At 41.9% G+C, this 144,179-nt stretch overlaps 4 protein-coding genes across 4 annotated transcripts; all 4 read right to left on the bottom strand.

Moving 5' to 3' along the window:
- Positions 1–13,795: 13,795 nt before the first annotated feature.
- Positions 13,796–17,332, bottom strand: LOC137345891 (probable G-protein coupled receptor 139). The gene is made up of 2 exons (XM_068009136.1): positions 17,263–17,332; positions 13,796–14,691 (listed from the first exon to the last, which is right to left on the bottom strand). The coding sequence occupies exons 1-2, from the start codon at positions 17,330–17,332 to the stop codon at positions 13,796–13,798; spliced, it is 966 nt and encodes a 321-aa protein (XP_067865237.1).
- Positions 17,333–76,285: 58,953 nt separating this feature from the next.
- LOC137345890 (probable G-protein coupled receptor 139) lies at positions 76,286–79,332 on the bottom strand. Its single transcript, XM_068009135.1, has 2 exons — positions 79,263–79,332; positions 76,286–77,220 (listed from the first exon to the last, which is right to left on the bottom strand). The coding sequence occupies exons 1-2, from the start codon at positions 79,330–79,332 to the stop codon at positions 76,286–76,288; spliced, it is 1,005 nt and encodes a 334-aa protein (XP_067865236.1).
- Positions 79,333–95,579: 16,247 nt separating this feature from the next.
- LOC137345889 (probable G-protein coupled receptor 139) lies at positions 95,580–98,185 on the bottom strand. Its single transcript, XM_068009134.1, has 2 exons — positions 98,116–98,185; positions 95,580–96,475 (listed from the first exon to the last, which is right to left on the bottom strand). The coding sequence occupies exons 1-2, from the start codon at positions 98,183–98,185 to the stop codon at positions 95,580–95,582; spliced, it is 966 nt and encodes a 321-aa protein (XP_067865235.1).
- Positions 98,186–116,882: 18,697 nt separating this feature from the next.
- On the bottom strand, positions 116,883–121,474 carry LOC137345888 (probable G-protein coupled receptor 139). The gene is made up of 3 exons (XM_068009133.1): positions 121,405–121,474; positions 117,938–118,794; positions 116,883–117,050 (listed from the first exon to the last, which is right to left on the bottom strand). Exons 1-3 carry the CDS (start codon positions 121,472–121,474, stop codon positions 116,883–116,885), a joined length of 1,095 nt encoding a protein of 364 aa, XP_067865234.1.
- Positions 121,475–144,179: the final 22,705 nt, after the last annotated feature.

The raw sequence follows: 144,179 nt of genomic DNA, 5'->3' as shown, positions 1-144,179 counted from the left end.
CTGACCTTTCCCCCAGCGAGTGCAGTGAACCCCAGAATGGTGGTGAATGGTATTGGAGGGCAGTGTATGTCTGTACCTGTGCACTGGGTGCACCTGGAGTGTGACCTAGTTTTGGTACCAGTGACCATTGGAATGGTCCCTAGTTTGCCTGTGGACAAGGTTGGCTTGCTCCTTAGTAATGATCTGGCGGGGTGAAGGTGGTATCCTCCTCCAGTAGTGAATGAAAGACCGCAGGAGGTCAGAGAGACAGGGCAGTGGCAGGAGACGGTCCCCTGCAGTTTTCCTGAATGTGTCATGAATCAGGCCATGATCAAACCAGCTCCCCCAGAGGAGACGGAATTGGCACTGCAGGCAGATAACCATGAGGTCTGTCTGTCCGAGACGTTCTTTGGAAAGTTAGGAGACCCAGGGAATGAATCAAATGGATATTCCCGAGCTGAGGCTCAGCGAGTCGACCAAGTATTGCGAGAGCGAGCACAGTCTGAAAGTGAAGCAGATGGAGTCCCTGATTGTTACTATTTACAGAATGAGGTACTGATGAGGAAATGGAGTTCTCCTCACAGACCTGAGAGCAAAGAGTAGACAGTGTTGAGAAAGAGAAGGGGAAAAAGTGACTAAGAGGGCAGGTTAAAGGACGTCTGGGAGGAATCCCAGATGAAAACACCTACTGGCCGGTCAGCCAACCCCAGAAAATTTGAAAAGTTAGATCCCACATCCTCCTATGTAAATGCAGACACTAGAAACACCCCACCAGAGTTGCTAACAGCATTTACAGGAACTCCAATACCTACTGAAGACACATGAACTCCAAAAAGGAAAAGTCTCCTACAGTGAAGAAGGTTTAAGGAGAATACTGGGCCCCAATCAAAAGTAAGATCTACATACAATTAAGGACTCTGCAGTGAGCTCGAAGAACTGTAACAACAACTCTTCAGATATTGCCTCAAGCTTTTCCACTTTATTTTTCTTCTGCTCTTTTCTGTCTCTATTTGCATCTGTGTATTGCGTATGCATGCTTGTGTGGGCGTGTTGTCTATTCGTAGGCTTCATCAGAATTAGAGTTTAAATTTAATAAATTTCAACTTTTTTTCTTTAAACCTAAGCAAGCCTGTTTGTAAATTTCATCCAAGAATTCACACAAAAATCCAAACCTTCATCAGTCTCCAACTGAGGAGCTTCCAGTTCATGAAATACTTTAGTTCTATAGGAAGTGACTATACCAAGGACATGCCTTGTTTCCTGTTTGGTCAGAATGTAACCCGTGTCCACATATCTACTTTATTCTTCCACTGGTTCAGACTCAGACAACATCAGAGGGTAATCATACCCTGACAATTTACACTTGCTTTCTGACATTTTCCACAATAGCCACTGGGATTTGAATTTTCTGTGATAAAAAAATGTTCTTAGTTTCCAACCTTCCCCTTTCGGAAACCATCCTCTGCTACGATGTTATACTCCAGAAAACCTGTTGTTAAAGGATTATGCTGGGGCCAATCTCACTCAGTCTTGTATTTATTTTACAAAGTAAAATGCCAGTAAAATGTAAAAGTACATGTCAGTTGGAGAACTAGGTGAATATCGAATGTTCAGAGGGGAAGTGAAACAACCAATAAGAGGGGCAAAGAGAGACTATGAAAGGAGACTGGTAGCGAACATGAAAGGGCATTTAAAATTGATCAGGAGGAGGTATTGGTCAGCTGTCTGGACTTAAAGGTTGTTAAGCATCGAAGGAGAATGAGGGAAGTGAGAATGGAAATTGCAGAAGCACTGGTCATAATTTTCCAGTCTTCTTCAACACAGGGTGGTGCTAGAGGAATGGAAAATTGCAAATATTATCCCTTTGTTTAAAAAAGGGTGTAAAGATAAACCCAGCAAATACTGGCCAGTCAGTTTGACCTTGGCGGTGGGGAAACTTCCAGAAACAATAATTCCAGACAAAATGAATTGTCACTTTGACAAATGCAGATTAATTAAGGAAAGCCAGCATGGATTTGTTCAGGGAAAATTGTGTTTAACGAACTTGCTGAAGTTTATTGAAGAGGTAATGGAGAGGGCGGCACAGTGGCGCAGTGGTTATCACCGCAGCCTCACAACTCCTGTGACCTGGGTTAATTCTGGATCCTGCCTGTGTGGAGTTTGCAAGTTCTCCCTGTGACTGTGTGGGTTTCCTCCGGGTGCTCCGGTTTCCTCCCACAGCCAAAGACTTGCAGGTTGATAGGTAAATTGGCCATTGTAAATTGCCCCTAGTGTAGGTAGGTGGTAGGAGAATGGTGGGGGTGTGGTAGGGAATATGGAATAAATGTAGGATTAGTAGAAATGGGTGGTTGATGGTCTGCACAGACTCGGTGGGCCGGAGGGCCTGTTTCAGTGCTTTATCGCTAAATAAATAAATAAAAGGGTTGATGAGGGTATTGCTGTTGATGTGGTGTGCATAGACTTCCAAAAGGCATTTGATACAGTGTCACACAACAGACTTGTGAGCAAGATTATAGCTCATGGAATAAAAGGAACAGTAGAAAGATGGATACAAAATTGGCTAAGTGACAGGATACAGAGAGCAGTGGTTAATGGATGTTATTCGGACTGGAGGAAGTTTTGTAGTGGAGTTCCCCAGGGATCAGTGTTGGGACCCTTGCTCTTCCTGATATATATTAATACCTAGGCTTTGGTGTGCAGAGCATAATTACAAAATTTGTACATGATATAAAACTTGGAATCATTGTGAACTGTGAGGAGGATATTATAGAACGGTGTTTGGACATAGACATGTTGGTGGAATGGGCGGACAAGTGGCAAATGAAGTTCAATGCAGAGAAGTGTGAAGTGATTCATTTTGGTAAGAAGAACAAGGAAAGGCAATATAAAATAATGGGTACAATTCTAAAGGTGGCAGCAGTAGAGGAACCTGGGTGTTTTTGTACATATATCGTTGATGGTGTCAGGACGGGTGAGAGAGTGGTTAATAAAGCGATCAGTATCATAGGCTTTGTTAATAGGGGCATAAATTACATGAGCAAGGAGGTTATGTTAAACTTGTATAAAACACTAGTACGGCCTCAACTGGAGTATTGTGTCCAGTTCTGAGCACCACACTTTGGGAAAGATGTGAAAGTTTTGGAGAGAGTGTAGAAAAGATTCAAGAGAATGGATCTAGGGATGAGGATGAGATGCTTCATTTACAAAGATAGATTCGAGATATTGGGACTGTTTTTCTCAGGAGGCTGAGAGGAGATTTGATAGAGGTATTCAAAATCATGAGGGGCCTGGACAGAGTCGATAGGGAAAAACTTCCCGCTTGTGAAAGGATCAAGAACAAGAAGGCACAGATTTAAAGTAATTGCCAACAGAACCAATGGTGACTTGAAAAAAAAACTTCTTCACGCAGCGAGTGGTTAAGGTCTGGAATGCCCTGCCTGAGAGTGTGGTGGAGACAAGTTCAATCAAGGTATTCTAAAGGGAATTAGATAGTTACCTGAAAAGGAAGAGTGTGCAGGGTTACGGGGAGAAGGCGGGGGAGTGACACGAGGTGAATTGCTCATTTGGACAGCTGGTGCAAACACGATGGGCTGAATGGCCTCTTTCTGTGCTGTAACAGTGATTCTGTTGACTCTGTGATCTTGTTGAATGGCGCAGCAGGCTCGAGTGGACAAATGGCCTTCTTCAGCTCCTATTTCTTAGGTTCTTATGTTCTAAACTATATATAGTGACAATGGGGGATGTCTGTTATCCTAATATAGGCTGGGATAGTAATAGTGTCATGGTCAGAGAGGGAAAGAGTTTCTGAATTGTGTGCTGGAGAATTTTCTGAATGAATACATTTCTGGCCCAACACGGTAGGAGGCATTGCTCAATGTGTTTCTGAGTAATGAGTTGGGTCAAATGGATCAAGTGTCAGTAGAGTCACAGTTAAGAGTTAGTGATAATATTTTCATAAAACTAATTGGAGGATGGCCGTTTTCAGTGAGTTGTAACAGATCTGAACATCAACAACGTACATTTATATAGCGACTTTAACATATTAAAATATCCCAAGTTGCTTCACAGGAGCACGACAAAACAAAGTATGACATTGAGCCACATAAGGAGATATTAGGTCAGGTGACCAAAAGCTTGGTCCGAGAGGTGGATTTTAGGGAGTGCCTTAATGGAGGAAAGTGAGGTGGAGAGGCAGAGAGGTGCAGGCAATGAATTCTAGAGCTTAGGGCCAAGGTAACTGAAGGGGCGGCCACCAATGGTGATTAAAATCAGAGATTCAAAAGAGGCCAGAGTTAGAGGAGCACAGTTATCTCGGAGGGTTGTGGGATGGAAGGAGATTTCAGAGATAAGACGAGGCCACAGAGGATGAAATTTTAAAATCAAGACTTTGCTTGACCGGGAACCAATGTAGGAGAGCGAGCACAAAGGTGACAGGGTAAAGTAGAATCAAAGACTGGCAGGCAAAACTGTAACGTAAAAATGGGCTACCTTTGATGAAGAGATGGTTCGAGGTACATTCCCACAAGGTGGTGAGGTAGGGTAACACAGGGTGAGGAAATAGATTCAAACAGATAAATGAGGCATATGACAGAGTTCAGGTTGATAATACAAATGAGAACCAGACTGAATATGGAAAGTTCATAGGGAATCCCAAAGCCTTCCATGGCAGAGAAATAGTAACTGGGTTGTAAAAGGAGGAGCGGGGCCAATTAGGAAGTGAAAAGGAGATCTAGGCCTGGAGGTAGACGGCATGGATGAGATAATAAATCAGCACTTTGCATCTGTCTTTGCCAAGGAAGAAGGTACTGACAAAGTCCGAGTGAAAGAGGAGATAGTTGACGTTGTGGTAGGTTAAAAATTGGCAAAAATTAGGCATTCGAAAAGCCTTACTTAAAGTTGATAATTCGTGAGGACCTGATGGGATGCACCCGGGGATTCGGAGAGAGGTAAGGGCTGTAATTGCAGAGGTACTGTCCACGATCTTACAATTCCGGCTTAGATTTCAGCCAGACGACTGCTGGGCTACTGAGAAATGGTGCTGGCTAAATTGCTTATGCAGAGTCAGCATAGGCTCACCAGTCCAAATGACCACTCACTTTTCGATAACCATTTCATGATACTAGATTTTTATTTACTGAACTTAAATTCCTCAGCTGCTGTAGGAGGATACAAGAATAAATCTAATGGATTTTTTGCACAGAGCTGCAGAAAATGGAATTGCACAGAGAGTTGTCAGGCTGTGAAATTAACTTCCAGGTTAGTGTTGGAAGCCAAAACCACTTTAACGCTGAAGATAAGATCCTATAGGTGCAAGGTGGGTAAGTGATTGAGGGGATATGGAAACAGTCTGAGTACATGTGAACTGTTTGCTGTTGTGGTAATGAACACCCGCACTGACTGATTGAGCCCAAAGATTTGTTTAACTTCTCTGTGTTTCTGTAGTTGGAAGAACAAATGAATGTGGGAATTTCCAAGTAAAATCTGAAAGAGGAAATTAACTTTAGCTGTAATGTTGTGGAGAAAAAACATGGTTTAGGTTTGTGTTAAATCACATCATGCTTTCAGTAAAGTGTTGAATGAAAGAGTTTGAGGGTGAGATTTCACCAGATTTTCACCACGGTGTTCGGTCCTCGGGCCCCAACCATTTACAATCTATATAAATGACTTGGATGTGGGGTTAGAAGGTACTGTAGTCAAATTTGCAGATAACTCTAAAATAGGTGGGACAGTAAGTTGCAATAAAGAAATAAGAAATCTACAAATGGATATGGATAGATTAGATAAATGGGCCAAAATTTGGCAGATGGAGTTTAACGTGGATAAGTGTGAGGTTATCCATTTTGGTCGGAAGAATATTTTGGAAAATTATTATCTAAATGGAGAGAAATCTCAGAGTGCTTTGGTGCAGAGGGATCTGGGTGTCCTCGTGCATGAATCACAGAAAACTAGTTTGCAGGTGCAGCAGGTGATAAGGAAGGCAAATGGAAATTTGGCATTTATTGCTAAAGGAATAGAGTATAAAAGTAGGGAAGTGTTGCTGCAACTGTACAAGGCGTTAGTGAGACCGCACCTGGAGTATTGCGTACAGTTTTGGTCCCCGTACTTGAGGAGGGATGTAGTTGCATTTGAGGCAGTTCAGAGGAGGTTCAATCGATTGATTCCAGAGATGGGGGGTTTGTCTTATGAAGAGAGATTGAGCAGTTTAGGCCTTTACTCTCTAGAGTTTAGAAGAATGAGAGGAGATCTAATTAAGGGAAAAAGATGATTAAGGGGATTGACAAAGTAGACGTTGAGAGGATGTTTCCTCTGGTGGGGCAATCTAGAATGAGAGGTCATAGTTTTAGGATAAGGGGTAGCAGATTTAAAACAGAGATGAGGAGAAATTACTTCTCTCAAAGGGTCGTGAATCTGTGGAATTCACTATCCCAGAGTGCGGTGGATGCCGGGACGTTGAGTAAATTTAAGGAGGAGATAGACAGATTTTTAATTAGTAATGGGTTGAAGGGTTATGGAGAACGGGCAGGAAAGTGGAATTGAGGCTGAGATGAGATCAGCCATGATCGTATTGAATGGCGGAGCAGGCTCGAGGGGCTGAATTGCCTACTCCTGCTTCTAGTTCTTATGTTATTATGATCATGATATTTAATGTGAGCCCTATCGTTTTCAATTCACCAATTTGGGTGAAAACATTTCTCCAGTTAGTTCATTACAAGCTTTCTCTAGTCTGTGTTCATAATTAAATATCTCTCATTGTTGTTAACATCTTAACTCGGTCATCGTTAATACCTGTTAACACATCAAGTTTAACTGGGCATTTATCGTATTGCTGTTTGTGGGACCCTGTGTGCAGATTTGCTTTCAGACTTACCTCCAGGAACCATAGCGACTGCAATTCAAGAGCAAACCAATGGTAATGAAGATCTGTGACAGCTTTGGAAGATGTGGTGTGCTGTATAAATGGAAGATCAGAAGCTTCATGTCTTTCAGTTGCTCAATCCCTTTCATTTCATTCTGCAATGTATTTTGCCTCTATTCTCTGTGCCCAACCTACTAAAATGTCAACATCCTCCTGAAATCTCTTACACACTGGCTGATAGTGAATTGTTTTCACTTGTACATTTTGATCATTTGTCCAATACAAAACTCCAGTGTATTTGTGTTCTGGGAACAACACTTGTGCTGAACCATTCGCTGTGACCCCCCCATGTCTCTACTTTGAGGCCCTGTGACCACCGGTGACAACGCTGTGACCTTCTAGAATCATAGAATCATGGAATGTTTCATGGCACAGATGGAAGCCATTCGGCCTGTCCAGTCCCATGCCAGCTCCCTGCAAGAGCATCTCAGCTAGTTCCTCACACCCACCCTTTCCACATAACCAGGCACATTTTTTTTATCTTCAGGTGCTTATCCATTTCCCTTTTGAAAGTCACAATAGAATCTGCCACCACTACACTCTCAGGCTGTGTATTCCAGGTCCTTAACCACTTGGTGCATTAAAAAAAGTTTTCTCATGTCGCCTTTGGTGCTTTTACTGATCACCTAAAATGTGTGTCCTCTGATTCTGGACAGCTCTGCCAAGGAGAACAATTTCTCCCTATCTATCTGTCTTGATTTTAAACACTTCCATCGAATCTCCTCTTAACCTTGTCTTTTCGAAGGGAAACAATTCCAGCTTCTCCAATCTATCCTTAAAAATGCCATCCCTCATGTTGTATGATTGTTTTAAGAGTGATGTAGCCATCGTCACTCTGCATGATAACACCCTGGACAAAGGTTCTGTATATAGTTTGCTCTGTGCAGTATGTACTAGTTTAGCTGTTAATAAACCTTCTCGACATCTTCAAGGAAATGGAAACCATGTACCTCACTCTGTTGCTCAAGATAACACAAAGAAACTCATGATACATCACTCCTGGAATCATTCTCATGAATTTTTTCTGCACCCTCTCCAAATCCTCCACAGTCATCCTAAAGTGCAGTGCCCAGAATTGGACACAATCCTCCAGTTAAGGCCGAACTACTGTTTTATAAAGTGACCTGTGACCTCCATCCCTCCATCTATTAATCAGTATTTTCTGTTGAATGTCCTGAATCAACTTTGTTCTCAAACTACTGGATTCATTAATACACTGTCAGTCTGTATCAATCAGGGTGCACAAAATAAACTGTATTTTTATGAAAAAGAGACTCTTTTCTCTTTTTTCAAAGAATGGTGTCGTATTTGAACAACACCACCTCTATGTATTCCTGTAATCAATTGGTGTATTGCCAACTGAGTATTAATTTTACTCTTCAATTTAGAATTCCCCCACCTTTCCTTTTGTAACGAGAAACACAGTAAAAAAACTAACTTGCATTTGTATAGCACCTTTCACATAGAAAAAGCTACCAAAAGGAATTATAGACATACAATCAGAAATAAATGTTTTCTGGGACATAGACGATGGTTGGTTAAAAATGACCATTAATGAATGATTTTACAGGAGGAGAGTCAATATCATGATGGGTCTGGATACAGTCAATCGGGAGAAACTGTTCCTGTTGTGGAAGGACCGAGAATCAGAGGAGACTGAGTTAAAGTGATTGGCAAAATAAGCAATGGTGACAGAATGAAAAGCTTTTTACACAGTGTGTGATTAGGATCTGGAATGCACTGCCTGAGAGTAGAGTCATAGAGTTTTACAGCACAGAACAGGCCCTTCGGCCCAACGTGCCAACGCCGACCATCAAACACCCGCCCAAAACTAATCCCACTACCCCGCACTTGGCCCATAGCCTTGTGTGTTATGGCGTTTCAAGTACTCATCTAAATACTTCTTAAATGCCGTGAGTGTTTCAGTATGAGGAAGGCAAATTCAATCGTGGCTTTCAAAAGGGAAGTGAATGAGAAAAAAAATGCAGTGATACAAAGAAAAGGTGGGGGAGTGGGACTAGATGAATTTCTGTTTGTGAGAGCGGGCACAGACACAATGGGACAAATGGCCTCCTCCGTGATATAACCATTCGATGATAATATTATCGAGTTTAACGGAGTGTTTGAAATGGAGAATCACAAAACAGTTACTAAGATTCTAGATTTAAGTGAGGCTGACTCAATGGGATGAAACAGACAGTGTCCATAGTAAACTGGACAAATCTGTAAATGGGTAAAATGACATAAAAACAGTGGAAGATGATCAAAAAGTATGTAATGTGATACAGAACCAGTTTATACCCCTAGGGCCAAAAGCCAAACTTGCCAATTACCAGCCATGAGCAACTAAAGATTTAAGATGAAACATAAAAGTGAAAGAGAAAGCATACAAAATGTAAAAAAAGCACATATCCTGGCCATTGGGAAAGATAGAATAACAGCAAACAGTAACAAAACAGATAGTAAAGACTGCAAAAAGTGGGTCAGAAAAGAACCATGCAAGAGATATCAACACCAACACAAAAACCTTTCAGTTACATTGGGGAAAAGAGGAACAATGTGGGTCCCTTGAAAACATTTAGTGGTGATATTGTCATTGAAAATAAGGAAAGGGCCGACAAGCTGAATAATTATTTTGGTTCAGTATTTACATCATATGAAGAGGTCAGCATGACAGACATTCCTCATAAATTAATATGGAATCAGGGGCAGGCATGCCTCAAAATTAACACACGCAAAATAACAGAAATGAAGAAAATAATTGTGTTTAAGAGTGAGAAATCCCTCGGACCAGATGGTTTACATGCTGGAATTTCCATAGGAATTCGATGATAAGATTGCAGATGTTCTAACTATAATCTTCCAAAATTCTCTCAATTTGGGAACTGTTCCTTTAGATTAGAAAATTATGTGTAGCAATTCACTATTTCAGAAAGTAGAGAGCAGAAACACAGAGAATTAAAGAGCAGTTAGCTTAACATCCACAGTCAGGAAATGTTAGAGTGCATTATCCTTATCATTCAGGATAGTGTGACTGAACACCTTGAACATTTTCAGCTGATCAGAGGGAGTCAGTGTGACTTTGTCAAGGTTAGGTCATGTCTGACAAATAAAGAGGTGACTAAAGTAGTGGGCAGGGCAATGTCTACAAATTGTACCGATTTTCAGAAGAAATTTGATAAATGCAACAGTTAGCTAAATTTGAAGCTTATGAAACTGAAGGTAATTTACTGACCAGTGTTGTAAGTAGTGCAGATGGAAGGATAAAAATATAAAGACATATTGATAGATTCAGTGAATAGACAAAACTGTGGTAAATGGTTTTCAATGTGAGAAAATGTGAGGTCATCAACATGAGACATTAAAAGGATAGAACAGGTTACTTCCTAAATGGTAGAAAGCTGGAAACAAAGAGACATGTGTATCCCGGTACATTGATCATTAAAATGACATGAACAGGGACAAATCACAATCAAAACGTCGAATGGAATTCTGGCTTTTATATCTGGAGGAATAGAATACAAGAGAGTAGACGTCATGCTTCAGGTATACAAAGCCCTGGTTAAACCACGCCTGGAGTACAGTGAGCAGTTCGGGGCACCACAACTTACAAAGGATATAGAACATAGAACATAGAACATCACAGCGCAGTACAGGCCCTTCGGCCCTCGATGTTGCGCCGACCTGTGAAACCATCTGACCTACACTATTCCATTTTCATCCATATGTCTATCCAATGACCACTTAAATGCCCTTAAAGTTGGCGAATCTACTACTGTTGCAGGCAGGGCGTTCCACGCCCCTATTACTCTCTGAGTAAAGAAACTACCTCTGACATCTGTCCGATATCTATCACCCCTCAACTTAAAGCTATGTCCCCTCATGTTTGCCATCACCATCCGAGGAAAAAGACTCTCACTATCCACCCTATCTAACCCTCTGATTATCTCATATGTCTCTATTAAGTCACCTCTCCTCCTCCTTCTCTCTAACGAAAACAACCTCAAGTCCCTCAGCCTTTCCTCGTAAGACCTTCCCTCCCTACCAGGCAACATCCTAGTAAATCTCCTCTGCACCTTTTCCAAAGCTTCCACATCCTTCCTATAATGCGGTGACAAGAACTGCACGCAATACTCCAGGTGCGGCCGCACCAGAGTTTTGTACAGCTGCAGCATGACCTCGTGGCTCCGAAACTCGATCCCCCTACTAATAAAAGCTAACACACCATATGCCTTCTTAACAGCCCTATTAACCTGGATGGCAACTTTCAGGGATTTATGTACCTGGACACCAAGATCTCTCTGCTCATCTACACTACCAAGAATCTTCCCATTAGCCCAGTACTCTGCATTCCTGTTACTCCTTCCAAAGTGAATCACCTCACACTTTTCCGCATTAAACTCCATTTGCCATCTCTCAGCCCAGCTCTGCAGCCTACCTATGTCCCTCTGTAACCTACAACATCCGTCGGCACTATCCACAACTCCACCGACCTTCGTGTCATCCGCAAATTTATTAACCCCCCCTTCTACACCCTCTTCCAGGTCATTTAGAAAAATGACAAACAGCAGTGGCCCCAAAACAGAATCTTGCGGTACACCACTAGTAACTAAACTCCAGGATGAACATTTGCCATCAACCACCACACTCTGTCTTCTTTCAGCTAGCCAATTTCTGATCCAAAGCTCTAAATCACCTTCAATCCCATACTTCCGTATTTTCTGCAATAGCCTACCGTGGGGAACTTTATCAAACGCCTTACTGAAATCCATGTACACCACATCCACAGCTTGACCCTGATCCACCTGTTTGGTCACCTTCTCGAAAAACTCAATAAGTTTTGTGAGGCACGACCTACCCTTCACAAAACTGTGCTGTCTATTGCTAATGAACTTATTCTTTTCAAGATGATTATAAATCCTATCTCTTATAACCTTTTCCAACATTTTACCCACAACCGAAGTAAGGCTCACAGGTCTATAATTACCAGGGCTATCTCTACTCCCCTTCTTGAACAAGGGGACAACATTTGCTATCCTCCAGTCTTCCGGCACTATTCCTGTCGACAATGATGACATAAAGATCAAGGACAAAGGCTCTGCAATCTCCTCCCTGGCTTCCCAGAGAATCCCAGGATAAATTCCATCTGGCCCAGGGGACTTATCTATTTTCACACTTTCCAAAATTGCTAACACCTCCTCCTTGTGAACCTCAATCCCATCTAGCCTAGTAGTCTGTATCTCAGTATTCTCCTCGACAACATTTTCTTTCTCTACTGTAAATACTGACAAAAAATATTCATTTAACGCTTCCCCATATATTAGCCTTGTAGGGAGTGTAGTGTCAATGATTTACCAAGAAGATACCTGGACTACAATGGTTAATTTACAAGAGGTTATTACACAAACTACATTTGCATTTACTGCAATTTAGAAGTTTAAGGTGTGATTTGATAGATGTTTTCAATATGTTAAGAGGAACAGGTGGGTGAGATCGAGATAAGCAACTTCTGCTGGTTGGGGAGTTTAAGGCTAGAGGGGCATAGTCTAAAAAAAGAAACACGCCTTTGAAGAGAGAAATCAGGAAACACGTCTTCATGAAGTGGATCAGAGACATTACAGGAGATGGTGTAGTCAACCACATCATTGGTTGCAGAGAGATTGAGGAGGTCCTGTAGAGGGATTGTGCATCACCCACAGAGAGTGTGATTGAAGAGAATCAAATATGGAATGTTCAGAAATATGAGCTTGGATATGGAAGGAAGTAACATGTTGAAGGAATTTGATGATGAAATGGGGGTTCGCCATGTGGTTACAGTTTGGAAGAACAGAGGAGTTGAGGATTGACATTTGAGGAACGGCTTTAAGTGGTTGTTTTGAAAGGGAGGGGGCAGAAGCTGAGAAGAGGGTCAGGTGATAATTTTCAACTAACATCGGATAATGTAACAGAGGTTGAGTTGTCATTAAAGTGGAACTAGCTCAAGACAGCAGACGGTGGGTTTTGTGGACACGACAAGTTCGAATAGAGACAGGGACAGCCAGCAAAAGCATTTGGTTCAGTGCCAGTACATGGGGAGCCTCGGATAGATTTGGTTTAATGGGAAGCAAACATGAATTTCAATAGAAGCAGGTGAATGGATGTTCTTAACTAAGTGGTGAAGCCATTCATGCACCTGTCATTGGAGGTGAGACAGGAGCAGGCAGGGGATCAGGCTATAAAAAAAGCTATTGGTGATGAAAAAGACACAGGGGTTATCTTTGCATTTCAGGGTGACCCTGGAGAATTAGGTGCTTAGAGAAAGTGAGGCCTGCTTCATGTGCTCCAGCAAGACCCAGTTGTGTAGCAATAATGCTCAAGTATCTGTCCTTTGGAGTTAGCTAACAAATATGGGGCAATACCATGAAATTCGGTTAGGGAAAGAGAGAGAGTCAAGGTACTGGCAATTAACAGATGTTTTCCTAACATTTGATAACTTTGAGGCGTCTGTTTTGAGGCATCTTTTTTCCTGCAATATTCCCTTTTATAAACTATGTGAGTTTGTTCTGGAAACAAAATGTTTACATGTGTTGATTCAACTGTGCATTATAGTGCATGTCGGGACATTTTTATCTAGCAATATCTCTCCTTGATGTGGAATAAATTAGATGGTGTATTGTTGCTCTAAAACCACAAACTTAGTGGCCAAATTAATGATGGAATATTTCATGTAAAACCATGTTATCCATTTTTACATTCTTTACCTTTCATTTGATCACATTAAAATCCATTTTTAATATTCTATTGTACATAATGATATAAAATCTCATTGAAGATAACCAATCTTCTATTTGCTCTTCACCTGCCCACAGATGGCCTGAAAAGTTATTTGCCCGGTTCCAGGTCAATGCTAGTTATTTGTTTTTAACATAATTTCCTGTTCAGTGTAAAAACAAAAATCACCCCATTCTTCAGCTCCTCTCTGAATTTCCTCTGTGTCAGTCCATAGATACAAGTATTTGTGCAGGAACTGAGAAGCTGCAGCATAAATCCAACTTGTTGTGTAATATATATTGGGTTACTGTAATATTTGTCTGTGTAAAAAAAATTTGCCACTGGCCAGATTAATGAATGCACAACATACAACATCCACAAAAGTATGAAATTGGAAGAAATAGCAAAAAGTAAAATCATGGATTTCCTCCGATTCTTCACCTCTGGATCATTCTGATTCTCACTGTTACTCCGGAGTTCTCTGCGCACTCTATTTGCTAGTATAATGTTTCTGACAGTTAGTGCATTGAACAACAGAATTAGAAGGATTGGTAATAGAGGGGTAATGATGCTGTCGATCCACTCAAATACCTTCCACAAGGGGGAAGTGAAATAATCAGCTGTGGAAGCACAGAACCATGGCACATCATCAATTCTAAAGGCAGCTTCTTGAATGTAGTAAAAGGGGATGGTCCTCAGACAGCTCACCACAAAAACAGTAGTGATAACCACTCTTGCCGTTTTCCTGGAGCAATATTTTGATTGTAGCTTCTGACAGCAAATTGCTACGAAGCGATCAAAAGTGAAGGTGACAGTAAACCAGACAGAACAGTCTACAGCTACAATGTATGCAACAAAGTTTACCTTGCACACAGGAGTCAGAGATAGGAAATTAATTGGCAGGTACATGATGTTAATCCGTTGTAATATCACATGGACGATAACCACCGTCAGATCGGCCGCTGCCATGGCCACCAGGTAGTGAGTGATGCATTTGGAGAGACCGCACTTCCCTCGGGACAGGATCACAATTGCCACCAAGTTCACTGTAAGAAACAGGAAACCTAAAAATTACCTCAAAACTGTCCTGAAATCTTTTATTTGAAGAATTATCTAAAGTTGATTAAGAAAGTATTGACATATCAGTTTTCTAGTTCTGAACAAAATATAAATTTTAATAAAAAGTTGAACTGTTCACTGGTGGGCCGAGAAATCTGAGGCAACTGTAGAAAATGAAACTACAGGATGAGTGAAAATGTGAATAAAGATGCTGATGTCAAATAGGAGGCAAAGGTGCTGAGGTAAAAAATATATATACTGTGGTATTTCTGGAGAATTCATGTGCGTGAGACACACAGTTACTCTTTTATAAGGAACAAGTTTCTCCAAAATGAAATAAAAATCAACTCTGCCCCGTTGGGCTGCAGTCTGTACAGCTTGGAGAATGCTCTCTTGTCCTGTTGGTCTATGGTCTGCACAACTTGTAGAGGGCTCTCTTGTCCTGATGGTCTATGGTTTGTACAATCTGTCGAATGCTCTCTTGTCCTGATGGTCCATGGTCTGTACAACTTGTAGAGGGCTCTCTTGTCCTGTTGGTCTATGGTCTGTACAATCTGTAGAATGCTCTCTTGTCCTGTTGGGCTGTGGTCTGTACAACCTGTAGAATGCTCTCTTGTCCTATTGGGCTATGTTCTGTACAATCTGTAGAATGCTCTCTTGTCCTATTGGGCTATGGTCTGCACAACTTGTAGAGGGCTCTCTTGTCCTGTTGGGCTATGGTCTGTACAATCTGTAGAATGCTCTCTTGTCCTGATGGTCTATGGTCTGTACAATCTGTAGATTGCTCTCTTGTCCTGTTGGGCTGTGGTCTGTACAACCTGTAGAATGCTCTCTTGTCCTATTGGGCTATGGTCTGCACAACTTGTAGAGGGCTCTCTTGTCCTGTTGGGCTATGGTCTGTACAATCTGTAGAATGCTCTCTTGTCCTGATGGTCTATGGTCTGTACAATCTGTAGAATGCTCTCTTGTCCTGATGGTCTATGGTCTGTACAATCTGTAGAATGCTCTCTTGTCCTGTTGGGCTGTGGTCTGTACAACCTGTAGAATGCTCTCTTGTCCTATTGGGCTATGGTCTGCACAACTTGTAGAGGGCTCTCTTGTCCTGATGGTCTATGGTCTGTACAATCTGTAGAATGTTCTCTTGTCCTGATGGTCTATCGTCTGTACAATCTGTAGAATGCTCTCTTGTCCTGATGGTCTATGGTCTGTGCAACCTGTAGAATGCTCTCTTGTCCTGTTGGTCCATGGTCTGTACAACCTGCAGAATGCTCTCTTGTCCTGTTGGTCTATGGTCTGTACAATCTGTAGAATGCTCTCTTGTCCTGTTGGTCTATGGTCTGTACAACCTGCAGAATGCTCTCTTGTCCTGTTGGTCTTTGGTCTGTACAATCTGTAGAATGCTCTCTTGTCCTGATGGTCTATGGTCTGCACAATCTGTAGGATGCTCTCTTGTCCTGATGGTCTATGGTCTGTACAACCTGTAGAATGCTCTCTTGTCCTGTTGGTCTATGGTCTGTACAACCTGTAGAATGCTCTCTTGTCCTGTTGGTCTATGGTCTGTACAACCTGCAGAATGCTCTCTTGTCCTGTTAGTCTATGGTCTGTTCAACCTGTAGAATGCTCTCTTGTCCTGTTGGGCTATGGTCTGTACAATCTGTAGAATGCTCTCTTGTCCTGATGGTCTATGGTCTGTACAACCTGTAGAATGCTCTCTTGTCCTGTTGGTCTCTGGTCTGTACAATCTGTAGAAAGCTCTCTTGTCCTGATGGTCTATGGTCTGTACAATCTGTTGGATGCTCTCTTGTCCTGATGGTCTATGGTCTGTACAACCTGTAGAATGCTTTCTTGTCCTGTTGGGCTATGGTCTGTACAATCTGTAGAATGCTCTCTTGTCCTGTTGGTCTATGATCTTTGCAACTTGGAGTGCGAATTCTCACATCCTGCTACAACAGTTAGATTTTGATTTTCTGCAATATTGTGAGTCAGGAGAAATGGATAGCTGGATACGGATTCAATGTGTCCTGTTTAACACTATCACATAATGTCAAAATCTACCCATGAGCCACAAATCTGCAGCCAGCCAGTAGCAGCTTGCGCACCTACACGAAATTGCTGAATTTCCCCATCCACTTAAACCAACCACAAAAACAATCTAGACTGGAAATATGTCTAAGCAATAAGTGAGACTTCCACAGTAAAAAAAGAACATATTTATGCATAAAACAATGTTAAAAATTAATCATTATTCAAATAACCACGTTATAAGTGTAACCCACTTAACAACTTTGGGACATTAAAATACTAACTTATTTCTGATCTGATACCAGTGTAACCTTTGTGGAGGATTTTGTACTGCAAACAATAAATGGGAATGTTTGTTCAATGTTGTGGTGAAAATTGAAGAAATGGTATTTTTACAATTAAAAACCACATTAAGAAAAGAAGAGAATTACTGCACACTTCGCTGATACAACAGAACAGGGTGAGCTCGATAAACATATAACATTGACAGGCACAAATTGATATTTAACTTTTACTGTCTCATTTCACTGTCTTACCTGGAATACCAACAGCTGTAAGAAGAGGATAGTAAATGAGATCCAACTGGTAAATTACAGGGTATTCCATTTCTTGTGTGAAACATCAATGTCTGTTCTGCCAGGTATGGGACCCTGACTGTGTAATGTCGAGATATATTCAGAGGAGCCCTTATTAATACTACAGAGGACTCTCCATGGAGACAGTCATCTCGGGAATGTGAGCAGGGATATTAATTACATTCCACTGAACAAACTGATTGAATGAACCACATTGACTCCAAGGATTTGTGTGGAATATAATATGTTCATGAAAGGGTATGCAAAACAAAATAATTTTATATTTTCTTGAAATTTCTTCAAAAAATTGCAATTGTTTTGCTATGATCCCTGGTGCTAAACGGAATGAACAGCCTAATTTACAGTAACTCTGCTGTTGAGATGTAGGAACAGTGTCATTTACTGTATCACTGGTATTCAGCTGGGAAACAACCTTATGTTGAGCTGCATGACCACGTCATTTGTAATAAACTTGGTGCAAAATTAGATGAACATTTGGATTTACAATAACCCCAGGGTTGAACTGGATGAACAGTCTCATTTACAATAACTCTAGTGTTGAGAAGGATGAACAGTCTCATTTACAGTAACTCTAGTGTTGAGCTGGATGAACAGTCTCATTTACAATAAGTCTAGTGTTGAGATGGATGAACAGTCTCATTTACAGTCACTCTCATGTTGAACTGGATGAACAGTTTCATTTACAATAGCTCTAGCGTTGAGCTGGATGAACAGTCTCATTTCCAATAACTCTAGTGTTGAACTGGATGAACAGTCTCATTTACAATAACTCTAGTGTTGAACTGGATGAACAGTCTCATTTACAATAACTTTCGTATTGAACTGGATGAACAGTCTCATTTACAATAACTCTCGTGTTGAGCTGGATGAACAGTCTCATTTACAATAACTCGAGTGCAGAGATGGATGAACAGTCTAATTTACAATAACTCTAGTGTTGAGCTGGATGAACAGTCTCATTTACAATAACTCTAGTGTTGAACTGGATGAACAGTCTCATTTACAATAACTCTAGTGTTGAGATGGATGAACAGTCTCATTTACAATAACTATAGTGTTGAGCTGGATGAACAATCTCATTGACAATAACTTTCGTGTTGAACTTAATGAACAGTCTCATTTACAATAACTCTAGTGTTGAACTGGATGAACAGTCTCATTTACAATAACTCGAGTGTTGAGCAGGATGATCAGTCTCATTTACAATAACTCCAGTGTTGAACTGGATGAACAGTCTCATTTACAATAACTCGAGTGTTGAGCAGGATGAACAATCTCATTGACAATAACTTTCGTGTTGAACTTAATGAACAGTCTCATTTACAATAACTCTAGTGTTGAACTGGATGAACAGTCTCATTTACAATAACTCGAGTGTTGAGCAGGATGAACAATCTCATTTACAATAACTTTCGTGTTGAACTTAATGAACAGTCTCATTTACAATAACTCCAGTGTTGAACTGGATGAACAGTCTCATTTACAATAACTCTAGTGTTGAGCAGGATGAACAGTCTCATTTCCAATAACTCTGGTGTTGAACTGGATGAACAGTCTCATTGACAATAACTCTAGTGTTGAACTGGATGAACAGTCTCATTTGCAATAACTCTAGTGTTGAGCTGGATGAACAGTCTCATTTACAATAACTCTAGTGTTAAACTGGATGAACAGTCTCATTTACAATAACTCTAGTGTTGAACTGGATGAACAGCCTCATTTACAATAACTCTAGTGTTGAACGAGATGAACAGTCTCATTTACAACAACTCCAGTGTTGAACTGGATGAACAGTCTCATTTACAATAACTCTACTGTTGAACTGGATGAACAGTCTCATTTACAATAACTCTAGTGTTGAACTGGATGAACAGTCTCATTTACAATAACTCTAGTGTTGAGCTGGATGAACAGTCTGATTCACAAGAACTCTAGTGTTGAACTAGATGAACAGTCTAATTTACAATAACTCTAGTGTTGAACTGGATGAACAGTCTCATTTACAATAACTCTAGTGTTGAACTGGATGAACAGTCTCATTTACAATAACTCTGGTGTAGAGCTGGATGAACAGTCTCATTTACAATAACTCTAGTGTTGAACTGGATGAACAATCTCATTTACAATAACTCTAGTGTTGATCTGGATGAACAGTCTCATTTACAATAACTCTGGTGTTGAACTGGATGAACAGTCAAATTTACAATAACTCTTGTGTTGAGATGGATGAACAGTCTCATTTACAATAACTCTAGTGTTGAGATGGATGAACAGTCTCATTTGCAATAACTCTAGTGTTGAGATGGATGAACAGTCTCATTTACAATAACTCTAGTGTTGAGATGGATGAACAGTCTCATTTACAATAGCTCTAGTGTTGAACTGGATGAACAGTCTCATTTACAATAACTCTAGTGTTGAACTGGATGAACAGTCTCATTTACAATAACTCTAGTGTTGAGCTGGATGAAAAGTCTCATTTACAATAACTCTAGTGTTAAACTGGATGAACAGTCTCATTGACAGTAACTCTAGTGTTGAGCTGGATGAACAGTCTCATTTCCAATAACTCTAGGGTTGAGATGGATGAACAATCTCATGTACAATAACTTTCGTGTTGAACTTAATGAACAGTCTCATTTACAATAACTCCAGTGTTGAGCAGGATGAACATTCTCATTTACAATAACTCTAGTGTTGAGCTGGATGAACAGTCTCATTTACAATAACTCCAGTGTTGAGCTGGATGAACATTCTCATTTACAATAACTCTAGTGTTGAACTGGATGAACAGTCTCATTTACAATAACTCTAGTGTTGAACTGGATGAACAGTCTCATTTACAATAACTCTAGTGTTGAGCTGGATGAACAGTTTCATTTACAATAACTCTAGTGTTGAGCTGGATGAACAGTCTCATTTACAATAACTCTCATGTTGAGATGGATGAACAGACTCATTTACAATAACTCTGGTGTTGAACTGGATGAACATTCTCATTTACAATAACTCTAGTGTTGAACTGGATGAACATTCTCATTTACAATAACTCTAGTGTTGAACTGGATGAACAGTCTCATTTACAATAACTCTAGTGTTGAGCAGGATGAACAGTCTCATTTACAATAACTCTTGTGTTGAGCAGGATGAACAATCTCATTTACAATAACTTTCGTGTTGAACTTAATGAACAGTCTCATTTACAATAACTCCAGTGTTGAACTGGATGAACAGTCTCATTTACAATAACTCTAGTGTTGAGCAGGATGAACAGTCTCATTGACAATAACTCTAGTGTTAAACTGGATGAACAGTCTCATTTACAATAACTCTAGTGTTGAACTGGATGAACAGTCTCATTTACAATAACTCTCATGTTGAGATGGATGAACAGACTCATTTACAATATCTCTGGTGTTGAACTGGATGAACATTCTCATTTACAATAACTCTAGTGTTGAACTGGATGAACAGTCTCATTTACAATAACTCTAGTGTTGAACTGGATGAACAGTCTCATTTACAATAACTCTAGTGTTGAGCAGGATGAACAGTCTCATTTACAATAACTCTTGTGTTGAGCAGGATGAACAATCTCATTTACAATAACTTTCGTGTTGAACTTAATGAACAGTCTCATTTACAATAACTCCAGTGTTGAACTGGATGAACAGTCTCATTTACAATAACTCTAGTGTTGAGCAGGATGAACAGTCTCATTTACAATAACTCTGGTGTTGAACTGGATGAACAGTCTCATTGACAATAACTCTAGTGTTAAACTGGATGAACAGTCTCATTTACAATAACTCTAGTGTTGAACTGGATGAACAGCCTCATTTACAATAACTCTCGTGTTGAGCTGGATGAACAGTCTCATTTACAATAACTCTAGTGTTGAACTGGATGAACAGTCTCATTTACAATAACTCTAGTGTTGAACAGGATGAACAGTCTCATTTACAATAACTCTAGTGTTGAACTGGATGAACAGTCTCATTTACAATAACTCTAGTGTTGAGCTGGATGAACAGTCTGATTCACAAGAACTCTCGCGTTGAACTAGATGAACAGTCTAATTTACAATAACTCTAGTGTTGAACTGGATGAACAGTCTCATTTACAATAACTCTAGTGTTGAACTGGATGAACAGTCTCATTTACAATAACTCTTGTGTTGAACTGGATGAACAGTCTCATTTACAATAACTCTAGTGTTGAGCTGGATGAACAGTCTCATTTACAATAACTCTAGTGTTGAGCTGGATAAATATTCTCATTTACAATAACTCTAGTGTTGAACTGGATGAACATTCTCATTTACAATAACTCTAGTGTTGAGCTGGATGAACATTCTCATTTACAATAACTCTAGTGTTGAGCTGGATGAACAGTCTCATTTACAATAACTCTAGTGTTGAACTGGATGAACAGTCTCATTTACAATAACTCTAGTGTTGAACTGGATGAACATTCTCATTTACAATAACTCTAGTGCTGAGCTGGATGAACAGTCTCATTTACAATAACTCTAGTGTTGAACTGGATGAACAGTCTCATTTACAATAACTCTAGTGTTGAACTGGATGAACATTCTCATTTACAATAACTCTAGTGTTGAGCTGGATGAACAGTCTCATTTACAATAACTCTAGTGTTGAACTGGATGAACAGTCTCATTTACAATAACTCTAGTGTTGAGCAGGATGAACAGTCTCATTTACAATAACTCTTGTGTTGAGCAGGATGAACAATCTCATGTACAATAACTTTCGTGTTGAACTTAATGAACAGTCTCATTTACAATAACTCCAGTGTTGAGCAGGATGAACATTCTCATTTACAATAACTCTAGTGTTGAGCTGGATGAACAGCCTCATTTACAATAACTCTAGTGTTGAGCTGGATGAACATTCTCATTTACAATAACTCTAGTGTTGAACTGGATGAACAGTCTCATTTACAATAACTCTAGTGTTGAACTGGATGAACAGTCTCATTTACAATAACTCTAGTGTTGAGCTGGATGAACAGTCTCATTTACAATAACTCTAGTGTTGAGCTGGATGAACAGTCTCATTTACAATAACTCTCATGTTGAGATGGATGAACAGACTCATTTACAATAACTCTGGTGTTGAACTGGATGAACATTCTCATTTACAATAACTCTAGTGTTGAACTGGATGAACAGTCTCATTTACAATAACTCTAGTGTTGAACTGGATGAACAGTCTCATTTACAATAACTCTAGTGTTGAGCAGGATGAACAGTCTCATTTACAATAACTCTTGTGTTGAGCAGGATGAACAATCTCATTTACAATAACTTTCGTGTTGAACTTAATGAACAGTCTCATTTACAATAACTCCAGTGTTGAACTGGATGAACAGTCTCATTTACAATAACTCTAGTGTTGAGCAGGATGAACAGTCTCATTTACAATAACTCTGGTGTTGAACTGGATGAACAGTCTCATTGACAATAACTCTAGTGTTAAACTGGATGAACAGTCTCATTTACAATAACTCTAGTGTTGAGCAGGATGAACAGTCTCATTTACAATAACTCTTGTGTTGAGCAGGATGAACAATCTCATTTACAATAACTTTCGTGTTGAACTTAATGAACAGTCTCATTTACAATAACTCCAGTGTTGAACTGGATGAACAGTCTCATTTACAATAACTCTAGTGTTGAGCAGGATGAACAGTCTCATTGACAATAACTCTAGTGTTAAACTGGATGAACAGTCTCATTTACAATAACTCTAGTGTTGAACTGGATGAACAGTCTCATTTACAATAACTCTCATGTTGAGATGGATGAACAGACTCATTTACAATATCTCTGGTGTTGAACTGGATGAACATTCTCATTTACAATAACTCTAGTGTTGAACTGGATGAACAGTCTCATTTACAATAACTCTAGTGTTGAACTGGATGAACAGTCTCATTTGCAATAACTCTAGTGTTAAACTGGATGAACAGTCTCATTTACAATAACTCTGGTGTTGAACTTGATGAACAGTCTCATTTACAATAACTCTAGTGTTGAGCTGGATGAACAGTCTCATTTTCAATAACTCTAGTGTTGAACTGGATGAACAGTCTCATTTACAATAACTCTAGTGTTGAGCAGGATGAACAGTCTCATTTACAATAACTCTGGTGTTGAACTGGATGAACAGTCTCATTGACAATAACTCTAGTGTTAAACTGGATGAACAGTCTCATTTACAATAACTCTAGTGTTGAACTGGATGAACAGCCTCATTTACAATAACTCTCGTGTTGAGCTGGATGAACAGTCTCATTTACAATAACTCTAGTGTTGAACTGGATGAACAGTCTCATTTACAATAACTCTAGTGTTGAACAGGATGAACAGTCTCATTTACAATAACTCTAGTGTTGAACTGGATGAACAGTCTCATTTACAATAACTCTAGTGTTGAGCTGGATGAACAGTCTGATTCACAAGAACTCTCGCGTTGAACTAGATGAACAGTCTAATTTACAATAACTCTAGTGTTGAACTGGATGAACAGTCTCATTTACAATAACTCTAGTGTTGAACTGGATGAACAGTCTCATTTACAATAACTCTTGTGTTGAACTGGATGAACAGTCTCATTTACAATAACTCTAGTGTTGAGCTGGATGAACAGTCTCATTTACAATAACTCTAGTGTTGAGCTGGATAAATATTCTCATTTACAATAACTCTAGTGTTGAACTGGATGAACATTCTCATTTACAATAACTCTAGTGTTGAGCTGGATGAACATTCTCATTTACAATAACTCTAGTGTTGAGCTGGATGAACAGTCTCATTTACAATAACTCTAGTGTTGAACTGGATGAACAGTCTCATTTACAATAACTCTAGTGTTGAACTGGATGAACATTCTCATTTACAATAACTCTAGTGCTGAGCTGGATGAACAGTCTCATTTACAATAACTCTAGTGTTGAACTGGATGAACAGTCTCATTTACAATAACTCTAGTGTTGAACTGGATGAACATTCTCATTTACAATAACTCTAGTGTTGAGCTGGATGAACAGTCTCATTTACAATAACTCTAGTGTTGAACTGGATGAACAGTCTCATTTACAATAACTCTAGTGTTGAGCAGGATGAACAGTCTCATTTACAATAACTCTTGTGTTGAGCAGGATGAACAATCTCATGTACAATAACTTTCGTGTTGAACTTAATGAACAGTCTCATTTACAATAACTCCAGTGTTGAGCAGGATGAACATTCTCATTTACAATAACTCTAGTGTTGAGCTGGATGAACAGCCTCATTTACAATAACTCTAGTGTTGAGCTGGATGAACATTCTCATTTACAATAACTCTAGTGTTGAACTGGATGAACAGTCTCATTTACAATAACTCTAGTGTTGAACTGGATGAACAGTCTCATTTACAATAACTCTAGTGTTGAGCTGGATGAACAGTCTCATTTACAATAACTCTAGTGTTGAGCTGGATGAACAGTCTCATTTACAATAACTCTCATGTTGAGATGGATGAACAGACTCATTTACAATAACTCTGGTGTTGAACTGGATGAACATTCTCATTTACAATAACTCTAGTGTTGAACTGGATGAACAGTCTCATTTACAATAACTCTAGTGTTGAACTGGATGAACAGTCTCATTTACAATAACTCTAGTGTTGAGCAGGATGAACAGTCTCATTTACAATAACTCTTGTGTTGAGCAGGATGAACAATCTCATTTACAATAACTTTCGTGTTGAACTTAATGAACAGTCTCATTTACAATAACTCCAGTGTTGAACTGGATGAACAGTCTCATTTACAATAACTCTAGTGTTGAGCAGGATGAACAGTCTCATTTACAATAACTCTGGTGTTGAACTGGATGAACAGTCTCATTGACAATAACTCTAGTGTTAAACTGGATGAACAGTCTCATTTACAATAACTCTAGTGTTGAACTGGATGAACAGTCTCATTTACAATAACTCTAGTGTTGAACTGGATGAACAGTCTCATTTACAATAACTCTAGTGTTGAGCAGGATGAACAGTCTCATTTACAATAACTCTTGTGTTGAGCAGGATGAACAATCTCATTTACAATAGCTTTCGTGTTGAACTTAATGAACAGTCTCATTTACAATAACTCCAGTGTTGAACTGGATGAACAGTCTCATTTACAATAACTCTAGTGTTGAGCAGGATGAACAGTCTCATTTACAATAACTCTGGTGTTGAACTGGATGAACAGTCTCATTGACAATAACTCTAGTGTTAAACTGGATGAACAGTCTCATTTACAATAACTCTAGTGTTGAACTGGATGAACAGCCTCATTTACAATAACTCTCGTGTTGAACTAGATGAACAGTCTCATTTACAACAACTCCAGTGTTGAACTGGATGAACAGTCTCATTTACAATAACTCTAGTGTTGAACTGGATGAACAGTCTCATTTACAATAACTCTAGTGTTGAGCTGGATGAACAGTCTGATTCACAAGAACTCTCGTGTTGAACTAGATGAACAGTCTAATTTACAATAACTCTAGTGTTGAACTGGATGAACAGTCTCATTTACAATAACTCTAGTGTTGAACTGGATGAACAGTCTCATTTACAATAACTCTAGTGTTGAGCAGGATGAACAGTCTCATTTACAATAACTCTAGTGTTGAGCAGGATGAACAACCTCATTTACAATAACTTTCGTGTTGAACTTAATGAACAGTCTCATTTACAATAACTCCAGTGTTGAACTGGATGAACAGTCTCATTTACAATAACTCTAGTTTTGAGCAGGATGAACAGTCTCATTTACAATAACTCTGGTGTTGAACTGGATGAACAGTCTCATTGACAATAACTCTAGTGTTGAACTGGATGAACAGTCTCATTTGCAATAACTCTAGTGTTGAGCTGGATGAACAGTCTCATTTACAATAACTCTAGTGTTAAACTGGATGAACAGTCTCATTTACAATAACTCTAGTGTTGAACTGGATGAACAGCCTCATTTACAATAACTCTAGTGTTGAACGAGATGAACAGTCTCATTTACAACAACTCCAGTGTTGAACTGGATGAACAGTCTCATTTACAATAACTCTAGTGTTGAACTGGATGAACAGTCTCATTTACAATAACTCTAGTGTTGAGCTGGATGAACAGTCTGATTCACAAGAACTCTCGCGTTGAACTAGATGAACAGTCTAATTTACAATAACTCTAGTGTTGAACTGGATGAACAGTCTCATTTACAATAACTCTAGTGTTGAACTGGATGAACAGTCTCATTTACAATAACTCTTGTGTTGAACTGGATGAACAGTCTCATTTACAATAACTCTAGTGTTGAGCTGGATGAACAGTCTCATTTACAATAACTCTAGTGTTGAGCTGGATAAATATTCTCATTTACAATAACTCTAGTGTTGAACTGGATGAACATTCTCATTTACAATAACTCTAGTGTTGAGCTGGATGAACATTCTCATTTACAATAACTCTAGTGTTGAGCTGGATGATCAGTCTCATTTACAATAACTCTAGTGTTGAACTGGATGAACAGTCTCATTTACAATAACTCTAGTGTTGAACTGGATGAACATTCTCATTTACAATAACTCTAGTGCTGAGCTGGATGAACAGTCTCATTTACAATAACTCTAGTGTTGAACTGGATGAACAGTCTCATTTACAATAACTCTAGTGTTGAACTGGATGAACATTCTCATTTACAATAACTCTAGTGTTGAGCTGGATGAACAGTCTCATTTACAATAACTCTAGTGTTGAACTGGATGAACAGTCTCATTTACAATAACTCTAGTGTTGAGCAGGATGAACAGTCTCATTTACAATAACTCTTGTGTTGAGCAGGATGAACAATCTCATGTACAATAACTTTCGTGTTGAACTTAATGAACAGTCTCATTTACAATAACTCTAGTGTTGAGCAGGATGAACATTCTCATTTACAATAACTCTAGTGTTGAGCTGGATGAACAGTCTCATTTACAATAACTCTAGTGTTGAGCTGGATGAACATTCTCATTTACAATAACTCTAGTGTTGAACTGGATGAACAGTCTCATTTACAATAACTCTAGTGTTGAACTGGATGAACAGTCTCATTTACAATAACTCTAGTGTTGAGCTGGATGAACAGTCTCATTTACAATAACTCTAGTGTTGAGCTGGATGAACAGTCTCATTTACAATAACTCTCATGTTGAGATGGATGAACAGACTCATTTACAATAACTCTGGTGTTGAACTGGATGAACATTCTCATTTACAATAACTCTAGTGTTGAACTGGATGAACAGTCTCATTTACAATAACTCTAGTGTTGAACTGGATGAACAGTCTCATTTACAATAACTCTAGTGTTGAGCAGGATGAACAGTCTCATTTACAATAACTCTTGTGTTGAGCAGGATGAACAATCTCATTTACAATAACTTTCGTGTTGAACTTAATGAACAGTCTCATTTACAATAACTCCAGTGTTGAACTGGATGAACAGTCTCATTTACAATAACTCTAGTGTTGAGCAGGATGAACAGTCTCATTTACAATAACTCTGGTGTTGAACTGGATGAACAGTCTCATTGAAAATAACTCTAGTGTTAAACTGGATGAACAGTCTCATTTACAATAACTCTAGTGTTGAACTGGATGAACAGTCTCATTTACAATAACTCTAGTGTTGAACTGGATGAACAGTCTCATTTACAATAACTCTAGTGTTGAGCAGGATGAACAGTCTCATTTACAATAACTCTAGTGTTGAGCAGGATGAACAACCTCATTTACAATAACTTTCGTGTTGAACTTAATGAACAGTCTCATTTACAATAACTCCAGTGTTGAACTGGATGAACAGTCTCATTTACAATAACTCTAGTGTTGAGCAGGATGAACAGTCTCATTTACAATAACTCTGGTGTTGAACTGGATGAACAGTCTCATTGACAATAACTCTAGTGTTGAACTGGATGAACAGTCTCATTTGCAATAACTCTAGTGTTGAGCTGGATGAACAGTCTCATTTACAATAACTCTAGTGTTAAACTGGATGAACAGTCTCATTTACAATAACTCTAGTGTTGAACTGGATGAACAGCCTCATTTACAATAACTCTCGTGTTGAACTAGATGAACAGTCTCATTTACAACAACTCCAGTGTTGAACTGGATGAACAGTCTCATTTACAATAACTCTAGTGTTGAACTGGATGAACAGTCTCATTTACAATAACTCTAGTGTTGAGCTGGATGAACAGTCTGATTCACAAGAACTCTCGTGTTGAACTAGATGAACAGTCTAATTTACAATAACTCTAGTGTTGAACTGGATGAACAGTCTCATTTACAATAACTCTAGTGTTGAACTGGATGAACAGTCTCATTTACAATAACTCTAGTGTTGAGCAGGATGAACAGTCTCATTTACAATAACTCTAGTGTTGAGCAGGATGAACAACCTCATTTACAATAACTTTCGTGTTGAACTTAATGAACAGTCTCATTTACAATAACTCCAGTGTTGAACTGGATGAACAGTCTCATTTACAATAACTCTAGTGTTGAGCAGGATGAACAGTCTCATTTACAATAACTCTGGTGTTGAACTGGATGAACAGTCTCATTGACAATAACTCTAGTGTTGAACTGGATGAACAGTCTCATTTGCAATAACTCTAGTGTTGAGCTGGATGAACAGTCTCATTTACAATAACTCTAGTGTTAAACTGGATGAACAGTCTCATTTACAATAACTCTAGTGTTGAACTGGATGAACAGCCTCATTTACAATAACTCTAGTTTTGAACTAGATGAACAGTCTCATTTACAACAACTCCAGTGTTGAACTGGATGAACAGTCTCATTTACAATAACTCTAGTGTTGAACTGGATGAACAGTCTCATTTACAATAACTCTAGTGTTGAGCTGGATGAACAGTCTGATTCACAAGAACTCTCGTGTTGAACTGGATGAACAGTCTAATTTACAATAACTCTAGTGTTGAACTGGATGAACAGTCTCATTTACAATAACTCTAGTGTTGAACTGGATGAACAGTCTCATTTACAATAACTCTGGTGTTGAGCTGGATGAACAGTCTCATTTACAATAACTCGAGTGTTGAACTGGATGAACAATCTCATTTACAATAACTCTAGTGTTGATCTGGATGAACAGTCTTATTTACAATAACTCTGGTGTTGAACTGGATGAACAGTCAAATTTACAATAACTCTTGTGTTGAGATGGATGAACAGTCTCATTTACAATAACTCTAGTGTTGAGATGGATGAACAGTCTCATTTACAATAACTCTAGTGTTGAGATGGATGAACAGTCTCATTTACAATAACTCGAGTGTTGAGATGGATGAACAGTCTCATTTACAATTGCTCTAGTGTTGAACTGGATGAACAGTCTCATTTACAATAACTCTAGTGTTGAACTGGATGAACAGTCTCATTTACAATAACTCTCGTGTTGAGCTGGATGAACAGTCTCATTTACAATAACTCTAGTGTTAAACTGGATGAACAGACTCATTGACAGTAACTCTAGTGTTGAGCTGGATGAACAGTCTCATTTCCAATAACTCTAGTGTTGAGATGGATGAACAGTCTCATTGACAATAACTCTAGTGTTGAGATGGATGAACAGTCTCATTTACAATAACTCTCGTGTTGAGCTGGATGAACAGACACATTTACAATAACTCTCGTGTTGAGCTGGATGAACAGTCTCATTTACAATAACTCTAGTGTTGAGATGGATGAACAGTCTCATTTACAATAACTCTAGTGTTGAGATGGATGAACAGTCTCATTTACAATAGCTCTAGTGTTGAACTGGATGAACAGTCTCATTTACAATAACTCTAGTGTTGAACTGGATGAACAGTCTCATTTACAATAACTCTCGTGTTGAGCTGGATGAACAGTCTCATTTACAATAACTCTAGTGTTAAACTGGATGAACAGTCTCATTGACAGTAACTCTAGTGTTGAACTGGATGAACATTCTCATTTACAATAACTCTAGTGTTGAACTGGATGAACAGTCTCATTTACAATAACTCTAGTGTTGAACTGGATGAACATTCTCATTTACAATAACTCTAGTGTTGAACTGGATGAACAGTCTCATTTACAATAACTCTTGTGTTGAACTGGATGAACATTCTCATTTACAATAACTCTAGTGTTGAACTGGATGAACAGTCTCATTTACAATAACTCTAGTGTTGAGATGGATGAACAGTCTCATTTACAATAACTCTAGTGTTGAGATGGATGAACAGTCTCATTTACAATAACTCTCGTGTTGAGCTGGATGAACAGTCTCATTTACAATAACTCTCATGTTGAGATGGATGAACAGACTCATTTACAATAACTCTAGTGTTGAACTGGATGAACATTCTCATTTACAATAACTCTAGTGTTGAGCTGGATGAACATTCTCATTTACAATAACTCTAGTGTTGAACTGGATGAACATTCTCATTTACAATAACTCTAGTGTTGAACTGGATGAACAGTCTCATTTACAATAACTCTAGTGTTGAACTGGATGAACATTCTCATTTACAATAACTCTAGTGTTGAACTGGATGAACATTCTCATTTACAATAACTCTAGTGTTGAACTGGATGAACAGTCTCATTTACAATAACTCTAGTGTTGAACTGGATGAACATTCTCATTTACAATAACTCTAGTGTTGAACTGGATGAACATTCTCATTTGCAATAACTCTAGTGTTGAACTGGATGAACATTCTCATTTACAATAACTCTAGTGTTGAACTGGATGAACATTCTCATTTACAATAACTCTAGTGTTGAACTGGATGAACATTCTCATTTACAATAACTCTTGTGTTGAACTGGATGAACAGTCTCATTTACAATAACTCTAGTGTTGAATTGGATGAACATTCTCATTTACAATAACTCTAGTGTTGAACTGGATGAACAGTCTCATTTACAATAACTCTCGTGTTGAACTGGATGAACATTCTCATTTACAATAACTCTAGTGTTGAACTGGATGAACAGTCTCATTTACAATAACTCTAGTGTTGAACTGGATGAACATTCTCATTTACAATAACTCTAGTGTTGAACTGGATGAACATTCTCATTTACAATAACTCTAGTGTTGAGCTGGATGAACAGTCTCATTTACAATAACTCTAGTGTTGAACTGGATGAACATTCTCATTTACAATAACTCTAGTGTTGAACTGGATGAACATTCTCATTTACAATAACTCTAGTGTTGAACTGGATGAACAGTCTCATTTACAATAACTCTTGTGTTGAACTGGATGAACATTCTCATTTACAATAACTCTAGTGTTGAACTGGATGAACATTCTCATTTACAATAACTCTAGTGTTGAGCTGGATGAACAGTCTCATTTACAATAACTCTTGTGTTGAGCAGGATGAACAATCTCATTTACAATAACTTTCGTGTTGAACTTAATGAACAGTCTCATTTACAATAACTCCAGTGTTGAACTGGATGAACAGTCTCATTTACAATAACTCTAGTGTTGAACTGGATGAACATTCTCATTTACAATAACTCTAGTGTTGAACTGGATGAACAGTCTCATTTACAATAACTCTCGTGTTGAACTGGATGAACATTCTCATTTACAATAACTCTAGTGTTGAACTGGATGAACAGTCTCATTTACAATAACTCTAGTGTTGAACTGGATGAACATTCTCATTTACAATAACTCTAGTGTTGAACTGGATGAACATTCTCATTTACAATAACTCTAGTGTTGAGCTGGATGAACAGTCTCATTTACAATAACTCTAGTTTTGAACTGGATGAACATTCTCATTTACAATAACTCTTGTGTTGAACTGGATGAACAGTCTCATTTCCAATAACTCTAGTGTTGAACTGGATGAACATTCTCATTTACAATAACTCTAGTGTTGAACTGGATGAACATTCTCATTTACAATAACTCTAGTGTTGAGCTGGATGAACATTCTCATTTACAATAACTCTAGTGTTGAGCTGGATGAACATTCTCATTTACAATAACTCTAGTGTTGAACTGGATGAACAGTCTCATTTACAATAACTCTAGTGTTGAGCTGGATGAACAGTCTCATTTACAATAACTCTCGTGTTGAGCTGGATGAACAGTCTCATTTACAATAACTCTCGTGTTGAGCTGGATGAACAGTCTCATTTGCAATAACTCTAGTGTTGAACTGGATGAACAGTCTCATTTACAATAACTCTAGTGTTGAGCTGGATGAACAGTCTCATTTACAATAACTCTCGTGTTGAGCTGGATAAACAGTCTCATTTGCAATAACTCTAGTGTTGAGCTGGATGAACAGTCTCATTTACAATAACTCTTGTGTTGAGCTGGATGAACAGTCTCATTTACAATAACTCTCGTGTTGAGCTGGATGAACAGTCTCATTTGCAATAACTCTAGTGTTGAGTTGGATGAACAGTCTCAGGAACAAAAAACCCCGTGTTGTGCTTGGTGAACAGTCTCATTTTCAGTCAAGCTGGTTTTGATCTATGTGAACAGCCTTAACAGTAGCCCTTTTGTTGGTGCCAGGGTTAATTTGAATTTATTCACATTCTGTACATGCAGAGCAGGTGAGGTGTAGAGTGGCCTGAGAGTGGAATGTTAATGGTTGGATTGTGGTCCAGTTTTCCGGTGGAAGTGTTGGGAGAGTGAGTTGAGGAAGGCATTGGTGTAGCAATCCTCTGTCAAGTTAGGAAGCGAGCATTCTGAACAGCAGTTTGGATGATGTGTGTGCTTCTCTGTGTTTTGCACATTAGATTTGGGGCTGAAGCAAGGTGTTATTTGTTTTTGGGATGGGAACATTGCTGGCAAGGTCAGCATTTATTGCCCATCCCTAATTGCCCTTGAGAAGGTGAACGGCCTTCTTGAACTTCTGCAGTCCATGTGGGGTAGGTCCACCCACAGTGCTGTTAGGAAGGCAGTTAGAGGCTTAGAGTCGTACAGCATAGAAACAGGCCTTTCGGCCCACCGCGTCCATGCCGATCACAATGCCTATCTATATTAATCCCACCTGCCTGCATTAATTCCATATCCCTGTATGCCTTGCTCATTCAAATACCTGCCAGTTGCCTCTTCAATGTTGCTACTGTTCCTGCCTCCACCACCTCCTCTGGCAGCTCATTGCACATACCCTCTATTCTTTGTGTGAAAAATTTACCCCTTTGATCCCCTTTAAACCTCCTCCATCTCACCTTAAATCTATGCCCTCTAGTTTTAGTGATCCCTACCATGGGTAACAGACTCTGGCTATCTACCCTATCTATGCCTCTCATAATTTTATATACCTCTATCATGTCCCCTCTCAGCCTCCTTCGCTCCAGCGAAAAAACCCAGTGACAGTGATGGAACAGGGATATAATTCCAGGATGGTGTGTGACTTGGAGGGAATCTTGCAGATGGTGGTGTTCCCATGCATCTGCTGCCCTTGCTCTTCTAGGTGGCAAATGTCGCGAGTTTTGAAGGTGCTGTCGAAAGGGCCTTAGTGAGTTGCTGCAATGCATCTTGTAGATGGTACACAGTGCTGCCACTGTGCACCAGTAGTGGAAGGAGTGAATGTTTAAGGTGTTGGATGGGTTGCCAATCAAGAGGGCTGTTTTGTCCTGGATGGTGCTGAGTGTCTTGAGTGCTGTTGAAGCTCACTCAACCAGCCAAGTGGCGAGTATTCCATTACACGCCTGACTTGTGCCTTGTTGATGGTGGACAGGCTTTGCGGAGTCAGGAGAAGAGTTACTTGCCACAGAATTCCCAGCCTCTAACCTGCTCTTGTAGCCACTATATATATGTGTCTGTTCCAGTTCAGTTTCTGGTCAATGGTGACCCCCAGGATGATGCTGATGGGAGCATTAACTATAGTAATGCTGTTGAATGTTCAGGGGAGATGGCAATTGCCTGCTCCTTGTGTGTTGCGAATGTTACTTGCCATTTAGCAGCCCAAGTCTGAATGTTGTCTCGGTCTTACTGCATGTGGTCACAAACTGCTTCAGTATCTGAGGAGTTATGAATGATACTGAACATTGTGCAATCATCAGCGAACATCCCCACTTATGACCTTTTGATGGAGGGAAGTTCATTGATGAAGCAGCTGCAGATGGTTGGGCCGAGGACACTACCCTGATAACCTCCTGCAGTGATGTCCTGAGACTGAGATGATTGGCTTCCAACAACCACAACATCTTCCTTTGTGCTAGATATGACTCCAACCAGTGGAGCACTTTCCCCCTTTATTCCCATTTATTTCAATTTTGCTGGTACTCCTTGATACCACACTTGGTCACATGCTCCCTTGATGTCAAGGGCAGTCACTCTCCCCTCACCTCTGGAATTCAGCTCTTTTATCCATTTTTGTGGCAATGCTGTCAAGAGGTGTGGAGCTGGGTGGCCCTGGTAGAACCCAAACTGAGCATTGGGGAGCAGGCTATTGCTGAGCAAGTTCTGCTTGATAGCACTGTCAATGACACCTTCCATCACTTTGCTGATGATCGAGAGTAGACTAATGGAGTGGTATTTGGCCAGATTGTACTTGTTCTTCTTTTTGTGGCCAGAACATACCTGGGCAATTTTCCACATTGTCGGGTAAATGCCAGTGTGGTCACTGTACTGGAACAGCTTGGCTAAGGGTATGTCTAGTTCTGGAATACAGGTTTTTAGTACTCCAGCCAGGATGTTGTCATGGTGAATCGCCTTTGCAATATCCAGTGCCTTCAACCACTTTTGGGTATCAAATGGAGTGAATCGAAGTGGCTGAAGACTGGCATCTGTGATGCTGGGGACCTCAGGAGGAGGCCGAGATGGATCATCCACTCGGCACTTCCAGCTGGAGATGGTCGCAAATGCTTTTAAACTGTTGTACTGGGCTCCCCCATCATTGAGGATGGCCATATTTTTGGGGCCTCCTCTTCCTATTGGTTGTTTAATTGTCCACCACCATTCATGACCGGATGTTGTTGGACTGCAGAGCTTTGATCTGATGTTGGTTGTGGGATCGCTTAGCTCTGTCTATGATCTGCTGCTTTCCATGCAAAAGGCATGTGTTGTATATTCACTTTGTTCAGGTCACACCAGGGCCCTTATGCAGCCAGTCTCACATCCTCCAACAGGCTGATATGTCCTTCGACACTTGGCCAGTTCAGTCTGTAATGGTGCTACTAAGCTATTGTTAGTGATGGACGTTGAAGTCCCCCAAGCAGAGCACATACTATGCCCAACATGGAGAAGCATTGATACATCAGCTGAGGGAGGGCACTTGGTGATAATTAACAGGAGGTTTCCTAACCCGTGTTTGATCTGATGACATGAGATTTCATTGGACCCAGACTCAATGTTGGGGACTACCAGGGCCACATCCTCCCAGATGTATATCATTGGTGGGCTCATCTTGTCAGTGAGACAGGTGATATCCAGGGATGATGATGGAGGAGTCTGGCACTATCTGTAAGGTATGATTCAGTCAGTATGACTATGTCAGGCACATGTCCCCAGATGTTAGTGAGGAGAAATTTGCAGGGTCCACTGGGCAGGATGTGCCTTTGTTGTTTCCAGTGCCCAGACTTTTCTGTAATGGTTTGATACAACTGAGTGGCTTGCTGGACCATTTAATGGATGCTTAAGGGTCAAGCACATTGTTGTGGGTCTGTAGTCCCAAGTAGGGCAGACTGGATAAGGATGGCAGATCTCCTCTTCTGCAGGCCATTAGTGAACCAGATATGTTTATGTGACATTCTGGTAGTTTCATAACCATTAGTAAAGAAACTTGCATTTTATTCCAGATTTATTAATTAATTGAATTTAAGTTCCCCCGTCTTTTTTGGATGATTTGAACTTATATCTCCAGAACATTAGTCGAGGCTGCCAGCTTAATGGTCCAGTAACATTCCCACTATGCTACTATCCCCTTGGGGGTTTACCATGCAGAAAAGCCTGTTCACATCCTCTGATCACATGGGGAGTGATCTACTTGCTGATTGGTTTCCTTCCCCTGAATTATGAGCAGACAATGGAATTTGTTGCTCTGCCAATCGCAGTGCAGATGAATGGTTGCTGCAGGCAAGAACTTTGATAACTTATGAGGGCCCTGTTCAGCTCTTAACCAGTGTTACTACTTCAGCCTCAAATTATTTGGGGACATCAATGAACCCTGTAAACAGAAAGTGACTCTGTATATAAAAACAAGAAATGCTGTAAATACTCAGCAGGTCTGGCAGCATCTGTGGAGAGAGAGAAGCAGAGTTAACGTATATTGTAAACACACTGAATGTCTCGGCAGCTGCTTGTCACCTGGACAGGTATATTTCTGTCAGAAAGGTGTCAGAGGGAAACCGAGGAATTAGAGATCAGTTAGCCCAGCATATACTGTGGGGGAATTTCTGAAGTCTATAATTAAAGATAGTGTGACTGAGTACCTTGAACATTTCCAGTTGCTCAGAGAGAGATAGCATGGGTTTGTAAAGTGTCACTCATGCCTGATGAACCTGAATGAAACTCCTTGCTCAGCATGATAGAGCCTCCCTCAAATGGCTCGGAACGCATACTGTCCATCCGACTGCTCACCACCTCTGGTCCAGTACACCTACTCAGCATCTATGCTCCAACACTCTGTTCCGCACCTGAAGCTAAAGACCAGTTCTATGAACAACTCCATAACATCATTAGCAGCATCCCCAACACCGAACACCTATTCCTGCTGGGGGACTTTAATGCCAGGGTTGGGGCCGACCATGACTCATGGCCCTCCTGCCTTGGGCGCTATGGCGTTGGAAGGATGAATGAGAACGGGCAGAGACTGCTTGAGTTGTGTACCTATCATAACCTCTGCATCACCAACTCGTTCTTTCACACTAAACCCTGTCACCAGGTTTCATGGAGGCACCCAAGATCACGTCGTTGGCACCAGCTAGACCTCATTGTCACAAGGCGAGCCGCCTTAAACAGTGTTCAAATCACACGCAGCTTCCACAGTGCGGACTGCGACACCGACCACTCCCTGGTGTGCAGCAAGGTTAGACTCAGACCAAAGAAGTTGCATCATTCCAAGCAGAAGGGCCACCCGCGCATCAACACGAGCAGAATTTCTCACTCACAGCTGTTACAAACATTTCTAAATTCACTTGTAACAGCCCTTCAAAACACTCCCACAGGGGATGCTGAGACCAAGTGGGCCCACATCAGAGACGCCATCTATGAGTCAGCTTTGACCACCTACGGCAAAAGTGCGAAGAGAAATGCAGACTGGTTTCAATCTCATAATGAAGAGCTGGAACCTGTCATAGCCGCTAAGCGCATTGCACTTTTGAACTACAAGAAAGCCCCCAGCGATTTAACATCCGCAGCACTTAAAGCAGCCAGAAGTACTGCACAGAGAACAGCTAGGCGTTGCGCAAACGACTACTGGCAACACCTATGCAGTCATATTCAGCTGGCCTCAGACACCGGAAACATCAGAGGAATGTATGATGGCATGAAGAGAGCTCTTGGGCCAACCATCAAGAAGATCACCCCCCTCAAATCTAAATCGGGGGACATAATCACTGACCAACGCAAACAGATGGACCGCTGGGTTGAGCACTACCTAGAACTGTACTCCAGGGAGAATGCTGTCACTGAGACTGCCCTCAATGCAGCCCAGCCTCTACCAGTCATGGATGAGCTGGACATACAGCCAACCAAATCGGAACTCAGTGATGCCATTGATTCCCTAGCCAGCGGAAAAGCCCCTGGGAAGGACAGCATTACCCCTGAAATAATCAAGAGTGCCAAGCCTGCTATACTCTCAGCACTACATGAACTGCTATGCCTGTGCTGGGACGAGGGAGCAGTACCCCAGGACATGCGCGATGCCAACATCATCACCCTCTATAAAAACAAAGGTGACCGCGGTGACTGCAACAACTACCGTGGAATCTCCCTGCTCAGCATAGTGGGGAAAGTCTTTGCTCGAGTCGCTCTGAACAGGCTCCAGAAGCTGGCCGAGCGCGTCTACCCTGAGGCACAGTGTGGCTTTCGTGCAGAGAGATCGACTATTGACATGCTGTTCTCCCTTCGTCAGATACAGGAGAAATGCCGTGAACAACAGATGCCCCTCTACATTGCTTTCATTGATCTCACCAAAGCCTTTGACCTCGTCAGCAGACGTGGTCTCTTCAGACTACTAGAAAAGATCGGATGTCCACCAAAGCTACTAAGTATCATCACCTCATTCCATGACAATATGAAAGGCACAATTCAACATGGTGGCTCCTCATCAGAGCCCTTTCCTATCCTGAGTGGTGTGAAACAGGGCTGTGTTCTCGCACCCACACTTTTTGGGATTTTCTTCTCCCTGCTGCTTTCACATGCGTTCAAATCCTCTGAAGAAGGAATTTTCCTCCACACAAGATCAGGGGGCAGGTTGTTCAACCTTGCCCGTCTAAGAGCGAAGTCCAAAGTACGGAAAGTCCTCATCAGAGAACTCCTCTTTGCTGACGATGCTGCTTTAACATCTCACACTGAAGAATGCCTGCAGAGTCTCATCGACAGGTTTGCGTCTGCCTGCAATGAATTTGGCCTAACCATCAGCCTCAAGAAAACGACCATCATGGGGCAGGATGTCAGAAATGCTCCATCCATCAATATTGGCGACCACGCTCTGGAAGTGGTTCAAGAGTTCACCTACCTAGGCTCAACTATCACCAGTAACCTGTCTCTAGATGCAGAAATCAACAAGCGCATGGGTAAGGCTTCCACTGCTATGTTCAGACTGGCCAAGAGAGTGTGGGAAAATGGCGCACTGACACGGAACACAAAAGTCCGAGTGTATCAGGCCTGTGTCCTCAGTACCTTGCTCTACGGCAGCGAGGCCTGGACAACGTATGCCAGCCAAGAGCGACGTCTCAATTCATTCCATCTTCGCTGCCTTCGGAGAATACTTGGCATCAGGTGGCAGGACTATATCTCCAACACAGAAGTCCTTGAAGCGGCCAACACCCCCAGCTTATACACACTACTGAGTCAGCGGCGCTTGAGATGGCTTGGCCATGTGAGCCGCATGGAAGATGACAGGATCCCCAAAGACACATTGTACAGCGAGCTCGCCACTGGTATCAGACCCACCGGCCGCCCATGTCTCCGTTATAAAGACGTCTGCAAACGCGACATGAAATCGTGTGACATTGATCACAAGTCGTGGGAGTCAGTTGCCAGCATTCGCCAGAGCTGGCGGGCAGCCATAAAGACAGGGCTAAATTGTGGCGAGTCGAAGAGACTTAGTAGTTGGCAGGAAAAAAGACAGAGGCGCAAGGGGAGAGCCAACTGTGCAACAGCCCCAACAAACAAATTTCTCTGCAGCACCTGTGGAAGAGCCTGTCACTCCAGAATTGGCCTTTATAGCCACTCCAGGCGCTGCTTCACAAACCACTGACCACCTCCAGGTGCGTATCCATTGTCTCTCGAGATAAGGAGGCCCAAAAGAAAGAAAAAGAAGAATAATTAAAGATAGTGTGACTGAGTACCTTGAACATTTCCAGTTGCTCAGAGAGAGATAGCATGGGTTTGTAAAGTGTCACTCATGCCTGATGAACCTGAATGAATTATTTGAAGATTTGACTAATGTAATGTGCAGGGGAATGTCTGTAGATTATACCTGTATGAATTTGGCCTAACCATCAGCCTCAAGAAAACGAACATCATGGGGCAGGATGTCAGAAATGCTCCATCCATCAATATTGGCGACCACGCTCTGGAAGTGGTTCAAGAGTTCACCTACCTAGGCTCAACTATCACCAGTAACCTGTCTCTAGATGCAGAAATCAACAAGCGCATGGGTAAGGCTTCCACTGCTATGTCCAGACTGGCCAAGAGAGTGTGGGAAAATGGCGCACTGACACGGAACACAAAAGTCCGAGTGTATCAGGCCTGTGTCCTCAGTACCTTGCTCTATGGCAGCGAGGCCTGGACAACGTATGCCAGCCAAGAGCGACGTCTCAATTCATTCCATCTTCGCTGCCTTCGGAGAATACTTGGCATCAGGTGGCAGGACTATATCTCCAACACAGAAGTCCTTGAAGCGGCCAACACCCCCAGCTTATACACACTACTGAGTCAGCGGCGCTTGAGATGGCTTGGCCATGTGAGCCGCATGGAAGATGGCAGGATCCCCAAAGACACATTGTACAGCGAGCTCGCCACTGGTATCAGACCCACCGGCCGTCCATGTCTCCGTTATAAAGACGTCTGCAAACGTGACATGAAATCGTGTGACATTGATCACAAGTCGTGGGAGTCAGTTGCCAGCATTCGCCAGAGCTGGCGGGCAGCCATAAAGACAGGGCTAAATTGTGGCGAGTCGAAGAGACTTAGTAGTTGGCAGGAAAAAAGACAGAGGCGCAAGGGGAGAGCCAACTGTGCAACAGCCCCAACAAACAAATTTCTCTGCAGCACCTGTGGAAGAGCCTGTCACTCCAGAATTGGCCTTTATAGCCACTCCAGGCGCTGCTTCACAAACCACTGACCACCTCCAGGCGCGTATCCATTGTCTCTCGAGATAAGGAGGCCCAAAGATACATGGATGCCTTTCCACATTTTGTTCTGAATAATTGTTTCCAATAAATTTCCCACCACTCATGTCAGGCTGACTGACCTATAGTTTCCTGGTTTACCCTCACCCCTATCTTGTATAATTATATAACATTAGCAAGCCTCCAGTCCTCCACCCCCACTCTATCCAATGTGGATTGGAAGCTTGTGAATAATGCCTCTGTTATTTCTACCTTGGCTTTTTATCAATAACCTGGATACCTGACAACTGTATCAAGTGAATTACCCACTTTCATTAATGCTAATCATTTTAGTACATCTTCTCTATCCATCACTATCCAGTCCATAACTTTCCTCTCCTCTATGAATGCACTCTTCACACGAACCACTTCTCTTGTGAAGACAAGTGTAAAGTATTCCTTTAATACTTCAGCCATGTCCTGTATCTCGACATGAAGATTTCCCTTTGGGTCCATAATTGGCCCAACTTTATTCACAACGAACGACTTACACTTTATATGTTTCATAATGATTTTGGGTTTGAATTTAATATGGCCTGTTAATCCTTTCTTGTAACCTTTCTTTGCCTTTGGTATTAACTATATCAATTCCCTTCTGTTGTTCAATGAATCTTGATTTTGCCATCTGACAGACACCTCCTTTTCCTCTTTTCTCCAACCTTTCATTCTGTTTGTCACCCAGCACACATTAACTTTAGACACTCTATCATTTTCCTTCAAAGAAATCTGCCTAGTTTTTACTGAACTCTCTCTTCCCTGAATGCCTTCCATTTGCCTTGTTACTGTTTTACCCTGAAATCGACTCTTCCAATCGAGCTGCGTTAAGTCTTTTCTGAAATCACTGGAATTAACTCTTACTCAGTTGATCATTTTTACTGTCCCTATTTTCTGGTCTTGTTCCTAATTATTTAAAACCAGATTATGCTGTGGTCGCTGTTAGTTAGATGATCTCCTACAGTAACAAACTTCACTCGTCTATTTCCCAGAATCAGATCCAACACATTCCTTGCAGAACTGGAGCCATATTCATTGAGAAACTTTTCCTGTACACATATCAGATATTCTTGTCTTTCCCTGCTATGAGCGCTATGTCTTTCAAGTATATATTACAGTATTTAAAGGCACACAATATGACTGCTTTGTTTTTATTTCATGCCTTTGAAATTTGCCAACACATTTGCTTATCTTTCTCCTCATCACTGTTCGGGGAGCTTGTAGTATTTTGGCAATGTTTGTATAGGTATCTGCAGTTAACGTGTGCTGCTAATTGTTGCAATGATCCATGTTCTTGAAGTACAGTCTTGGGGTTGTACAGGTCTGTGTTCTTACAGTACAGTCCCTGTGTTTGTACAAGCCTGTGTACCTGCAGTGTGGGGCTGGTGCTGTAAATGTCTGTGTCCTTGCAGTGCATTAAAAGGGTAGTACAAGTGTGTGTCCTTACAGCATAGTGCTGGTGTTGAACAGGTCTGTACCCTTGTAATACTGTACTGCGGTTGCATATTTATGTGTACTTACAGTGCAGTCTTGTTCTGTTGGATTATAGCCTGTATAAAATGGAGAGTTTAATCTCACCCTGTTGGGTTATAGTCTATACAACATGGAAAGTGCACTCTCACCTTGTTGGGATAGACTCGGTATAACATGGAAAGTGCAATCTCCCCCTGTTTGGTTATAGTCTGTACATTATGTAGAGTACACTCTCGCTCTGTTGTGTTATAATCTGTGCAACATGGAGAGCGCACTCTCCCCCTGTTGGGTTATAGTCTCTACACAATCTAAAGTGCAATCTCCCCCTGTTGGGTTGTAGTTTGCACAACCTGGAGAGCACATCCTCCCCCTGCTTGGTTATGGTCTGTAAAACATGGAGAGGCACTCTCACCCTGTTGGGTTATTGCCTGTACAACATGGAGAGGCACTTTCACCCTGTTGGGTTATTGCCTGTACAACATGGAGAGGCACTTTCACCCTGTTGGGTTATTGCCTGTACAACATGGAGAGGCACTCTCACTCTGTTCGGTTATCGTCTGTACAACATGGAGAGTGCACTCTCACTCTGTTCGGTTATAGTCTGTACAACATGGAGAGTGCACTCTCACTCTGTTCGGTTATAGTCTGTACAACATGGAGATTGCACTCTCACCCTGTTGAGTTATAGTCTGTACAACATGGAGAGTGCACTCTCACTCTGTTCGGTTATAGTCTGTACAACTTGGTGAGTGCACTCTCACTCTGTTCGGTTATAGTCTGTACAACTTGGAGAGTGCACTCTCACTCTGTTCGGTTATAGTCTGTACAACATGGAGAGTGCACTCTCACTCTGTTTGGTTATAGTCTGTACAACATGGAGAGGCACTCTACCCTGTTGAGTTATAGTCTGTCCAACTTGGAGAGTAACACTCCCCCTGGATTAATTTGAACTTTTCTAGAACAGTGAAAGTTAGATTTGGATTCCTAACAATGGGGTAAGTTTCTGACTTGCTTCTTGTCTGTTAATCATCACCTGGACAAAGCACAGAATGGAAAATAAGGTGTGTGGATGACACATCAGTCGTGGAAAATGTCGAATTTTCTTTCCACTCAAACTAGTCACAAAGTCAAAGCTGGAATCCAGCCCAAGGAAACAAGAGAAAATTCTGAAGTGAAGCCAAGTAGAAACAGGAAACAATATTAAAAAGCAAGGATGATTAATATCTTCATGTTACACTGTTAACCCACTTCATAAAATTGGGATATAAAATGTAATTTATTCCTGCTTTGATGTCAGTGCCACATCGAGGGAGGAGTTTCTATTTGTTACGACCTAGTGAGAAAGAGGAATAGGGGTTCCTTTCAAATTTCACCTGGTCTTACTGTAACAGGGTTTAATTTTTAAACACACCTAACCCTAGCAGGCTTTCTTAGGTTTAAAGAAGAAAAGTTGAAATTTATTAAACTTAAACTCTAATTCGGTTGATGCATATGGTTACACGACTTGCCCATGCTAGCAGGCACATGTGATACACAGATGCAAATAGAGACAGAAAAGAGCAGAAGAAAAATAAAGTAGAAATGTTTGAGGCAATATCTGGAGTTTTTGTTATGGTTCTTCGAGCTCACCGCAGAGTCCATGATTGTAGGTAGATCTTGCTTTTCATTGGGGCCTAGTATTCTTCTTAAACCTTCTTCACTGTTGGAGACTTTTCTCTTTTGGAGTTCATGTGTCTTCAGTAGGTATTGGAGTTCCTGTAAATGCTGTTAGCAACTCTGGTGGGGTGTTTCTAGTGTCTGCATTTACAGAGGAGGATGTGGGATCTAACTTTTCAAATTTTCTGGGGTTGGCTGACCGGACAGTAGGTGTTTTCATCTGGGATTCCTCCCAGACTTCGTTTAACCTGCCCTCTTATTCACTTTTTCCCCTTCCCTTTCTAAACTTTTTTCCAACTTTGTGTCTGCCTGTCCCCTTTTGTTCTCAGCAGGTGTCCCTTACAGTTCACCAGCCATCTGCTGGAGGGTCCTCCTAACACCAGTACAAGACTTAAGGGTGCAGGTTTCATTGTAGCTTGGGGTTGCCCCTCAACCTGGCATATATGGCAACTCCTGCAGTACTCCACCACATCTTTGTGGAGTTTTGGCCAATCAAACTGCTGTCTTGACTGATTGAGGGGATATGGAAACAGTCTGAGTACATGTGAACTATTTGCTGTTGTGATAATGAACACCAGCACTAACTGATTGAGCCCAAAGATTTGTTTAACTTCTCTGTCTTTCTGTAGTTGGAAGATCAAATGAATGTGGGAATTTCCAAGTAAAATCTTAAAGAGGAAATTAACTATAGCTGTGATTTTGTGGACTATGCTCGAAAATAAACATGGTTTTGGTTTGTGTTAAATAACATCAGGCTTTCAGTAAAGTGTTGGATGAAAGAGTTTGAGGGTGAGATTTCACCACAATTTCATCGATCATGATATTTAATGTGAGCCCTATCGTTTTCAATTCACCAACTTGGGTGAAAATATTTCTCCAGTCAGTTCATTAAAAGCTTTCTCTAGTCTGTGTTCATCATTAAATATCTCTCATTGTTGTTATCATCTTAACTCGGTCATCGTTAATAGCGATTAACACATCAAATTTAACTGGGCATTTATCGTATTGCTGTTTGTGGGACCTTGTGTGTAGATTTGCTGTCAGACTTACCTCCAGGAACCACAGCGACTGCAATTCAAGAGCAAACCAATGGTAATGAAGAGCAGAGACAGCTTTGGAAGATGTGGTGTGCTATATAAATGAAAGATCGGAAGTTTCATGTCTTTCAGCTGCTCAATCCCTTTCATTTCATTCTGCAATGTATTTTTCCTATTTTCTCTGTGCCCAATCTACTAAAATGTCAACATCCTCCTGAAATCTCTTACACACTGGCTGATAGTGAATTCTTTTCACTTGTACAGTTTGATCATTTGTCCAATGCAAAACTCCAGTGTATTTGTGTTCTGGGAACAACACTTGTGCTGAACCATTCACGGTGACTGCTCTATGTCTCTATTTTGAGGCCCTGTGATCTCCGGTGACAATGCTGTGACGTTCTAGCATCATAGAATCATGGAATGTTTCATGGCACCGATGGAAGCCATTCGGCCTGTCCAGTCCCATGCCAGCTCCCTGCAAGAGCATCTCAGCCAGTTCCATACCCCCACCCTTTCCCCATAACCATGCACTTTTTTTATCTTCAGGTGCTTATCCATTTCCCTTTTGAAAGTCACAATAGAATCTGCCACCACTACACTCTCAGTCTGTGTATTCCAGGTCCTTAACCACTTGGTGCATGAAAAGTTTTCTCATGTCGCCTTTGTTTCTTTTGCTGATCACCTAAAATGTGTGTCCGCTCTCTCTCTCTCCATCTCCTTGGTCCAAACCCCTCTTGATTTTGAACACCTCCATCAAATTTCCTCTCAACCTTCTCTAAGGATAACAAATCCAGCTTCTCCAATCTATCCTCAATAATGCAGTCTCTCATGTTGTATGATTGCTTTAAGAGTGATGTCCCTTTAAGAACTCAGTATGCTGATGAGATCAGTACTAGGTTATAGTCATGTGACTTGAAGTGATAGTCACTCTGCATGGTAACACCCTGGACAAAGGTTCTGTATATAGTTTGCTCCATATTGTATGTACTAGTTTAGCTGTTAATAAACTGTCCAGAGATCTTCAAAGAACTGGAATCCATGTACCTCACTGTGTTGCTCAAGATAACACAAAGAAACTCATGACACCTCACTCCTGGAATCATTCTCATAAATCTTTTCTGCACCCTCTCCAAATTCTTCACAACCATCCGAAAGTGCAGTGCCCAGAATTGGACACAATCCTCCAGTTGAGGCCGAACGACTGTTTTGTCAAGTGACCTGTGACCTCAGTCCTCCATCTATTAATCAGTATTTTCTGTTGAATGTCCTGAATCAACTTTATTCTCAAACTACTGGATTCATTAATACACTGTCAGTCTGTGTCAATCAGTACGCACAAAATAAACTGTATTTTCCTAAACAAGAGACTCTATTATGTGTTTTCAAAGAATGGTGTCTAATTGTGTATTCCTGTAATCAATTGGTGTATTGCCAACTGAGTATTAATTTTACTCTACATTATGCTCTCAAGATCTTGTCCACTGCTGATGTTAAGGTGAATTGTCTTCATTTAGAGCGATTGCCCCACATTTCCTTTTGAACATCGGTGTTGTAACTGGAAACACAGTAAGAAAAACTAACTTGCATTTGTATAGCACCTTTCACAGAGAAAAAAGCTATCAAAAGGAATTATAGACACACAGTCAGAAATAAATGTTTGCTGGGACATTGAAGATAGTTGGTTAAAAATGACCATTAATGAAGGATTTTAGAGGAGGACAGTCAATACCATGATGGGTCTGGATACAGTCGATAGGGAGAAACTGTTCCTGTTGTGGAAGGATCGAGAATCAGAGGAGACGGAGTTAAAGTGATTGGCAAAATAAGCAATGGTGACATAATGAAAAGCTTTTTACACAGTGAGTGATTAGGATCTGGAATGCACTGCCTGAGAGTACGATGAAGGCAGATTCAATCATGGCTTTCAAAAGGGAATTGAATGAGAAATGAAATGCAGTGATACAAAGAAAAGGCGGGGAAGTGGGACTAGACTAGGGAGAGAATGGCACAGACACAATGGGACAAATGGCCTCCTCCGTGATATAACCATTCGATGATAATATTATCGAGTTTAACGGAGTGTTTGAAATGGAGAATCACAAAACAGTTACGAAGATTCTAGATTTAAGTAAGGCTGACTCAATGGGATGAAACAGTCACTGTCCACTGTAAACTGGACAAATCTGTTCATGGGTAAAATGACATAAGAACAGTGGAAGATGATCAAAAAGTATGTAATATGATACAGAACCAGTTTATACCCTCAGGGGCAAAATACAAACTAGCCAATAAACAGACATGAGCAACTAAAGATTTAAGATGAAACATAAAACTGAAAGAGAAAGCATACAAAATGTAAATAAAAACACATATCCTGACTATTGAGAAAGATAGAATAACAGCAATTGATGACAAAACAGATAGTAAAGGCTGCTAAAATTGTGTATGAAAAGAACCATGCAAGAGATATCAACACCAACACAAAAACCTTTCAGTTACATTGGGGAAAAGAGGAACAATGTGGGTTCCTTGAAAACATTTAGTGGTGATATTGTCATTGAAAATAAGGAAAGGGCCGACAAGCTGAATAATTATTTTGGTTCATTAATTAAATTAGAGGAAGAGGTCAGCATGATAGACATTCCTTGTAAATTAATGTGGAATCAGGGGCAGGCATCAGTCAAAAATAACACACACAAAATAACAGAAGTGAAAAATATAATTGTGTTTAAGAGTGAGAAATCCCCAGGACCAGATGGTTTACATGCTGGAATTTTCATAGGAACTAGGTGATAATCTTGTTAAATAATCTTCCAAAGCTCTCCCGATTCGTGAACTGTTCCTTCAGATTAGAAAACTATGTATGGCAATCCACTATTTCAGAAAGTAGAGAGCAGAAACACAGAGAGTTCAAGAGCAGTTAGCCTAACATCCTCAGTCAGGAAATGTTAGAGTGCATTATCCTTATCATTCAGGATAGTGTGACTGAACACCTTGAACATTTTCAGCTGATCAGAGGGAGTCAGTGTGACTTTGTCAAGGTTAGGTCATGTCTAACAAATCAAGAGGTGACTAAAGTAGTGGGCAGGGCAATGTCTACAAATTGTACTGATATAGATTTTCAGAAGAAATTTGATAAATGCAACAGTTAGCTACATTTGAAGCTTATGAAATTGAAGGTAAATTACTGACCAGTGTTGTAAGTAGTGCAGATGGAAGGATAAAAATATAAAGACATATTGACAGATTAAGTGAATAGACAAAACTGTGGAAAATGGTTTTCAATGTGAGAAAATGTGAGGTCATCAACATGAGACATTAAAAGGATAGAACAGGTTACTTCCTAAATGGTAGAAAGCTGGAAACAAAGAGACATGTGCATCCCGGTACATTGATCATTAAAATGACATGAACAGGGACAAATCACAATCAAAACGTCGAATGGAATTCTGGCTTTTATATCTGGAGGAGTAGAATACAAGAGAGTAGACGTCATGCTTCAGGTATACAAAGCCCTGGTTAAACCACGCCTGGAGTACAGTGAGCAGTTCGGGGCAGCACAACTTACAAAGGATATATTAGCCTTGTAGGGAGTGTAGTGGCGATGATTTACCAAGATGATACCTGGACGACAATGGTTAATTTACAAGAGGATATTACACAAACTACATTTGCATTTACTGCAATTTAGAAGTTTAAGGGGTGATTTGATCGATGTTTTCAATATATTAAGAGGAAAAGGTGGGTTAGAGAGAGATAAACAACTTCTGCTGGTTGGGGAGTTTAAGGCTCGAGGGGGGGCAGAGTCTAAAAAAAAAACAGGCCTTTGAAGAGAGAAATCAGGAAACACGTCTTCATGAAGTGGTTCAGAGACATTACAGGAGATGGTGTAGTCAACCACATCATTGGTTGCAGAGAGATTGAGGAGGTCCTGTAGAGGGATTGTGCATCACCCACAGAGAGTGTGATTGAAGAGAATTAAATATGGAATGTTCAGAAATATGAGCTTGGATATGGAAGGAAGTAACATGTTGAAGGAATTTGATGATGAAATGGGGGTTCGCCATGTGGTTACAGTTTGGAAGAACAGAGGAGTTGAGGATTGACATTTGAGGAAGGGCTTTCAATGGTGGTTTTGAAAGGGAGGGGGCAGAAGCTGAGAAGAAGGTCAGGTGTTAATTATCAACTAACATCGGATAATGGAACAGAGGTTGAGTTGTCATTAAAGTGGAACTAGCTCAAGACAGCAGGCGGTGGGTTTTGTGGACACGACAAGTTCGAATAGAGACAGGGACAGCCAGCAAAAGCATTTGGTTCAGTGCCAGGACAAAGGGAGCCTCGGATAGGTTTGGTTTGATGGGAAGCAAACATGAATTTTAACAGAAGGAGATGAACGGATGTTCTTAACTTAGTGGTGAAGACATTCATGCACCTGTCATTGGAGGTGAGACAGGAGCAGGCAGGGGATCAGGCTATAAAAAGGCTAATGGTAATGAAAAAGACACAGGGGTTATTTCAGGGTGACCCTGGAGATTAGGTGCTTCGAGAAAGTGAGGCCTGCTTCATGTGCTCCAGCAAGACCCAGTTGTGTAGCAGTAATGCTCAAGTATCTGTCCCTTGGAGTTGGCTAACAAATATGGGGCAATACCATGAAATTCAGTTAGGGAAAGAGAGAGAGTCAAGGTACTGGCAATGAATAGATGTTTTCCAAACATTTGATAACCTTTAGGCGTCTTTTTTGAGGCATCTTTTTTCCTGCAATTTTCCCTTTTATAAACTATGTGAGTTTGTTCTGGAAACAAAATGTTTACATGTGTTCATTCAACAGTGCATTATAGTGCATGTCAGAACATTTTTTTTTAGCAATATCTCTCCTTTATGTGGAATAAATTAGATGGTGTATTGTTGCTCTAAAACCACAAACTTAGTGGCCAAATTAATGATGGAGTATTTCATGAAAAACCATGTTATCCATTTCTACATTCTTTACCTTTCATTTGTTTAGTTTAGTTTAGAGATACAGCACTGAAACAGGCCCTTCGGCCCATCGAGTCTGTGCCGACCATCAGCCACCCATTTATACTAATCCTACACTAATTCCACATTCCTACCACATCCCCACCTGTCCCTATATTTCCCTACCACCGACCGATACTAGGGGAAATTTATAATGACCAATCCACCTATCAACCTGCAAGTCTTTGGCATGTGGGAGGAAACCGGAGAACCCAGAGGAAACCCACGTGGTCACAGGGAGAACTTACAAACTCCGCACAGGCAGCACCCAGAATTGAACCCGGGTCGCTGGAGCTGTGAGGCTGCGGTGCTAACCACTGCGCCATTTTTAATATTCTATTGTACATAATGATATAATATCTCATTGAAGATAACCAATCTTCTATTTGCTCTTCACCTGCCCACAGATGGCCTGAAAAGTTATTTGCTCGGTTCCAGGTCAATGCTAGTTATTTGTTTTTGACATAATTTCCCATTAAGTGTAAAAAGAAACATCACCCCATTCTTCAGCTCCTCTCTGAATTTCCACTGTGTCAGTCCATAGATACAAGTGTTTGTGCAGGAACTGAGAAGCTGCAGCATAAATCCAACTTGTTGTGTAATATATATTGGGTTACTGTAATATTTGTCTGTGTAAAAAAAATTTGCCACTGGCCAGATTAATGAATGCACAACATACAACATCCACAAAAGTATGAAATTGGCAGAAATGGCAAAAAGTAAATGCATGGATTTCCTCCGATTCTTCATCTCTGGATCATTCTGATTCTCACTGTTACTCCGGAGTTCTCTGCGCACTCTATTTGCTAGTATAATGTTTCTGACAGTTAGTGCATTGAACAACAGAATTAGAAGGATTGGTAACAGAGGGGTTATGATGCTGTCGATCCACTCAAATGCCTTCCACAAGGGGGAAGTGAAATAATCAGCTGTGGAAGCACAGAACCATGGCATATTGTCAATTATAAATTCAGGTTCATTCATGTAGTAAAAGGGGATGGTCCTCAGACAGCTCACCACAAAAACAGTAGTGATAACTACTCTCGCCATTTTCCTGGTGCAATATTTTGATTGTAGCTTCTGACAGCAAATTGCGACGAAGCGATCAAAAGTGAAGGTGACAGTAAACCAGACAGAACAGTCTACAGTGACAATGTATGCAACAAAGTTTACCTTGCACACAGGAGTCAGAGATAGGAAATTAATTGGCAAGTACATGATATTAATCCGTTGTAATATCACATGGACGATAACCACCGTCAGATCGGCCGCTGCCATGGCCACCAGGTAGTGAGTGATGCATTTGGAGAGACCGCACTTCCCTCGGGACAGGATCACAATTGCCACCATGTTAACTGTAAGAAACAGGAAACTTAAAAATTACCTCAAAACTGTCCCAAAACCTTTTATTTGAAGAATTATCTAAAGTTGATTAAGAAAGTATTGACATATCAGTTTTCTAGTTCTGAACTAAATATAAATTTTAATTAAAAATTAAATCGTTCATTGGTGGGCTATGGTCTGTACAACCTGTAGAGGGCTCTCTTGTCCTGTTGACAACGGTCTGTGCAACCTGTCTAGGTCTCTCTTTTCCTGTTGACAATGGTCTGTGCAACCTGTCTAGGGCTCTCTTGTCCTGTTGGGCTATGGTCTGTACAACCTGTAGAGGGCTCTCTTGTCCTGTTGGGATATGTTCCATATCACTTGTCGAGGCCTCTCTGGCTCCTTTGGACTATGGTCTTTACAGATGGAGTTAGATTTTGACTTTCTGCAATATTGTAAGTCAGGAGAACTGGAAAGCCGGATGCGGGTTCAGTATATCTTGTTTTACTCTATCACCTATTGTCAAAATCTACCCCTTGAGCTTTCCATGAAGCACAAATCTGCAGCCAGCCAGCAGTCACAAGCACACCTGAAATTTTAACTTTAATTTTATTTAGAGATACAGCACTGAAACAGGCCCTTCGGCCCACCAAGTCTGTGCTGACCATCAAGCAACCATTTATATTAACCCTACAGTAATCCCATATTCACTACCACCTACCTACATTAGGGGCAAATTACAACAGCTATTTTACCTAGCACCTGCAAATCTTTGGCTGTGGGAGGAAACCGGAGCACCCAGAGGAAACCCACGTGGTCACAGGGAGAACTTACAAACTCCGCACAGGCAGCACCCAGAATCGAACCCGGGTCCCTGGAGCTGTGAAGTTGCGGTGCTAACCACTGCGCCACTGTGCCTCCCACAAATCTGCACACAGACGGCAGTTGCAAGCACACCTGAACTTTTCTGACTTTATACATCTTGTACAATTGAGTAGAACTTTTCAAAAACAATGACAGTTTGATATGGATTCCTGGCTTGATATTAATGGGGTAACTTTTCCTCTTACAACACGTGTGTTAAACGTCACCTGGGCAAAGTGCAGAATGGAAAATCTGGCAGGTGGGTCGCACACCACTAACAGAAATTGCTGAATGTTCCCATCCACTTAAAACAAAAGCAAAAAACATTTTAGCTGGAATCAAGTCTAAGCAACAGGTGAAACCTCTGCAGTTAAATAAAACATATTTGTACATGAAATAATGTTAAAAATTAATCATTATTAAAATCACCATGTTACAAGTGTAACCCACTTAACAACATTGGGACATTAAAATACTAATTTATTTTTGATCTGATCCGGTGCAATCTTTGTGGAGGGTTTTGTACTGCAAACAATAAATGGGATTGTTATTTTGATGTTGTGGTAAAAATTGAAGAAACATTATTTTTGCAATTAAAAAGCACATTTAGTAATCAAGAGAATTAGTTTACACTTAGCTGATACCACAGAACATGGAAAACATAACATTGACAGGCACAAATTGATATTTAAATTTTACTGTCTCATATCACTGTCTTACCTGGAATACCAACAACTGCAAGAAGAGGGTAGTAAATGAGATCTATCTGGTAAATTACAGGGTATTCCATTTCTTGTGTGAAACACCAATGTCTGTTGTGCCAGGCATGGGATCCTGACCATGTAATGTCAAGATATATTCAGAGGAGTCCTTAATAATACTACAGAGGACCCTCCATGGAGACAGTCATTTAGGGAATGTGAGCAGGGATATTAATTACATTCCACTGAACAAACTGATTTAATGAATCACATTTACTCCAAGGATTTGTGTGGAATATAATATGTTCATGAAAGGGTATGCAAAACCAAATCATTTTATATTTTCTTGAAATTTCTTCAAAAAGTAAATTGCAAATTCTTTTTCTATGATCCCTGGTGCTAAACTGCATAAACAGCCTAAATTACAGTAACTCTGGTGTTGAGATGTACGAACATTGTCATTTACTGAATCACTGGTATTCAGCTGGGAAACAAAACTGTCTAACCTATAATAACGTTGTGTTGATCTGGAGGACCACATTATCAAAGGCCCTGATACTGAACTGGGTGAACAGTCTCATTTAGAACAGCCCCGGTGTTGAGCTGGATGAACTGTCTCATTTACAATAACTCTACTGTTGAACTGGATGAACAGTCTCATTTACAATAACTCTTGTATTGAGATGGATGAACAGTCTCATTGACAATAACCCTTGTGTTGAGCTGGATGAACAGTCTCATTTACAATAACTCTAGTGTTGAACTGGATGAACAGTCTCATTTACAATCACTCTTGTATTGAGATGGATGAACAGTCTCATTGACAATAACCCTTGTGTTGAGCTGGATGAACAGTCTCATTTACAATAACTCTAGTGTTGAACTGGATGAACAGTCTCATTTACAATAACTCTGGTGTTGAGCTGGATGAACTGTCTCATTTACAATAACTCTAGTGTTGAACTGGATGAACAGTCTCATTTACAATAACTCTAGTGTTGAACTGGATGAACAGTCTCATTTACAATAACTCTAGTGTTGAACTGGATGAACAGTCTCATTTACAATAACTCTAGTGTTGAACTGGATGAACAGTCTCATTTACAATCACTCTAGTGTTGAGCTGGATGAACAGTCTCATTTACAATAACTCTGGTGTTGAGCTGGATGAACTGTCTCATTTACAATAACTCTAGTGTTGAACTGGATGAACAGTCTCATTTACAATAACTCTAGTGTTGAACTGGATGAACAGTCTCATTTACAATAACTCTAGTGTTGAGCTGGATGAACAGTCTCATTTACAATAACTCTAGTGTTGAGCTGGATGAACAGTCTCATTTACAATAACTCTAGTGTTGAGCTGGATGAACAGTCTCATTTACAATAACTCTAGTGTTGAGCTGGATGAACAGTCTCATTTACAATAACTCTAGTGTTGAGCTGGATGAACAGTCTCATTTACAATAACTCTAGTGTTGAGCTGGATGAACAGTCTCATTTACAATAACTCTAGTGTTGAACTGAATGAACAGTCTCATTTACAATAACTCTAGTGTTGAGCTGGATGAACAGTCTCATTTACAATAACTCTCGTGTTGAACTGGATGAACAGTCTCATTTACAATAACTCTTGTGTTGAACTGGATGAACAGTCTCATTTACAATAACTCTAGTGTTGAGCTGGATGAACAGTCTCATTTACAATAAATCTAGTGTTGAGCTGGATGAACAGTCTCATTTACAATAACTCTAGTGTTGAGCTGGATGAACAGTCTCATTTACAATAACTCTAGTGTTGAGCTGGATGAACAGTCTCATTTACAATAACTCTAGTGTTGAGCTGGATGAACAGTCTCATTTACAATAACTCTAGTGTTGAGCTGGATGAACAGTCTCATTTACAATAACTCTAGTGTTGAGCTGGATGAACAGTCTCATTTGCAATAATTCGAGTGTTGAGATGGATGAACAGTCTCATTTACAATAACCGTAGTGTTTAGATGGATGAACAGTCTCATTTACAGTAACTCCAGTGTTGAACTGGATGAACAGTCTCATTTACAATAACCCTAGTGTTGAGCTGGATGAACAGTCTCATTTACAATAACTCTCGTGTTGAACTGGATGAACAGTCTCATTTTCAATAACTGTAGTGTTGAGCTGGATGAACAGACTCATTTACAATAACTCTAGTGTTGAACTGGATGAACAGTCTCATTTACAATAACTCTAGTTTTGAGCTGGATGAAAAGTCTAATTTACAATAACTCTCGTGTTGAGCTGGATGAACAGTCTCATTTACAATAACTCTAGTGTTGAGCTGGATGAACAGTCTCATTTACAATAACTCTAGTGTTGAGCTGGATGAACAGTCTCATTTACAATAACTCTAGTGTTGAGCTGGATGAACAGTCTCATTTACAATAATTCTAGTTTTGAGATAGATGAACAGTCTCATTTGCAATAATTCGAGTGTTGAGATGGATGAACAGTCTCATTTACAATAACCGTAGTGTTTAGATGGATGAACAGTCTCATTTACAGTAACTCCAGTGTTGAACTGGATGAACAGTCTCATTTACAATAACCCTAGTGTTGAGCTGGATGAACAGTCTCATTTACAATAACTCTCGTGTTGAACTGGATGAACAGTCTCATTTTCAATAACTGTAGTGTTGAGCTGGATGACCAGACTCATTTACAATAACTCTAGTGTTGAACTGGATGAACAGTCTCATTTACAATAACTCTAGTTTTGAGCTGGATGAAAAGTCTAATTTACAATAACTCTCGTGTTGAGCTGGATGAACAGTCTCATTTACAATAACTCTAGTGTTGAGCTGGATGAACAGTCTCATTTACAATAACTCTAGTGTTGAGCTGGATGAAAAGTCTAATTTACAATAACTCTTGTGTTGAGCTGGATGAACAGTCTCATTTACAATAACTCTCGTGTTGAGCTGGATGAACAGTCTCATTTACAATAACTCTAGTGTTGAGCTGGATGAACAGTCTCATTTACAATAACTCTAGTGTTGAGCTGGATGAACAGTCTCATTTACAATAACTCTAGTGTTGAGCTGGATGAACAGTCTCATTTGCAATAATTCGAGTGTTGAGATGGATGAACAGTCTCATTTACAATAACCGTAGTGTTTAGATGGATGAACAGTCTCATTTACAGTAACTCCAGTGTTGAACTGGATGAACAGTCTCATTTACAATAACCCTAGTGTTGAGCTGGATGAACAGTCTCATTTACAATAACTCTCGTGTTGAACTGGATGAACAGTCTCATTTTCAATAACTGTAGTGTTGAGCTGGATGAACAGACTCATTTACAATAACTCTAGTGTTGAACTGGATGAACAGTCTCATTTACAATAACTCTAGTTTTGAGCTGGATGAAAAGTCTAATGTACAATAACTCTCGTGTTGAGCTGGATGAACAGTCTCATTTACAATAACTCTAGTGTTGAGCTGGATGAACAGTCTCATTTACAATAACTCTAGTGTTGAGCTGGATGAACAGTCTCATTTACAATAACTCTAGTGTTGAGCTGGATGAACAGTCTCATTTACAATAATTCTAGTTTTGAGATAGATGAACAGTCTCATTTGCAATAATTCGAGTGTTTAGATGGATGAACAGTCTCATTTACAATAACCGTAGTGTTTAGATGGATGAACAGTCTCATTTACAGTAACTCCAGTGTTGAACTGGATGAACAGTCTCATTTACAATAACCCTAGTGTTGAGCTGGATGAACAGTCTCATTTACAATAACTCTCGTGTTGAACTGGATGAACAGTCTCATTTTCAATAACTGTAGTGTTGAGCTGGATGACCAGACTCATTTACAATAACTCTAGTGTTGAACTGGATGAACAGTCTCATTTACAATAACTCTAGTTTTGAGCTGGATGAAAAGTCTAATTTACAATAACTCTCGTGTTGAGCTGGATGAACAGTCTCATTTACAATAACTCTAGTGTTGAGCTGGATGAAAAGTCTAATTTACAATAACTCTTGTGTTGAGCTGGATGAACAGTCTCATTTACAATAACTCTCGTGTTGAGCTGGATGAACAGTCTCATTTACAATAACTCTAGTGTTGAACCGGATGAACAGTCTCATTTACAATAACTGCAGTGTTGAGCTGGATGAACAGTCTCATTTACAATAACTCGAGTGTTGAGCTGGATGAACAGTCTCATTTACAATAACTCTAGTGTTGAGCTGGATGAACAGTCTCATTTACAATAACCCTAGTATTTAGCTGGATGAACAGTCTCATTTACAATAACTCTATTGAGATGGTTATATTCTCTCTTGTTGGAGATAGTCATTGTCTTCTACTTGTGTGTTGCGAATGTTACTTGCCATTTTCCAGCCCAAGCCTGAATGTTGTCTAGGTCTTACTGCATGTGGTCACAAACTGCTTCAGTATCTGAGGAGTTATGAATGATACTGAACATTGTGCAATCATCAGCGAACATCCCCACTTATGACCTTTTGATGGAGGGAAGTTCATTGATGAAGCAGCTGCAGATGGTTGGGCCGAGGACACTAACCTGATAACCTCCTGCAGTGATGTCCTGAGACTGAGATGATTGACGTCCAACAACCACAACCATCTTCCTTTGTGCTAGATATGACTCCAACCAGTGGAGCACTTCCCCCTTTATTCCCATTGACTTCAATTTTGCTGGTACTTCTTGATGCCACCCTTGGTCAGATTCTCCCCTGATGTCAAGGGCAGTCACTCTCACCTCACCTCTGGAATTCAGTTCTTTTATCCATTTTTGTGGCAATGCTGTAAAGAGGTGTGGAGCTGAGTGGCCCTGGTAGAACCCAAACTGAGCATCGGGGAGCAGGCAATTGCTGAGCAAGTGCTGCCCTGATAGAACTATCAATGACACCTTCCATCACTTTGTTGATGATTGAGAGTAGACTGATGGAGCGGTAATTGGCCAGATTGGACTTGTTCTTCTTTTTGCGACCAGAACATACCTGGGCAATTTTCCATATTGCCGGGTAGATGCCAGTGTGGTCACTGCACTGGAACAGCTTGGCTCGGGGCATGTCTAGTTCTGGAATACAGGTCTTCAGTACTACAGCCAGAATGTTGTCATGGCCCATAGCCTTTGCAGTATCCAGTGCCTTTAACAATTTCCGAGTATCAAATTGAGTGAATCGAAGTGGCTGAAGACTGGCATCTGTGATGCTGGGGACCTCAGGAGGTGGCTGAGATGGATCATCCACTCGGCACTTCTGGCTGGAGATTGTCGCAAATGCTTTTGCACTGACGTGCTGGGCTTCCCCATCATTGAGGGTGGCCATATTTTTGGGGCCTCCTCTTCCTATTGGTTGTTTAATTGTCCACTACCATTCATGACTGGATTTTGTCAGAATGCAGAGATTTGATTTGATGTTGGTTGTGGGATCGCTTAGCTCTGTCTATGACCTGCTGCTTTCCATGCAAATGGCCCGAGTTGTATTTTCACCATGTTCAGGACACGCCAGGGCCCCTATGCAGCTAGCCTCGCATCCTCCAACAGGCCGATATGTCATTCTACACTTGGCCAGTTCAGTCTGTAATGGTGCTACGAAGCTATTGTTAGTGATGGACGCTGAAGTCCCCCAAGCAGAGCACATACTATGCCCAACATGGAGAAGCATTGATACATCAGCTGAGGGAGGGCACTTGGTGATAATTAACAGGAGATTTCCTTACCCGTGTTTGACCTGATAACATGAGATTTCATTGGACCCACACTCAATGTTGGAGACTACCAGAGCCACATCCTCCCAGATGTATGTCTTTCGTGGGTCCATCTTGTCAGTGAGACAGGAGATATCCAGGGATGATGATGGAGGAGTCTGGCACTATCTGTAAGGTATGATTCTGTGAGTATGACTATGTCAGGCACATGTCCCCAGATGTTAGTAAGGAGAACTTTGCAGGGTCCACTGGGCAGGATGTACCTTTGTTGCTTCCAGTGCCCAGACTTTTCTGTAATGGTTTGATACAAGTGAGTGGCTTGCTAGACCATTTCAGAGGATGCTTAAGGGTCAAGCACATTGTTGTGGGTCTGGAGTCCCCCATAGGACAGACTGGGTAAGGATGGCAGATCTCCTCTTCTGCAGGCCATTAGTGAACCAGATATGTTTTTGCAACAGTCTGGTAGTTTCATGATCACAAGTAAGAAGAATTGTATTTTATTCCAGATTTATTAATTCATTGAATTTAAGTTCCCCTGTCTTTCTTGGATGATTTGAACTGATATCTCCAGAACATTAGTCAAGGCTGCTAGTTTAATGGTCTAGTAACATTCCCACTATGCTACTATCCCCTTGGGGGTTTACCACACAGAAAAGCCTGTTCACATCCTCTGATCACATGGAGAGTGATCTACTTGCTGATTGGTTTCCTTCCCCTGAATTATGAGCAGACAATGGAATTTGTTGCTCTGCCAATCGCATTGCAGATGAATGGTTGCTGCAGGCAAGAACTTTGATAACTTATGAGGTCCCTGTTCAGCTCTTAACCAGCCTCAAATTATTTGGGGACATCAATGAACCCTGTAAACAGAAAGTGACTCTGTATATAAAAACAAGAAATGCTGTAAATACTCAGCAGGTCTGGCAGCATCTGAAGAGAGATAGAAGCAGAGTTAACGTTTCAGGTCAGTGACCCTTCATGAGAACACTGTACATTGTAAACACACTGAATGTCTCGGCAGCTGCTTGTCACCTGGACAGGTATATTTCTGTCAGAAAGGTGATAGAGGGAATGGCCTGACACTGGGAAGTTCCGAGGAACAAAGGGACCTTGGCGTGTTTGTCCATAGATCTCTGAAGGCAGAAGGGCAGGTGAATAGGGTGGTGAAAAAGCCATATGGGACACTTGCCTTTATCAGTCGAGGCATAGATTACAAAAGCAGGGAGGTCATGCTGGAGTTGTGTGGAACTTTGGTTAGGCCACAGCTGGAGTACTGTGTGCAATTCTGGTCACCAGATAATAGCAAGGACGTGATTGCATTGAAGGGGGTGCAGAGGTGATTCACCAGGATGTTGCCTGGGATGGAACATTTAAGCTATGAAGAGAGGTTGGATAGGCTTGGGTTGTTTTCACTGGAGCAGAGAAGACTGAGGGGTGACCTGATCGAGCTGTACAAGATTATGAGGGGCATGGACAGGGTGAATAGGGAGCAGCTATTCCCTTAGTTGAAGGGTCAGTTACGAGGGGTCACAATTTTAAGGTGAGGGGCGGGAGGTTTAGATTTTTTTTTTAGATTTAGATTTAGAGATATAGCACTGAAACAGGCCCGTCGGCCCACCGAGTCTGTGCCGACCATTAACCACCCATTTATACTAATCCTACACTAATCCCATATTCCTACCACATCCTCACCTGTCCCTATATTCTCCTACCACCTACCTATACTAGGGGCTATTGCTAATGGCCAATTTACCTATCAACCTGCAGGTCTTTTGGCTGTGGGAGGAAACCGGAGCACCCGGAGGAAACCCACGCAGACACAGGGTGAACTTGCAAACTCCGCACAGGCAGTACCCAGAATTGAACCCAGCTCGCTGGAGCTGTGAGGCTGCGGTGCTAAAGACTGCGCCACTGTGCCGCCCTTTAAGGGGGATTTGAGGAAGAACTTTTTTACCCAGAGGGTGATGAAGGTCTGGAATGCACTGCCTGGGAGGGTGGTAGAGGCAGGTTGCCTCACATCCTTTAAAAAGTAACTGGATGAGTACTTGGCCCGTCATAACATTCAAGGCTATGGGCCAAGTGCTGGCAAATGGGATTGGGTAGACAGGTCAGGTGTTTTAATGCAGCGGTGCAGACTCGATGGCCCGAAGGGCCTCTTCTGCACTGTATTATTCTGTGATTTTGTGAATAAATGTTTTAAAAAAAGAAACAAGCCATTTAATTAACATCAAACTGTGTTTGATTGATCAAGGTCAGGAGCGCACATGAGTCCTCAATGAGCCACATGCAGTTCAGAAACTGCAGGTTGCCGACCCCTGCCCTAGCCCCAATCCCAACTCCTGGGTCAATTTCCAAACCACTGAATCCATTGCCCAATCCCTGGAGCATTTCTCCACCTCCTAGCTTCAGTTCTATTAGACATTGTGTGATTACCATTGACCAGAAACTTAACTGGACCAACCTTATAAATACCATGGGTACAAGAGCAGGTCAGAGGCTGGGAATTCTGTGGTGAGTAACTCACCTCCCGACTCCCTAAAGCCTGTCCACCATCTACAAGGAATGAGTCAGGAATGTGCTGGAATAGACTCCACTTGCCTGGATGGGTGAAGCTCAACAGTATTCTAGAAGCTCAACACCATCCAGGACAAAGTAGCCCGCTGGATTGGCATGAAACAGAATGTCTATCTCATAACATTATACAATCTTATGAAAATGAATTGAATATTACAGAAATAGTTCTCTCTCTCTCTCTTATTAAGAAAGATTCTAAAGCAGTGTGCCAGGCTGAAAGACACAGGACAATGCAGGCCTATTATCTCTGCTGAGGGAATGACTCGAGCACAGGCTCTGAAGCAAGACGTTCCTAAAGCTGATAAGATGGAGCCTCATACCCTCTTTAGAAAAGTATCTGATAGAAGTTAACAAATATTACCAAGCATGAGATAAGCTGGAAGCTGACTTGAGTTTAGTTTAGAGATACAGCACTTTAACAGGCCCTTCGGCCCACCGAGTCTGTGCCGACCATCAACCACCCATTTATACTAATCCTACACTAATCCCGTATTCCTATCACATCCCCACCTGTCCCTATATATTTCCCTACCACCGACCTATACTAGGGGCAATTTATGATGGCCAATTAACCTATCAACCTGCAAGTCTTTGGCATGTGGGAGGAAACCGGAGCACCCGGAGGAAACCCACGCAGACACAGGGAGAACTTGCAAACTCCGCACAGGCAGTACCCAGGATCGAACCCGGGTCCCTGGAGCTGTGAGGCTGCAGTGCTAACCACTGCGCCACTGTGCCGCCCCGCCATATTGATGAATAGAGGAGGCGTTTACTTTGAGTAACTCCTGTTCCTATGTTTCTATAGACAGGGAGTCAAGGGTTATGCGGGTCAGACAGGAAAGTGTAGTTGAGATCACAATCAGATCAGCCATGATCGTATTGAATGGCGGAGCAGGCTCGAAGGGCCGAGTGGCCTACTCCTGCTCCTTTGTTCCTACGAGTACCTGTCCCTTGGTGACTGGGCAATTGGAATCGAACAAAGTTTGACTCGCCAACTTTAAGGGCATTTAAGTGGTCATTGGATAGACATATGGATGTAAATGGAATAGTGTAGGTCAGATGATCGGCGCAACATCGAGGGCCGAAGGGCCTGTACTGCGCTGTAATATTCTAAAAAAAAAATGATTGACTTGGGACACTCACCAGCCCCTGGAAATAAAGTTTTTTTTATTGATTCATTCATAGGATGTGGGCATCACTGGCGAGGCCAGCATTTATTGCCCATCCCGGACTGCCCTTAACCTAATGGCTTGCTGGGCCATTTCGGAGGGTATTTAAGAGTCAATCACATTGCTGCAGGTCAGGAGTCACATGTAGGCCAGACCACATAAGGACAGCAGATTTCCTTCACGAAAGGACATTAGTGAACCAGATGGGCTTTTATAACAATTAACAATAGTTTCACGGACACCATTAGACTAGCTTTTTTTTAATTACATATTTTTTTAATTATTTGTATTTAAACACCTCCCCAACAGGTGCTTGGGAGGGAAATCTTTGATCTTCTTTGAACAGAAGTAGAGAAGGAGAGCTTCCTGAACTCGAGTCTATGTTGACGACTGCCGAACACTTTGGTTAGCTCAAGAAAGCTGAAGACCGAGGAGATCACCACCACCCATCAGGGAGACTGCCAACACCATTCTGCCCCACTGAATGATCTGGTATAGGTAAACAGTTCAACATGTTACGGTCGTGTGTCTTTTCATTTGCCATCCAGAAGATGCACTTCAGCATTTCGCCAAGTCTCCTTTAACAGCACCTTCCAAACCCACGATCTCTACCACCTAGAAGAACAAGTGCAGCAGAAATATGGAAACACCACCACCAGCAAGTTCCCCTCCAATTTAGAGGTCTGCTCAGGTCAGGATAAAAGAACCCGACCTGAACCCGAAAGCCATACGCTGAAGATGTTCCCGACCTGACCCGAACCCAACACATGTTGTCGGGTCCTGTCGGGTTCAGGTCAGCTGGCAGGCCTCTACTCCAAGTCACACACCATCTGGATTTGGTACTATATCACTGTTCCCACAGTGTGGATCAGTCAAAATCCTGGACCTCTCTCTATAACAGCACTGTGGATGTACCTACACCACATGGACTACAGTGGTCAGAAGACAGCTCACCACCACCTTCTCAAGGGCAATTAGGGATGGGTAACAGATGCTGCCCTTGCTAATGATGCTCACATCCCATAAACAAATAAAACAAAATCCCCAACCCCTGAATCCCTTGTAAGATTTGATCAGGGGTAACAAATGGCTCAAATAGTTGAACAGAGAGTTCAGTTTAAATGGTTAATGTGGTTTATTGAGAAGCGATAGTTCAAATGCAACACATAATCAGAATAGACATGGTAGACATATGAGCTGTGACAGGGGTGAAGGTTTACTGGTCCTGTATCAGATGGACAGAATAGCCTGGTCTCTGCTGCCTGCTATAACAATCTCTTCCAGGCCTTGAAGCTGATCAGGGAGTTAAATTGAAGCTATCAACCGTAAAGAGTCTCCTCCCTTGGTCCACGCTTTATCCTTCCTGACTGCCCTTTATATACTTTATTTATATCGGTTGGTGGCTCTCTCATAACAATCACTTCTTCAATGACATCTTCCCATCCAATTGTCCAATTACCAAAGGACAGGTAACCAAAGTAAACCCCTCCCATTCAGCCCCCGGTCAATGAGGTCACCCCTCTGCTTATGTCTTGGAAGGACGTCTGGTTCATTTCACTGGACAGTTGTTTAGTTCAGGGGGCCATGAGGTTCCACCTTATAAAGCTAGGCAATGCCTACACGCAGGTTAGTTTCTATGTTGTCTCCTTCATCAGATAACAGCTTCCCTGCTGATTATATAAATCTATCCTGACTGCTATTTTGTATCTGTGTCAGCTTTTGCAGGCTGCTGAAGAATTTTTCTTATGGGAGAGATAAAGAGAGAGAGGTAGAGATAGAGAGAGATAGATAGATAGAGAGAGAGAGAGAGAGAGATAGAGATAGAGAGATAGAGAGAGATAGAGATAGAGAGAGAGAGAGAGATAGAGAGAGAGGGACAAAAACAAGAAATGCTGGATTCACTCAGCAGGTCTGGCAGCATCTGTGGAAAGAGAAGCAGAGTTAACGTTTCGGGTCAGTGACCCTTCTTCGGAACTGACAAATGTTAGAAAAGTCACAGATTATAAACAAGTGAGGTGGGGGTTGGGCAAGAGATAACAAAGAAGAAGGTGCAGATTGGACCAGGCCACATAGCTGACCAAAAGGTCACGGAGAAAAGGCAAACAATATGTTAATGGTGTGTTGAAAGACAAAGCATTAGTACAGATTAGGTGTGAATATACTGAATATTGAACAGCAGCAAGTGCAAACCTGAAGAAAAACAACCTGAAAAAAACAGTGGGTAAGCAAACTGAACAAACTAAGATGAAATGAAATAAATGCAAAAAAAGATTGTAAAAAATGTAAAAATGAATGTAAAAAAAAAAGGAAGAAAAAATAACTAAAAATGACTAAAAATGAAAGTAAAGTGGGGGGCTGTCATGCTCTGAAATTATTGAACTCAATGTTCAGTCCGGCAGGCTGTAGTGTGCCTAATTGGTAGATGAGATGCTGTTCCTCGAGCTTGCGTTGATGTTCACTGGAACACTGCAGCAATCCCAGGACAGAGATGTGAGCATGAGAGCAGGGGGGAGTGTTGAAGTGGCAAGCAACCGGAAGCTCAGGGTCCTGCTTGCGGACTGAGCGGAGATGTTCCGCAAAGCGGTCACCCAGTCTGCGCTTGGTCTCCCCAATGTAGAGGAGACCAAGCTCGAGGAACAGCATCTCATCTACTGATTAGGCACACTACAGCCTGCCGGACTGAACATTGAGTTCAATAATTTCAGAGCATGACAGCCCCCCACTTTACTTTCATTTTTAGTCATTTTTAGTTATTATTTTTTCTTCCTTTTTTTTTACATTCCTTTTTACATTTTTTACAATCTTTTTTTGCATTTATTTCATTTCATCTGAGTTTGTTCAGTTTGCTTACCCACTGTTTTTTTCAGGTTGTTTTTCTTCAGGTTTGCACTTGCTGCTGTTCAATATTCAGTATATTCACACCTAATCTGTACTAATGCTTTGTCTTTCAACACACCATTAACATATTGTTTGCCTTTTCTCCGTGACCTTTTGGTCAGCTATGTGGCCTGGTCCAATCTGCACCTTCTTCTTTGTTATCTCTTGCCCAACCCCCACCTCACTTGTTTATAATCTGTGACTTTTCTAATATTTGTCATTTCCGAAGAAGTGTCACTGACCCAAAACGTTAACTCTGCTTCTCTTTCCACAGATGCTGCCAGACCTGCTGAGTGAATCCAGCATTTCTTGTTTTTGTTTCAGATTTCCAGCATCCGCAGTATTTTGCTTTTATATTAGAGAGAGAGGGAGTTGGCTATTGTTAAAATGTTCAATTAATTTCTTCAGGTCATTATACAACCATTTCTTACCCCCTTCCCAGGCCCCGAAAGTACTTTTGACAACCCCAAAATTCCTAAACAGCTGTCAGGAAGGGTCCGAAAGGGGCAAAGGATGAGAAGGTGATTGAGCCCATCAGACCTCGGAGAGAAAGGAAAGCAGGAAAAACAGCGGCCCTCCTCTTGCCAAAATGGAAGGTGTTGTGAGCAAGAGTGAGACCTGGGGACCTGTGTGCTTCCATTGTAATAAAGCAGGGCATTTAAAAGCCGACAGCTTGAAACTGTAGGGTTAATCAGGACACATTCCTGAGGTAGCCTGATAGAAAGCACAGCAGAACAAACTGGGGCTTTAACTGCAGTAAGAGTGCAACCCAGGACATTTACTACGACAAGTGCAGGAAAATTTAATAGGATTCCTGAAGGTTCTCAGGGTATTGTGTGGAGGGAAAGTAACCACATACTCCTCGAGTGGGGCAAGCAAGCCCACAGTAATTCCCAGAGACTACTAGATCCCTTTTACTGGGAAAAGGCCTGACCTTTCCCCCAGCGAGTGCAGTGAACCCCAGAATGGTGGTGAATGGTATTGGAGGGCAGTGTATGTCTGTACCTGTGCACTGGGTGCACCTGGAGTGTGACCTAGTTTTGGTACCAGTGACCATTGGGATGGTCCCTAGTTTGCCTGTGGACAGGGTTGGCTTGCTCCTTAAAAATGATCTGGCGGGGTGAAGGTGGTATCCTCCCCCAGTAGTGAATGAAAGACCACAGGAGGTCAGAGAGACAGGGCAGTGGCAGGAGACGGTCCCCTGCAGTTGTCCTGAATGTGTCATGAATCAGGCCATGATCAAACCAGCTCCCCCAGAGGAGACGGAATTGGCACTGCAAGCAGATAACCATGAGGTCTGTCTGTCCGAGACTTTCTTTGGAAAGTTAGGAGACCCAGGGAATGAATCAAATGGATATTCCCGAGCTGAGGCTCAGCGAGTCGACCAAGTATTGCGAGAGCTAGCACAGTCTGAAAGTGAAGCAGATGGAGTCCCTGATTGTTACTATTTAAAGAATGAGGTACTGATGAGGAAATGGAGTTCTCCTCACAGACCTGAGAGCAAAGAGTAGACAGTGTTGAGAAAGAGAAGGGGAAAAAGTGACTAAGAGGGCAGGTTAAAGGACGTCTGGGAGGAATCCCTGATGAAAACACCTACTGTCTGGTCAGCCAACCCCAGAAAATTTGAAAAGTTAGATCCCACATCCTCCTCTGTAAATGCAGACACTAGAAACACCCCACCAGAGTTGCTAACAGCATTTATAGGAACTCCAATACCTACTGAAGACACATGAACTCCAAAAAAGAAAAGTCTCCTACAGTGAAGAAGGTTTAAGGAGAATACTGGGCCCCAATCAAAAGTAAGATCTACATACAATTAAGGACTCTGCAGTGAGCTCGAAGAACTGTAACAACAACTCTTCAGATATTGCCTCAAGCTTTTCCACTTTATTTTTCTTCTGCTCTTTTCTGTCTCTATTTGCATCTGTGTATTGCGTATGCATGCTTGTGTAGGCGTGTTGTCTATTCGTAGGCGTCAACAGAATTAGAGTTTAAATTTAATAAATTTCAACTTTTTTTCTTTAAACCTAAGCAAGCCTGTTTGTAAATTTCATCCAAGAATTCACACAAAAATCCAAACCTTCATCAGTCTCCAACTGAGGAGCTTCCAGTTCATGAAATACTTTAGTTCTATAGGAAGTGACTATACCAAGGACATACTTTGTTTCCAGTTTCGTAGGATTGTAACCCGTGTCCACATATCTACTTTATTCTTCCACTGGTTCAGACTCAGACAACATCAGAGGGTAATCATACCCTGACAATTTACACTTGCTTTCTGACATTTTCCACAATCGCCACTGGGATTTTAATTTTCTGTGATAAAAAAATGTTCTTAGTTCCAGCCTTCCCCTTTCGGAAACCATCCTCTGCTACGATGTTATACTCCAGAAAACCTGTTGTTAAAGGATTATGCTGGGGCCAATCTCACTCAGTCTTGTATTTATTTTACAAAGTAAAATGCCAGTAAAATATAAAAGTAGATGTCAGTTGGAGAACCAGGTGAATATCGAAGGTTCAGAGGGGAAGTGAAACAGCCAATAAGAGGGGCAAAGAGAGACTATGAAAGGAGACTGGTAGCTAACATGAAAGGGCATTTAAAATTGATCAGGAGGAGGTATTGGTAAGCTGTCTGTACTTAAAGGTTGTTTAGGCACCAGGACCAGATGAGATGCATCCAAGGATAATGAGGGAAGTGAGAATGGAAATTGCAGAAGCACTGGTCATAATTTTCCACTCTTCTTCAACACAGGGTGGTGCTAGAGGAATGGAAAATTGCAAATATTATGCCTTTGTTTAAAAAAGGGTGTAAAGATAAACCCAGCAAATACTGGCCAGTCAGTTTGACCTTGGCGGTGGGGAAACTTCTAGAAACAATAATTCCAGACAAAATGAATAGTCACTTTGACAAATGCAGGTTAATTCAGGAAAGCCAGCATGGATTTGTTCAGAGAAAATTGTGTTTAACTAACTTGCTGAAGATTATTAAAGAGGTAATGGAGAGGGCGGCACAGTGGCGCAGTGGTTATCACCGCAGCCTCACAGCTCCTGTGACCTGGGTTAATTCTGGATCCTGCCTGTGCAGAGTTTGCAAGTTCTCCCTGTGACTGTGTGGGTTTGCGCCGGGTGCTCCGGTTTCCTCCCACAGCCAAAGACTTGCAGGTTGATAGGTAAATTGGCCATTGTAAATTGCCCCTAGTGTAGGTAGGTGGTAGGAGAATGGTGGGGGTGTGGTAGGGAATATGGAATAAATGTAGGATTAGTAGAAATGGGTGGTTGCTGGTCGGCACAGACTCGGTGTGCCGAAGGGCCTGTTTCAGTGCCTTTTCGCTAAATAAATAAATAAAAGGGTTGATGAGGGTATTGCTGTTGATGTGGTGTGCATAGACTTCCAAAAGGCATTTGATACAGTGTCACACAACAGACTTGTGAGCAAAATTATAGCTCATGGAATAAAAGGAACAGTAGAAAGATGGATACAAAATTGGCTAAGTGACAGGATACAGAGAGCAGTGGTTAATGGATGTTATTAGGACTGGAGGAAGTTTTGTAGTGGAGTTCCCCAGGGATCAGTGTTGGGACCCTTGCTCTTCCTGATATATATTAATACCTAGGCTTTGGTGTATAGAGCATAATTACAAAATTTGTACATGATATAAAACTTGGAATCATTGTGAACTGTGAGGAGGATATTATAGAACGGTGTTTGGACATAGACATGTTGGTGGAATGGGCGGACAATTGGCAAATGAAGTTCAATGCAGAGAAGTGTGAAGTGATTCATTTTGGTAAGAAGAACAAGGAAAGGCAATATAAAATAATGGGTACAATTCTAAAGGTGGCAGCAGTAGAGGGACCTGGGTGTTTTTGTGCATAAATCATTGAAGGTGGCAGGACAGGTGAGAGAGTGGTTAATAAAGCGATCAGTATCATAGGCTTTGTTAATAGGGGCATAGATTACAAGAGCAAGGAGGTTATGTTAAACTTGTATAAAACACTAGTTCGGCCTCAACTGGAGTATTGTGTCCAGTTCTGAGCACCACACTTTGGGAAAGATGTGAAAGTTTTGGAGAGAGTGTAGAAAAGATTCAAGAGGATGGATCTTGGGATGAGGATGAGATGCTTCATTTAGAAAGATAGATTAGAGATTCCTCCCAGACCTCCTTTAACCTGCCCTCTTGGTCACTTTTTCCCCTTCTCTTTCTAAACTTTTTTCCAGCCTTGTGTCTGCCTGTCCCCTTCTGTTCTTAGCTTGGGTCCCTTACAGTTCACCAGCCCTCTGCTGGAGGGTCTTCCTAACACCAGTACAGGACTTAGGGGTGCAGGTTTCATTGCAGCTTGGGGTTGCCCTGGCACATGTGGCAACTCCTGCAGTACTCCACCAGATCTTTGTGGAGTTTTGGCCAGTTAAACTGCTGTCTTAACTGATTGAGGGGATATGGAAACAGTCTGAGTACATGTGAACTATTTGCTGTTGTGATAATGAACACCAGCACTGACTGATTGAGCCCAAAGATTTGTTTAACTTCTCTGTGTTTCTGTAGTTGGAAGAACAAATGAATGTGGGAATTTCCAAGTAAAATCTTAAAGAGGAAATTAACTTTAGCTGTGATTTTGTGGACTATGCTCGAAAATAAACATGGTTTCGGTTTGTGTTAAATAACATCAGGCTTTCAGTAAAGTGTCGGATGAAAGAGTTTGAGGGTGAGATTTCACCACAATTTCATCGATTTTGATATTTAATGTGAGCCCTATCGTTTTCAATTCACCAACTTGGGTGAAAATATTTCTCCAGTTAGTTCATTAAAAGCTTTCTCTAGTCTGTGTTCATAATTAAATATCTCTCATTGTTGTTATCATCTTAACTCGGTCATCGTTAATACCTATTAACACATCAAGTTTAACTGGGCATTTATCGTAGTGCTGTTTGCGGGACCTTGTGTGTAGATTTCCCGTCAGACTTACCTCCAGGAACCACAGCGACTGCAAACCAATAGTCTTGAAGAGCAGAGACAGCTTTGGAAGATGTGGTGTGCTGTATAAATGGAAGATCGGAAGTTTCATGTCTTTCAGCTGCTCAATCCCTTTCATTTCATTCTGCAATGTATTTTTCCTATTGTGCCCAATTGTGCCCAATCTACTAAAATGTCAACACCCTCCTGAAATCTCTTACACACTGGCTGATAGTGAATTCTTTTCACTTGTACATTTTGATCATTTGTCCAAGACAAAACTCCAGCGTATTTGTGTTCTGGGAATAACACTTGTGCTGAACCATTCATGGTGGCTGCTCGATGTCTCTACTTTGAGGGCCTGTGACCACCAGTGACATCGCTGTGATGCTCAAACATCATAGAATCATGGAATGTTTATCGTACAGATGGAAGCCATTCGGCCTGTCCAGTCCCATGCCAACTCCCTGCAAGAGCATCTCAGCTAGTTCCACACCCCCACCCTTTCCCCATAACCAGGCACTTTTTTTTATCTTCAGGTGCTTATCCATTTCCCTTTTGAAAGTCACAATAGAATCTGCCACCACTACACTCTCAGGCTGTGTATTCCAGGTCCTTAACCACTTGGTGCATTAAAAACAGTTTTCTCATGTCGCCTTTGTTTCTTTTGCTGCTCACCTAAAATGTGTATCCTCTATCTCTCTCTCTCCATCTCCTCTGTCCAAAGCCCTGTTGATTGTGAACACCTCCATCAAATTTCCTCTCAACCTTCTCTAAGGAGAACAAGCCCAGCTTCTCCAATCTATCCTCAATAATGCAGTCTCTCATGTTGTATGCTTGCTTATGAGTGATGTCCCTTTAAGAACTCAGTATGCTGATGAGATAAGTACCAGGTTATAGTCATGTGACTTGAAGTGATAGTCACTCTGCATGGTAACACCCTGGACAAAGCTTCTCTATATAGCTTGCTCTGCATTGTATGTACTAGTTCAGCTGTTAATAAACCTTCTAGAGATCTTCAAAGAACTGGAATCCATGTACCTCACTGTGTTGCTCAAGATAACACAAAGAAACTCATGACACCTCACTCCTGGAATCATTCTCATAAATTTTTTCTGCACCCTCTCCAAATCCTTCACAACCATCCTAAAGTGCAGTGCCCAGAATAGGACACAATCCTCCAGTTGAGGCCGAACTACTGTTTTATAAAGTGACCTGTGACCTCAGTCCCTCCATCTATTCATCAGTATTTTATGTTGAATGTCCTGAATCAACTTTGTTCTCAAAATACTGGATTCATTAATACACTGTCAGTCTGTATCAATCAGTGTGCACAATATAAACTGTATTTTCCTAAACAAGAGACTCTTTTATGTGTTTTCAAAGAATGGTGTCTAATTTGAACAACACCATCTCTGTGTATTCCTGTAATCAATTGGTGTATTGCCAACTGAGTATTAATGTTACTCTTCATTTGGAGCAATTGCCCCACCTTTCCTTTTGAACATAGGTGTTGTAACTGGAAACACAGTAAAAAAACGAACTTGCATTTGTGTAGCACCTTTCACATCGAAAAATGCTACCAAAAGTAATTATAGACACACAGTCAGAAATAAATGTTTTCTGGGACATTGAAGATAGTTGGTTAAAAATGACCATTAATGATGGATTTTACAGGAGGACAGTCAATATCATGATGTGTCTGGATACAGTCGATAGGGAGAAACTGTTCCTGTTGTGGAAGGATCGAGAACCAGAGGAGACTGAGTTTAAGTGATTGGCAAAATAAGCAATGGTGACATAATGAAAAGCTTTTTACACAGTGAGTGATTAGGATCTGGAATGCACTGACTGAGAGTAGAGTCATAGAGTTTTACAGCACAGAAACAGGCCCTTCGGCCCAACGTGACTTCGCCGACCATCAAACACCCGCCCAAAACTAATCCCACTTCCCCGCACTTGACCAATAGCCTTGTATGTTATGGTATTTCAAGTACTCATCTAAATACTTCTTCAATGCCGTGAGTGTTCCAGTATGATGAAGGTAGATTCAATCATGGCTTTCAAAAGGGAATTGAATGGGAAATGAAATGCAGTGATACAAAGAAAAGGTGGGGGAGTGGGACTGGATGAATTTCTCTTGGAGAGAGTGGGCACAGACACAATGGGACAAATGGCCTCCTCTGTGCTATAACCATTCGATGATAATATTATTGAGTTTAACCGAGTGTTTGAAATGGAGAATCAAAAAACAGTTACTAAGATTCTAGATTTAAGTAAGGCTGACTCAAGTATTTAATATGATACAGAACCAGTTTATACCCCTCAGAGGCAAAAGCCAAACTTGCCAATTAACAGTCATGAGCAACAAAAATTAAGAGGAAACATAAAAGTGAAAGAGAAAGCATACAAAATGTAAAAAAAGCACATATCCTGGCCATTGGGAAAGATAAAATAACAGCAAACAATGACAAAACAGATAATGAAGGCTGCAAAAAGTGGGTCAGAAAAGAACCATGCAAGAGATATCAACACCAACACAAAAACCTTTCAGTTATATTGGGGTAAAGAGGATCAATGTGGATTCCTTGAGAACATTTAGTGGGTTATTGTCATTGAAAATAAGGAAAGGGCCGACAAGCTGAATAATTATTTTGGTTCAGTATTTACATCAGAGGAAGAGGTCAGCATGATAGACATTCCTCATAGATTAATATTGAATCAGGGACAGGCAAGCGTCAAAATTAACACACACAAAATAACAGAAATGAAGAAAATAATCGTGTTTAAGAGTGAGAAATCCCTCGGACCAGATGGTTTACATGCTGGAATTTTCATCGGAATTCGGTGATAAGATTGCAGATGTCCTAACTATAATCTTCCAAAATTCTCCCGATTCGTGAACTGTTTCTTTAGATTAGAAAATTATGTGTAGCAATCCACTATTTCAGAAAGTAGAGAGCAGAAACACAGAGAATTAAAGAGCAGTTAGCTTAACATCCACAGTCAGGAAATGTTAGAGTGCATTATCCTTATCATTCAGGATAGTGTGACTGAACACCTTGAACATTTTCAGCTGATCAGAGGGAGTCAGTGTGACTTTGTCAAGGTTAGGTCATGTCTAACAAATCAAGAGGTGACTTAAGTAGTGGGCAGGGGAATGTCTATAAATTGTACTGATATAGATTTTCAGAAGAAATTTGATAAATGCAATAGTTCGCTAAATTTGAAGCTGATGAAATTGAAGGTAAATTACTGACCAGTATTAGATTAGATTAGATTAAAGATACAGCACTGAAACAGGCCCTTCGGCCCACCGAGTCTGTGCCGAACATCAACCACCCATTTATACTAATCCTACACTAATCCCATATTCCTACCAAACATCCCCACCTATTCCTACCAAACATCCCCACCTATTCCTATATTTCCCTACCACCTACCTATACTAGTGACAATTTATAATGGCCAATTTACCTATCAACCTGCAAGTCTTTTGGCTTGTGGGAGGAAACCGGAGCACCCGGAGAAAACCCACGCAGACACAGGGAGAACTTGCAAACTCCACACAGGCAGTACCCGGAATCGAACCCGGGTCCCTGGAGCTGTGAGGCTGCGGTGCTAACCACTGCGCCACTGTGCCGCCCTTTTTTTTTTTTTTAACCCCTCAGCCCAATCACCACCAAGACCTCCTCTCAAAAATAGACATTTATCCCCAGCCAGCCCCTCCAATTGCCCCCTTTATTGAAATACAACTATGTCACTTGTCATGGGCTCATTTTGGCCCCTGCCCCAGCTCGAGTTAGAGCAGTCCACAAAGATTTGAAGAGCAGGGAGGAGGAGGAGCGGTGTTTTGGCGAATGGCCATCCTTTCAGCTAATGTATAAACTAGAAACATGCAACTGAATTCAGGCAGTTTCTGGAGCTGCAGAGAAGAGACAAGCAGAGCACAGACAATAGAGACTGGTGGGGGGGGGCCGCTCAGTCACACAGCTTGTACTTCCAGCAACTTGTCTTACTCTCAATGGGATTATTGAGCCAAAAATGGGAAAGAAGGATAACTCAGAAACAATTCCCCACAGAACCTCACTCTGTCTCTCCTCACTGCTCAGAGCTGCAGCTTCTGAACTGTCCTGGTTAATGAGAGATTGTAAGCAGTGCAGATGGAAGGATAAAAATATAAAGAAATATTGACAGATTAAGTGAATAGACAAAACTGTGGAAAATGGTTTTCAATGTGAGAAAATGTGAGGTCATCAACATTAGACATTAAAAGGATAGAACAGGTTACTTCCTAAATGGTAGAAAGCTGGAAACAAAGAGACATGTGCATCCCGGTACATTGATCATTAAAATGACATGAACACGTACAAAACAATCAAAACGTCGAATGGAATTCTGGCTTTTATATCTGGAGGAGTAGAATATAAGAGAGTAGACGTCATGCTTCAGGTATACAAAGCCCTGGTTAATTTACAAGAGGATATTACACAAACTACATTTGCATTTACTGCAATTTATAAGTTTAAGGGGTGATTTGATCGATGTTTTCAATATATTAAGAGGGACAGGTGGGTTAGATCGCGATAAACAACTTCTGCTGGTTGGGAAGTCTCAGGCTAGAGGGGCATAGTCTAAAAAAGAAAACAGGCCTTTGAAGAGCGAAATCGGGAACACGTCTTCACGAAATGTATCAGAGACATTACAGGAGATGGTGTAGTCAACCACATCATAGGTTGCAGAGAGATTGAGGAGGTCCTGTAGAGGGATTGTGCATCACCCACAGAGAGTGTGATTGAAGAGAATCAAATATGGAATGTTCAGAAATATGAGCTTGGATATGGAAGGAAGTGACATGTTGAAGGAATTTGATGATGAAATGGGGGTTCGCCATGTGGTTACAGTTTGGAAGAACAGAGGAGTTGAGAATTGACATTTGAGGAAGGGCTTTCAATGGTGGTTTTGAAAGGGAGGGGGCAGAAGCTGAGAACAGGGTCAGGTGTTAATTATCAACTAATATTGGAGCAAATTGAGTTGTTATTAAAGTGGAACTAGCTCAAGACAGCAGGCGGTGGGTTTTGTGGACACGACAAGTTCGAATAGAGACAGGGACAGCCAGCAAAAGCATTTGGTTCAGGGCCAGTACATGGGGAGCCTCGGATAGGTTTGGTTTGATGGGAAGCAAACATGAATTTCAACAGAAGCAGGTGAATGGATGTTCTTAACTAAGTGGTGAAGACATTCATGCACTTGTCAATGGAGGTGAGACAGGAGCAGGCAGGGGATCAGGCTATAAAAAGGCTAATGGTAATGAAAAAGACACAGGGGTTATCTTTGCATTTCAGGGTGACCGTGGAGATTAGGTGCTTAGAGAAAGTGAGGCCAGCTTCATGTGCTCCAGCAAGACCCAGTTGTGTAGCAATAATGCTCAAGTATCTGTCCCTTGGAGTTGGCTAACAAATATGGGGAACTACCATGAAATTCTGTTAGGGAAAGAGAGAGAGTCAAGGTAATGTCAATGAACAGATGTTTTCCTAACATTTGATAATCTTTAGGCATCTTTTTTAAGGAATCTTTTTTCCTGCAATTTTCCCTTTTATAAACTATGTGAGTTTGTTCTGGAAACAAAATGTTTACATGTGTTCATTCAACTGTGCATTATAGTGCATGTCGGGACATTTTTTTTTAGCAATATCTCTCCTTTATGTGGAATAAATTAGATGGTGTATTGTTGCTCTAAAACCACAAACCTAGTGGCCAAATTAATGATGGAATATTTCATGTAAAACCATGTTATCCATTTTTACATTCTTTACCTTTCATTTGATCTCATTAAAATCCATTTTTAATATTCTATTGTACATAATGATATAAAATCTCATTGAAGATAACCAATTTTCTATTTGCTCTTCACCTTCCCACAGATGGCCTGAAAAGCTATTTGCTCGGTTCCAGGTCAATGCTAGTTATTTGTTTTTGACATAATTTCCCATTAAGTGTAAAAACAAAAATCACCCCATTCTTCAGCTCCTCTCTGAATTTCTTCTGTGTCAGTCCATAGATACAAGTATTTGTGCAGGAACTGAGAAGCTGCAGCATAAATCCAACTTGTTGGGCAATATATATTGGGTTACTGTAATATTTGTCAACATAAAAAAAATTTGCCACTGGCCAGATTAATGAGTGCACAACATACAACATCCACAAAAGTATGAAATTGGCAGAAATTGCAAAAAGTAAAATCATGGATTTCCTCCGATTCTTCACCTCTGGATCATTCTGATTCTCACTGTTGCTCCGGAGTTCTCTGCGCACTCTATTTGCTAGTATAATGTTTCTGACAGTTAGTGCATTGAACAACAGAATTAGAAGGATTGGTAATAGAGGGGTTATGATGCTGTCGATCCACTCAAATGCCTTCCACAAGGGGGAAGTGAAATAATCAGCTGTGGCAACACAGAACCATGGCACATCATCAATTATAAAGGCAGGTTCATCCATGTAATAAAAGGGGATGGTCCTCAGACAGCTCACCACAAAAACAGTAGTGATAACCACTCTTGCCGTTTTCCTGGTGCAATATTTTGATTGTAGCTTCTGACAGCAAATTGCTACAAAGCGATCAAAAGTGAAGGTGACAGTAAACCAGACAGAACAGTCTACAGCTACAATGTATGCAACAAAGTTTACCTTGCACACAGGAGTCAGAGATAGGAAATTAATTGGCAAGTACAAGATATTAATCCGTTGTAATATCACATGGACGATAACCACCGTCAGATCGGCCGCTGCCATGGCCACCAGGTAGTGAGTGATGCATTTGGAGAGACCGCACTTCCCTCGGGACAGGATCACAATTGCCACCAAGTTAACTGTAAGAAACAGGAAACCTAAAAATTACCTCAAAACTGTCCTAAAATCTTTTATTTGAAGAATTATCTAAAGTTGATTAAGAAAGTATTGACATATCAGTTTTCTAGTTCTGAACAAAATATATATTTTAATAAAAAGTTGAACTGTTCACTGGTGGGCCGAGCAATCTCTGGCAAATGTGGAAAATGAAACTACAGGATGAGTGAAAATGTGAATAAAGATGCTGATGTCAAATAGGAGGCAAAGGTGCTGAGGTAAAAAATATATATATTGTGATATTTCTGGAGAATTAATGTGTGTGAAACACACAGTTACTCTTTTATAAGGAACAACTTTCTCCAAAATGAAAAAAAAGATCAACTCTGCCCCGTTGGGCTATGGTCTGTACAGCTTGTAGAGGGCTCTCTTGTCCTGTTGGGCTGTGGTCTGTACAACTTGTAGAATGCTCTCTTGTCCTGTTGGGCTATGGTCTGTACAACCTGCAGAGGGCTCTCTTGTCCTGTTGGGCTATGGTCGGTACAACCTGCAGAATGCTCTCTTGTCCTGTTGGTCTATGGTCTGTACAATTTGTAGAGTGCTCTCTTCTCCTGTTGGGCTATGATCTGTACAATTTGAAGAGTGTGTTCTTGTCCTGCTGGGCTATGGTCTTTACAACTTGTTGAGGGCTCTCTTGTCCTGTTGGGCTATGGTCTGTACAACCTGTCGAATGCTCTCTTGTCCTGTTGGGCTATGATCTGTACAGCTTGGAGAATGCTCTCTTGTCCTGTTGGGCTATGGTCTGTACAACCTGTAGAATGCTCTCTTGTCCTATTGGGCTATGGTCTGCACAACTTGTAGAGGGCTCTCTTATCCTGTTGGGCTATGGTCTGTACAACCTGCAGAATGCTCTCTTGTCCTGTTGGTCTATGGTCTGCACAACTTGTAGAGGGCTCTCTTGTCCTGTTGGGCTATGGTCTGTACAACCTGTAGAATGCTCTCCTGTCCTTTTGGGTTATGGTCTGTACAATTTGTAGAGGACTCTCTTGTCCTGTTGGACTATGGTTGTACAACTTGTAGAGGGCTCTCTTTTCCTGTTGGACTGTGCTCTGTACAACCTGTAAAATGCTCTCTTATCCTATTGGGCTATGATCTGTACAACTTGCAGGTGGCTCTCTTGTCCTGTTGGGCTGTGGTCTGTACAACCTGTAGAATGCCTTGTTGACCTCTTGGGCTTTGGTCTGTACAACCTGCAAATGCTGTTTTGTCCTATTGGGCTATGATCTGTACAACTTGTAGAGTGCTTTCTTGTCCTGTTGGACTATGGTCTGTACAACTTGTGGAGGGCTCTCTTGTCCTGTTGGGCTATGGTCTGTACAATCTGTAGAATGCTCTCTTGTCCTGTTGGGCTATGGTCTTTCCAACTTGGATTGTGAACTCTCACATCCTGCTACAACAGTTAGATTTTGATTTTCTGCAATATTGTGAGTCAGGAGAAATGGATAGCTAGATACGGATTCAATATGTCCTGTTTAACACTATCACATGATGTCAAAATCTACCCATGAGCCACAAATCTGCAGCCAGCCACTAGCAGCTTGTGCACCTACACGAAATTGCTGAATTTCCCCATCCACTTAAACCAACCACAAAAACAATCTAGACTGGAAATATGTCTAAGCAATAAGTGAGACTTCCACAGTAAAAAAAGAACATATTTATGCATAAAACAATGTTAAAAATTAATCATTATTCAAATAACCACGTTACACGTGTAACCAACTTAACAACTTTGGGACATTAAAATACTAACTTATTTCTGATCTGATACCAGTGTAACCTTTGTGGAGGATTTTGTACTGCAAACAATAAATGGGATTGTTTGTTCAATGTTGTGGTGAAAATTGAAGAAATGGTATTTTTACAATTAAAAACCACATTAAGAAAAGAAGAGAATTACTGCACACTTCGCTGATACAACAGAACAGGGTGAGCTCGATAAACATATAACATTGACAGGCACAAATTGATATTTAACTTTTACTGTCTCATTTCACTGTCTTACCTGGAATACCAACAGCTGTAAGAAGAGGATAGTAAATGAGATCCAACTGGTAAATGACAGGGTATTCCATTTCTTGTGTGAAACACCAATGTCTGTTCTGCCAGGTACGGGACCCTGACCGTGTAATGTCAAGATATATTCAGAGGAGCCCTTATTAATACCAGAGAGGACTCTCCATGGAGACAGTCATCTAGGGAATGTGAGCAGGGATATTAATTACATTCCACTGAACAAACTGATTTAATGAACCACATTTACTCCAAGGATTTTTGTGGAATAAAATATGTTAATGAAAGAGTATGCAAAACAAAATAATTTTGTATTTTCTTGCAATTTCTTCAAAAAATTGGAAATTCTTTTGCATTGATCCCTGGTGCTAAACTGGATGAACAGCCTATTTTACAGTAACCCTGGTGTTGAGATGTAGGAACAGTGTCATTTACTGTATCACTGGTATTCAGCTGGGAAAAAAAACTGTCTAACTGATAATAACCTTGTGTTGAGCTGGATGACGACATCATTTATAATAATCTTGGTGCAAAATTAGATGAACGTTTGGATTTACAATGGCTATAGCGTTGAACTGGATGAACAGTCTCATTTACAATAACTCTCATGTTGAACTGGATGAACAGTCTCATTTACAATAACTCTCATGTTGAACTGGATAAACAGTCTCATTTACAATAACTCTCATGTTGAACTGGATGAACAGTCTCATTTACAATAACTCTCATGTTGAACTGGATGAACAGTCTCATTTACAATAACTCGAGTGTTGAGATGGATGGACAGTCTCATTTACAATAACTCTAGTGTTGAACTGGATAAACAGTCTCATTTACAATAACTCTAGTGTTGAGCTGCATGAGTAGTCTCATTTACAATAACTCGAGTGTTGAGATGGATGAACAGTCTCATTTACAATAACTCGAGTGTTGAGATGGATGAACAGTCTCATTTACAATAACTCGAGTGTGGAGCTGGATGAACAGTTTCATTTACAATAACTCTAGTGTTGAGCTGGATGAACAGTCTCATTTACAATAATTCTCGTGTTGAAATGGATGAACAGTCTCATTTACAATAATTCTCGTGTTGAACTGGATGAACAGTCTCATTTACAATAACTCTAGTGTTGAACTGGATGAACAGTCTCATTTACAATAACTCGAGTGTTGAACTGGATGAACAGTCTCATTTACAATAACTCGAGTGTTGAGCTGGATGAACAGTCTCATTTACAATAGCTCTAGTGTTGAACTGGATGAACAGTCTCATTTACAATAATTCTCGTGTTGAACTGGATGAACAGTCTCATTTGCAATAAGTCGAGTGTTGAGCTGGATCAACAGTCTCATTTACAATAACTCTGGTGTTGAACTGGATGAACAGTCTCATTTACAATAAGTCGAGTGTTGAGCTGGATCAACAGTCTCATTTACAATAACTCTGGTGTTGAGCTGGATCAACAGTCTCATTTACAATAACTCTCGTGTTCAACTGGATGAACAGTCTCATTTACAATAACTGTCGTGTTGAGCTGGATGAACAGTCTCATTTACAATAACTCTCGTGTTGAACTGGATGAACAGTCTCATTCACAATAATTCTCGTGTTGAACTGGATGAACAGTCTCATTTACAATAAGTCAAGTGTTGAGCTGGATCAACAGTCTCATTTACAATAACTCTGGTGTTGAGCTGGATCAACAGTCTCATTTACAATCACTCTCGTGTTCAACTGGATGAACAGTCTCATTTACAATAACTGTCGTGTTGAGCTGGATGAACAGTCTCATTTACAATAACTCTCGTGTTGAACTGGATGAACAGTCTCATTTACAATAACTCGAGTGTTGAGCTGGATCAACAGTCTCATTTACAATAACTCTCGTGTTCAACTGGATGAACAGTCTCATTTACAATAACTCTAGTGTTGAACTGGATGAACAGTCTCATTTCCAATAACTCTAGTGTTGAGCTGCATGAACAGTCTCATTCACAATAGCTCTAGTGTTGAGCTGGATGAACAGTCTCATTTACAATAACTCTCGTGTTGAGCTGGATGAACAGTCTCATTTACAATAACTTTAGTGTTGAGATGGATGAACAGTCTCATTTACAATAACTCTAGTGTTGAACTGGATGAACAGTCTCATTTCCAATAACTCTGGTGTTGAGCTGGATGAACAGTCTCATTTACAATAACTCTAGTGTTGAACTGGATGAACAGTCTCATTTCCAATAACTCTGATTTTGAGCTGGATGAACAGTCTCATTTACAATAACTCTAGTGTGGAGCTGGATGAACAGTCTCATTTACAATAACTCTAGTGTTGAGCTGGATGAACAGTCTCATTTACAATAACTTTAGTGTTGAGCTGGATGAACAGTTTCATTTACAATAACTCTAGTGTTGAGCTGGATGAACAGTATCAGGAGCAAAAAACCCAGTGTTGTGCTTGATCAACAGTCTCATTTTCAGTCAAGCTGGTTTTGATCTATGTGAACAGCCTTGACAGTAGCCCTTGTGTTGGTGCCAAGTGTTAATTTGTGTTTAATCACATTCTGTCCATGCAGAACAGGTGAGCTGTAGATTGGCCTGAGAGTGGATTGTTAATGGTTGGATTGTGGTCCAGGTTTCTGGTGGAAGTATTGGGAGAGTGAGCAGAGGGAGACATTGGTGTATCAATCCTCTGTAAAGTTAGGAAGCGAGCATTCTGAACAGCGGTTTGGATGATGTGTTTGTTTCTCTGTGTTGTGCACATTAGATTTGGGGCTGAAGCAACTTGTTATTTATCCTTGGGATGGGAACATTGCTGGCAAGGTCAGCATTTATTGTGCATCCCTAATTGCCCTTGAGAAGGTGAACTGCCTTCTTGAACTTCTGCAGTCCATGTGGGGTAGGTCCACCCACAGTGCTTTTAGGAAGGCAGTTAGAGGCATAGAGGCAGAGACTCGTACACCATAGTAACAGGCCCTTCGGCCTTCCGCGTCCATGCCGACCACAATGCCTATCTCCACTAACCCCACCTGCCTGCATTAATTCCATATCCCTCTATGCTTTGCTCATTTAAGTACCTGCCAGTTGCCTCTTCAATGTTGCTACTGTTCTTGCCTCCACCACCTCCTCAGGCAGCTCATTCCAGATACCCACTATTCTTTGTGTGAAAAAGTTACCCCTTTGATCCCCTTTAAAACTCCTCCATCTCACCTTAAATCCATGCCCTCTAGTTTTAGTGACCCCTACCATGGGTAACAGACTCTGGCTATCTACCCTATCTATGCCTCTCATAATTTTATACACCTCTATCATGTCCCCTCTCAGCCTCCTTCGCTCCAGCGAAAAAACCCAGGGACAGTGATGGAACAGGGATATAGTTCCAGGATGCTGTGTGACTTGGAGGGAATCTTGCAGATGGTGGTGTTCCCATGCATCTGCTGCCCTTGCTCTTCTAGGTGGCAAATGTCGCGAGTTTGGAAGGTGCTGTCGAAAGGGCCTTCGTGAGTTGCTGCAATGCATCTTGTAGATGGTACACACTGCTGCCACTGTGCACCAGTGCTGGAAGGAGTGAATGTTTAAGGTGTTGGATGGGTTGCCAATCAAGAGGGCTGCTTTGTCCTGGATGGTGCTGAGTGTCTTGAGTGCTGTTGAAGCTCACTCAACCAGCCAAGTGGCGATTTTCCCATTACACACCTGACTTGTGCCTTGTTGATGGTGGACAGGCTTTGCGGAGTCAGGAGAAGAGTTACTTGCCACAGAATTCCCAGCCTCTAGCCTGCTCTTGTAGCCACTATATATAGGTGTCTGTTCCAGTTCAGTTTCTGGTCAATGGTGACCCCCAGGATATTGCTGGTGGGAGCTTTAGCGATAGTAATGTTGTTGAGTGTTAAGGGGAGATGGTTATATTCTCTCTTGTTGGAGATGGTCATTGCCTGCTACTTGTGAGTTGCGAATGTTACTTGCCATTTACCAGCCCAAGCCTGAATGTTGTCTAGGTCTTACTGCATGTGGTCACAAACTGCTTCAGTATCTCAGGAGTTATGAATGATACTGAACATTGTGCAATCATCAGCGAACATCCCCACTTATGACCTTATGATGGAGGGAAGTTCATTGATGAAGCAGCTGCTGATAATTGGGCCGAGGACACTAACCTGATAAACTCCTGCAGTGATGTATTGAGACTGAGATGATTGGCTTCCAACAACCACAACCATCTTCCTTTGTGCTAGATATGACTCCAACCAGTGGAGCACTTCCCCCTTTATTCCCATTTATTTCAATTTTGCTGGTACTCCTTGATGCCACCCTTGGTCAAATGCTCCTTTGATGTCAAGGGCAGTCACTCTCCCCTCACCTCTGGAATTCAGCTCTTTTATCCATTTTTGTGGCAATGCTGTAAAGAGGTGTGGAGCTGAGTGGCCCTGGTAGAACCCAAACTGAGCATCGGGGAGCAGGCAATTGCTGAGCAAGTGCTGCCCTGATAGAACTATCAATGACACCTTCCATCACTTTGCTGATGATCGAGTTTAGACTGATGGAGCGGTAATTGGCCAGATTGGACTTGTTCTTCTTTTTGTGGCCAGAACATACGTGGGCAATTTTCCACATTGTCGGGTAGATGCCAGTGTGGTCGCTGTACTGGAACAGCTTGGCTAGGGGCATGTCTAGTTCTGGAATACAGGTCTTCAGTACTACAGCCAGGATGTTGTCATGGCCCATAGCCTTTGCAGTATCCAGTGCCTTTAACAATTTCCGAGTATCAAATTGAGTGAATCGAAGTGGCTGAAAACTGGCATCTGTGATGCTGGGGACCTCAGGAGGTGGCTGAGATGGATCATCCACTCGGCACTTCTGGCTGGAGATTGTCGCAAATGCTTTTGCACTGACGTGCTGGGCTTCCCCATCATTGAGGGTGGCCATATTTTTGGGGCCTCCTCTTCCAATTGGTTGTTTAATTGTCCACTACCATTCATGACTGGATTTTGTCAGAATGCAGAGATTTGATTTGATGTTGGTTGTGGGATCGCTTAGCTCTGTCTATGACCTGCTGCTTTCCATGCAAATGGCCTGTGTTGTATTTTCACCATGTTCAGGACACGCCAGGGCCCCTATGCAGCCAGCCTCGCATCCTCCAACAGGCCGATATGTCATTCGACACTTGGCCAGTTCAGTCTGTAATGGTGCTACGAAGCTATTGTTAGTGATGGACGCTGAAGTCCCCCAAGCAGAGCACATACTATGCCCAACATGGAGAAGCATTGATACATCAGCTGAGGGAGGGCACTTGGTGATAATTAACAGGAGATTTCCTTACCCGTGTTTGACCTGATAACATGAGACTTCATTGGACCCACACTCAATGTTGGAGACTACCAGAGCCACATCCTCCCAGATGTATGTCTTTCGTGGGTCCATCTTGTCAGTGAGACAGGTGATATCCAGGGATGATGATGGAGGAGTCTGGCACTATCTGTAAGGTATGATTCTGTGAGTATGACTATGTCAGGCACATGTCCCCAGATGTTAGTGAGGAGAACTTTGCAGGGTCCACTGGGCAGGATGTACCTTTGTTGTTTCCAGTGCCCAGACTTTTCTGTAATGGTTTGATACAACTGAGTGGCTTGCTAGACCATTTCAGAGGATGCTTAAGGGTCAAGCACATTGTTGTGGGTCTGGAGTCCCCCGTAGGGCAGACTGGGTAAGGATGGCAGATCTCCTCTTCTGCAGGCCATTAGTGAACCAGATATGTTTCTGTGACATTCTGGTAGTTTCATGACCATTAGTAAAGAAACTTGCATTTTATTCCAGATTTATTAATTAATTGAATTTAAGTTCCCCCGTCTTTCATGGATGATTTGAACTTATATCTCCAGAACATTAGTCAAGGCTGCTAGTTTAATGATCCAGTAACATTCCCACTATGCTACTGTCCCCTTGGGGGTTTACCACACAGAAAAGCCTGTTCACATCCTTTGATCACATGGAGAGTGATCTACTTGCTGATTGGTTTCCTTCCCCTGAATTATGAGCAGACAATGGAATTTGTTGCTCTGCCAATCGCAGTGCAGATGAATGGTTGCTGCAGGCAAGAACTTTGATAACTTATGAGGTCCCTGTTCAGCTCTTAACCAGTGTTACTACTTCAGCCTCAAATTATTTGGGGACATCAATGAACCCTGTAAACAGAAAGTGACTCTGTATATAAAAACAAGAAATGCTGTAAATACTCAGCAGGTCTGGCAGCATCTGTGGAGAGAGAGAAGCAGAGTTAACGTTTCAGGTCAGTGACCCTTCATGAGAACACTGTATATTGTAAACACACTGAATGGCTCGGCAGCTGCTTGTCACCTGGACAGGTATATTTCTGTCAGAAAGGTGTCAGAGGGAAACTGAGGAATTATCGATCAGTTAGCCCAGCATATACTGTGGGGGAATTACTGAAGTCTATAATAAAAGATAGTGTGACTGGGTACCTTGAACATTTGCAGCTGCTCTAAGAGACAGACAGCATGGGTTTGTAAAGTGTCACTCATGCCTGATGAACCTGAATGAATTATTTGAAGATTTGACTAATGTAATGTGCAGGGGAATGTCTGTAGATTATACCTGTATGGACTTGCAGAAGGCTTTTTAAATATTCCCTCATCACAGAATAATAGCTCGAGTTGAGGTTTATTGAACTAAAGGCAGATTATTTGCCTCATTCAGCAATTGGCTGAGCAGCAGGAGACAGAGAGTCCTGATAATGGACAGGCACTCGAATTGACAGGATGTGACTAGTAATGTCCAGAATGATCTGTGTTGGGGTCTCAACTAGTCACCATATTTATTAACGTGATGGGATAGAAAGCTGTATATCCAAATCTGCTGATGATCCAAAGATAGACAACATTGTAAGCTGTGTACATGGATGCCTTTCCACATTTTGTTCTGAATAATTGTTTCCAATAAATTTCCCACCACTCATGTCAGGCTGACTGACCTATAGTTTCCTGGTTTACCCTCACCCCTATCTTGTATAATTATATAACATTAGCAAGCCTCCAGTCCTCCACCCCCACTCTATCCAATGAGGATTGGAAGCTTGTGACTAATGCCTCTGTTATTTCTACCTTGGCTTTTTATCAATAACCTGGATAGCTGACAACTGTATCAAGTGAATTACCCACTTTCATTAATGCTAATCATTTTAGTACATCTTCTCTATCCATCACTATCCAGTCCATAACTTTCCTCTCCTCTATGAATGCACTCTTCACACGAACCACTTCTCTTGTGAAGACAAGTGTAAAGTATTCCTTTAATACTTCAGCCATGTCCTGTATCTCGACATGAAGATTTCCCTTTGGGTCCATAATTGGCCCAACTTTATTCACAACGAACGACTTACACTTTATATGTTTCATAATGATTTTGGGTTTGAATTTAATATGGCCTGTTAATCCTTTCTTGTAACCTTTCTTTGCCTTTGGTATTAACTATATCAATTCCCTTCTGTTGTTCAATGAATCTTGATTTTGCCATCTGACAGACACCTCCTTTTCCTCTTTTCTCCAACCTTTCATTCTGTTTGTCACCCAGCACACATTAACTTTAGACACTCTATCATTTTCCTTCAAAGAAATCTGCCTAGTTTTTACTGAACTCTCTCTTCCCTGAATGCCTTCCATTTGCCTTGTTACTGTTTTACCCTGAAATCGACTCTTCCAATCGAGCTGCGTTAAGTCTTTTCTGAAATCACTGAAATTAACTCTTACTCAGTTGATCATTTTTACTGTCCCTATTTTCTGGTCTTGTTCCTAATTATTTAAAACCAGATTATGCTGTGGTCGCTGTTAGTTAGATGATCTCCTACAGTAACAAACTTCACTCGTCTATTTCCCAGAATCAGATCCAACACATTCCTTGCAGAACTGGAGCCATATTCATTGAGAAACTTTTCCTGTACACATATCAGATATTCTTGTCTTTCCCTGCTATGAGCGCTATGTCTTTCAAGTATATATTACAGTATTTAAAGGCACACAATATGACTGCTTTGTTTTTATTTCATGCCTTTGAAATTTGCCAACACATTTGCTTATCTTTCTCCTCATCACTGTTCGGGGAGCTTGTAGTATTTTGGCAATGTTTGTATAGGTATCTGCAGTTAACGTGTGCTGCTAATTGTTGCAATGATCCATGTTCTTGAAGTACAGTCTTGGGGTTGTACAGGTCTGTGTTCTTACAGTACAGTCCCTGTGTTTGTACAAGCCTGTGTACCTGCAGTGTGGGGCTGGTGCTGTAAATGTCTGTGTTCTTGCAGTGCATTAAAAGGGTAGTACAAGTGTGTGTCCTTACAGCATAGTGCTGGTGTTGAACAGGTCTGTACCCTTGTAATACTGTACTGCGGTTGCATATTTATGTGTACTTACAGTGCAGTCTTGTTCTGTTGGATTATAGCCTGTATAAAATGGAGAGTTTAATCTCACCCTGTTGGGTTATAGTCTATACAACATGGAAAGTGCACTCTCACCTTGTTGGGATAGACTCTGTATAACATGGAAAGTGCAATCTCCCCCTGTTTGGTTATAGTCTGTACATTATGTAGAGTACACTCTCGCTCTGTTGTGTTATAATCTGTGCAACATGGAGAGCGCACTCTCCCCCTGTTGGGTTATAGTCTCTACACAATCTAAAGTGCAATCTCCCCCTGTTGGGTTGTAGTCTGCACAACCTGGAGAGCACATCCTCCCCCTGCTTGGTTATGGTCTGTAAAACATGGAGAGGCACTTTCACCCTGTTGGGTTATAGCCTGTACAACATGGAGAGTGCACTCTCACCCTGTTGGGTTATTGCCTGTACAACATGGAGAGGCACTTTCACCCTGTTGGGTTATTGCCTGTACAACATGGAGAGGCACTTTCACCCTGTTGGGTTATCGCCTGTACAACATGGAGAGTGCACTCTCACTCTGTTCGGTTATCGTCTGTACAACATGGAGAGTGCACTCTCACTCTGTTCGGTTATAGTCTGTACAACATGGAGAGTGCACTCTCACTCTGTTCGGTTATAGTCTGTACAACATGGAGATTGCACTCTCACCCTGTTGAGTTATAGTCTGTACAACATGGAGAGTGCACTCTCACTCTGTTCGGTTATAGTCTGCACAACTTGGTGAGTGCACTCTCACTCTGTTCGGTTATAGTCTGTACAACTTGGAGAGTGCACTCTCACTCTGTTCGGTTATAGTCTGTACAACATGGAGAGTGCACTCTCATTCTGTTTGGTTATAGTCTGTACAACATGGAGAGGCACTCTACCCTGTTGAGTTATAGTCTGTCCAACTTGGAGAGTGCACTCTCACTCTGTTCGGTTATAGTCTGTACAACATGGAGAGTGCACTCTCACCCTGTTGGGTAATGGACTGTACCACATGGAGAGTAACACTCCCCCTGGATTAATTTGAACTTTTCTAGAACAGTGAAAGTTAGATTTGGATTCCTAACAATGGGGTAAGTTTCTGACTTGCTTCTTGTCTGTTAATCATCACCTGGACAAAGCACAGAATGGAAAATAAGGTGTGTGGATGACACATCAGTCGTGGAAAATGTCGAATTTTCTTTCCACTCAAACTAGTCACAAAGTCAAAGCTGGAATCCAGCCCAAGGAAACAAGAGAAAATTCTGAAGTGAAGCCAAGTAGAAACAGGAAACAATATTAAAAAGCAAGGATGATTAATATCTTCATGTTACACTGTTAACCCACTTCATAAAATTGGGATATAAAATGTAATTTATTCCTGCTTTGATGTCAGTGCCACATCGAGGGAGGAGTTTCTACTTGTTACGACCTAGTGAGAAAGAGGAATAGGGGTTCCTTTCAAATTTCACCTGGTCTTACTGTAACAGGGTTTAATTTTTAAACACACCTAACCCTAGCAGGCTTTCTTAGGTTTAAAGAAGAAAAGTTGCAATTTATTAAACTTAAACTCTAATTCGGTTGATGCATATGGTTACACGACTTGCCCATGCTAGCAGGCACATGTGATACACAGATGCAAATAGAGACAGAAAAGAGCAGAAGAAAAATAAAGTAGAAATGTTTGAGGCAATATCTGGAGTTTTTGTTATGGTTCTTCAAGCTCACCGCAGAGTCCATGATTGTCGGTAGATATTGCTTTTCATTGGGGCCTAGTATTCTTCTCAAACCTTCTTCACTGCAGGAGACTTTTCTCTTTTGGAGTTCATGTGTCTTCAGTAGGTATTGGAGTTCCTGTAAATGCTGTTAGCAACTCTGGTGGGGTGTTTCTAGTGTCTGCATTTACATAGGAGGATGTGGGATCTAACATTTCAAATTTTCTGGGGTTGGCTGACCGGACAGTAGGTGTTTTCATCTGGGATTCCTCCCAGATGTCCTTTAACCTGCCCTCTTAGTCACTTTTTCCCCTTCTCTTTCTAAACTTTTTTCCAACTTTGTGTCTGCCTGTCCCCTTTTGTTCTCAGCAGGGGTCCCTTACAGTTCACCAGCCCTCTGCTGGAGGGTCCTCCTAACACCAGTACAGGACTTAAGGGTGCAGGTTTCATTGTAGCTTGGGGTTGCCCCTCAACCTGGCATATATGGCAACTCCTGCAGTACTCCACCACATCTTTGTGGAGTTTTGGCCAATCAAACTGCTGTCTTGACTGATTGAGGGGATATGGAAACAGTCTGAGTACATGTGAACTATTTGCTGTTGTGATAATGAACACCAGCACTGACTGATTGAGCCCAAAGATTTGTTTAACTTCTCTGTCTTTCTGTAGTTGGAAGAACAAATGAATGTGGGAATTTCCAAGTAAAATCTTAAAGAGGAAATTAACTATAGCTGTGATTTTGTGGACTATGCTCGAAAATAAACATGGTTTTGGTTTGTGTTAAATAACATCAGGCTTTCAGTAAAGTGTTGGATGAAAGAGTTTGAGGGTGAGATTTCACCACAATTTCATCGATCATGATATTTAATGTGAGCCCTATCGTTTTCAATTCACCAACTTGGGTGAAAATATTTCTCCAGTCAGTTCATTAAAAGCTTTCTCTAGTCTGTGTTCATCATTAAATATTTCTCATTGTTGTTATCATCTTAACTTGGTCATCGTTAATAGCGATTAACACATCAAATTTAACTGGGCATTTATCGTATTGCTGTTTGTGGGACCTTGTGTGTAGATTTGCTGTCAGACTTACCTCCAGGAACCACAGGGACTGCAATTCAAGAGCAAACCAATGGTAATGAAGAGCAGAGACAGCTTTGGAAGATGTGGTGTGCTATATAAATGAAAGATCGGGAGTTTCATGTCTTTCAGCTGCTCAATCCCTTTCATTTCATTCTGCAATGTATTTTTCCTATTTTCTCTGTGCCCAATCTACTAAAATGTCAACATCCTCCTGAAATCTCTTACACACCGGCTGATAGTGAATTCTTTTCACTTGTACAGTTTGATCATTTGTCCAATGCAAAACTCCAGTGTATTTGTGTTCTGGGAACAACACTTGTGCTGAACCATTCATGGTGACTGCTCTATGTCTCTATTTTGAGGCCCTGTGATCTCCGGTGACAATGCTGTGACATTCTAGCATCATAGAATCATGGAATGTTTCATGGCACTGATGGAAGCCATTCGGCCTGTCCAGTCCCATGCCAGCTCCCTGCAAGAGCATCTCAGCCAGTTCCATACCCCCACCCTTTCCCCATAACCATGCACTTTTTTTATCTTCAGGTGCTTATCCATTTCCCTTTTGAAAGTCACAATAGAATCTGCCACCACTACACTCTCAGTCTGTGTATTCCAGGTCCTTAACCACTTGGTGCATGAAAGGTTTTCTCATGTCGCCTTTGTTTCTTTTGCTGATCACCTAAAATGTGTGTCTGCTCTCTCTCTCTCCATCTCCATGACACCTCACTCCTGGAATCATTCTCATAAATCTTTTCTGCACCCTCTCCAAATCCTTCACAACCATCCTAAAGTGCAGTGCCCAGAATTGGACACAATCCTCCAGTTGAGGCCGAACTACTGTTTTATAAAGTGACCTGTGACCTCAGTCCTCCATCTATTAATCAGTATTTTCTGTTGAATGTGTTGAATCAACTTTATTCTCAAACTACTGGATTCATTAATACACTGTCAGTCTGTGTCAATCAGTGTGCACAATATAAACTGTATTTTCCCAAACAAGAGACTCTATTATGTGTTTTCAAAGAATGGTGTCTAATTGTGTATTCCTGTAATCAAATGGTATATTTTCAACTGAGTATTAATTTTACTCTACATTATGCTCTCAAGATCTTGTCCACTGCTGATGTTAAGGTGAATTGTCTTAATTTAGAGCGATTGCCCCACCTTTCCTTTTGAACATCGGTGTTGTAACTGGAAACACAGTAAAAAAAACTAACTTGCATTTGTATAGCACCTTTCACATAGAAAAAAGCTATCAAAAGGAATTATAGACACAGTCAGAAATAAATGTTTGCTGGGACATTGAAGATAGTTGGTTAAAAATGACCATTAATGAAGGATTTTAGAGGAGGACAGTCAATACCATGATGGATCTGGATACAGTCGATAGGGAGAAACTGTTCCTGTTGTGGAAGGATCGAGAATCAGAGGAGACGGAGTTAAAGTGATTGGCAAAATAAGCAACGGTGACATAATGAAAAGCTTTTTACACAGTGAGTGATTAGGATCTGGAATGCACTGCCTGAGAGTACGATGAAGGCAGATTCAATCATGGCTTTCAAAAGGGAATTGAATGAGAAATGAAATGCAGTGATACAAAGAAAAGGCGGGGAAGTGGGACTAGACTAGGGAGAGAATGGCACAGACACAATGGGACAAATGGCCTCCTCTGTGCTATAACCATTCGATGATAATATTATTGAGTTTAACGGAGTGTTTGAAATGGAGAATCACAAAACAGTTACTAAGATTCTAGATTTAAGTAAGGCTGACTCAATGGGATGAAACAGTGTCCACAGTAAACTGGACAAATCTGTTCATGGGTAAAATGACATAAGAACAGTGGAAGATGATCAAAAAGTATGTAATATGATACAGAACCAGTATATACCCTCAGGGGCAAAATACAAACTAGCCAATAAACAGTCATGAGCAACTAAAGATTTAAGATGAAACATAAAACTGAAAGAGAAAGCATACAAAATGTAAATAAAAACACATATCCTGACCATTGGGAAAGATAGAATAACAGCAATTGATGACAAAACAGATAGTAAAGGCTGCTAAAATTGTGTATGAAAAGAACCATGCAAGAGATATCAACACCAACACAAAAACCTTTCAGTTACATTGGGGAAAAGAGGAACAATGTGGGTTCCTTGAAAACATTTAGTGGTGATATTGTCATTGAAAATAAGGAAAGGGCCGACCAGCTGAATAATTATTTTGGTTCATTAATTACATTAGAGGAAGAGGTCAGCATGACAGACATTCCTCGTAAATTAATGTGGAATCAGGGGCAGGCATCAGTCAAAAATAACGCACAGAAAATAACAGAAGTGAAAAATATAATTGTGTTTAAGAGTGAGAAATCCCTAGGACCATATGGTTTACATGCTGGAATTTTCATAGGAACTGGGTGATAATCTTGTTAAATAATCTTCCAAAGCTCTCCCGATTCGTGAACTGTTCCTTCAGATTAGAAAACTATGTGTGGCAATCCACTATTTCAGAAAGTAGAGAGCAGAAACACAGAGAATTAAAGAGCAGTTAGCCTAACATCCACAGTCAGGAAATGTTAGAGTGCATTATCCTTATCATTCAGGATAGTGTGACTGAACACCTTGAACATTTTCAGCTGATCAGAGGGAGTCAGTGTGACTTTGTCAAGGTTAGGTCATGCCTGATAAATCAAGAGGTGACTAAAGTAGTGGGCAGGGGAATGTCTTACAAATTGTACTGATATAGATTTTCAGAAGAAATTTGATAAATGCAACAGTTAGCTACATTTGAAGCTGATGAAATTGAAGGTAAATTACTGACCAGTGTTGTAAGTAGTGCAGATGGAAGGATAAAAATATAAAGACATATTGATAGATTAAGTGAAGAGACAAAACTGTGGTAAATGGTTTTCAATGTGAGAAAATGTGAGGTCATCAACATGAGACATTAAAAGGATAGAACAGGTTACTTCCTAAATGGTAGAAAGCTGGAAACAAAGAGACATGTGCATCCCGGTACATTGATCATTAAAATGACATGAACAGGGACAAATCACAATCAAAACGTCGAATGGAATTCTGGCTTTTATATCTGGAGGAATAGAATACAAGAGAGTAGACGTCATGCTTCAGGTATACAAAGCCCTGGTTAAACCACGCCTGGAGTACAGTGAGCAGTTCGGGGCACCACAACTTACAAAGGATATATTAGCCTTGTAGGGAGTGTAGTGGCGATGATTTACCAAGATGATACCTGGACGACAATGGTTAATTTACAAGAGGATATTACACAAACTACATTTGCATTTACTGCAATTTAGAAGTTTAAGGGGTGATTTGATCGATGTTTTCAATATATTAAGAGGAAAAGGTGGGTTCGAGAGAGATAAACAACTTCTGCTGGTTGGGGAGTTTAAGGCTCGAGGGGGGGCAGAGTCTAAAAAAAAACAGGCCTTTGAAGAGAGAAATCAGGAAACACGTCTTCATGAAGTGGTTCAGAGACATTACAGGAGATGGTGTAGTCAACCACATGATAGGTTGCAGAGAGATTGAGGAGGTCCTGTAGAGGGATTGTGCATCACCCACAGAGAGTGTGATTGAAGAGAATCAAATTTGGAATGTTCAGAAATATGAGCTTGGATATGGAAGGAAGTAACATGTTGAAGGAATTTGATGATGAAATGGGGGTTCGCCATGTGGTTACAGTTTGGAAGAACAGAGGAGTTGAGGATTGACATTTGAGGAAGGGCTTTCAATGGTGGTTTTGAAAGGGAGGGGGCAGAAGCTGAGAAGAAGGTCAGGTGTTAATTATCAACTAACATCGGATAATGGAACAGAGGTTGAGTTGTCATTAAAGTGGAACTAGCTCAAGACAGCAGGCGGTGGGTTTTGTGGACACGACAAGTTCGAATAGAGACAGGGACAGCCAGCAAAAGCATTTGGTTCAGTGCCAGGACAAAGGGAGCCTCGGATAGGTTTGGTTTGATGGGAAGCAAACATGAATTTCAACAGAAGCAGGTGAATGGATGTTCTTAACTAAGTGGTGAAGACATTCATGCACCTGTCATTGGAGGTGAGACAGGAGCAGGCAGGGGATCAGGCTATAAAAAGGCTAATGGTAATGAAAAAGACACAGGGGTTATCTTTGCATTTCAGGGTGACCCTGGAGATTAGGTGCTTAGAGAAAGTGAGGCCAGCTTCATGTGCTCCAGCAAGATCCAGTTGTGTAGCAATAATGCTCAAGTATCTGTCCCTTGGAGTTGGCTAACAAATATGGGGAATACCATGAAATTCTGTTAGGGAAAGAGAGAGAGTCAAGGTAATGTCAATGAACAGATGTTTTCCAAACATTTGATAACTTTTAGACATCTTTTTTGAGGCATCTTTTTTCCTGCAATTTTCCCTTTTATAAACTATGTGAGTTTGTTCTGGAAACAAAATGTTTACATGTGTTCATTCAACTGTGCATTATAGTGCATGTCGGGACATTTTTTTATTAGCAATATCTCTCCTTTATGTGGAATAAATTAGATGGTGTATTGTTGCTCTAAAACCACAAACTTAGTGGCCAAATTAATGATGGAGTATTTCATGTATAACCATGTTATCCATTTTTACATTCTTTACCTTTCATTTGTTTCGTTTAGTTTAGAGATACAGCACTGAAACAGGCCCTTCGGCCCATCGAGTCTGTGCCGACCATCAGCCACCCATTTATACTAATCCTACACTAATTCCACATTCCTACCACATCCCCACCTGTCCCTATATTTCCCTACCACCTACCTATACTAGGGGAAATTTATAATGACCAATCTACCTATCAACCTGCAAGTCTTTGGCATGTGGGAGGAAACTGGAGCACCCGGAGGAAACCCACGCAGACACAGGGAGAACTTGCAAACTCCACACAGGCAGTACCCAGAATTGAACCCGGGTCGCTGGAGCTGTGAGGCTGCGGTGCTAACCACTGCGCCATTTTTAATATTCTATTATACATAATGATACAATATCTCATTGAAGATAACCAATCTTCTATTTGCTCTTCACCTGCCCACAGATAGCCTGAAAAGTTATTTGCTCGGTTCCAGGTCAATGCTAGTTATTTGTTTTTAACATAATTTCCTGTTCAGTGTAAAAACAAAAATCACCCCATTCTTCAGCTCCTCTCTGAATTTCCTCTGTGTCAGTCCATAGATACAACTATTTGTGCAGGAACTGAGAAGCTGCAGCATAAACCCAACTTGTTGGGCAATATATATTGGGTTACTGTAATATTTGTCTGTGTAAAAGAAATTTGCCACTGGCCAGATTAATGAATGCACAACATACAACATCCACAAAAGGATGAAATTGGAAGAAATAGCAAAAAGTAAAATCATGGATTTCCTCCGATTCTTCACCTCTGGATCATGCTGATTCTCACTGTTACTCCGGAGTTCTCTGCGCACTCTATTTGCTAGTATAATGTTTCTGACAGTTAGTGCATTGAACAACAGAATTAGAAGGATTGGTAATAGAGGGGTAATGATGCTGTCGATCCACTCAAATGCCTTCCACAAGGGGGAAGTGAAATAATCAGCTGTGGAAGCACAGAACCATGGCATATTGTCAATAATAAAGGCAGGTTCATTCATGTAGTAAAAGGGGATGGTCCTCAGACAGCTCACCACAAAAACAGTAGTGATAACTACTCTCGCCATTTTCCTGGTGCAATATTTTGATTGTAGCTTCTGACAGCAAATAGCGACGAAGCGATCAAAAGTGAAGGTGACAGTAAACCAGACAGAACAGTCTACAGCGACAATGTATGCAACAAAGTTTACCTTGCACACAGGAGTCAGAGACAGGAAATTAATTGGCAAATACAAGATATTAATCCGTTGTAATATCACATGGACGATAACCACCGTCAGATCGGCCGCTGCCATGGCCACCAGGTAGTGAGTGATGCATTTGGAGAGACCGCACTTCCCTCGGGACAGGATCACAATTGCCACCATGTTAACTGTAAGAAACACGAAACCTAAAAATTACCTCAAAACTGTCCCAAAACCTTTTATTTGAAGAATTATCTAAAGTTGAATAAGAAAGTATTGACATATCAGTTTTCTAGTTCTGAACTAAATATAAATTTTAATTAAAAATTAAATCGTTCATTGGTGGGCTATGGTCTGTACAACCTGTCGAGGGCTCTCTTGTCCTGTTGGGCTATGGTCTGTGCAACCTGTCTAAGGCTCTCTTGTCCTGTTGACAACGGTCTGTGCAACCTGTCTAGGTCTCTCTTTTCCTGTTGACAATGGTCTGTGCAACCTGTCTAGGGCTCTCTTGTCCTGTTGGGCTATGGTCTGTGCAACCTGTAGAGGCCTCTCTTGTCCTGTTGGGCTATGGTCTGTACAACCTGTAGAGGGCTCTCTTGTCCTGTTGGGATATGTTCCATATCACTTGTCGAGGCCTCTCTGGCTCTTTTGGACTATGGTCTTTACAGATGGAGTTAGATTTTGACTTTCTGCAATATTGTAAGTCAGGAGAACTGGAAAGCCGGATGCGGGTTCAGTATATCTTGTTTTACTCTATCACCTATTGTCAAAATCTACCGCTTGAGCTTTCCATGAAGCACAAATCTGCAGCCAGCCAGCAGTCACAAGCACACCTGAAATTTTAACTTTAATTTTATTTAGAGATACAGCACTGAAACAGGCCCTTCGGCCCACCAAGTCTGTGCTGACCATCAAACAACCATTTATATTAACCCTACAGTAATCCCATATTCACTACCACCTCCCTAAATTAGGGGCAAATTACAACAGCTATTTTACCTAGCACCTGCAAATCTTTGGCTGTGGGAGGAAACCGGAGCACCCAGAGGAAACCCACGTGGTCACAGGGAGAACTTACAAACTCCGCACAGGCAGCACCCAGAATCGAACCCGGGTCCCTGGAGCTGTGAAGTTGCGGTGCTAACCACTGCGCCACTGTGCCTCCCACAAATCTGCACACAGACGGCAGTTGCAAGCACACCTGAACTTTTCTGACTTTATACATCTTGTACAATTGAGTAGAACTTTTCAAAAACAATGACAGTTTGATATGGATTCCTGGCTTGATATTAATGGGGTAACTTTTCCTCTTACAACACGTGTGTTAAACGTCACCTGGGCAAAGCGCAGAATGGAAAATCTGGCAGGTGGGTCGCACACCACTAACAGAAATTGCTGAATGTTCCCATCCACTTAAAACAAAAGCAAAAAACATCTTAGCTGGAATCAAGTCGAAGCAACAGCTGAAACCTCTGCAGTTAAATAAAACATATTTGTACATGAAATAATGTTAAAAATTAATCATTATTAAAATCACCATGTTACAAGTGTAACCCACTTAACAACATTGGGACATTAAAATACTAATTTATTTTTGATCTGATCCGGTGCAACCTTTGTGGAGGGTTTTGTACTGCAAACAATAAATGGGATTGTTATTTTGATGTTGTGGTAAAAATTGAAGAAACATTATTTTTGCAATTAAAAAGCACATTTCGTAATCAAGAGAATTAGTTTACACTTAGCTGATACCACAGAACATGGAAAACATAACATTGACAGGCACAAATTGATATTTAAATTTTACTGTCTCATATCACTGTCTTACCTGGAATACCAACAACTGCAAGAAGAGGGTAGTAAATGAGATCTATCTGGTAAATTACAGGGTATTCCATTTCTTGTGTGAAACACCAATGTCTGTTGTGCCAGGCATGGGATCCTGACCATGTAATGTCAAGATATATTCAGAGGAGTCCTTATTAATACTCCAGAGGACCCTCCATAGAGACAGTCATTTAGGGAATGTGAGCAGGGATATTAATTACATTCCACTGAACAAACTGATTTAATGAATCACATTTACTCCAAGGATTTGTGTGGAATATAATATGTTCATGAAAGGGTATGCAAAACAAAATCATTTTATATTTTCTTGAAATTTCTTCAAAAAGTAAATTGCAAATTCTTTTTCTATGATCCCTGGTGCTAAACTGCATAAACAGCCTAAATTACAGTAACTCTGGTGTTGAGATGTACGAACATTGTCATTTACTGAATCACTGGTATTCAGCTGGGAAACAAAACTGTCTAACCTATAATAACGTTGTGTTGATCTGGAGGACCACATTATCAAAGGCCCTGATACTGAACTGGGTGAACAGTCTCATTTAGAACAGCCCCGGTGTTGAGCTGGATGAACTGTCTCATTTACAATAACTCTACTGTTGAACTGGATGAACAGTCTCATTTACAATCACTCTTGTATTGAGATGGATGAACAGTCTCATTGACAATAACCCTTGTGTTGAGCAGGATGAACAGTCTCATTTACAATAACTCCAGTGTTGAACTGGATGAACAGTCTCATTTACAATAACTCTAGTGTTGAACTGGATGAACAGTCTCATTTACAATAACACTGGTGTTGAGCTGGATGAACTGTCTCATTTACAATAACTCTAGTGTTGAACTGGATGAACAGTCTCATTTACAATAACTCTAGTGTTGAGATGGATGAACAGTCTCATTTACAATAACTCTAGTGTTGAACTGGATGAACAGTCTCATTTACAATAACTCTGGTGTTGAGCTGGATGAACTGTCTCATTTACAATAACTCTAGTGTTGAACTGGATGAACAGTCTCATTTACAATAACTCTAGTGTTGAGATGGATGAACAGTCTCATTTACAATAACTCTAGTGTTGAACTGGATGAACAGTCTCATTTACAATAACTCTGGTGTTGAGCTGGATGAACTGTCTCATTTACAATAACTCTAGTGTTGAACTGGATGAACAGTCTCATTTACAATCACTCTTGTATTGAGATGGATGAACAGTCTCATTGAGAATAACCCTTGTGTTGAGCTGGATGAACAGTCTCATTTACAATAACTCTTGTGTTGAGATGGATGAACAGTCTCATTTACAATAACTCTTGTGTTGAACTGGATGAACAATCTCATTTACAATAACTCTTGTGTTGAACTGGATGAACAGTTACGTTTACAATAACTCGAGTGTTGAACTGGATGAACAATCTCATTTACAATAACTCTAGTGTTGAGCTGGATGAACAGTCTCATTTACAATAACTCTAGTGTTGAGCTGGATGAACAGTCTCATTTACAATAATTCTTGTTTTGAGATGGATGAACAGTCTCATTTGCAATAATTCGAGTGTTGAGATGGATGAACAGTCTCATTTACAATAACCGTAGTGTTTAGATGGATGAACAGTCTCATTTACAGTAACTCCAGTGTTGAACTGGATGAACAGTCTCATTTACAATAACTCTCGTGTTGAGCTGGATGAACGGTCTCATTTACAATAACTCTCGTGTTGAACTGGATGAACAGTCTCATTTTCAATAACTGTAGTGTTGAGCTGGATGAACAGACTCATTTACAATAACTCTAGTGTTGAACTGGATGAACAGTCTCATTTACAATAACTCTAGTGTTGAGCTGGATGAAAAGTCTAATTTACAATAACTCTCGTGTTGAGCTGGATGAACAGTCTCATTTACAATAACTCTAGTGTTGAGCTGGATGAACAGTCTCATTTACAATAACTCTAGTGTTGAGCTGGATGAAAAGTCTAATTTACAATAACTCTTGTGTTGAGCTGGATGAACAGTCTCATTTACAATAACTCTCGTGTTGAGCTGGATGAACAGTCTCATTTACAATAACTCTAGTGTTGAACTGGATGAACAGTCTCATTTACAATAACTGCAGTGTTGAGCTGGATGAACAGTCTCATTTACAATAACCCTAGTATTTAGCTGGATGAACAGTCTCATTTACAATCACTCTTGTATTGAGATGGATGAACAGTCTCATTGAGAATAACCCTTGTGTTGAGCTGGATGAACAGTCTCATTTACAATAACTCTTGTGTTGAGATGGATGAACAGTCTCATTTACAATAACTCTTGTGTTGAACTGGATGAACAATCTCATTTACAATAACTCTTGTGTTGAACTGGATGAACAGTTACGTTTACAATAACTCGAGTGTTGAACTGGATGAACAATCTCATTTACAATAACTCTAGTGTTGAGCTGGATGAACAGTCTCATTTACAATAACTCTAGTGTTGAGCTGGATGAACAGTCTCATTTACAATAATTCTTGTTTTGAGATGGATGAACAGTCTCATTTGCAATAATTCGAGTGTTGAGATGGATGAACAGTCTCATTTACAATAACCGTAGTGTTTAGATGGATGAACAGTCTCATTTACAGTAACTCCAGTGTTGAACTGGATGAACAGTCTCATTTACAATAACTCTCGTGTTGAGCTGGATGAACGGTCTCATTTACAATAACTCTCGTGTTGAACTGGATGAACAGTCTCATTTTCAATAACTGTAGTGTTGAGCTGGATGAACAGACTCATTTACAATAACTCTAGTGTTGAACTGGATGAACAGTCTCATTTACAATAACTCTAGTGTTGAGCTGGATGAAAAGTCTAATTTACAATAACTCTCGTGTTGAGCTGGATGAACAGTCTCATTTACAATAACTCTAGTGTTGAGCTGGATGAACAGTCTCATTTACAATAACTCTAGTGTTGAGCTGGATGAAAAGTCTAATTTACAATAACTCTTGTGTTGAGCTGGATGAACAGTCTCATTTACAATAACTCTCGTGTTGAGCTGGATGAACAGTCTCATTTACAATAACTCTAGTGTTGAACTGGATGAACAGTCTCATTTACAATAACTGCAGTGTTGAGCTGGATGAACAGTCTCATTTACAATAACCCTAGTATTTAGCTGGATGAACAGTCTCATTTACAATAACTCTATTGAGATGGTTATATTCTCTCTTGTTGGAGATAGTCATTGTCTTCTACTTGTGTGTTGCGAATGTTACTTGCCATTTTCCAGCCCAAGCCTGAATGTTGTCTAGGTCTTACTGCATGTGGTCACAAACTGCTTCAGTATCTCAGGAGTTATGAATGATACTGAACATTGTGCAATCATCAGCGAACATCCCCACTTATGACCTTTTGATGGAGGGAAGTTCATTGATGAAGCAGCTGCAGATGGTTGGGCCGAGGACACTAACCTGATAAACTCCTGCAGTGATGTCCTGAGACTGAGATGATTGACGTCCAACAACCACAACCATCTTACTTTGTGCTAGATATGACTCCAACCAGTGGAGCACTTCCCCCTTTAGTCCCATTGACTTCAATTTTGCTGGTACTTCTTGATGCCACCCTTGGTCAAATTCTCCCCTGATGTCAAGGGCAGTCACTCTCACCTCACCTCTGGAATTCAGTTCTTTTATCCATTTTTGTGGCAATGCTGTAAAGAGGTGTGGAGCTGAGTGGCCCTGGTAGAACCCAAACTGAGCATCGGGGAGCAGGCAATTGCTGAGCAAGTGCTGCCCTGATAGAACTATCAATGACACCTTCCATCACTTTGTTGATGATTGAGAGTAGACTGATGGAGCGGTAATTGGCCAGATTGGACTTGTTCTTCTTTTTGCGACCAGAACATACCTGGGCAATTTTCCATATTGCCGGGTAGATGCCAGTGTGGTCACTGCACTGGAACAGCTTGGCTCGGGGCATGTCTAGTTCTGGAATACAGGTCTTCAGTACTACAGCCAGAATGTTGTCATGGCCCATAGCCTTTGCAGTATCCAGTGCCTTTAACAATTTCTGAGTATCAAATTGAGTGAATCGAAGTGGCTGAAAACTGGCATCTGTGATGCTGGGGACCTCAGGAGGTGGCTGAGATGGATCATCCACTCGGCACTTCTGGCTGGAGATTGTCGCAAATGCTTTTGCACTGACGTGCTGGGCTTCCCCATCATTGAGGGTGGCCATATTTTTGGGGCCTCCTCTTCCTATTGGTTGTTTAATTGTCCACTACCATTCATGACTGGATTTTGCCAGAATGCAGAGATTTGATTTGATGTTGGTTGTGGGATCGCTTAGCTCTGTCTATGACCTGCTGCTTTCCATGCAAATGGCCTGTGTTGTATTTTCACCATGTTCAGGACACGCCAGGGCCCCTATGCAGCCAGCCTCGCATCCTCCAACAGGCCGATATGTCATTCGACACTTGGCCAGTTCAGTCTGTAATGGTGCTACGAAGCTATTGTTAGTGATGGACGCTGAAGTCCCCCAAGCAGAGCACATACTATGCCCAACATGGAGAAGCATTGATACATCAGCTGAGGGAGGGCACTTGGTGATAATTAACAGGAGATTTCCTTACCCGTGTTTGACCTGATAACATGAGACTTCATTGGACCCACACTCAATGTTGGAGACTACCAGAGCCACATCCTCCCAGATGTATGTCTTTCGTGGGTCCATCTTGTCAGTGAGACAGGTGATATCCAGGGATGATGATGGAGGAGTCTGGCACTATCTGTAAGGTATGATTCTGTGAGTATGACTATGTCAGGCACATGTCCCCAGATGTTAGTGAGGAGAACTTTGCAGGGTCCACTGGGCAGGATGTACCTTTGTTGTTTCCAGTGCCCAGACTTTTCTGTAATGGTTTGATACAACTGAGTGGCTTGCTAGACCATTTCAGAGGATGCTTAAGGGTCAAGCACATTGTTGTGGGTCTGGAGTCCCCCATAGGACAGACTGGGTAAGGATGGCAGATCTCCTCTTCTGCAGGCCATTAGTGAACCAGATATGTTTTTGCAACAGTCTGGTAGTTTCATGATCACTAGTAAGAAGAATTGTATTTTATTCCAGATTTATTAATTCATTGAATTTAAGTTCCCCTGTCTTTCTTGGATGATTTGAACTTATATCTCCAGAACATTAGTCAAGGCTGCTAGTTTAATGGTCTAGTAACATTCCCACTATGCTACTGTCCCCTTGGGGGTTTACCACACAGAAAAGCCTGTTCACATCCTCTGATCACATGGAGAGTGATCTACTTGCTGATTGGTTTCCTTCCCCTGAATTATGAGCAGACAATGGAATTTGTTGCTCTGCCATTCGCATTGCAGATGAATGGTTGCTGCAGGCAAGAACTTTGATAACTTATGAGGGCCCTGTTCAGCTCTTAACCAGTGTTACTCCTTCAGCCTCAAATTATTTGGGGACATCAATGAACCCTGTAAACAGAAAGTGACTCTGTATATAAAAACAAGAAATGCTGTAAATACTCAGCAGGTCTGGCAGCATCTGTGGAGAGAGAGAAGCAGAGTTAACGTTTCAGGTCATTGACCCTTCATGAGAACACTGTACATTGTAAACACACTGAATGTCTCGGCAGCTGCTTGTCACCTGGACAGGTATATTTCTGTCAGAAAGGTGATAGAGGGAATGGCCTGACACTGGGAAGTTCCGAGGAACAAAGGGACCTTGGCGTGTTTGTCCATAGATCTCTGAAGGCAGAAGGGCAGGTGAATAGGGTGGTGAAAAAGCCATATGGGACACTTGCCTTTATCAGTCGAGGCATAGATTACAAAAGCAGGGAGGTCATGCTCGAGTTGTGTGGAACTTTGGTTAGGCCACAGCTGGAGTACTGTGTGCAATTCTGGTCACCAGATAATAGCAAGGACGTGATTGCATTGAAGGGGGTGCAGAGGTGATTCACCAGGATGTTGCCTGGGATGGAACATTTAAGCTATGAAGAGAGGTTGGATAGGCTTGGGTTGTTTTCACTGGAGCAGAGAAGACTGAGGGGTGACCTGATCGAGCTGTACAAGATTATGAGGGGCATGGACAGGGTGAATAGGGAGCAGCTATTCCCTTAGTTGAAGGGTCAGTTACGAGGGGTCACAATTTTAAGGTGAGGGGCGGGAGGTTTAGATTTTTTTTTTAGATTTAGATTTAGAGATATAGCACTGAAACAGGCCCTTCGGCCCACCGAGTCTGTGCCGACCATTAACCACCCATTTATACTAATCCTACACTAATCCCATATTCCTACCACATCCTCACCTGTCCCTATATTCTCCTACCACCTACCTATACTAGGGGCTATTGCTAATGGCCAATTTACCTATCAACCTGCAGGTCTTTTGGCTGTGGGAGGAAACCGGAGCACCCGGAGGAAACCCACGCAGAAACAGGGTGAACTTGCAAACTCCGCACAGGCAGTACCCAGAATTGAACCCAGCTCGCTGGAGCTGTGAGGCTGCGGTGCTAACCACTGCGCCACTGTGCCGCCTTTTAAGGGGGATTTGAGGAAGAACTGTTTTACCCCAGAGGGTGATGAAGGTCTGGAATGCACTGCCTGGGAGGGTGGTAGAGGCAGGTTGCCTCACATCCTTTAAAAAGTAACTGGATGAGCACTTGGCCCGTCATAACATTCAAGGCTATGGGCCAAGTGCTGGCAAATGGGATTGGGTAGACAGGTCAGGTGTTTTAATGCAGCGGTGCAGACTCGATGGCCCGAAGGGCCTCTTCTGCACTGTATTATTCTGTGATTTTGTGAATAAAGGTTGTTAAAAAAGAAACAAGCCATTTAATTAACATCAAACTGTGTTTGATTGATCAAGGTCAGGTCCGCACATGAATCCTCAATGAGCCACATGCAGTTCAGAAGCTGCAGGTTGCAGACCCCTGCCCTAGCCCCAATCCCAACTCCTGGGTCAATTTCCAAACCACTGAATCCATTGCCCAATCCCTGGAGCATTTCTCCACCTCCTAGCTTCAGTTCTATTAGACATTGTGTGATTACCATTGACCCGAAACTTAACTGGACCAACCTTATAAATAGCATGGGTACAAGAGCAGGTCAGAGGCTGGGAATTCTGTGGTGAGTAACTCACCTCCCGACTCCCTAAAGCCTGTCCACCATCTACAAGGAATGAGTCAGGAATGTGCTGGAATAGACTCCACTTGCCTGGATGGGTGAAGCTCAACAGTATTCTAGAAGCTCAACACCATTCGGGACAAAGTAGCCCGCTGGATTGGCACTATACAGAATGTCTATCTCATAACATGATAGAATCTTAAGAAAATGAATTGAATATTGTAGAAATAGTTCTCTCTCTCTCTCTTATTAAGAACGATTCTATCACAGTGTGCCAGGCTGACAGACACAGGACAATGCAGGTCTATTATCTCTGCTGAGGGAATGACTCGAGCACAGGCTCTGAAGCAAGACGTTCCTAAAGCTGATAAGATGGAGCCTCATACCCGCTTTAGAAAAGTATCTGATAGAAGTTAACAAATATTACCAAGCATGAGATAAGCTGGAAGCTGACTTCAGGAGCATATTGATGAATAGAGGAGGCGTTTACTTTGAGTAACCCCTGTTCCTATGTTTCTATAGACAGGGAGTCAAGGGTTATGCGGGTCAGACAGGAAAGTGTAGTTGAGACCACAATCAGATCAGCCATGATCGTATTGAATGGCGGAGCAGGCTCGAAGGGCCGAGTGGCCTACTCCTGCTCCTTTGTTCCTACGAGTACCTGTCCCTTGGTGACTGGGCAATTGGAATCGAACAAATGATTGACTTGGGACACTCACCAGCCCCTAGAAATAAAGTTTTTTTTATTGATTCATTCATAGGATGTGGGCATCACTGGCGAGGCCAGCATTTATTGCCCATCCCGGACTGCCCTTAACCTAATGGCTTGCTGGCCCATTTCAGAGGGTATTTAAGAGTCAACCACATTGCTGCAGGTCAGGAGTCACATGTAGGCCAGACCACATAAGGACAGCAGATTTCCTTCACGAAAGGACATTAGTGAACCAGATGGGCTTTTACAACAATTAACAATAGTTTCATGGACACCATTAGACTAGCTTTTTTTTAATTACATATTTTTTTTATTATTTGTATTTAACCACCTCCCCAACAGGTGCTTGGGAGGGAAATCTTTGATCTTCTTTGAACAGAAGTAGAGAAGGAGAGCTTCCTGAACTCGAGTCTATGTTGACGACTGCCGAACACTTTGTTAGCTCAAGAAAGCTGAAGACCGAGGAGATCACCACCACCCAACCGGTGAGACTGCCAACACCATTCTGCCCCACTGAATGATCTGGTATAGGTAAACAGTTCAACATGTTACGGTCGTGTGTCTTTTCATTTGCCATCCAGAAGATGCACTTCAGCATTTCGCCAAGTCTCCTTTAACAGCACCTTCCAAACCCACGATCTCTACCACCTGGAACAAGTGCAGCAGAAATATGGAAACACCACCACCAGCAAGTTCCCTCCAATTTAGAGGTCTGCTCAGGTCAGGATAAAAGAACCCGACCTGAACCCGAAAGCCGTACGCTGAAGATGGTCCCGACCTGACCCGAACCCAACACATGTTGTCGGGTCCTGTCGGGTTCAGGTCAGGTAGCAGGCCTCTACTCCAAGTCACACACCATCTGGATTTGGTACTGTATCACTGTTCCCGCAGTGTGGCTCAGTCAAAATCCTGGACCTCTCTCTATAACAGCACTGTGGATGTACCTACACCACATGGACTACAGTGGTCAGAAGACAGCTCACCACCACCTTCTCAAGGGCAATTAGGGATGGGTAACAGAGGCTGCACTTGCTAATGATGCTCACATCCCATAAACAAATAAAAAAAAATCCCCAACCCCTGAATCCCTTGTAAGATTTGATCAGGGGTAACAAATGGCTCAAATAGTTGAACAAAGATTTCAGTTTAAATGTTTGAAGTGGTTTATTGAGAAGCGATAGTTCAAATGCAACACATAATCAGAATAGACATGGTAGATATATGACCTGTGACAGGGGTGAAGGTTTACTGGTCCTGTATCAGATGGACAGAATATCCTGGTCTCTGCTGCCTGCTTTAACAATCTCTTATAGGCCTTGAGGCTGATCAGGGAGTTAAACTGAAGCTATCAACCGTAAAGAGTCTCCTCCCTTGGTCCACGCTTTATCCTTCCTGACTGCCCTTTATATACTTTATTTATATTGGTTGGTGGCTCTCTCATAACAATCACTTCTTCAATGACATCTTCCCATCCAATTGTCCAATTACCAAAGGACAGGTAACCAAAGTAAACGCCTCCCATTCAGCCCCCGGTCAATGAGGTCACCCCTCTGCTTATGTCTTGGAAGGACGTCTGGTTCATTTCACTGGACAGTTGTTTAGTTCAGGGGGCCGTGAGGTTCCACCTTATAAAGCTGGGCAATGTCTACACGCAGGTTAGTTTCTATGTTGTCTCCTTCATTAGATAACAGCTTCCCTGCTGAATGTGTAAATCTATCCTGACTGCTATTTTGTATCTGTGTCAGCTTTTGCAGGCTGCTGAAGAATTTTTCTTAAGGGAGAGATAAAGAGAGAGAGGTAGAGATAGAGAGAGATAGAGATAGAGAGATAGAGAGAGAGATAGAGAGATAGAGAGAGAGGGACTTGGCTATTGTTAAAATGTTCAATTAATTTCTTCAGGTCATTATACAGCCATTTCTTACCCCCTTCCCAGGCCCTGAAACTACTTTGACAACCCCAAAATTCCTAAACAGCTGTCAGGAAGGGTCCGAAAGGGACAAAGGATGAGAACGTGATTGAGCCCATCAGACCTCGGAGAGAAAGGAAAGCAGGAAAAACAGCGGCCCTCCTCTTGCCAAAATGGAAGGTGTTGTGAGCAAGACTGAGACCCGGAGACCTGTGTGCTTCCATTGTAATAAAGCAGGGCATTTAAAATCCGACAGCTTGAAACTGTAGGGTTAATCAGGACACATCCCTGAGGTAGCCTGATAGAAAGCACAGCAGAACAAACTGGGGCTTTAACTGCAGTAAGAGTGCAACCCAGGACATTTACTAGGACAAGTGCAGGAAAATTTAATAGGATTCCTGAAGGTTCTCAGGGTATTGTGTGGAGGGAAAGTAACCACATACTCCTCGAGTGGGGCAAGCAAGCCCACAGTAATTCCCAGAGACTACTAGATCCCTTTTACTGGGAAAAGGCCTGACCTTTCCCCCAGCGAGTGCAGTGAACCCCAGAATGGTGGTGAATGGTATTGGAGAGCAGTGTATGTCTGTACCTGTGCACTGGGTGCACCTGGAGTGTGACCTAGTTTTGGTACCAGTGACCATTGGGATGGTCCCTAGTTTGCCTGTGGACAGGGTTGACTTGCTCCTTAGTAATGATCTGGCGGGGTGAAGGTGGTATCCTCCCCCAGTAGTGAATGAAAGACCGCAGGAGGTCAGAGAGACAGGGCAGTGGCAGGAGACGGTCCCCTGCAGTTGTCCTTAATGTGTCATGAATCAGGCCATGATCAAACCAGCTCCCCCATAGGAGACGGAATTGGCACTGCAGGCAGATAACCATGAGGTCTGTCTGTCCGAGACTTTCTTTGGAAAGTTAGGAGACCCAGGGAATGAATCAAATGGATATTCCCGAGCTGAGGCTCTGCGAGTCGACCAAGTATTGCGAGAGCTAGCACAGTCTGAAAGTGAAGCAGATGGAGTCCCTGATTGTTACTATTTAAAGAATGAGGTACTGATGAGGAAATGGAGTTCTCCTCACAGACCTGAGAGCAAAGAGCAGACAGTGTTCAGAAAGAGAAGGGGAAAAAGTGACTAAGAGGGCAGGTTCGAGGAAGTCTGGGAGGAATCCCAGATGAAAACACCTACTGGCCGGTCAGCCAACCCCAGAAATTTTGAAAAGTTAGATCCCACATCCTCCTATGTAAATGCAGACACTGGAAACACCCCACCAGAGTTGCTAACAGCATTTACAGGAACTCCAATACCTACTGAAGACACATGAACTCCAAAAGAGAAAAGTCTCCTACAGTGAAGAAAGTTTAAGGAGAATATTGGGCCCCAATCAAAAGTAAGATCTAAATACAATTAAGGACTCTGCAGTGAGCTCGAAGAACTGTAACAACAACTCTTCAGATATTGCCTCAAACTTTTCCACTTTATTTTTCTTCTGCTCTTTTCTGTCTCTATTTGCATCTGTGTATTGCGTATGCATGCTTGTGTAGGCGTGTTGTCTATTCGTAGGCTTCATCAGAATTAGAGTTTAAATTTAATACATTTCAACTTTTTTTCTTTAAACCTAAGCAAGCCTGTTTGTAAATTTCATCCAAGAATTCACACAAAAATCCAAACCTTCATCAGTCTCCAACTGAGGAGCTTCCAGTTCAGGAAATACTTTAGTTCTATAGGAAGTGACAATACCAAGGACATACTTTGTTTGCCGTTTCGTAGGAATGTAACCCGTGTCCACATATCTACTTTATTCTTCCACTGGTTCAGACTCAGACAACATCAGAGGGTAATCATACCCTGACAATTTACACTTGCTTTCTGACATTTTCCACAATAGCCACTGGGATTTTAATTTTCTGTGATAAAAAAATGTTCTTAGTTTCCAGCCTTCCCCTTTCGGAAACCATCCTCTGCTACGATGTTATACTCCAGAAAACTTGTTGTGAAAGGATTATGCTGGGGCCAATCTCACTCAGTCTTGTATTTATTTTATAAAGTAAAATGCCAGTAAAATGTAAAAGTAGATGTCAGTTGGAGAACCAGGTGAATATCGAAGGTTCAGAGGGGAAGTGAAAAAGCCAATAAGAGGGGCAAAGAGAGGCTATGAAAGGAGACTGGTAGCTAACATGAAAGGGCATTTAAAATTGATCAGGAGGAGGTATTGGTAAGTTGTCTGTACTTAAAGGTTGTTAAGGCTCCAGGACCAGATGAGATGCATCCAAGGATAATGAGGGAAGTGAGAATGGAAATTGCAGATGCACTGGTCATAATTTTCCAGTCTTCTTCAACACAGGGTGGTGCTAGAGGAATGGAGAATTGCAAATATTATGCCTTTGTTTAAAAAAGGGTGTAACGATAAACCCAGCAAATACTGGCCAGTCGGTTTGACCTTGGCGGTGGGGAAACTTCTAGAAACAATAATTCCAGACAAAATGAATAGTCACTTTGACAAATGCAGGTTAATTAAGGAAAGCCAGCATGGATTTGTTCAGGGAAAATTGTGTGTAACGAACTTGCTGAAGTTTATTGAAGAGGTAATGGAGAGGGCGGCACAGTGGCGCAGTGGTTATCACCGCAGCCTCACAGCTCCTGTGACCTGGGTTAATTCTGGATCCTGCCTGTGCGGAGTTTGCAAGTTCTCCCTGTGACTGTGTGGGTTTGCGCCGGGTGCTCCGGTTTCCTCCCACAGCCAAAGACTTGCAGGTTGATAGGTAAATTGGCCATTGTAAATTGCCCCTAGTGTAGGTAGGTGGTAGGAGAATGGTGGGGGTGTGGTAGGGAATATGGAATAAATGTAGGATTAGTAGAAATGGGTGGTTGCTGGTCGGCACAGACTCGGTGTGCCGAAGAGCCTGTTTCAGTGCCTTTTCGCTAAATAAATAAATAAAAGGGTTGATGAGGGTATTGCTGTTGATGTGGTGTGCATAGACTTCCAAAAGGCATTTGATACAGTGTCACACAACAGACTTGTGAGCAAAATTATTTCTCATGGAATAAAAGGAACAGTAGAAAGATGGATACAAAATTGGCTAAGTGACAGGATACAGAGAGCAGTGGTTAATGGATGTTATTGGGACTGGAGGAAGTTTTGTAGTGAAGTTCCCCAGGGATCAGTGTTGGGACCCTTGCTCTTCCTGATATATATTAATACCTAGGCTTTGGTGTATAGAGCATAATTACAAAATTTGTACATGATATAAAACTTGGAATCATTGTGAACTGTGAGGAGGATTTTATAGAACGGTGTTTGGACATAGACATGTTGGTGGAATGGGCGGACAATTGGCAAATGAAGTTCAATGCAGAGAAGTGTGAAGTGATTCATTTTGGTAAGAAGAACAAGGAAAGGCAATATAAAATAATGGGTACAATTCTAAAGGTGGCAGCAGTAGAGGAACCTGGGTGTTTTTGTGCATAAATCATTGAAGGTGGCAGGACAGGTGAGAGAGTGGTTAATAAAGCGATCATTATCATAGGCTTTGTTAATAGGGGCATAAATTACAAGAGCAAGGAGGTTATGTTAAACTTGTATAAAACACTAGTACGGCCTCAACTGGAGTATTGTGTCCAGTTCTGAGCACCACACTTTGGGAAAGATGTGAAAGTTTTGGAGAGAGTGTAGAAAAGATTCAAGAGGATGGATCTTGGGATGAGGATGAGATGCTTCATTTACAAAGATAGATTAGAGATTCCTCCCAGACCTCCTTTAACCTGCCCTCTTGGTCACTTTTTCCCCTTCTCTTTCTAAACTTTTTTCCAGCCTTGTGTCTGCCTGTCCCCTTTTGTTCTTAGCTTGGGTCCCTTACAGTTCACCAGCCCTCTGCTGGAGAATCTTCCTAACACCAGTACAGGACTTAGGGGTGCAGGTTTCATTGCAGCTTGGGGTTGCCCTGGCACATGTGGCAACTCCTGCAGTACTCCACCACATCTTTGTGGAGTTTTGGCCAATCAAACTGCTGTCTTGACTGATTGAGGGGATATGGAAACAGTCTGAGTACATGTGAACTATTTGCTGTTGTGATAATGAACACCAGCACTGACTGATTGAGCCCAAAGATTTGTTTAACTTCTCTGTGTTTCTGTAGTTGGAAGAACAAATGAATGTGGGAATTTCCAAGTAAAATCTTAAAGAGGAAATTAACTTTAGCTGTGATTTTGTGGACTTTGCTCGAGAATAAACATTGTTTCGGTTTGTGTTAAATAACATCAGGCTTTCAGTAAAGTGTTGGATGAAAGAGTTTGAGGGTGAGATTTCACCACAATTTCATCGATTTTGATATTTAATGTGAGCCCTATCGTTTTCAATTCACCAACTTGAGTGAAAATATTTCTCCAGTCAGTTCATTAAAAGCTTTCTCTAGTCTGTGTTCATCATTAAATATCTCTCATTGTTATTATCATCTTAACTTGGTCATCGTTAATGCGATTAACACATCAAATTTAACTGGGCATTTATCGTATTGCTGTTTGTGGGACCTTGTGTGTAGATTTGCTGTCAGACCTACCTCCAGGAACCACAGCGACTGCAATTCGAGAGCAAACCAATGGTAATGAAGAGCAGAGACAGCTTTGGAAGATGTGGTGTGCTATATAATTGAAAGATCGGAAGTTTCATGTCTTTCAGCTGCTCAATCCCTTTCATTTCATTCTGCAATGTATTTTTCCTATTTTCTCTGTGCCCAATCTACTAAAATGTCAACATCCTCCTGAAATCTCTTACACACTGGCTGATAGTGAATTCTTTTCACTTGTACATTTTGATCATTTGTCCAATGCAAAACTCCAGTGTATTTGTGTTCTGGGAACAACACTTGTGCTGAACCATTCATGGTGACTGCTCTATGTCTCTATTTTGAGGCCCTGTGATCTCCGGTGACAATGCTGTGACATTCCAGCATCATAGAATCATGGAATGTTTCATGGCACTGATGGAAGCCATTCGGCCTGTCCAGTCCCATGCCAGCTCCCTGCAAGAGCATCTCAGCCAGTTCCATACCCCCACCCTTTCCCCATAACCATGCACTTTTTTTATCTTCAGGTGCTTATCCATTTCCCTTTTGAAAGTCACAATAGAATCTGCCAACACTACACTCTCAGTCTGTGTATTCCGGGTCCTTAACCACTTGGTGCATGAAAAGTTTTCTCATGTCGCCTTTGTTTCTTTTGCTGATCACCTAAAATGTGTGTCTGCTCTCTCTCTCTCCATCTCCTCGGTCCAAACCCCTCTTGATTTTGAACACCTCCATCAAATTTCCTCTCAACCTTCTCTAAGGAGAACAAATCCAGCTTCTCCAATCTATCCTCAATAATGCAGTATCTCATGTTGTATGATTGCTTTAAGAGTGATGTCCCTTTAAGAACTCAGTATGCTGATGAGATAAGTACTAGGTTATAGTCATGTGACTTGAAGTGATAGTCACTCTGCATGGTAACACCCTGGACAAAGGTTCTGTATATAGTTTGCTCCATATTGTATGTACTAGTTTAGCTGTTAATAAACTGTCTAGAGATCTTCAAAGAACTGGAATCCATGCACCTCACTGTGTTGCTCAAGATAAAACAAAGAAACTCATGACACCTCACTCCTGGAATCATTCTCATAAATCTTTTCTGCACCCTCTCCAAATCCTTCACAACCATCCTAAAGTGCAGTGCCCAGAATTGGACACAATCCTCCAGTTGAGGCCGAACTACTGTTTTATAAAGTGACCTGTGACCTCAGTCCTCCATCTATTCATCAGTATTTTCTGTTGAATGTCCTGAATCAACTTTATTCTCAAACTACTGGATTCATTAATACACTGTCAGTCTGTGTCAATCAGTGTGCACAATATAAACTGTATTTTCCTAAACAAGAGACTCTATTATGTGTTTTCAAAGGATGGTGTCTAATTGTGTATTCCTGTAATCAATTGGTGTATTGCCAACTGAGTACTACTCTACATTATGCTCTCAAGATCTTGTCCACTGCTGATGTTAAGGTGAATTGTCTTAATTTAGAGCGATTGCCCCACCTTTCCTTTTGAACATCGGTGTTGTAACTGGAAACACAGTAAAAAAAACTAACTTGCATTTGTATAGCACCTTTCACATAGAAAAAAGCTATCAAAAGGAATTATAGACACAGTCAGAAATAAATGTTTGCTGGGACATTGAAGATAGTTGGTTAAAAATGACCATTAATGAAGGATTTTAGAGGAGGACAGTCAATACCATGATGGATCTGGATACAGTCGATAGGGAGAAACTGTTCCTGTTGTGGAAGGATCGAGAATCAGAGGAGACGGAGTTAAAGTGATTGGCAAAATAAGCAACGGTGACATAATGAAAAGCTTTTTACACAGTGAGTGATTAGGATCTGGAATGCACTGCCTGAGAGTACGATGAAGGCAGATTCAATCATGGCTTTCAAAAGGGAATTGAATGAGAAATGAAATGCAGTGATACAAAGAAAAGGCGGGGAAGTGGGACTAGACTAGGGAGAGAATGGCACAGACACAATGGGACAAATGGCCTCCTCTGTGCTATAACCATTCGATGATAATATTATTGAGTTTAACGGAGTGTTTGAAATGGAGAATCACAAAACAGTTACTAAGATTCTAGATTTAAGTAAGGCTGACTCAATGGGATGAAACAGTGTCCACAGTAAACTGGACAAATCTGTTCATGGGTAAAATGACATAAGAACAGTGGAAGATGATCAAAAAGTATGTAATATGATACAGAACCAGTATATACCCTCAGGGGCAAAATACAAACTAGCCAATAAACAGTCATGAGCAACTAAAGATTTAAGATGAAACATAAAACTGAAAGAGAAAGCATACAAAATGTAAATAAAAACACATATCCTGACCATTGGGAAAGATAGAATAACAGCAATTGATGACAAAACAGATAGTAAAGGCTGCTAAAATTGTGTATGAAAAGAACCATGCAAGAGATATCAACACCAACACAAAAACCTTTCAGTTACATTGGGGAAAAGAGGAACAATGTGGGTTCCTTGAAAACATTTAGTGGTGATATTGTCATTGAAAATAAGGAAAGGGCCGACCAGCTGAATAATTATTTTGGTTCATTAATTACATTAGAGGAAGAGGTCAGCATGACAGACATTCCTCGTAAATTAATGTGGAATCAGGGGCAGGCATCAGTCAAAAATAACGCACAGAAAATAACAGAAGTGAAAAATATAATTGTGTTTAAGAGTGAGAAATCCCTAGGACCAGATGGTTTACATGCTGGAATTTTCATAGGAACTGGGTGATAATCTTGTTAAATAATCTTCCAAAGCTCTCCCGATTCGTGAACTGTTCCTTCAGATTAGAAAACTATGTGTGGCAATCCACTATTTCAGAAAGTAGAGAGCAGAAACACAGAGAATTAAAGAGCAGTTAGCTTAACATCCACAGTCAGGAAATGTTAGAGTGCATTATCCTTATCATTCAGGATAGTGTGACTGAACACCTTGAACATTTTCAGCTGATCAGAGGGAGTCAGTGTGACTTTGTCAAGGTTAGGTCATGCCTGATAAATCAAGAGGTGACTAAAGTAGTGGGCAGGGGAATGTCTTACAAATTGTACTGATATAGATTTTCAGAAGAAATTTGATAAATGCAACAGTTAGCTACATTTGAAGCTGATGAAATTGAAGGTAAATTACTGACCAGTGTTGTAAGTAGTGCAGATGGAAGGATAAAAATATAAAGACATATTGATAGATTAAGTGAAGAGACAAAACTGTGGTAAATGGTTTTCAATGTGAGAAAATGTGAGGTCATCAACATGAGACATTAAAAGGATAGAACAGGTTACTTCCTAAATGGTAGAAAGCTGGAAACAAAGAGACATGTGTATCCCGGTACATTGATCATTAAAATGACATGAACAGGGACAAATCACAATCAAAACGTCGAATGGAATTCTGGCTTTTATATCTGGAGGAGTAGAATACAAGAGAGTAGACGTCATGCTTCAGGTATACAAAGCCCTGGTTAAACCACGCCTGGAGTACATTGAGCAGTTCGGGGCAGCACAACTTACAAAGGATATATTAGCCTTGTAGGGAGTGTAGTGGCGATGATTTACCAAGATGATACCTGGACGACAATGGTTAATTTACAAGAGGATATTACACAAACTACATTTGCATTTACTGCAATTTAGAAGTTTAAGGGGTGATTTGATCGATGTTTTCAATATATTAAGAGGAAAAGGTGGGTTAGAGAGAGATAAACAACTTCTGCTGGTTGGGGAGTTTAAGGCTAGAGGGGGGGGGGGCAGAGTCTAAAAAAAAAACAGGCCTTTGAAGAGAGAAATCAGGAAACACGTCTTCATGAAGTGGTTCAGAGACATTACAGGAGATGGTGTAGTCAACCACATGATAGGTTGCAGAGAGATTGAGGAGGTCCTGTAGAGGGATTGTGCATCACCCACAGAGAGTGTGATTGAAGAGAATCAAATTTGGAATGTTCAGAAATATGAGCTTGGATATGGAAGGAAGTAACATGTTGAAGGAATTTGATGATAAAATTGGGGTTCGCCATGTGGTTACAGTTTGGAAGAACAGAGGAGTTGAGGATTGACATTTGAGGAAGGGCTTTCAATGGTGGTTTTGAAAGGGAGGGGGCAGAAGCTGAGAAGAAGGTCAGGTGTTAATTATCAACTAACATCGGATAATGGAACAGAGGTTGAGTTGTCATTAAAGTGGAACTAGCTCAAGACAGCAGGCGGTGGGTTTTGTGGACACGACAAGTTCGAATAGAGACAGGGACAGCCAGCAAAAGCATTTGGTTCAGTGCCAGGACAAAGGGAGCCTCGGATAGGTTTGGTTTGATGGGAAGCAAACATGAATTTCAACAGAAGCAGGTGAATGGATGTTCTTAACTAAGTGGTGAAGACATTCATGCACCTGTCATTGGAGGTGAGACAGGAGCAGGCAGGGGATCAGGCTATAAAAAGGCTAATGGTAATGAAAAAGACACAGGGGTTATCTTTGCATTTCAGGGTGACCCTGGAGATTAGGTGCTTAGAGAAAGTGAGGCCAGCTTCATGTGCTCCAGCAAGATCCAGTTGTGTAGCAATAATGCTCAAGTATCTGTCCCTTGGAGTTGGCTAACAAATATGGGGAATACCATGAAATTCTGTTAGGGAAAGAGAGAGAGTCAAGGTAATGTCAATGAACAGATGTTTTCCAAACATTTGATAACCTTTAGACATCTTTTTTGAGGCATCTTTTTTCCTGCAATTTTCCCTTTTATAAACTATGTGAGTTTGTTCTGGAAACAAAATGTTTACATGTGTTCATTCAACTGTGCATTATAGTGCATGTCGGGACATTTTTTTATTAGCAATATCTCTCCTTTATGTGGAATAAATTAGATGGTGTATTGTTGCTCTAAAACCACAAACTTAGTGGCCAAATTAATGATGGAGTATTTCATGTATAACCATGTTATCCATTTTTACATTCTTTACCTTTCATTTGTTTCGTTTAGTTTAGAGATACAGCACTGAAACAGGCCCTTCGGCCCATCGAGTCTGTGCCGACCATCAGCCACCCATTTATACTAATCCTACACTAATTCCACATTCCTACCACATCCCCACCTGTCCCTATATTTCCCTACCACCTACCTATACTAGGGGAAATTTATAATGACCAATCTACCTATCAACCTGCAAGTCTTTGGCATGTGGGAGGAAACTGGAGCACCCGGAGGAAACCCACGCAGACACAGGGAGAACTTGCAAACTCCACACAGGCAGTACCCAGAATTGAACCCGGGTCGCTGGAGCTGTGAGGCTGCGGTGCTAACCACTGCGCCATTTTTAATATTCTATTGTACATAATGATATAAAATCTCATTGAAGATAACCAATCTTCTATTTGCTCTTCACCTGCCCACAGATGGCCTGAAAAGTTATTTGCTCGGTTCCAGGTCAATGCTAGTTATTTGTTTTTAACATAATTTCCTGTTCAGTGTAAAAACAAAAATCACCCCATTCTTCAGCTCCTCTCTGAATTTCCTCTGTGTCAGTCCATAGATACAACTATTTGTGCAGGAACTGAGAAGCTGCAGCATAAACCCAACTTGTTGGGCAATATATATTGGGTTACTGTAATATTTGTCTGTGTAAAAGAAATTTGCCACTGGCCAGATTAATGAATGCACAACATACAACATCCACAAAAGGATGAAATTGGAAGAAATAGCAAAAAGTAAAATCATGGATTTCCTCCGATTCTTCACCTCTGGATCATGCTGATTCTCACTGTTACTCCGGAGTTCTCTGCGCACTCTATTTGCTAGTATAATGTTTCTGACAGTTAGTGCATTGAACAACAGAATTAGAAGGATTGGTAATAGAGGGGTTATGATGCTGTCGATCCACTCAAATGCCTTCCACAAGGGGGAAGTGAAATAATCAGCTGTGGAAGCACAGAACCATGGCATATTGTCAATAATAAAGGCAGGTTCATTCATGTAGTAAAAGGGGATGGTCCTCAGACAGCTCACCACAAAAACAGTAGTGATAACTACTCTCGCCATTTTCCTGGTGCAATATTTTGATTGTAGCTTCTGACAGCAAATTGCTACAAAGCGATCAAAAGTGAAGGTGACAGTAAACCAGACAGAACAGTCTACAGCTACAATGTATGCAACAAAGTTTACCTTGCACACAGGAGTCAGAGATAGGAAATTAATTGGCAAGTACAAGATATTAATCCGTTGTAATATCACATGGACGATAACCACTGTCAGATCGGCCGCTGCCATGGCCACCAGGTAGTGAGTGATGCATTTGGAGAGACCGCACTTCCCTCGGGACAGGATCACAATTGCCACCAAGTTAACTGTAAGAAACACGAAACCTAAAAATTACCTCAAAACTGTCCCAAAATCTTTTATTTGAAGAATTGTCTAAAGTTGATTAAGAAAGTATTGACATATCAGTTTTCTAGTTCTGAACTAAATATAAATTTTAATTAAAAATTAAATTGTTCATTGGTGGGCTATGGTCTGTACAACCTGTCGAGGGCTCTCTTGTCCTGTTGGGATATGATCTATTTCACTTGTAGAGGGCTCTCTTGTCCTGTTGGGCTATGGTCTGTACAACTTGTAGAGGGCTCTCTTGTCCTGTTGGGCTATGGTCTGTGCAACCTGTAGAGGGCTCTCTTGTCCTGTTGGGATATGTTCTATTTCACTTGTGGAGGGCTCTCTTGTCCTGTTGGGCTATGGTCTGCACAACCTCTAGAGGGCTCTCTTGTCCTGTTGGGATATATTCTATTTCACTTGTAGAGGGCTCGCTTGTCCTGTTGGGCTATGGTCTGTACAACCTGTAGAGGGCTCTCATGTCCTGTTGGACTATTGTCTGTACAACTTGTAGAGGGCTCTCTTGTCCTGTTGGGATATGTTCTATTTCACTTGTAAAGGGCTCTCTTGTCCTGTTGGGCTATGGTCTGTACAACTTGTAGATGGCTCTCTTGTCCTGTTGGGCTATGGTCTGTACAACCTGTAGAGGGCTCTCTTGTCCTGTTGGGCTATGGTCTGTACAACTTGTAGAGGGCTCTCTTGTCCTGTTGGGCTATGGTCTGTACAACCTGTAGAGGGCTCTCTTGTCCTGTTGGGCTATGGTCTGTACAACTTGTAGAGGGCTCTCTTGTCCTGTTGGGCTATGGTCTGTACAACTTGTAGAGGGCTCTCTTGTCCTGTTGGGCTATGGTCTGTACAACTTGTAGATGGCTCTCTTGTCCTGTTGGGCTATGGTCTGTACAACCTGTCGAGGCCTCTCTTGTCCTGTTGGGCTATGGTCTGTACAACCTGTAGAGGGCTCTCTTGTCCTGTTGGGCTATGGTCTGTACAACTTGTAGAGGGCTCTCTTGTCCTGTTGGGCTATGGTCTGTACAACCTGTCGAGGCCTCTCTTGTCCTGTTGGGCTATGGTCTGTACAACCTGTAGAGGGCTCTCTTGTCCTGTTGGGATATGTTCTATTTCACTTGTAGAGGGCTCTCTTGTCCTGTTGGTCTATGGTCTGTACAACCTGTAGAGGGCTCTCTTGTCCTGTTGGTCTATGGTCTGTACAACCTGTAGAGGGCTCTCTTGTCCTGTTGGGCTATGGTCTGTACAACCTGTAGAGGGCTCTCTTGTCCTGTTGGGCTATGGTCTGTACAACCTGTAGAGGGCTCTCTTGTCCTGTTGGGATATGTTCCATATAACTTGTAGAGGGCTCTCTTGTCCTGTTGGGATATGTTCCATATCACTTGTCGAGGCCTCTCTGGCTCTTTTGGACTATGGTCTTTACAGATGGAGTTAGATTTTGACTTTCTGCAATATTGTAAGTCAGGAGAACTGGAAAGCCGGATGCGGGTTCAGTATCTCTTGTTTTACTCCGTCACCTATTGTCAAAATCTACCCCTTGAGCTTTCCATGAACCACAAATCTGCAGCCAGCCGGCAGTCGCAAGCACACCTGAAATTTTAACTTTAATTTTATTTAGAGATACAGCACTGAAACAGGCCCCTCGGCCCACCGAGTCTGTGCTGACCATCAACCACCCATTTATATTAACCCTACAGTAATCCCATATTCACTACCACCTACCTACATCAGGGGCAAATTACAACAGCTATTTTACCTATCACCTGCAAATCTTTGGCTGTGGGAGGAAACCGGAGCACCCAGAGGAAACCCACGTGGTCACAGGGAGAACTTACAAACTCCGCACAGGCAGCACCCAGAATTGAACCCGGGTCCCTGGAGCTGTGAGGTTGCAATGCTAACCACTGCGCCACTGTGCTGCCCACAAATCTGCACACAGACGGCAGTTGCAAGCACACCTGAACTTTTCTGATTTTACACATCTTGTACAATTGAGTAGAACTTTTCAAAAACAGTGACAGTTTGATATGGATTCCTGGCTTGATATTAATGGGGTAACTTTTCCTCGTATGACGCTTGTGTTAAACGTCACCTGGGCAAAGCGCAGAATGGAAAATCTGGCAGGTGGGTCGCACACCACGAACAGAAATTGCTGAATGTTCCCATCCACTTAAAACAACCGCAAAAAACATCTTAGCTGGAATCAAGTCTAAGCAACAGGTGAAACCTCTGCAGTTAAATAAAACATATTTGTACATGAAATAATGTTAAAAATTAATCATTATTAAAATCACCATGTTACAAGTGTAACCCACTTAACAACATTGGGACATTAAAATAGTAATTTCTTTCTGATCTGATCTGGTGCAACCTTTGAGGACGGTTTTGTACTGCAAACAATAAATGGGATTGTTGTTTTGATGTTGTGGTGAAAATTGAAGAAACATTATTTTTGCAATTAAAAATCACATTAAGTAATCAAGAGAAAAATTTCACACTGAGCTGATACCACAGAACAGGGAAAACATAACATTGACAGGCACAAATTGATATTTAAATTTTACTGTCTCATTTCACTGTCTTACCTGGAATACCTACAGCTGCAAGAAGAGGATAGTAAATGAGATCCAACTGATAAATTACAGGGTATTCCATTTCTTGTGTGAAACGCCAATGTCTGTTCTGCCAGGTACGGGACCCTGACCGTGTAATGTCGCGATATATTCAGAGGAGTCCTTATTAATACTACAGAGGACCCTCCATGTAGACAGTCATCTAGGGAATGTGAGCAGGGATATTAATTACATTCCACTGAACAAACTGATTTAATGAACCACATTTACTCCAAGGATTTGTGTGGAATATAATATGTTCATGAAAGAGTATGCAAAACAAAGTAATTTTATATTTTCTTGAAATTTCTTCAAAAAGTAAATTGCAAATACTTTTGCTATGATCCCTGGTGCTAAACTGCATGAACAGCCTATTTGACAGTAACCCTGGTGATGAGATGTACGAACAGTGTCATTTACTGTATCACTGGTATTCAGCTGGGAAACAAAACTGTCTAACTTATAATAACCTTGTGTTGATCTGGATGACCACATCATTTATAACAATCTTGGTGCAAATTTAGATGAACATTTGGATTTACAATAACTCTAGTGTTGAGCTAAATGAACAGTCTCATTTGCAATAACTCTGGTGTTGAACTGGATGAACAGTCTCATTTAGAATAACTCTAGTGTTGAGCTGGATGAACAGTTTCATTTACAATAACTCTAGTGTTGAGCAGGATGAGCAGTCTCATTTACAATAACTCTAGTGTTGAGATGGATGAACAGTCTCATTTACAATAACTCTAGTGTTGAACTGGATGAACAGTCTCATTTACAATAACTCTAGTGTTGAACTGGATGAACAGTCTCATTTACAATAACTCTAGTGTTGAGCTGGATGAACAGTCTCATTTACAATAACTCTAGTGTTGAGCTGGATGAACAGTCTCGTTTACAATAACTCTCGTGTTGAACTTGATGAACAGTCTCGTTTGCAATAGCTCCAGTGTTGAACTGGATGAACAGTCTCATTTACAATAACTCTAATGTTGAAATGGATGAACAGTCCCATTTAGAATAGCTCTAGTCTTGAACTGGATGAACAGCCATTTACAATAACTCTAGTGTTGAGATGGATGAACAGTTTCATTTGCAATAACTCTAGTGTTGAACTGGATGAACAGTCTCATTTACAATAACTCTAGTGTTGAGCTGGATGAACAGTCTCATTTACAATAACTCTCGTGTTGAGATGGATGTACAGTCTCATTTACAATAACTCTAGTGTTGAACTGGATGAACAGTCTCATTTACAATAACTCTTGTGTTGAACTGGATGAACAGTTTCATTTACAATAACTCTAGTGTTGAACTGGATGAACAGTCTCGTTTACAATAACTCTAGTGTTGAGCTGGATGAACAGTCTCATTTACAATAACTCTAGTGTTGAGCTGGATGAACAGTCTCATTTACAATAACTCTCGTGTTGAGATGGATGAACAGTCTCATTTACAATAACTCTAGTGTTGAGCTGGATGAACAGTTTCATTTACAATAACTCTAGTGTTGAGATGGATGAACAGTTTCATTTACAATAACTCTCGTGCTGAACTGGATGAACAGTTTCATTTACAATAACTCTAGTGTTGAGCTGGATGAACAGTTTCATTTACAATAACTCTAGTGTTGAGATGGATGAACAGTTTCATTTACAATAACTCTCGTGCTGAACTGGATGAACAGTTTCATTTACAATAACTCTAGTGTTGAGATGGATGAACAGTCTCATTTACAATAACTCTAGTGTTGAGCTGGATGAACAGTTTCATTTACAATAACTCTAGTGTTGAACTGGATGAATAATCGCATTTACAATAACTCTAGTGTTGAGCTGCATGAACAGTCTCATTTACAATAACTCTAATGTTGAAATGGATCAACAGTCTCATTTACAATAACTCTCGTGTTGAACTGGATGAACAGCCACATTTACAATAACTCTAGTGTTGAACTGGCTGAACAATCGCATTTACAATAACTCTAGTGTTGAGTTGGAGGAACAGTTTCATTTACAATAGCTCTATCCGCCGGTTATAGCCCACTCTCTACCCTATCTGCTGGATTATAGACCACTCTCTACCCTATCTGCAGGTTATCACCCACTCTCCACTCTATCTGCAGACATTCTTTGAGGACTTTGACCTCTCCCCACAAGCAATTATTCCCCATATCTGCTGCCACCTGGTGGCAGAGCATCCAGTCTATTTCTCCAAACTCCTCCTCCTGAATACAGGTCCATTTTGTGACCAGAGTTCTGACCTGGAGCTCTAAGGGTTTGGATGCCACTGAGTCACTGAAACTCTCTAAAGTGTAGGGATCAAGTGTAGGGAACTCAATGACCAACGACAATAAAGAGGCCGGAGTTCTCAGGAAAATGTCCCTTGGATTTGAAAGGAGACAGGGGGAAAAGGCAACGAAAGGTGAAACCTCTAAGAAAAAGGGGAAATCCCGAAGTAAAAGGGGAAATCCCTAAGAAAAAGGGACAGTACATGAGATAAAATGGTCACCCAGGAATACTAGCATCAGGAGGGAGGCAAAAATGGTCAGCCCTCTAGTGTTACCATTGTGGGGGTAAAGGTTCACTTTAATCAGGAATGTAAGCAACCCCTTGACAGCAAGGCAGGATCGAGCAGGCAGGAGAGGCTCCTGATAAAGTGCCCACAGCACCTTCCTGGGAGGATATGAATAAGTGACTCGCCACTCTAGAAAGGAGGCAGCAAGAGGGCAAGGTGCGCTCAGTGAAGAATCCCCTTGAAGGGGATTGGGATTATTGGGACCACGCCCAGCCCAAGTACATGTGTCTACTCAGGTACGACGAGTAAAGGAGACCCTGTGTGGACATTTGGGTGGAGGGGAAGGAGGGTAGGTACCTGGTAGATATGGTGGCGTTAGATATCGGGAATGATTGCTTGTGGGGAGGGGTAGTAGGAGAAGACGGGTTTATGGTCCTCCCGGGGACAACCCTGAAACGATGGCCCATCACCACCTTCTCAAGGGCAATTAGGGATGGGCAATACATGCTGTCCTAGTCAGCGATGCCCACATCCCATGAACGAATAATTTTTTTTAAAACTCATTGATATTGTATGACTGATGCCCTGATACAGCATACCCCTTCTCAATATAAAGATTTAATTGGGGAACAGAGGGCCTCGTTCACCACCCAGAAACATGAATGTGGGAGGCTGGCCAGGATTGAGGTACAGGTAGTTGGGGAAGCTATGATGCGAGCCCAGAAACAATACAGCTTCCCGAAAGAGGCAGAGGATGACTTTGAGAAAGCAGTGAGGTCCCAAGTGGGACAGGGAGTTCTCCGACTGATAGCTCCCCACATCAATCTCCCCATTTGGTCCGTGAAGCAACCGGATGGGTAATGGGGGATGACAGTGAACTACCAGGTCTTGAATACGAACATTCCAGCTTGTGCCCCACGGTTGCTGCTGTGGCAGACTTGATAGTTGCTACCCCAGTCAATGCCCAGATTTTTACTGTTTTAGATATATTGAGTGGGTTTTGGTCCACCCTGGTAAGGAAGGAGGACCAGTGCAAATTCACTTTCACATGAAGGGTCAGCAATATACCTGGACATGTTTGCCCCAGGGCTTCCATTACAGCCCTTCCATCTTCCACCAGTGTATGGCTGATGCCCTGAAAGGATTTTGTCTTCGGGACACCTCGTCCAATATTTAGATGACTTGCTCCTCTTCTCTGGGACTAAAGGGGATCATAAGGAACTTCTGGCAGAATTGCTGGTCTTGTTAAGAGAGGCAGGTTTTAATGTAAACCCCAAGAAGGCCCAGAAAGGGCAGAAGGAAGTCCAATTTCTCAGTTTGACAATCAGACCAGGGGAACAGGCCATAGATCGGGGAGATGGGAAACCAGAGAGGTGTTTAACCATTCGGAGTCAGTGCCAGCCCTCTGAACATTTTTGGGCCTTACTGGGTATTGCAGGGAGTTCACTGAGGATTATGGTGGGAGGTCTGCACCACTGTTAGCCCTCCTTAAGAGCGGAGTGGACTGGGAGTGGACACCACAGTGCGAGGAGGCCTCCAGTGGCCAGTAGAGTATGCGTAGAGGATCCTCACTGAGGTAGAGAAGGGATATTCAGTGGTGAGGGCCATCTGTTGGCCACCTTTTTTTTTATTCATTCACGGGATGTGGGCGTCGCTGGCCAGGCCAGCATTTATTGCCCATCCCTAATTGCCCTTGAGAAGGTGGTGTTGAGCTGCCTTCTTGAACCGCTGCAGTCCATTTGGGGTAGGTACACCCACAGTGCTGTTAGGAAGGGAGTTCCAGGATTTTGACCCAGCGACAGTGAAGGAACGGCGATATAGTTCCAAGTCAGGATGGTGTGTGACTTGGAGGGGAGCTTGCAAGTGGTGGTGTTGCCATGCATTTGCTGCCCTTGTCCTTCTAGTTGGTAGAGGTCGCGGGTTTGGAAGGTGCTGTCTAAGGAGCCTTGGTGCATTGCTGCAGTGCATCTTGTAGATGGTACACACTGCTGCCACTGTGCGTTGGTGGTGGAGGGAGTGAATGTTTGTAGATGGGATGCCAATCAAGCGGGATGCTTTGTCCTGGATGGTGTCGAGCTTCTTGAGTGTTGTTGGAGCTGCACCCATCAAGGCAAGTGGAGAGTATTCCATCACACTCCTGACCTGAGCCTTGTAGATGGTGGACATGCTTTGGGGAGTCAGGAGATGAGTTGCTCGCCTCAGGATTCCCAGCCTCTGACCTGCTCTTGTAGCCACGGTATTTATATGGCTACTCCAGTTCAGTTTCTGGTCAATGGTAACCCCTAGGATGTTGATAGTGGGGGTTTCAGCGATGGTAATGCTGTTGAGATGGTTAGATTCTCTCTTGTTGGAGATGGTCATTGCCTGGCACTTGTGTGGTGCGAATGTTACTTCTGGACAGTGAAACATTTTGCCATGTATACAGGTACCCAGGTGGTGACACTGACCACCCATCACACCCCTACCCGACTATTACTAGAGGGGCGCATCAAAGACGGGACGGTCTCAGTGCGCAAGTGGCTAGGTGGACACGTTTGTTGCATATCACCACACCAAAGATCAAGGCACTGCCAGAGCCTCGGCTGGCAGCTAGCCTTAGTTATCCATGGGTGCCCCATATCTGCACCGTAGAGGGGTCTGGGTGACTGAAGGGAGGTTCCGGGCACGATTACATCCTGAATGGTGAGACGTTTATGTGGACTGGTCTCGTTTTGTAGAACAACTTCCGTTGTCCTTGGGTTGTGGGATCCATGACCCCCTCTGAAGCATTGAGCTGGCTATAAAATTACTATCCCACCTCAGTGCCCAACAGGCCGAGCTGGCTGCTGCCACCTATGTGGTTACCCACCCTCGGGAATTTCCTAACTCCTCCATGATCTGCACTGACTCAATGGTTACTTGCAATGCTGTGACTGAAAATATCAATTTGGAACTGTGGGGCTTCAGATTGGCAGACGGTCAACCCTTAGTCGGCGGCCTTTGCTGAAGGCTATTCTCCAAGTGGTCAGGAAAGGGGAATGGCCAGTATTACGTCCACAAGGCTAAAACTCATTCTAAAACCGAGCCTAGGTGGAAGGGGAATAAGAAGGCAGATGAATTAGCCAAAAGGGTGGGGGGAACGTAGAAGGAACACCTTGGGACCCCTATCAGTCGGGTGTAGGAACAGCAATTACTCCCAGTACACCTGTTAAGATCCAGCTCCCACCCAACTTGAAAGAGGTACAAATGAAGGATGTAGTTCTGAGGGCAACCATTCAGGCTAATCTTGACAATTCCCTAGTGGAAGGACCCTTCGGAGCCCCGGACATCCAGCTGAGGGAAGGAATGTTGTTTCAAGATGATGGGGGGTGGTCCCCAAGAGATATCGTCTAATGTTTATTAGTCTAGTACATGGGGGTCCAGTAGCAGGTCACCCCGATCCCGAGACTACCTGGGAATGATCAGGCCTGTGGTTTGGTGGCCCAGCATCCACCAGGATGTTGAGATTATGAAAGTGACTCTGTTTTGATAAAAATTATTTTTTATAAAAGGAATATATGGTTAAGCTAAATAAATGTTTTAATATCAAGGGGACAGCGAGGGCTGGATTGGTAACAGTGATACTGTATGTCACCTGGCTCAGGCTAGGCTTAGGGTAGAAGCCATGGCAACAGGGGCAGAAAATTAACAATACTCCTTTGACTGGACAAGCCCAGTAGCAGGTACAGAACATCTGGGTGGGCAAAAAAAACTGCCAAGCTGTTTGGTTGTCAGTCACTGCATGTGTCAAGCCTGGAAAAGAAGTCAAGAAAAAAACAGAAGACCACAACCCAGCTTCATTTTCCAATATCTCTGAAGGATCCTGTGAAGTCCACTGTGAATTCATCTTGTTTCCTCTAATTCAAGAGGGCCTGTTAAATTACTTTCAACGCCGCCTGAAGCGAACGCAAGTGAGTATAGAAATAGACGGATAAGACAGATGAATGCGTGGCTGGAAAGAGGGTTCAGGAGGGAGGGCTTTAGATTCCTGGGGCATTGGGACTGGCTCTGGGGGAGATGGGACCTGTACAGTCTGGATAGATTGCACCTGAACAGAGCCGGGATTGAGTTTGTTGCTGGACATTTTGCTCGTGCTGTTGGGGAGGGTTTAAACTAGTTTGGCAAGGGGGATGGGGACATGAGGACATCAGTTAGGACAAATCAGAAATGAAAACGGAAGGCAAAAAATTAATGGATGAGTCTGGAAGACAGAGGAAACAAAGGTTAGAAAATTTAAAAAAAGAGTTTGGCAGTGCTCAAGGGTATCTATTTCAATGCAAGGAGTATAGCAAATAAAGCAGATGAGCTGAAGACACAGATAGATATGTGGCAGTATGATATCATAGCTATTACAGGGACATGGCTACAGGAAGGACTGGAACAGCAGCTCAATGTTCCTGGCTACAAGGTTTTCAGATGCGATAGGGAGGGCGATAAGATAGGAGGGGGAGTGGCAATCTTGGTCAAGGGAGATAGAAGGGCAGATATGTAGGCAAGTCTGTGAGAAGTGCAAGAACAATAGGGCAGTAATAGTAGGGGATTTTGATTACCACGATATTAACTGGGATAGTTTTAGTGTGAAAGGAATTGAGAGAGCAGAATTCTCGAGGTGCATTCAGGAGAACTTTTTGCGAAGTATGTAAGAAGTCCAACAAGGGAGGGTGCAATTTTAGACTTAGTTTTAGGAAATGAAGATGGGCAGGTGGAAGGAGTGGCAGTGGGAGAGCATTTTGGTGGTAGTGATCATAATTCAGTCAGTTTTAACATAATTATGGAAAAGGACAGAGAGAGAACAGGAGTTAGAGTTCTCAATTGGGACAAGGCCAATTTTACTAAACTGAGGAGTGATTTAGCGAAAATGGACTGGAAACAGCTACTTGAAAGTAAATCAGTGTCAGAACAGTGGGAGGCATTCAAAGGGGAGATTCAAGGGGTTCAGAGTAAATATGTTCCCATAAAGAAAAAGGGTGAGGCAGCCAAATCTAGAGCCCCATGGATGTCAAGGAACCTACAGGGTAAGATAAGGCAGAAAAGGAAAGCTTATGTCCGACACCGAGAATTCAATACTATAGAAAGCCGGGAGGAGTATAGAAAGTGGAGGGGTGAAATCAAAAAGGAAGTTCGGAAGGCAAAGAGAGGGCATGAAAGAATATTGTCAAGCAAAATCAAGGTGAACCCAAAGATGTTTTATCAATACATTAAGAATAGGAGGATAACTAAGGCCCATACAAGACCAAGAAAGTAACCTATGTGTAGGGGTGGAAGATGTTGGTATGATTATTAATGTATACTTTGTATCTATCTTCACAAAAGAGGGGGCAATTCAGATATTGTAGTTAAGGAGGAGGAGTATGAAGCACTGGATGTACTAAACATAGGGAGAGAGGACGTATTAATGGGATTAGCATCCTTGAAAGTTAAGTTGGCAGGGCAAGATGGAATGTACCCTCGGCTGTTAAAAGAAGCAAGAGAGGAAATAGCAGAAGGTCTGACCATCATTTTCCAATCCTCACTGGATTGAGGTGTGGTGCCGGAGGATTGGAGAACTGCTAACAATGTACCTCTTTTTGAAAAGGGAGCGAGGGATCGACCGAATAATTACAGGCCAGACAGTCTAACCTCAGTAGTGGGCAAATTATTGGAATCTATTCTGAGAGACAGGATAAACTGTCACTTAGAAAGGAACGGATTAATCAAGGATGGTCTGCGTGGATTTGTTAAGGGAAGATCTTGTTTGACCAACTTGATCGAATTTTTTGAAGAGGTAACAAAGAAGATAGTGCAGTTGATGTTGTCTACATGAATTTTAGCAAGGCTTTTGACAAGGTCCCACATGGCAGACTGGTTAAAAAAATAAAATCCCGTGGGATCCAGGGAAATGCAGCAAGCTGGATACAAAATTGGCTCAGTGGCAGGAAACAAAGGATAATTGTTGATGGGTGTTTTAGCGACTGGAGGGCTGTTTCCAGTGGCATTCCGTAGGACTCAGTACAGGGTCCCCTGCTTTTTGTGGTATATATTAACAATTTTGATGTAAATATAAGGGGCACGATCAAGAAGTTTGCAGACGACACAAAGATTGGCCGTGTGGTAGATAGCGAGGTGGATAGCTGTAGGCTGCAGGAAGATATTGATGGTCTGGTCAGATGGGCAGAAAAGTGGCAAATGGAATTCAATCCGAAGAAGTGTGAGGTGATGCATTTGGAGAGGTCAAACAAGGCAAAGGAATACACAATTAATGGGAAAATACTGAGAAGTGTAGAGGAAGTGAGGGACCTTGGCGTGAATGTCCACAGATCCCTGAAGGTAGTAGGACAGGTTGACAAGGTGGTTAAGAAGGCATATGGAATCCTTTCCTTTATTAGCTGAGGTATAGAATATAAGAGCAGGGAGGTTATGCTGGAACTGTATAACTCATTGGTTAGGCCACAATTTGAGTACTGTGTGCAGTTCTGGTCACCTCATTACAGAAAGGATGTAATTGCACTAAAGAGGGTAATGAGGAGATTTATGAGGATGTTGCTGGGACTGGAAAAATGCAGCGATGAGGCAAGATTGAATAGGCTGTGGTTGTTTTCCTTGGAACAGACAAGGTTGGAGGGAGATCTAATTGAAATGTATAGAATTTTGAGGGGCCTGGATAGAGTGGAAGTGAAGGGTCTATTCACCTTCGCAGAGAGGTCAGTGATGAGGGGCATAGATTTGAAGTGATTTCTGGAAAATATAGAGGGGAGATGAGGGGGTCTGGAACTCACTGCCTGAAAGGGTCATTGAGGCAGAAACCCTCAACCCATTCAAAAGGAGTCTGGATATACACCTCAAGTGCTGTAATCTGCAGGGCTACAGACCAAATGCTGGAAGATGGGATTAGAATAGATGGATTGTTTTTCAGCCAACACAGACGTGATGGGCTAAGTGGCCTCTTTCTGTGCCTTAAACTTTCTATGATTCTATGATTCTACCCAATTTCTGGAAGATTCTAAAGATCCGAAAGATGTGCGTGCTCAGAAGTTAGACTGGTATGCCAGTTTGGAACAACATATCTCATCTGCTGTTTACTTAAAAAAATGAACAAGTAATCTACCCAAGCACTTTTTGTTTGTAACAGAGCTCTGATCTAAAAATCCTTTTTCAAATTTTTTTGGTTGACCGGAATATATATGGGCGTTCTGAGTGTGAGTGTGAAGGCACGAAGGCAATAAGGGACATTAAAGATTGGTTAAGGTAGAAAAGAGGACTTATTAAAATTTAATGTTGGATATTTAAAAATGTGATCTATGTACTATTGTCTTACCCCATTACTAGTTAAGACTTGTTTTATAATAAACTGTTCATTTTGTTGTTCAGTAAAGAAACCTGTTTAGTGTGTTCTATTCTGGGGAAAAATAGTGTATCTAGTTGACTGTTTCAACAAGTGGGAAAACTTTAAAGAATATTCTGTGACCTGTGGAGAAGTGGGACTGAATGAACAGTGCACTCCTTCCACCTTGGTCGTAACAACAGTCATTGTAAAGCCTGTTTGGTCTGGCAAATGAACAATCCTGATCCTCAACATCGCAAGGTTTCCATGGGTCATACTAGCCTTTTAGAGGGATCCTGGCAGTCTGTTCAGATTGATTTTATTGGTCCCCTACCTACCACAAAGAAAGGAAACAATTTTGTCTTGTTCTGGTAGACAATGTCACCAAGTAGGTGGAAGATTTTCCCTGTAAGACAGCCACTGCATTGTGGACAAACAAGACCCTAGTTAGGGAAGTGTTGTCTCGAAGGGGGCTACCGCAGGTGGTGGAGTCAGATCAGGGCAGGCACTTCACAGGACAGATAATGCAGGCTACTTTAAAGCTATTCGGGATTGAAGGCAAATGGCACATTGCATACAACCCCCAGCCTTCCGGTATCATGGAACACATGAACTGTACCCTCAAAAATACGATGCGTAAAGATCTCCTTGCTCAGGACTGTAAGAGAGATGGGGTCCTCCTACTGCTAATCATAGAGTCACACAGCACCAAAACAGGCCCTTCGGCCCAACAAGTCCAATCGAACCATCAATTCATACTAATCCTACATTAATCCCATATCCTCTACCACATCCCCACCTTCCCTCAATTCTCATACCACCAACCTAGACTAGGGGCAGTTTACAATGGCCAATTTACCTATCAACCTGCATGTCTTTGGCTGTGGGAGGAAACCAGAGCACCTGGAGGAAACCCACGCGGTCACAGGGAGAACTTGCAAACTCCACACAGGCAGTACCCAGAACTAAACCCAGGTCACTGGAGCTGTGAGGCTGTGGTGCTAACCACTGCACCACCCACAGTCACGGGTATCTGGGGTACAAAATCCGAAGGGACGGATTGTTCCCTATTGAACTGGTCACTGGCTGTCAGATGAGAATACCAGTGCATCTGGTGTCCACCCTTACCAAGACACAGGTCAGGGAAATGACCAAGGACAAATTTACAGCTGAGTTGTGGCAGGCATTGAGTTCCCGATATCTCAACACTGCAACAAATATAGGTCACAGTCACCAGTGTAACTGCTTGAACTTGGAGCCACTGAAACCTCAGGAGTGGAATGGTCCAAAATTACACCAGAGTGGGAGTGTTTGAACCACTCTACAAGAACCCCTACTCTAGAGTGGACAAAGCCATCCCTATGATGTATGCAGTCCAGCTACCCAAGTGGGTCACATGGTTTCACATTAATCAGATGAAGTTTCACCACCCGCCAAGCCCAGGACTGAAATCTAACAATTCTGGTGGAGTTGCCTCTCTGCGACCTTGTGATCCAATCAATATAAGATTGTGATAAAGCCCCTATCCCACATCAGGAGGATATCATAGACGACACTCTCATACGTAGTGATACTCCTGTAGGTGACACCACAGATGGTGACACCTGGACGTTCAAACACTTTTTCCAGAGGGCAGCCGGAGATACTAAAATTGAGGCATCGGGGGGGAGCACTATTCCCATGACAGAGAATGCCAACACAGCCCCCAAGAAGGAGTAACAGGGATAGGAGACCCAGATGGGACCCGAATCTCATGTACCACTAAAGTTCAGTGGTATATAATTATAACATGCCTGTGATTACATTTGCTCACAGACCAGAGTTGAATTTTGTTTTTCTTTAATCTTACAGATTCATGAAGACAATGCTAAGGGTGATGATTCTGGGATTCGTGACTGGCAAGCTATGTCCAGACAAGAGGTTAGTGCTTCCAAATAATAAAGATAATAATGATAATGTAGAGCCAGTCATTCCTCGCACCCATCCCACTGAAAATCCTCGGGTCGAGGCAGAGGTATATGTAGGATAAGGGTCTGAAAGGGTTAATGTTTGGGACAGTGAGAGTAGCCCCTCCCACTGTGTGATAATGTTGTAATAGTCATATGGGTAATAGGTTTTGAAGAAGCTAGAAGCATCATGAGAGGTCCCAGCTGGACATGCTTAAGAAGAGTATTAACAGTTATGAATATATAATAAACAAGTTATTATTTAGACATACCAAGACTCCGAGACCTTTGTGAACAATGCTCGAACTACACTAACAACAATATACAACAGTGTACAGTAGGAATCCAAGGGTGGAGTGGGGCAAATTAGTGGGGCATGAAAAGGAAGATTACACTGGGGTGCTCACGGGAAATCGCGAAATAAAGTGTGCCTCCAACAGCACAAAAACAGCTTGGGAAGTTCAAGAAAGGAAAGGGGTGTGCATTATTTGCAATCCATGCAAAAAGACCATGACAGAAAACAATACAGTCTGGTTTGTGAGGACCAAAAATAAATGGATGGCTGCAGATAGGGGACCCCTGGTATCCACACATTTCTCCGACTCAGTCAGAAACCCAAATGGAGGTCAGTTTGTGTTGGCCTCGATGGTGGGAGGAACGTCATGAGGAAGACTATACGTGTGTAGGAGGAGAGGCCATGGGGTGGACTGCGGCTCCAGTCGGGTTGGTATTGTCATAATAGCTGTGACGGGGGGTGTCTTTGTTGGGATGGCAGATGTGTACCCACTGGGCATTGCTTGGTACTTCCCTGGTAAGGAGGAGACATGGGCCCCTCAGGTCTCTGTGCCAGGGAAAGGGAGGGATGTCCCTGTTGTAACATTAAAAGCAATAGTTCACTCCCTTTGCAAATAAAGCCAAGAGTAACCCAAAGACTATCGGATGCCCTCACCATACACCAGGGTAAGCAAGGGGCTGGTTGTTATGTTTAGTTTTAGAGATACAGCACTGAAACAGGCCCTTCGGCCCACCGAGTCTGTGCCGACCATCAACCACCCATTTATACTAATCCTACACTGATTCCATATTCCTACCACATCCCCACCTGTCCCTATATTTTCCTACCACCTACCTATACTAGGGGCAATTGCTAACGGCCAATTTACCGATCAACCTGCAAGTCTTTGGCATGTGGGAGGAAACCGGAGCACCCGGAGAAAACCCACGCAGACACAGGGAGAACTTGCAAACTCCACTCAGGCAGTACCCAGAATTGAACCCGGGACGCTGGAGCTGTGAGGCTGCAGTGCTAACCTCTGCGCCACTGTGCCGCCCCACATGAATGGCACTATATCAAGATGTGCACCATGAGGTAGTGCCGGTAATGATTAATTTGGCGCATATGAGACTGCCCCCAAGATAAGACACGAGCACTGCAGCATCGAATGTTCTATCAAGTTTTATGCGAATTCTGGGAATGAACCAGAAATGCAATAGAAGATGAACGCACTAATCTGTATGAGCGTTCCGAGAATCAAACGAAACCTCACTCTCAGGGGCAGGTACGACGTAGCTTAATTAATGACACAGCAACTGTAACATCAGGATATAGTTTAGATTCAGCTACTTTAGACAAATCGGTAAAAACTATTAGGAATAGGTTAAGGAAAATATGAAATGGGATTAATGATGTGGAACAAAAGGAATTAGAGGAAGATCCAATTATGCCCGTGCATTTGCAAGATGTAGTGGGGGAATTGGAAAGGTATGACCACCGCATGAATGAAATTATCACAGACAAGAAAAGTGCATCTGTGGAAGCTGCTGAAAATGACCCGTGCACAACGTATGGTTTTTGGTTGGTGGAACAGGCCTGTGAAAATCTCCAGAGGATGGTGGAAGGGAGATTGACCTCCTTGATTACTGATAAACATCTTCGAGCTATGTCCAGTTATTAACTTACTCCTGATATCTGTAAAATCAGAGGACCCATGCAGGTATACCCGGGGAAACATGAGTGCCATCTAGAGAACAGTAGCATGGGCATGCTAGGGCTGGTTTTGTATTATCCTGTCCTCAAGGAAGGGGAGAAGCCTAATCCTCTCTTTCGAGTTGAAAACACTGGGGTAGAAAATCAGGGTCATGTGTCATGTTATGACCAATACTCTAGGTATGTGGCACAAGTGGGTGGGATTACTTGGGTAGCCCCGGATTTGTCTGGGCGTGCTCGGAAAGAGAATACTTTTGTTTGCCCGTACGATGTAACTGAAAGTACGGCACTAACCTGCGGGTTCACTTGGGATCAGGAAAGACCCAATTGCACAATCATGGTGACCTGGGAGAAGAGTTCCCAACGCATGTGGCATACAAAGAAAAGGGGGAATATTGAGTCAAAACCATACACGGGGAATGCCAGTACGAAGATCTGATCTGCCCTATTCTGGATGGAACATTTTATATTACCCCAGCTCAACCCGTTAGACTGGGTGAGTGGGTATTATTGAATGTTTATGCTCATGGACAGGTTAATATCACTGTAAAGGATGATCTGAAGGGATTGCTGCATGATTATGTTGCCCGGTTTGGGTATGACATACCCCCGCTGCCTGAACATCTTGTAGAGCTGTTACAGAGGATTAACACTTCCAGCAAACACTTTTATACCATTCCACAAAGGGAGAATGTCACTGGTGGGACATTGGTCTTAGCCTCGAAATACATCCTTGGGTATGAATTATTTCTCATGCACTGGTTACTGTACAGTTGTTTATTGTTGTATATCTGTTGTAAAACCTATGTGCCATGATGGGCCGAATGTCCTCCTTTTGCGCTGTATCATTCTGTAATAAACCAGGTAATTACAGGCCGGTGAGTCTAACATCAGTGGTAGGGAAACTACTGGAAAAAGTTCTGAGGGACAGGATTAATCTCCACTTGGAGAGGCAGGGATTAATCAGGGATAGTCAGCATGGCTTTGTCAGGGGGAGATCGTGTCTAACTAATTTGACTGAATTTTTCAAGGAGGTGACTAGATGTGTTGATGAGGGTAAGGCAGTTGATGTAGACTACATGGACTTCAGTAAGGCTTTTGATAAGGTTCCACATGGGAAATTGCTTAAGAAGAGCCCATGGGATCCAGGGCAATTTGGTTAAGTGGATCCAAAATTGGCTTAGTGGCAGGAGGCAGAGGGTGATGGTCGAGGGTTGTTTTTGCGAGTGGAAGCCTGTGACCAGTGGTGTACCGCAGGGATCGGTGCTGGGACCCTTGCTGTTTGTAGTGCACATTAATGATTTAGATGTGAATATAGGAGGTATGATCAGTAAGTTCGCAAATGACATGAAAATTGGTGGTGTCGTAAATAGTGAGGAGGAAAGCCTTAGGTTACAGGACCATATAGATGGGCTGGTAAGATGGGCAGAGCAGTGGCAAATGGAATTTAATCCTGAGAAGTGTGAGGTGATGCATTTTGGGAGGACTAACAAGGCAAGGGAATATATAATGGATGGTAGGACCCTAGGAAGGACAGAGGGTCAGAGGGACCTTGATGTACTTGTCCATAGATCACTGAAGGCAGCAGCAAAGGTAGATAAGGTGGTTAGGAAGGCATATGGGATACATGCCTTTATTAGCCGATGTATAGAATATAAGAGCAGGGCAGTTATGATGGAGCTGTATAAAACGCTAGTTAGGCCACAGCTGGAGTACTGTGTACAGTTCTGGTCACCACACTATAGGAAGGATGTGATTGCACTCGAGAGGGTGCAGAGGAGATTCACCAGGATGTTGCCTGGGCTGGAGCATTTCAGTTAAGAAGAGAGACTGAAAAGGCTGGGGTTGTTTTCCTTAGAGCAGAGAAGGTTGAGAGGGGACATGATTGAGGTATACAAAATTATGAGCGGCATAGATAGGTTAGATAGGAAGACAGTTTTTCCCTTAGCAGAGGGGTCAATAGCCAGGGGGCATAGATTTAAGGTAAGGAGCAGGAGGTTTAGAGGGGATTTGAGGAAAAGATTTTTCACTCGGAGGCTGGTTGGATTCTGGAACGTACTGCTTGAAGAGGTGGGCGAGGCAGGAACCCTCACAACATTTAAGAAGTATTTAGATGAGCACTTGAAATGTCATAAGATAAAAGGCTACAGGCCAAGTGCTGGAAAAGTGGATTGGAATAGTTAGGTGCTTGATGGCCGGCACAGACACGATGGGCTGAAGGGCCTGTTTCTGTGCTGTATAACTCCATGACTCTAATTCTGTGCTCGGGACTAAACTAACTCAGAGTTAAACCCTTGTCAACCTGTTTCTTCATTAATCCAAATGTCCTAATGATAGTGCTGGTACCTTCAGATAAATGAATAAGGTCAGTTTTGATGAGTGTAACTGAACATGTCCTACCTCTTTGGTATCACACTCTTGTCTCTTGTACAGTCCTGTAAATGTGCTGTCAGTAAATGCACGGCATCTGAAGGACAGTCCTGGTCTTCAAAGGTGAGCTGAAATAAAAGATTTGAAGAGATCAAAGGTGGAACATTCTTCAGGTTTAATTTTACAAACTGCAATATTCCAACAGTAACCACAGGAAATCCCAGTGTAGAACTGGAGAATACAGGGATTATCTCCAGAGGCTGCTAATGTACCGGCCATTAGCACAACACCTTCCCAGGGTCAGCTCCTGTGATTTTGATGCATTGTGCACTTGTGATGATCTCGGAGTGTGTGGAATGTCCTTGATTTCAGGTCAGTGCTGGGTCTGTGAACTAAGTGGTCAATGAAAGTGTCAGTCAGTCTCCGAGTGCAATTTAAACCAAGAAGGAAACTACTTACCACAAAGAACATTCTCCAGCACTTGTTATTCCTCTTTGTGAGAGGCAACAGGACTGTTAAAACCTTTTGCTGAGACTGTTGTCATGTTTTGTTTTTCCATTGAATGTTTTGTTCCTATCAGTATCTATAGAAGTATGTGTACAAGAGAAAGTGACAGAATAACGATGGGTTCACCAGTCTCCAGGGATGTCCTGATCCATCCTGATATCGTGCAGAATCCAGCATTGAACCTCATCGATCATTGGGGCAATAATCTAAAACTTGAATGTAGGATAATAAAACAGAACTTTCCCCAGGGATGGAAGAGGAATAATAGGGAAAAGAAGATGTTTGTACTGATAAAGGAATGGAATCTGCTCCATTCCAGAGTTTGAGAGGCTGGTTTTAGTGTTTCATGGAGTGTTTAAAGTGTTAGTACTTTGTCTTTACAGCCATCAGTCACTTATTTTTGGACTGGAGACTTCTGACTGCTGTTTTTATTCACACCCACATATCGAACAAATTCCTGTGGGTGAAAATGTCTATTTACTATTTTAGAGCTGCTTCACTTTGTTGCCAGTCCCTCTCAGGAGACCCAATCAGAGGGGAGCAGCCACAAGGGTTACTAACAGTTTCCTCATGTCCCCTTGCAAATGGTTCCCACCTGGAGAAACATTAACTGGGAGGCAGGGTTCGTCCCCTCCCCCTCATTTCCCTGTTATTACAATGTCTCTCCATGTTGTAGACACAGATGCTCCATCCACTTCCCCAGGACAAGCTTCGAGAATCCCAGTGATGGAGGGACTGCAGTCCGAGGCTCCACCCTTTCCTCCTCTCCTTTGAACCTGGGAAAGAAGCATTTCCAACACATAGAAGAGGAATATAGGGGTCTGTATCACAGCCAACAATCCCTCCTCCATTCCATATCTGATATAATCCTGAGCATTGTCCTTAATCCCCTGATCATTATATTTCTATATGATATCAATCTGTGACATCATCAGGAATCACATAGCCAGCTTCCACAATAGACCATCGACACTCTCTCCCTCCTCTATTGACCCCAGGGTGTTATCATTCTCCAACTCTCTGTCCAACATTGAGATCTGGATGAACCAAAATTCACTTCAGTTAACTGACCAAACTGACTCCGTCCTCTTTCACTCCCAGATTCACCATCACAATCCCAGCATTGACTCTATCAGTCTCTGCACTGTCGCCTCAGGCTAAACCCAGAGATGTGGACTCGGTGTCCTGTTTGACCCTGAGTTCAGCTTCCTCCCCCCCACACCCAATCCATTCCCAGCCTGCTGTCTATCACCTCTGAAACATTACCTGCTCACCCTCTCTGCTGTCTGAACCCGAATCCAGCCTTCATCACCTCGATACTCAATCTCCCCAATGCTCCCCCTACCAACCACCCCAATTCCCACTCCACAAACTACAATGTATCCCGACTGTCACAGTGCAAGTCATGAACTGGGAGAAGGCCCAAACACCCTGGGAATCCTTGGACAGCATCACATGGATCCATCCCTTTCTCCTCTCATTTACACCTGGGAATTAAACATGTAGCAGACACGTGGAAGGGGAATATAGGGACCTGTATCATGTCCAACGAGCCCACCTCCTGTCCATGTCTGATGTACCAGCTGCCAACTCCAGCTCCTGCCCACGGGAAATACAACTGATGAATTGTAACCAGGGGCTAAAACCTGTCTCCAGGTGACATCACAAAGGGAGCCAGGAGCCAATCAGACAGCAGCCAGCACAGGCCCCGCCCACTGGTGGTATTACAGGGTCACATGACCAAGCTCTGCTCCAGCTCCAGTCTCACTGGATTGGGAGCACAGGTTACAGGATTAGCCCAATCGTATGATGGCCGTGTCCCCGACCCGAGCTCCCATCTAACGACACTGCAGACAGGGAGCACAGTCTCCAAATATTACCCTTTATAAATGTTACATCACAACCTCTTAATGTGAGGTCCCACTATTCAATGTCCCTCACCTCCCAATGTCTTCACATATTTTTCTTCTGCATTCTAACTGGGAACTAAGTATTTTCCAGATACATAGAAGAGGAATATAGGGACTTGTGTCACATCCAATGATTCCTCCTCCTGTCATTGTCTGATGTAAAGCTGGACATTGTCCCTGCTCTCCTGATCATTATATATACACTAACCATCTGTCAGATCAGCAGGATGCATGGGGCCAGCTTCCACAAGAAGATAAATGACATTCCCCACCTCCTCCATTGATCTCAGGGTGTCGTCACTCTCTCCAACTGTCTGTCCAACATTTAGATCTGGATGAGACAAAAGTGTCTCCAGATAAATGTCGGTCAAACTGACTCCGTCCTCTTCGACTCCCACAAACACAAACACAATCCCTGCCCCTGGAATGGTTGATTGGACAGTGAAGAAGGAGCTTTACTCTGTACCTAACCCGGGCTGTACCTGCTCTGGAAGGATTAACAGACACAGTGTAGAGGGAGCATTAATCTGTATCTAACATGTGTTGTATCTACTCTGGGAGTGTTTGTTGGGGACAGTGTTCAGGGTACGTAACTCTGTATCTAATCAGTGCTGTACCTGACCTGGAATGATAAAACAGTGTAGAGGGTGTTTTACTCTGCAGCTCCCCATGCAGTGCATGTCATGGACTGTTGAAGAGGACAGTGTACAGTGAGCTTTACTCTCTACCTAACCCATTGCTTTGCCTGCCCTGGGAGTGTACTTTTGCTCTGCTATTAGCATCAGAGTGAGGGGCGGTTTAGCTGGAGCTAAATTCTGTATCTAATACCTACTGTACCTGTTCTGGGAGGGTTTGATGAAGCACTGTTCAGGGAGATTTATTCTGTATCTATCGCATGCTATGCCAGGAGTGCTTGATGGTTCAGGGTGAAGGGAGTTTTACTCTGTGTCTAACCTATGTTGTACCTGCCCTGGGAGAGCTTCAGGGAATACTGTGTATCGGGCAATTTACTCTGTATATATCCCATGCATTACTTACCCTGGGAGTGCTGATGGGACAGTGTATAGGGAGATTTACCTTCTATCTAACTCTTGCTGTACCTGCCATGGAATTGTTTGATGGGATAGTTTAGAAGGTCCTTTACACTATATCCAACACATGCTGCACATGTGCTGGGAGTCTTTGAGAAAACAGCGGAGAGGAAGCTTCACTGTATATCTAAACTGTGCTGTACGTGCCCTGGGAGTGTTTGATGGGACAGTGTAGAGGGAATGTTACTCTGTTCCTAACATACATACAGTCTTGCATAGAACTCATTCTGTTTCTCTCTCTCACACACACAGGTAATCAAACACATATTTGCACACACACACACACACACACACACACACACACACACACACACACACACACACACACACACACACACACACACATAGATAAACTGATACAGGTAAACAGATTCACACTAACGCACACAGATAAATACGCACACAGCCCGTTTTTGGTGATTTTTTCTGGATTCTGCACAGAGATGATTTAAAGTCTGGATGGACGATCTCTGTCTTTTCCTCTGAAGTCAGCAGCTGTTTGGTTTATGTTGAAGACACTGCCTGCAGTGTTTAGCTGGTCACATACAGACAGGGCACACACTAGCAGAACAGCTTGCAACATTTTTATAAACAGCCTCAATATGAGCTCAATAATGTCTTCACTTTGCTCACACAGAAAAAAACCCTTTTTTCCGAACACCAGTTCCGGTTCTTTCCCCTTTATTTTTAGAACTGTTGACCATGACGAACCAGAGAGGTAATCGCTTCTGCGAAACCGAACTTAAAATATTAATCATGATCCGGCCGACTGTCACCCCGCGATCCGGCCGACCGTCACCCTGCGATCCGGCCGACCCTCACCCTGCGATCCGGCCGACCCTCACCCCGCGATCCGGCCGACCCTCACACCGCGATCCGGCCGACTGTCACCCTGCGATCCGGCCGACCGTCACCCCGCAATCCGGCCGACCCTCACCCCGCGATCCGGCCGACCCTCACCCCGCGATCCAGCCGACCCTCACCCCGCGATCCGGCCGACCCTCACCCCACGATCCGGCCGACCCTCACCCCGCGATCTGACCGACCCTCACCCCGCGATCCGTCACATGTTCAAGCTGATTGTTCTGCTGGTTCACTTCCACACAGCACATCTCCTTTCTGATAGCTTTGTCATTTACAAACTGAAGTCATGTCAATGTTCGACCACTTTACAAACTGCTGTCCAGGCCACACAAACACATTGCTCCTCAGTCACTTTATAAAACACATCCTGTGGTTTCAGTCCACTCAATAAACAAAGTCATTCTTGATGAAACATGGTTTTGATCTCCTTACCTAAGGAAGGATATACTTGTCAGAGAGGGAGTGCAATGAAGGTTCACCAGACTGATCCCTGGGATGACAGGATTGTCCTATGAGGAGAGATTGAGGAGACTGGGCCTGTATTCTCTAGACTTTAGAAGAATGAAAGATGATCTCAATAGAAGTAAACACAATTCTTACAGGGCTCGACAGGGTAGATGCAGGAAGGATGTTTCCCCTGGCTGGGGAGTCTAGAACCAGGAGACGCAGTCTCTGAATACGAGCAAGGCCATTTAGGACAGAGATGAGGAGGAATTTCTTCATTCAGAGGGTGAATCTTTGGAATTCTCTACCCCAGAGGGCTGTGGATGCTCAGTTATTCAGTATGTTCAAGATAGAGATCGATAGATTTCTAGGTATTAAATATATTAAGGGATATGGGGAGAGTGTGTGGAAATGCGTTGAGGTGGAAGATTAGCCATGATCTGCTGAATGGCCGAGCAGGCTCAAGGGGCCGAATGGGATGGGCCTGCTCCTATTTCCATGTTCATATGTAGATATAACACCAACAAATACACGCACACACATATACACAAACACACACCTAAACACACACTCAAACACACACACACACAAAGGCAGCAGGAACATGGGAACACCACCAACTACAAGTTCCTCTCCAAGTCACACACTATCCTGACTTGGAAATATATCCTGGGAAAACTTCTTCTAATTTAAAATGAGACCAGTGGAAATTGGAATTAACCTTTAGATTTGAAATTAGTTGAGGAGTTCGGGAAACAGTGAATGTTATAAAGGATATGTACTCAGATTAGCGGATAGACTGGGAGTTGGGAAAAGTCAGGAACAGCAGAGTTCTCTGAGAAACCGGGCTGTGTGAATCACCTGAGAACAAGGTCCTGTTTCATCATCAGACAGGTGACATTTCCCATTGTTCACAGGAACCGACTCTTTCAAGATGAACATGACTGACTGACAATTTCTGTAATGATTTTCTAGTTTAAATACAGATTCCGAAAACAACAGGATGTGGAACCGTCAAGAGAACAGGGTGTACAAGATATAGCAATGAGTGATGAGCAGGAATTAATTAATATTCTGACAGTAAATGAACATCTAACAATGAGTGAGCACACTCTGTTCGAAACAGATGTTCAATTCCAGGAGAAAGGTCTCCCACATGCTATGGTTTTATAAAAATACTGCAGATGCTGGAAATCTGAAATAAAAACAAGAAATGCTGGAAATACTCAACAGGTCTGGCAGTATCTGTGGAGAGAGAAGCAGAGTCAACGTTTCAGGTCAGTGACCCTTCATCAGAACTGACTTGCATGGAATGAGACGTAAGGTGAACATGTTAAACTTGGCTGAAACCCAGTGTAAAACAATGTGAAGCTCTCAAAGATGTGTTTAGTATAATACGTATCAAATGCAGAGCCATGAAGAGAGTGAAACTCCACTTGTACAGTTCTTGGTGGCTTTGGTGACAGAATTCCAGATTTCAAACTAGCGATGATGAAGGTATTGTGATCTATGTTCAAATCATGATAAATTGTGACTTGGAGGTGATGGTGTCCCCACTATGTTGATACTCTTGTCCTTCTCGATGGTGAAGGTCACCGGGAGGGCGGTGCTGTTGAAGTCAGCTTGGTGAATTACTGCAGTGTGTCCTGCTTTTACCCTCTGCCCTAATACCCCTTATGCTTGATAACATCCCTGTTCAACACCTTAGGATGCTTTACTGCATTAACGCCGCCATATAAATGCAAGTTGCTGTTGTAATGACCTCGATTTGAGTAAGCAGTGAATTTGGCT

Source organism: Heterodontus francisci, chromosome 29 (assembly GCF_036365525.1).
Source record: "Heterodontus francisci isolate sHetFra1 chromosome 29, sHetFra1.hap1, whole genome shotgun sequence".
Classification (NCBI taxonomy): domain Eukaryota; kingdom Metazoa; phylum Chordata; class Chondrichthyes; order Heterodontiformes; family Heterodontidae; genus Heterodontus; species Heterodontus francisci.
Note: the sequence above shows the minus strand (reverse complement) of the source record. Positions and strands in the feature narration are given on the sequence as shown.

What these genes read in the sequence shown, in the direction of transcription:
- LOC137345890 (XM_068009135.1), bottom strand. Translation starts at nt 79,332, where the DNA reads ATGGAATACCCTGTCATTTACCAGTTGGATCTCATTTACTATCCTCTT. An exon ending in TACAGCTGTTGGTATTCCAG is followed by an intron (nt 77,221 to 79,262) that starts GTAAGACAGTGA and finishes TGTTTCTTACAG; the next exon opens with TTAACTTGGTGGCAATTGTG.
- LOC137345888 (XM_068009133.1), bottom strand. Translation starts at nt 121,474, where the DNA reads ATGGAATACCCTGTAATTTATCAGTTGGATCTCATTTACTATCCTCTT. An exon ending in TGCAGCTGTAGGTATTCCAG is followed by an intron (nt 118,795 to 121,404) that starts GTAAGACAGTGA and finishes TGTTTCTTACAG; the next exon opens with TTAACTTGGTGGCAATTGTG. An exon ending in GAGAGGAGCTGAAGAATGGG is followed by an intron (nt 117,051 to 117,937) that starts GTGATTTTTGTT and finishes CATATTTGTTAG; the next exon opens with CCAACTCCAAGGGACAGATA.
- LOC137345891 (XM_068009136.1), bottom strand. Translation starts at nt 17,332, where the DNA reads ATGGAATACCCTGTAATTTACCAGTTGGATCTCATTTACTATCCTCTT. An exon ending in TACAGCTGTTGGTATTCCAG is followed by an intron (nt 14,692 to 17,262) that starts GTAAGACAGTGA and finishes TGTTTCTTACAG; the next exon opens with TGAACTTGGTGGCAATTGTG.
- LOC137345889 (XM_068009134.1), bottom strand. Translation starts at nt 98,185, where the DNA reads ATGGAATACCCTGTAATTTACCAGATAGATCTCATTTACTACCCTCTT. An exon ending in TGCAGTTGTTGGTATTCCAG is followed by an intron (nt 96,476 to 98,115) that starts GTAAGACAGTGA and finishes TGTTTCTTACAG; the next exon opens with TTAACATGGTGGCAATTGTG.